This window comes from Melanerpes formicivorus, unplaced genomic scaffold (genome assembly GCF_026170545.1).
Source record: "Melanerpes formicivorus ecotype bairdi unplaced genomic scaffold, bMelFor1.0.p_v2 SCAF_171, whole genome shotgun sequence".
Lineage (NCBI taxonomy): Eukaryota > Metazoa > Chordata > Aves > Piciformes > Picidae > Melanerpes > Melanerpes formicivorus.
In genome coordinates this window covers 404913-515297 of record NW_027142523.1, presented here as the reverse complement: position 1 = coordinate 515297, position 110385 = coordinate 404913, and the positions used below count along the sequence as shown (strand labels likewise).

The following is a 110385-nucleotide window of genomic DNA, read 5'->3' as shown; positions in this document are numbered from 1 at the left end:
AGTGCTGTGCCCAGAGTTGGGCTCCTCAAGACAAGAGAGAGGTGGAGGTGCTGGAGCCAGGGCAGAGCAGGGCAAGGAAGCTGGGAAGGGCCTGCAGGAGAAATCTGATGAGGAGAGGCTGAAGGAGCTGGGGATGGTTAGTGTGCAGGAGAGGAGGCTGAGGGCAGAGCTCCCTGCTCTCTGCAGCTCCCTGAGAGGAGGCTGTGCAGAGGTTGCTGCTGCTCTCCTCTCACAGGGGATGAACAAGAGGCAATGGCCTCAGGCTGCAGCAGGGCAGGCTCAGACTGGACACCAGGCAAAGGCTTTTGCCAGCAGGAGTGGTCAGAGCTTGGCAGAGGCTGCCCAGGGAGGTGGTGGAGTCCCCAGGCCTGGAGGTGTTTCAGGGTGGTTTGGCTGTGGTGCTTGGGGCTGTGGGTTAGGGGTGAGCCTTGCAAGGTAGGGTCAGGGGTTGGGGTTGGTGACCCTGAGGGGCTTTGCCTCCCTGGATGTCTCTGTGGTTCTATGAAGAAGAGTATGCCCAGGAGGTCAAGACATCCTTATCTGCTCTGCCCTAGTCAGACCATGCTTGAACTACTGGTTCCAGTTCTGGGCTCCTGTCTCAGTCCGGAGAGGGAAAGAGACTCAAATTCTTTTAGAACATTCCCATGTTGTGAAATGAGAGGCACAAACAAGGCCAAAGTATCAACAGCTAGACTATTTATTACATCAATTAAGGGGAAATAAGAAGGGGAGAGGGAGAAAATAGAGAGGGAGAGAGAGAAGAGAGAGAGAAGAGGAAAGGAATTATATTACCACACCCCTCACCCCCCCCCAAGACAGTTTGAGTCTGTGGAGGAAAGGTGCTGCAGGAGATGTTGGGTTGGTACAGGAACGGTGCTGAGGCTCTGGCTGGAGAAGAGCTGCGGTCCTCTGGGCAGCCTGGGTCTGTAGAGAAAGGGTGCTGAGGCTTTGGCTGGAGAAGAGCTGTGGTCCTCTGGGCAGCCTCTTTTCTCCGGAGCAGCATTGTCCCGGCTTTCCCTCCTCAGCGGCATGCTCTGTCTCCTGTGCTTTCCTTCATCTCTGTTTTTCTCCAAAGTAGCCAGTAGTGGCTCCAGTCTTTTATACAGTTTTTAGTCCTTAGGTATGTGCCCAAGTATTGTCCCTCAGGAATTCCAGGGGCAGGAAATTAGGTATCCAGGTATCATTTCCCCGGAAATCTTTCTGTGCATTGCTGTGTGTTTGGGCAAGATTTTGGATGGGAGGGATCCCCATCTACCCCATCTCCATCCAGACAAGCCCCCCACATTCCTTACACATCAGGAAACAGGTGGTAAAAACCATTGTGTCACCCTGGCCAGGGTACTTGATGGGTGGAGATTATCTTGCCCTGAAGGCGTGATGGCTGGGTCCTTGGGTCCATTGTTGCAGTCCAGTGTTATCACGATGCAATCACAAGCTGAATTGCATCCAGGATTGGTAGACAGGATTCTTTGCATCTTTCCAGTGGCTCTGCTATCAGTTTATCTTTGTTGACTCACACCAAGAGAGACAAACTTTTGGTCTCTCGCAGCTCCCCAGTTCCAGAGGCAGGGAAGTGCTGGAGAGAGCCCAGGGCAGGCTGCAGAGCTGCTGAGGGGCCTGGAGCAGCTCTGGGAGCAGCAAAGGCTGAGAGCCCTGGGGCTGAGAGCCTGCAGAAGAGCAGCCCCAGAGGGCAGCTGAGCAATGCTCAGCAAGAGCTAAAGGAGCTGTGGGGGGCAAGAGGCTGGGGCCAGGCTCTGCTGAGTGGTGCCCAGGGCCAGGCCAAGGGGCAAGGGGCACAGAGTGGCAGGCAGGAGGTTGGAGCTGAGCAGGAGGAGAAAGTTGTGCCCTGGCATAGGCCAAGGGGCAAGGCATGGAAAGTGCAGGCCAGGAGGTTGCAGCTCAGCAGGAGGAGGAACTTCTTGCCTGGGAGGCTCCCAGAGGCCTGGAGCAGGCTGCCCAGAGAGGTTGTGGAGTCTCCTGCTCTGGAGCCTTTGCAGCCCTGTCTGGATGTGTTCCTGTGGGACCTGTGATGGATTCTCTGCTCCTGCTCTGGCAGGGGCTTGGACTGGAAGCTCTCCAGAGGTCTCCAAAAATGCTCAGGGGTTGAAGCAGCTCTGCTGTGAGGAGAGGCTGAGGGAGCTGGGGCTGTTCAGCTTGGAGAAGAGAAGGCTCCAGGCAGACCTCAGAGCAGCCTGCCAGGACCTGAAGAGGCTACAAGAAGGCTGCAGAGAGACTGCTCCCAAAGGCCTGCAGGGACAGGAGCAGGGGCAAGGGCTGCAAAGCAGAGCAGAGCAGATTGAGATTGGATGTGAGGAACAAGTTGTGCCCCAGGAGGCTGCTGGAGCACTGCAGCAGGCTGCCCAGGGAGGTGGTTGAGGCTCCATGCCTGGAGCTATTGCAGGGGAGGCTGGAGAGGGCTCTGGGCAGCCTGCTCCAGTGGAGGATGTCCCTGCTGAGTGCAGGGGGCTGGGCTGGCTGAGCTCTGGAGCTCCCTCCCAGCCCAGAGCACTCTGTGATTCTGTGATGGAAACCTTGGTTCAAGCCTGTTTGTTCCAACCATGGCCAGTTAGAGAACAATGGAATCAGAGGATCATTTTGGTTGGAAAAGGCCTTTAAGCTCATCCTGTCCAACCATTATCTAACCCTACCAGGTCTGGTGCCAAACCATGCCCCTTAGCAACACATCTCTGCTTCTCTTGTCTCTGCCTCTCATGCTCAGTTCCTGAGCAGGCAGGGCACCACCATCGACCATCTCAGTGTGGGCATGCTGCAGTGTGTGGAGGGAGAAGTGATGATGAAGCCTCTTACATAAGCTTGTTTGTTTGATAAAGGATGGCCAAAGTCCTCTCACACAGGCTGGGGATCCTGCTGGCAGCAGATCACCTTCCTGCACAGAGCTGTCTGCAGGAAGCTGCTCAGGCTTTGGCAGGAACACGCCAGGGCATGATCCAGACAGCTCCTTCCCACCTTCTCTGGTCAAGATGCCTGCACCCCAGCAGCAGGTAGCTGCCTGGCCATGATGGTGATGCTGGAATGCAGCCCCATTAGCAGGCTGGCACGCAGACTGCCCCAGAAGCACCAAGTGGTAGCACAAGGTCTCTTCTGTCCTCTCTAGCTGGTTGGCCAACAACTGGCACACACTGAGTGGTCTCCTCTGGAGCATCCTCTGCCTTCTGGTAACAGAATAGAGTGCAAAGAGTGATGATCAGTGGTGCCAAGTCCAGCTGGAGAGCTGTGAGCAGTGGAGTCCCCCAGAGATCATTGCTGGATCTGGTGCTGTTCAAAATCTTCATCAATGACACTGAGACAGACAGACAGACAGACTGACAGAGCCTACTCAGCAAGTTTGGGGATGATACCGAGCTGGGAGGCTCTGCTGAGACAGCTGAAGGCTGTGAGGCCATTCAGAGACTTGGACAGGCTGAGAGCTGGGCACAGAAGAACCTAAGGAGGGTCAGGAAGGATAAAGTGCAGAGCCCTGCAGCTGGGCAGGAAGAATAACCTGCAGCAGCACAGCTGGGAGGGGATCTGCTGGAGAGCAGCCCCAAGGAGAAGCACCTGGGAGTGCTGGGGGGCAGCAAGGTCTGCAGGGCACAGCAGTGTGCCCTGGGGGCCAAGAAGGCCAAGGGGCTCCTGGGCTGCACTCAGCAGAGTGTGGCCAGCAGAGCCAGGGAGCTTCTCCTCCCCCTCTGCTCTGCCCTGCTGAGGCCCCAGCTGCAAGATTGCAGCCAGCTCTGGGCTCCCCAGCTCAGCAGGGACAGGGATCTGCTGGGGAGAGGCCAAGGGAGGGCTGCAAGGCTGCTGAAGGGCCTGGAGCACTGCTGCTGAGGAGAGGCTGAGAGCCCTGGGGCTGCTGAGGCTGGAGAGGAGAAGGCTGAGAGGGATCTGCTCAATGTCTCTCAAGAGCTGAGGGCTGGGGGGCAGGAAGGAAGGGCCAGGGCCAGGCTCTGCTCACTGTGCCCTGGCATAGGCCAAGGGGCAAGGGATGGAAAGTGCAGGCCAGGAGGTTGCAGCTCAGCAGGAGGAGCAACTTCTTGCCTGGGAGGCTCCCAGAGGCCTGGAGCAGGCTGCCCAGGCAGGTTGTGGAGTCTCCTGCTCTGGAGCCTTTGCAGCCCTGTCTGGATGTGTTCCTGTGGGACCTGTGCTGGATTCTCTACTCCTGCTCTGGCAGGGCTTGGCCTGGAAGCTCTCCAGAGCATGACCAGAAGGTTCTCCTGGGTTGGGGTAGAAGCAAGGAGCCTCCTACCTTTCTGCACAACCAAGTCCTGGTAATTTTTTGCTGCTGTCTACTCCAGTGGTGTTCAGACCACAGGCTCACAGAATTTGAGGGGTTGGAAGGGACCTCTGGAGAGCTTCCAGCCCAAGCCCCTGCCAGAGCAGCACCATAGAATCCAGCACAGGTCCCACAGGAACACATCCAGACAGGGCTGCCAAGGCTCCAGAGCAGGAGACTCCACAACCTCTCTGGGCAGCCTGCAGTTGCTTTGCCCTGAGGCAGCACAACAGCAATCTGAGCTCCTTACTGACTGCTTGCCCATTGCTGGCACAGCTTTGCTGTGGTCCCCTCACTGATGGTCATCACTGGTACAGGTCCACATGTCCAGATGCTTCCCTGTCCAAGGCAGATGCACAGGAAGCAGCCCTGCACCAGTGCCCCAGGGTAGGGGATGCTGTACCTGCAGGTTTGGCCTCAGACTGGGAACAGAGTTGCCCCTGGCAGCTGCCCAAGACTTTCACCTCAGAAAGACAAAGTCCAAAGGACAAACATGGCTGTCCAAAGTCTCCAGGAGACCACCACCATCACCACCCCTTGACTATGCTACTCCAGAAAGCAAAATTGGGAGGCATCCCTGTGGATGTACCACAGCTGGGTGGGCTGGAAGAAGGCAGCTGGATGGGAAATTTGGGCTCCCACTCATTAGCACAAAGCTAAACTATCAGCAGCTGCACCCCAGGAACCCAGCACTGCAGCCCTGCAGACATCCCCCAGCTTCAGAAGCTGCTGCTGCCCAGCAGAGACCCACAGGGAAGGAGAAAAAGGAGGCAGCACAAGCACCACAGTTTGGGGTTCATGCTGAGTCACAGCAGTTTGTCACAAAGACACAGAATGGGGGAGCTTGGGAGGGACCTCTGGAGAGCATGAGGCTCAGGAGGTGCAGCAAGGCCAAGGGCAAGGTCCTGCACCTAGCTCTGGGCACCCCTCAGAATCAATCCAGGCTGGGGGGGATGAGACTGAGAGCAGCCCTGCAGAGAAGGCCTTGGGGGTGCTGGGGGGGAGGAGCAGGGCAGGAGCCAGCAATGGGCACTGGCAGCACAGGAGGCCAAGGGCAGCCTGGGCTGCAGCCAAAGCAGTGTGGCCAGAGCTGGAGAGAGGATCCTGCCCCTCTGCTCTGCTCTGGGGAGACCTCACCTGCAGGGCTGGGGCCAGCTGTGGGGCCCTCAGCACAGGAAGGACCTGGAGCTGATGGAGAGGCTCCAGAGGAGGCCACCAAGATGCTCAGAGGCTGCAGAACCTCCCCTGTGGGGCCAGGCTGGGAGAGCTGGGGCTGTGCAGCCTGGGGAGGAGAAGGCTCCAGGAGACCTCAGAGCTGCAGTTCAGTATCTGCAGGGCAGCTCCAGGCAGGCTGGGGAGGGACTGTCCAGAAGGGGCTGTGGGGATGGGAGCAGAGGCAAGGGTTTGGAAGTGGAGCAGGGCAGAGTCAGGTTGGAGCTCAGGAGGAAGTTCTGCACAGGGAGGCTGGGGAGACACTGGCACAGGCTGCCCAGGGAGGTGGTGGAGGCTCCATGCCTGCAGACACTGAAGAACTGGGGCAGCCCTGGGCAGCCTGCTCTAGCTGGAGGAGTCCCTGCCGAGTGCAGGGCACTGGACAAGAGGACCTTTAGGCTCCCTTCCAACCCAATGCACTCTGTGCATCACCCAGTCCCACTCCATGCCCTTGGTTCCCTCCTATAGAGCAGTCAGCAGCCGGGGACGGTGGCTGAGCTGCTGGGCACTGCCAGCCCAGCCTCCTGTCTGGAGGCAGCAGCAGAGCTCTGCCATGGAGGGGAGCAGGCCAGGTGCAGCGAGGTTCATGCAGTAAGTCAGACACTGGAGTGCAGGGTTCAGCAGATTCCATTTAATAGCAGGGTACATTATCCATACAGTCACTCATGGCAATGCTTCGGATGTGCATGAGGCTGGCCAGGCCTTGAAAAATCTACTCCTGCCTTGGCAACTGGGAGAGGGAATTCTCTGGAGCACCACGGAGGCGGGGGGCTTTGCCTTGGTTAAGAACCCACTGCCAGCCACCCAGCTGGCAAAGGTCCCAGGGTGACTGAAGGCTGAGAGGGGCAGAGCCAACCTCCACCCCTCGCAGAGACAGCTCTGCAAGCGCTGTTGCCAAAGGGGTTTGAGGCGTTAAGGAATCCCCTTCTGGCCCAGGAGGAAGAGAGATGGTAAGGGATGGGGCAGCCTTGGGCAGCATCCCAAGCAGCAGCAAGGCAAAGGAGGAGCAGTTAGAAGGAGCTGGGTGTTACACCCACCCCTGTACTGCGATACCACATCCATCCTCCAGGGAAGAAACGGCCAAGGGCTGGGGAGCAGGGCAGAGAACGAGACATGAACCACCCCCAGAAGTAAAAACCAAGACCAAAGATGCACTTCTGTCACTGCCCCCACTCCGGGAGACGTCACTTTTGGCTTGGCTGGGGGTGGGCTTCGTTTGGCATCCCAGTGACAGGCACTGGGGGAGGGGGGTGGATGGGTGGCTGACCCTGCAAGGTGCTGCATCCCAGCAGGTTCTCAGGGTGGGGAGGGGGGGGTGGGTGGGATGTAGATTTTTCAAGCCCTGGTGATGGCTCTCAGGAAGGCTTCTCCCCACCCCCCCCACCTCCCACCACCACCACCAGCAGCAGAATCTGTTTGCATAGCATTGAGTTCAGATAAGGCACTGTGTTGCCCCAAACAGCAAGTTCCAGACCAAGGCAGTATCCACACAGTCCGAGGCAGGCGGCCTGCAAAGTGCAACCAAGACATCGAATGAGAGGCAAAGGCTTGGGAGAGGCAGCAAATAAAAACCCCACGAGAGTCAAGCCAGCTTTCCAGGGAGGCTGAAGGGGAAGAAGATGAAGGCAACTCTCCCATTTGTCAAAAGCCTCTTTTATTTTGTTCTGTGTTCTCCCTTCGCTGTGGTGTTTGGGTTTAACGATACAAAGCTCACCTCGTGAAATACACCAAGGGGGAAAGAGAAGGAAAAAGTCGTCATCATCATCATCATCATCATCATCATCATCATCATCATCAAAGAAACCCTACAGAAGATAAAACTCTGCTGCACAGAAAATACAGACTGGAGATATATATATATTTTTATATATATATATATATATATTTATATATATATTTATATATTTATTTATATATTTATATATTGATTTTATCTCTTTCTTCATCTGTTTAAAAAAACAACAAAAACAACAACAAAAAAAACCCAACCCCAAACAAACCAAAACAAAACCCAACCAAACCCCCCCCCCTCCCCCAATAAAAAACAACCCCACCACAACCCCACAACCCAACAAAAAACACCCCCAAAAACTCTTGGGATTTTCCTCTGCACCTGGAGCAAGGGTCAGGATGGAATCCTCACCCCCCCCCAAGCAGGGGTGGGAGGAGTGCAACTACAGGACCCCTCCCAGCATGTGGCTTATGCAGGAGGATTGTGATTTCTCTTTGCTGTTTGGCAATAGGGTGGGGGTTGAGGGCCACCCCCCCAGAAGACAACCCCCATGGGTGTTGGCTTGGCAATGCCTGGGGAATGGGTACAGAGAGCAGGGATCCATGGCTGTTGGGCTTTGGGAGGCGCTGCCTTTTAAGCCTGACCGGCCCACAACGTCTGAGCCAGGCTCAGAGGACAGGAGGGGCTGGGAGGGACCTCTGGAGAGCTTCCAGCCCAAGCCCCTGCCAGAGCAGCACCATAGAATCCAGCACAGGTCCCACAGGAACACATCCAGACAGGGCTGCAAAGGCTCCAGAGCAGGAGACTCCACAACCTCTCTGGGCAGCCTGCTCCAGGCCTCTGGGAGCCTCCCAGGCAAGAAGTTCCTCCTCCTGCTGAGCTGCAACCTCCTGGCCTGCACTTTGCATCCATTGCCCCTTGGCCTATGCCAGGGCACAGTGAGCAGAGCCTGGCCCTGGCCCTTCCTTCCTGCCCCCCAGCCCTCAGTTCTTGAGAGACATTGAGCAGATCCCTCTCAGCCTTCTCCTCTCCAGCCTCAGCAGCCCCAGGGCTCTCAGCCTCTCCTCAGCAGTGCTCTTTGCATTTGGTTTTGTGCATCCAGCTCTGCAGTCTCTCAACACAGAGAGACAGGGAGCTGCTGGAGCAGGTCCAGAGGAGGCCACAAAGCCTCTCAGAGGACTTGGGTGCACCTCTGCCTTGAGTGGGGACAGGCTGGGAGCACTGGGGCCGTTTGATTTTCCCTGCAGGTGGCAGCTTGCAGGCTCTAAAGCCAATTTCCAGTTGAATTTAGCTAAAAATGCAACAACACCACAACCCCAACCCCTCCCACCCCCACCCCAAGCCCAAATGAAACACTGAAGTCATTGTACAGTATGTACACAACTCTGCTCTGCTGGGGGACTTCTCCCTTCCACAAGCAACCCCCTGCAGGCTGCCTGCCCACCCGACAGGCCAGACAAGAAAGGCACTAAGGAGCGTGGACGAAGCTCTCCCTCCGCTCTGCCCAGCAGCAGCCTCTGTGCAGCTGGGCTCCGGCTGCTCTCCTCCGACCGCTACACAAACCAACCCCCACGACAAAAAAGCTCTCGGGGAGGGGGGGATGGGGGTGTTTCTTTTCTTTTTTTAAGGTTTTGAATGTTTTCTTTTCATCCACAGTTTGAAAAATAAAGTTAGGAAAGACTTAGAAAATCACTTTACAAGGTTTTGCCTTTTTTTTGACTCTTTTTTCTGTCATTTTTAATATTTTTCCTTTTTTTTTTTGTTTCCTTTTCTCTCTTTTTTCCTTTTCTCTTTTTTCCTTTTCTTTTTTCCTTTTCTCTTTTTCTTTTCTTTTTTCCTTTTCTCTCTTTTTTCCTTTTCTTTTTCCTTTTCTTTTTTCCTTTTTTTTTCTTTTCTTTTTTCTTTTTCTCTTTTTTTTCCTTTTCTTTTTTCCTCTTCTTTTTCCTTTTCTCTTTTTTCCTTTTCTCTCTCTTTTTTTCCCCTCTTTTTAAACTACTTTTTTCTTTATCTCTTTTCCTTTTTGGCCTTTTTTTTTCCTTGTCTCCTTTTTTATTTTCTCTTTTCCTTTTCTTTTTTTTTTTCTTCTTTTTTTTTCCCCTTTTTTCTTTTTTTTCTGTTTTGCTCTTTTCCTCTTTCTATCTTTTTTTCCTCTCTTTATCTTTTTTCTCTCTCTTTTCCTCTATCTTTTTTTCCCCTCTTTTCCTCTATCTTTTTTTCCTCTCTTTATCTTTTTTCCCTCTCTTTTCCTCTATCTTTTTTTCCCCTCTTTTCCTCTATCTTTTTTTCCTCTCTTTTCCTCTTTTTTTCTGTCTTTTCCTCTCTTTTTTCCTGTCTTTTTTTTCTCTCCTTTTTTTTTTCCTCTATTTTCTTCTCAGGTTTTCTCCCTCTTCTTTTTTCCTCTCTTTCCCTCTCTTTTTTCCCCCCTTTCCCTCTCTTTTTTCCCCTCTTTCCCTCTCTTTTCCCCCTCTTTCCCTCTTTTATTTCCCCTCTCCTTTTTTCCTTTCCCCACCCCCCCCCTTTGTTTTTGCTCTTTTTCCTCTCTCCTTTTCCCCTCCTTTGTTTTTCCTTTTCCCTTCCCCCCCCTCCCCCATCTCTTTGACACAGCCACAGCAGCTTCTCACCAACCCCAAGCTGCACCAAACCCCTCCCTGCGTTGTCCTATCCGGCTCCGGCGCGACGGGGCAGGGAGGCTTCTCCTCGTGACCCGGGGCAGGCTCCAGTTGTGTCGAGCAACCTTTGCAAGAGTTCATTGGCTAGAAAATGGCTTTTTACAGCCCAATCTTTGGGGCAACAGATACGAAAAAGTGAAGTTTTCCCAAGAAAAATAAGATGCTTTATTTCCCAGGCGCTGACTGGAAAGACCGGGAACCGGTATGGTAGAAAAGCTTCCGTCGAGGCTGTCGCATCAGGTACAAAGGAAGGTGGTGGGTGGGTGGATGGGTGGGGGGATGCCAGTCCCAACTCTCCCGCCAGGAAAGGTCCTGCACAGGGCACCAGGGGCAAAGTTCAGTTTCTCCTTTTATTGTTGGCCGACGCAGATCCTTTGGAGAGAACAACAACGACAACAAAAAAAGATCACAGTGCTTACCCAGATTACTCAATAGGTCAAGTCAAGGGGAAGAAGTGGTAAAAGAAAGGGGTTAAGGGAGCAGTCGATTGCTCTTATGGCATCTTCTCGGAGGCAGGTGTCCGTCTGTCCGTCCGTCGGTCGTTACGTGGCGGTGGCCAGCCGGCTGTACTTCACCTGCCGGCCCCGCTGCAGCACCGGCCAGGGCAAGGGCCAGTGGTAGGAGCGAGGTACAATGCCTTGGACATTCTTTTCGAAGTACTGGAAGGGCTTGTACCACCAGACCCTTGCCAGGAGGTTAGTTTGGGAAGCTTCTTTTAGCACCTAGGCAGAGGGGAGTGGAACAAAAGGAGGGTTAAGGGCGGCGCAGTGCTCACCGGCACCCCCTGCACCACCCCCCGCCCGCTGCCCGCTCACACAGCCCTTCAGGCTGGGAAAGACCTCTGGCAGCACTGAGCCCAGCCAGGGGCATCGTGCTGCTTCCAGAACCCTAGAAACATCCTTCCAAACACATCTGCATGGGCAGAGCTGGAGGAGAGCCAAGCTGCTTCCCCACCACCCTCCCGCACACAGCGGATGCGGCTCCCAAGCGGCGCTCGCCCTTGCTCCCAAGACCTCTGCTGGTCCGCAGTCCCACAGTAACAGAATGAGTGGCCCCAAAAATCCCAGCTTCCCTTCTTTGGGAATGACAAAAGCCCAGCACAACGCAGAGCTTTTTCCAGAAGCAGCCCTGAAACTACCTGTAGCTCAAGAATCACACTGGAGTCTGGCTGGATGCCTACAGGGCAAGGAGCAAGGCTCAGCCCATCTGGAGGAGGTAATGAACCCTGTCCTCCACAGGCTCTCCAACTGCCCTCACCCAACGCCTCCACAGAGAAGCACCTGAGGCTGTGCCCAGGGCCTGGCATTTCCCAGCATCTCAGCACCCTAGGGAAACAACCTCGAGCCACCTGCTGAGTCACATCATGCAAAACAGGGGTGTGCCCAGGCAGGAAAGCAAAGGGCTTCCCGGCAATCAAGTCCTCGCCAGGACTCAGGACCAGCCTGACCTCAGTAGCTGTCAGACTGGAGGCAGGACCACTCAGCACCATGGTCTGACACAGCCCCAGAGCAAACTGCAAGTGTGGAGCTCAGTCTGGTGCAGTATGACAAGAGTTACAAAGTCTGGGCACAGAAGGCTATCAAACAGAACCCCAGCATGGAGGGGCTGGGACCTCTGGAGAGCATCCAGCCCCAAATCCCTGCTCCAGCAGGGCACCCCCAGCAGCTTGCCCAGCAGCACAATGCCCAGGGGGGGTTGGAAGCTCTCCACACCAGGACACTCCACAACCTCTCTGGGCAGCCTGCTCCAGGCCTCCAGCAGCCTCACAACAAACAACTTTCTCCTCCTGCTCAGCTCCAACCTCCTGCCTGACACTCTGTGCCCCTTGCCCCTTGGCCTGGCCCTGGGCACCACTCAGCAGAGCCTGGCCCCAGCCTCTTGCCCCCCACAGCTCCTTTAGCTCTTGCTGAGCATTGCTCAGCTGCCCTCTGGGGCTGCTCTTCTGCAGGCTCTCAGCCCCAGGGCTCTCAGCCTTTGCTCCTCCCAGAGCTGCTCCAGGCCCCTCTGCTGCTTTGTGCCCAGCCAATGCTGCCTCCTTCTGTCCAGCAAACCCAGTGTGAGTGGCAGGAGAGGGATACTCCACAGGGCACTGCTGAGTCCACTCCAACTCCGGCAGAGAGGCTCTAGGCAAGGTGTGGCTCCTCCCCCACCCCCACCCCACGGCAAGCAGGGAAGCGAGGGCTGGGAGGAACTCACTTGCTGGTTGGCCATCGTGTGGTACCACCAGAAAAGTCTTGTAGTGATGTAGTAAGCCACCACCACGTCCACAGTGTAGTGGTCATGAGCAAGGAGGATGCAGAACATCCCCAGCATGCTGAGTGCCCAGCACAGCCAGTGGTACCACCAGAGCCGCCGCGGGGAATCTGCAAGGAAGCAGGAGCAGGCATTACGACAGAGCAGCAGGGCATCAGCACCACAGACCCTCCATGTCCTCAGCAAAGCACTTGCACTGCTAGTCCTGGCCCTGGGGAGGGTGCTGTGAGATCACACAACAAGCACCACTCTCTTCAGGTGTGACCTGGGGTAAGTCAGAGCCTTGGGAAATGGGAAGGTTATGAACTGGCTGAGTAGTAGACCCAAGCCACAATGGAATTGTTTGGGTTGGAAGAGACCTGTCAGATCCTGAGGCCCAGCCACAAACCCAGCACTGCCAGGGCACCTCTCAGCACCACACCTACATGGCTTCTAAACACCTCCAGGGATGGGGACTCCACCACCTCCTGAGCAGCCTGGGCCAGGGCTTGGCAACCCTTCTGGGGAGAAAAATTCTCCTCATGCCCAATCTAAAGCACCCCTGGTGCAACCTGAGGCTGTTTGCTCTTGTCTTGTCACTCCTTCAGAGCAGTGCCCAGCCCCCAGCTGGCTGCAGCCTCCTCTCAGGAGCTGTAGAGAGCAAGGAGGTCTCCCTCAGCCTCCTCTGCTCCACACTCAACCCCCCCAGCTCCCTCAGCTGCTCCTCCCCAGCCCTCTTCTCCAGACCCTTCCCCAGCTCTCTTGCCCTTCCCTGGCCCTGCTCCAGCCTCTCAATGTCCTTTCTGAAGTCAGGACCCCAAAACTGAGCCTGGGATGGAAGTTGTGGCCTCAGCTGTGCACAGTCCAGGAAAACCAACTGACCTGTGTGTCAGCATGGATCCTGTGCAGATGCAAGCTGCTCCCTTTGCCCTGATTCAAGGACAAGTGAGTCCACCATGGCCTGTGTCCTGCACAGGGGGAACTCCTGCAGCAGAGCCTTCATTTCTCTCTGGGAGACACCCACACAGCCACTGATTGCACTGGGTTAGAAGGGAGCCTCAAAGCTCATCCAGTCCAACCCAGGCACCCAGCAGGGACATCCTCCCCTGGAGCAGGCTGCCCAGAGCCCTCTCCAGCCTCCCCTGCAATAGCTCCAGGCAGGGAGCCTCAACCACCTCCCTGGGCAGCCTGCTGCAGTGTTCCAGCAGCCTCCTGGGGCAGAACTTGTTCCTCACATCCAATCTCAATCTGCTCTGCTCTGCTTTGCAGCCCTTGCCCCTGCTCCTGTCCCTGCAGGCCTTTGGGAGCAGTCTCTCTGCAGCCTTCTTGTAGCTCCTTCAGGTCCTGGCAGGCTGCTCTGAGGTCTGCCTGGAGCCTTCTCTTCTCCAAGCTGAACACCCCCAGCTCCCTCAGCCTGTGCCCATAGCAGAGCTGCTCCAACCCTCTGAGCATCTTGGTGGCCTCCTCTGGAGCCTCTCCATCAGCTCCAGGTCCTTCCTGTGCTGAGGGCCCCACAGCTGGCCCCAGCCCTGCAGGTGAGGTCTCCCCAGAGCAGAGCAGAGGGGCAGGATCCTCTCTCCAGCTCTGGCCACACTGCTTTGGCTGCAGCCCAGGCTGCCCTTGGCCTCCTGTGCTGCCAGTGCCCATTGCTGGCTCCTGCCCTGCTCCTCCCCCCCAGCACCCCCAAGGCCTTCTCTGCAGGGCTGCTCTCAGTCTCATCCCCCCCAGCCTGGATTGATTCTGAGGGGTGCCCAGAGCTAGGTGCAGGACCTTGCTCTTGGCCTTGCTGCACCTCCTGAGGCTCTCCTCAGCCAGCTCTGCAGCCTGCCCAGGTCCCTCTGGCTGGATCCCATCCTTCATTCTCATCAGCCACAGCACTCAGCTGGGTGTCAGCTGCACAGCTGCTGGGGGAGCCTCTCCCTCCCTGCCTGTCTCAGTGAGGAGGAGATTGAGCAGCACTGGTCCAGTGCAGAGCCTTGAAGGCCTCCACTTGCCCCCTGGCTCCATCTGGCCATGGAGCTGTTGATCATTGCCCAGTTGAAATGACATTCATCAGGCAGGATGCCATCAAGGTTTCAGTCATATTCTAAACCTGATGTTTTCTTAAGCTAAATTGTGACCATGTCTGTGACAGAGTGATTTGTGCTGTCTCTTAATGTTTGTGGTCAGCAAGCCCTATTACCCCTGAACTTCACAGGAAGGGACCTTCAAAACCACTGGAAGCCCTGGAAAGCTGTGCTCCATTGTTGGATGCTGGAGACAGGCTGAGCAAGCAGAGCTCCTCAGCACTCAGGCACAGAACCCTTGGGGTTGGAAGAAACCTCTAAGATCAGCTCCAACCATTACTGAACTACAAAGTCTGGGGCTAAACCATGTCACAGACTCATAGAATGGGTTGGGTTGGAAGGGACCTCAAAGCTTATCCAGTTCCAGCCCCCTGCCCTGGGCAGGGACCCCTCCCACCAGCACAGGCTGCTCAAGTTCTATTGTGGTTATTTAATGGAAAGATACTGAATGCAAGGAAATAAATCTGACTATTCCATTGGCCACAGCAAGGATCTCTGCCCTGCTCAGACCACAGCTGCAACCCTGTGCCCAGTGCTGGGCTCCCCAGGTGCAGAGAGACAGAGAGCTGCTGGGGAGAGCCCAAGGGAGAGCCAGGAGGAGGAGTTGGGGACTTCAGCATCTGTCCTGTGGAGAGAGGCTGAGAGCCCTGGGGCTGTTGAGGCTGGAGAGGAGAAGGCTGAGAGGGATCTGCTCAATGTCTGTCAAGAGCTGAGGGCTGGGGGGCAAGGGGAGGGGGCCAAGCTCTTGTGGGTGGTGCACAGCCAGGAGCCAAGGAGCAGTGGATGCAAAGTGGAACAGAGAAGGTTTCAGCTCAAGGGGAGGAGGAGAAAGTTCTTTGGGGTGAGGCTGCTGGAGGCCTGGAGCAGGCTGCCCAGAGAGGTTGTGGAGTCTCCTGCTCTGGAGAGCTTCCAACCCTCTCTGGATGCCTTCCTGTGCAGCCTGCCCTGGGTGCCCTGCTCTGGCAGGGGCTGGGCTGGATGCTCTCTGGAGGCCCCTTCCAGCCCCTGACACTTTGTGATTCTGTGAGCTCTCCTGGGGGGGGTGGAGAATGCCTGGTGGCCAGCAAGGGACTTACACTCTTTGATGAACAAGTAGGTGAGGGTTAGGATGACGGTGTGGCCGCTGTACAGGTAGTCCCCACACATGTTGTGGGAGCCTGTGATGGACAAGCCTCCCCCAGCAAGCAGCTTCATGATCCTCCGCAGGTGCGACTCCCAGTCTCCAAAAAGCTGGGGGGAGAGAAAAGAGAACAACAACAAATGAAAACACCACACTGAAACAACCAGCCCTGACCTGTGGGACTGAAAGCCCTTGGTCATGGCTTGACAAAGAACCACAGAGTGGCCAAGAAGGCCAATGGTATCCTGGCCTGCAGCAGGCAGAGTGTGGCCAGCAGGAGCAGGGAAGTCCTTGTGCCCTGTGCTCAGCACTGCTGAGGCCACACCTTGAGTCCTGTGTCCAACTCTGGGCTCCTCAGGTCAGGAAAGACATAGAGAGACTTGAAAGTGTCCAGAGAAGGGCAAGAAAGCTGGGGAGGGGTCTGGGGCACAGCCCTGTGAGGAGAGGCTGAGGGAGCTGGGGTTGCTTAGCCTGGAGAAGAGGAGGCTCAGGGGAGACCTTCTTGCTCTCTCCAACTCCCTGCAGGGAGGTTGGAGCCAGAGGGGGGGTGGTCTCTTCTCCCAGGCACCCAGCACCAGAACAAGAGAACACAGTCTCAAGCTGTGCCAGGGGAGGTTTAGGCTGGAGGGAAGGAGAAAGTTCTTCCCAGAAAGAGTAATTGGCCCTTGGGATGTGCTGCCCAGGGAGGTGGTGGAGTCCCCATCCCTGGAGGTGTTCAGGAGGGGATTGGATGTGGCACTTGGAGCCATGGTTTGGTTGTCAGGAGGTGTTAGGTATTAGGTCATAGGTTGGACTTGATGATCTCTGAGGTCTTTTCCAACCTGCTTGATTCTATGGTTCTGTGATGGAGTTGAGGAGCTCCAGGAGGTCCAGAGTGCCCAGGGGTGGGCAGGAAATTGCAGTCCTTTGTTTTTCATTCCCAGAATGCCTGCACAGCTGTAGAACTGGCTGCAGAGTCACTTTTCATCCCTGTTCCCTTCTCTTTCTCTCCTTCCCTTATCTTTGCTAATGTGTGGGAGCTGGGTCTGGAGTGGCCTGGAGCTGTCACACAGGTTTGGTAATGGGGAGAGCAGAGAGGCATTGGGGGATGTGCATTTGAGGCCTGGATTTTTGGTCTGGTTTGGTGGAGGCTGGGCAAAGTTTTGGCTCAGTGGGCTTCTGTGTTAAGCCCAGACTATGGATTTTGTGTATTCTATGTGCTTTGCACTGTAGCACTGCAGTCTGTGAAGAGCACTTCCACTTAGACCTCCAATAATATTCTGTATTTCTATCCAATTCTGTTAAACCTTTAACTCCTCTGAGAAGAGCTGGAGAGCCTCTCTGGCTCCTAAAACCAAGGCACCCTGCTGGCAGCCAGCAGCTTTCCCTTTCAGACCCTCTGCTTGCTTTCAGACACACAGATTTATTGCACTGTAAATGCAATATCCCAAAGGAATGAGGTCTTGAACTGTGCTCATGGTACAGACAGCTCTCCACAGCTGCCTGGAGGTTGAAGCCAGGCTGGGGGGGATGAGACTGAGAGCAGCCCTGCAGAGAAGGCCTTGGGGGTGCTGGGGGGCAGAAGCTGGGCAGGAGCCAGCAATGGGCACTGGCAGCACAGGAGGCCAAGGGCAGCCTGGGCTGCAGCCAAAGCAGTGTGGCCAGAGCTGGAGAGAGGATCCTGCCCCTCTGCTCTGCTCTGGGGAGACCTCACCTGCAGGGCTGGGGCCAGCTGTGGGGCCCTCAGCACAGGAAGGACCTGGAGCTGATGGAGAGGCTCCAGAGGAGGCCATGAAAATGCTCAGAGGGTTGGAGCAGCTCTGCTATGGGCACAGGCTGAGGGAGCTGGGGGTGTTCAGCCTGCACAAGAGAAGGCTGCAGGAGACCTCAGAGCTGCAGTTCAGTATCTGCAGGGCAGCTCCAGGCAGGCTGGGGAGGGACTGTCCAGAAGGAGCTGTGGGGATGGGAGCAGGGGCAAGGGTTTGGAAGTGGAGCAGGGCAGAGTCAGGTTGGAGCTCAGGAGGAAGCTCTGCACAGGGAGGCTGGGGAGACACTGGCACAGGCTGCCCAGGGAGGTGGTGGAGGCTCCATGGCTGGAGCCATTCAGGCTCAGCCTGGCTGTGTCCCTGGGCAGCCTGCTCTGGCTGCAGCTGTCCCTGTGCCTGCAGGGGCTTGCACAAGATGCTCTTTAGGGTCCCTTGCAGCCCAGTGCAGCCTGTGTAAAAACTCTCTACACTGGGTCACTTCCCAAGAGTAAGTCAAACATCTGCTCAGTACAGAGATTGACAGAGTGCATCTTCCTAATGTCCAGGCTAAATCTGTGAGTGTCTGAGACCCCCATTTGGCCTATGAGCCTCTGAGATACCTCTGAGCCCCCCCTGAGGCCTGTGAGACTTTCTGAGACCCCTGTGAGTCCTATGAATCCTGAGACCCTCCTCTGAGTCCTGTGAGCCTCTCTGAGACTCCTCTGTACCTATGAGCTTCCCTGAGACCCCAGTGAGTGCTGTGAGCCTCTCTGGGCTGCCACTACTCTGTTTGCAGGTTTCAAATGCTGGGGCTGGCTGGGGCTATCCAAGGGCACACCCTGGGCTTGCCTCCACCTGAGCACTGAGAGGGCCTTGCCAAGGCTGTAGATCTCCAAGAATGGCAGCTTGACTCCCTTCAGCCCATAAATACCTGCACCCTTGCTGTTTGAATGGCCTAATGGGCTGACTGATCAAACACAGCATTGCCTCCTCTGCTGCTGGCTCCCTCCACAAGCCACAGGTGGCTTGGCAAAGGCTCTGCCTCGCCACACAAACAGTGCAGGACACGTCCCTGGCTGTGCTTCCCCAAGGAGCAGTGACAGCAGGAGCAGAGTCAGAGCAGGGTTTCACTGCCTGCCACCTCACCTCTGGCTGTGGACACTGAGCTGTGGGACTGCAGCTGCAGGAGATCATAGTGTCACAGAATCAACCAGGTGGGAAGAGACCTGCAAGATGACATCAGGTCCAACCTGTCACCCAAGACCTCATGACCACTAAACCATGGCACCAATGTGCCACATCCAATCCCCTCTTGAACACCTCCAGGGATGGGGACTCCACCACCTCCCTGGGCAGCACATCCCAATGGCTAACAACTCTAAGAACTTTCTCCTGACCTCCAGCCTAAACCTCCCCTGGAACAGCTTGAGACTCTGTCCTCTTGTTCTGGTGCTGGGTGCCTGGGAGCAGAGCCCAACCCCCACCTGGCTACAGCCTCCCTGCAGGGAGTTGGAGAGAGCAAGAAGGTCTCCCCTGAGCCTCCTCTTCTCCAGGCTAAGCAACCCCAGCTCCCTCAGCCTCTCCTCACAGGGCTGTGCCCCAGACCCCTCCCCAGCTTTCTTGCCCTTCTCTGGACACCTTCCAGCAGCTCAACCTCTTTCCTGACCTGAGGAGCCCAGAGCTGGACACAGGACTCCAGGTGTGGCCTCAGCAGTGCTGAGCACAGGGCACAAGGACTTCCCTGCTCCTGCTGGCCACACTCTGCCTGCTGCAGGCCAGGATGCCCTTGGCCTTCTTGGCCCCCTGGGCACACTGCTGCCTCCTGTTCAGCTGCTCTCCACCAGCACCCCCAGCTCCCTCTCTGCCTGGCTGCTCTCAGCCACTCTGCCCCCAGCCTGCAGCACTGCCTGGGGTTGCTGTGGCCAAAGTGCAGCCCCTGGCACTTGGACTTGTTCAGTGCCATCCTGTTGGCCTCTGCCCATCTGTGCAGCCTGGCAAGGTCCCTCTGCAGAGCTCTCCTACCCCCTGACAGCTCATCAGGCCCAGCCAGCATGGATTTAGGAGGGGCAGGTCCTGCCTGACCAACCTGAGCTCCTTCTATGCCCAGGGCACTGCCTGGCGGCTGTGGGGCAGGCTGTGGATGTGGTCTGCCTGGACCTCAGCAAGGCCTTTGACACTGTACCCCACAGCAAGCTCCTGGCCAAGCTGTCAGCCCCTGGCCTGGGCAGCAGCACTCTGAGCTGGGTTAGGAACTGGCTGGAGGCTGAGCCCAGAGAGTGGTGGTGAATGGTGCCACAGCCAGCTGGCAGCCAGGCACCAGTGGTGTGCCCCAGGGAGCAGTGCTGGGCCCCAGCCTGATCAATATCTTCATTGATGATCTGGAGGAGGGGATGGAGTCCAGCAGCAGTGAGTTTGCAGCTGACACCAAGCTGGGGGCAGGAGTTGATCTGCTGGAGGGTAGAGAGGCTCTGCAGAGGGACCTTGCCAGGCTGCACAGAGACCTTGCCAGGCTGCACAGATGGGCAGAGGCCAACAGGATGGCACTGAACAAGTCCTGACCAGGAAGGGCCTAGAATGTGAATAAATTACAGAGAGGGAGCTGGGGGTGCTGAGGGAGAGCAGCTGAACAGGAGGCAGCAGTGTGCCCAGGGGGCCAAGGAGGCCAAGGGCATCCTGGCCTGCAGCAGGCAGAGTGTGGCCAGCAGGAGCAGGGAAGTCCTTGTGCCCTGTGCTCAGCACTGCTGAGGCCACACCTGGAGTCCTGTGTCCAGCTCTGGGCTCCTCAGGTCAGGAAAGAGGTTGAGCTGCTGGGAGGTGTCCAGAGAAGGGCAAGAAAGCTGGGGAGGGGTCTGGGGCACAGCCCTGTGAGGAGAGGCTGAGGGAGCTGGGGTTGCTTAGCCTGGAGAAGAGGAGGCTCAGGGGAGACCTTCTTGCTCTCTCCAACTCCCTGCAGGGAGGTTGGAGCCAGGTGGGGGTTGGGCTCTGCTCCCAGGCACCCAGCACCAGAACAAGAGGACACAGTCTCAGGCTGTGCAAGGGGAGGTTTAGGCTGGAGGTCAGGAGGAAGTTCTATACAGAGAGAGTGATTGCCCATTGGGATGGACTGCCCGGGGAGGTGGTGGAGTCACCATCACTGGAGGTGTTCAGGAGAAGACTTGACAGGGTGCTTGGTTGCATGAGTTGGTTGGGTGGTGTTGGATGATAGGTTGGACACAATGATCTTGAAGGTCTCTTCCAACCTGGTCTGGTCTGGTCTATTCTATTCTATTCCTGGCCTGTGAGGAGGAGCAGAGGGCTGGAGCTGCTCTGCTCTGGAGACAGCCTGAGAGAGTTGGGCTTGTGCAGGCTGGAGAGGAGAAGGCTCCCAGGAGACCTTCTGGTGGCCTTCCAGGATCTGAAGTGGGCTACAAGAAAGCTGGGGAGGGACTTCTGAGGGTGTCAGGGAGTGATAGGAGTGGGGGGATGGAGCAAAACTAGACGTGGAGAGATTCATATTGAATGTTAGGAAGAAGTTGTTCCCATGAGGGTGGTGAGAGGCTGGCACGGGTTGCCCAGGGAGTCCCCATCCCTGCAGGTGTTCAAGAGGGGACTGGATGTGGCCCTTGGAGCCATGGTTTAGTTGTCAGGAGGTGTTAGGTATTAGGTTGGACTGGATGATCTCTGAGGTCTTTTCCAGCCTGGCTGGTTCCATGATTCTATGATTCCCTACCACAACCAGCATGCTGGGGCAAGGGCCACACTTCATGTGACCTGATGTGGCAGCTCAGGCTGGGTGCCTCCTGTTCCTGCCACATCAGTTACACCTCCTGTGCCCAGAGGGTCCAACCCAGTAAGGTGGAGACAGGAAACAGCCTGTTTCATACCCATAAATCCTGAGCCCTATAAATCCACCTGCAAAGTCCTTCTCTGCCTCTTCCTTCCCTCTCTGCCCCGTGGGAGATGCTCCCTGTCGGGTAACTGTGGGGGGGATCTGAAGGCCTCTTAGGCCTGGCTGGGCCTAATGCCAGGAGGAGAAGGGGTTGGGGCAGTCTCAGACCTGGCCAGCCTGAGACCAGCCTAGCAGTAAGGGGAGAGAACGAGCCCTGGGGGGGTTGGGTGTACCCTCAGGTGGGGAGAAGGGAAGTGCTGAAAGGCTTTGGGTGTGCTGAAAGGGACTCTGTAGGCTTTGGGATATCTTTGCCCCTATGCTTTGTAGCTTCTGTTAAACACTAACAGCTTTTTCCATTTAAACTTTCCATCACTTCTGCAATCCATCTGTGGGTTATTTCTTTTGCCCCTGTCTGGCCTCAAACCAGGACACATGAGATGGATGCAACACCATCAGCCCTGTCCCACCTCCAGCTCCACCATGGGAAGGACCCTTCAAGCTATCCCTGGCACAGCAGTGTGCCCACCTGACCAGGAAGGCCAAGGGGCTCCTGGGCTGCACTCAGCAGAGTGTGGCCAGCAGAGCCAGGGAGCTTCTCCTCCCCCTCTGCTCTGCCCTGCTGAGACAACAGCTGGAATACTGAGCCCAGTTTTGGCCTCCCCACTTCAAGAGAGACAGAGACCTGCTGGAGAGAGTCCAGGTGAGGCTGCAAGGCTGCTGAGGGGCCTGGAGCAGCTCTGCTGTGAGGAAAGACTGAGAGCCCTGGGGCTGAGATGGCTGAGAGGGGATCTGATCAATCTCTATAAAGATGAGGGGTGGGTGTGAAGATGAAGGCCCCAGGCTCTTCAGTGGTGCCCAACGACAAGACAAGAAACAAGAGGTCCAAGCTGGAACCCAGGAAGTTCCATCTCAACCTAGAGAAACTTCTTTGGTGTGATTGTGACAGAGGCCTGGGGCAGGCTGCCCAGAGAGGTGGTGAAGTCTCCTCTGGAGACTTTCCAGCCCCACCTGGATGTGTTCCTGTGTGACCTGCCCTGGGTGATCCTGCTCTGGTAGCAGGGTTGATCTCCACGATCTCTTAAGGTCCCTTTCAACATTCTGTGAGTCAAGGCTGGCAACAAGGTTCTTGCTTTAGCACCTCTGTCCCAGTAGCTTGCTTTCAGCCCTGGCTGTCCCAGAACCCTTTTTTATCCTCAGCACAACAAAGAGGAGCTGGTGCTAGATTGGGGAGGAGCTGGCAAGTCCTTGAGCTAAGACAACTGCCAAAACAAATGCAGGGACAAATGGCTGTGAAGGAGACAGAGTTTCACCAGCCTCAGGAAAGTTTCCCTGGCCCATACTCAGAGTTATGGAAGTGTTCTGGACTTCACTGAGGCCAATTATTACCACAGATGGATTTGACACACTGAAGTGTTTAGAAGGAAATGAGTCACAGGTGGCAGCTCCACAGGTTGCACACCTTCAACTGCTTTGGTGGAGAGAGGAAAATGATGATTGTGCAAGCAGCTGAAAATGCTACAGGAAGGATGGGATCGGTGTTGTGAAAAGGCTGGGACTGCCAGCACGGCTCCAGAGCAGCTGCCAACATCTTCACAGGATCATGGAATCCCAGAAGGGGTTGGGATTGAAGGGACATTAAAGCTCATCCAGTTCCAACCCCCTGCCCTGGGCAGGGACCCCTCCCACCAGCCCAGCCTGCTCCAGGCCTCATCCAGCCTGGCCTGCAACCCCTCCAGGCAGGAGGCAGCCACAGCCTCCCTGGGCAGCCTGTGCCAGGCTCTCCCCAGCCTCACTCTCAACAATTTCTTCCTCCTCTCCACTCTCAATCTCTCCTCTCCCAGTTCAAAGCCATTGTCCCTGGGCCTGGCACTCCCAGCTCTTCTCCAAAGTCCCTTCCCAGTTCTCCTGGAGCCTCCTGGGGATACTGGAAGGCTGCTCTGAGGTCTCCCTGCAGCTGTCTCTTCAGCCCCAACTCTCTCAGCCTGCCCCACAGGGGAGGTTCTCCAGCCTCTGATCATCTTCCTGACCTCCTCTGGACCCACTCCAAAAGAAAGCCAACCCACAGCCAAAGCTGTGATGCTCTTGTGGCATCTTCCAAGAGTGCTTTTGTGTGCCATGTGCAGCTCAGATTCTGAGTGAATCTTCATTTCCCCACAGAGTGAAGTTGCTGAAGTCACTTTTGTAGGTGCCAATCCCAGGACTTCTGCAGAGAACGTGGTAAATATGAGAAGATGCTGCTGGAGCTGGGGGAGTGTGGGGAGGGAATATTTACAGAATGGCAACATAGTGTAAACTGGAAGAGACCTCTGGACATCCCCCAGCCCGAGCCCCTGCTCCAGCAGGGCACCCACAGCAGCTTGCCCAGCAGCACAGTGCCCAGGGGGGGTTGGAAGCTCTCCACACCAGGAGACTCCACAACCTGCTCCAGGTCACCAGCACCCTCACTGCAAACCCTTGTCACAAGTCCACTCTAACCCTGCTCTGCCTCAGCTTCAAACCATTTCCCCTCAGGCAAAGTCTCTCTGCAGCCTTCCTGCAGGATCCCTTCAGGTCCTGACAGCAGCTCTGAGGTCCCCCTGGAGCCTTCTCTTCTCCAGGCTGAAGAAGAGAAGCTTTCAAATGAGCGAGAGTTGTGGAGGAAGTGTTGCTGCAGTTGTGGGTGTGAGCAGGGCGAGGGGAACAGGCAGGGGTGAGAAGGTGGCAGGATGGGCAGGAGGAGCTTACCTTTGGAGAGCACTTGAAATGCATGCCAGGCACTGGGAGCGTGGTCACGTACATGGTGATACAGCGGTACAGGTACAGAGTGCCAACCAGGCAGAAGAACCTTCTGCTGATTATGGACCTAGGAAAGCCACAGAGGTCATTCAAAGCAAACAAAATAGGAAAAAAAGAAATCAAATAAGCCAAAACTGCTCTGGCTGCTTGTGGCACCATCACTACCACCTGAGAAGGCACAGTGACCTTCCCACCCTTCCCAGGGCAGAAGCGCAGAACCAACTCAGCCAACAGCACCCACAGAGGGCTGAAATCACAGAGCCCCAGAGACATCCAGGGAGGCAAAGCCCCTCAGGGTCACCAACCCCAACCCCTGACCCTACCCTGCAAGGCTCACCCCTAACCCACAGCCCCAAGCACCACAGCCAAACCACCCTGAAACACCTCCAGGCTTGGGGACTCCACCACCTCCCTGGGCAGCCTCTGCCAAGCTCTGACCACTCCTGCTGGCAAAAGCCTTTGCCTGGTGTCCAGTCTGAGCCTGCCCTGCTGCAGCCTGAGGCCATTGCCTCTTGTTCATCCCCTGTGAGAGGAGAGCAGCAGCAAGCACTGCACAGCCTCCTCTCAGGGAGCTGCAGAGAGCAGGGAGCTCTGCCCTCAGCCTCCTCTTCTGCACACTAACCATCCCCAGCTCCTTCAGCCTCTCCTTATCAGATTTCTTCTCCAAATACAAAAGGCTGAGCAGGCTTAGTGCTGAAAACATGAGCAGGGATTTCACAGAATGGTCTGGACGGAGGGACCTCCAAAACTCATCCTGCACTCAGCAGGGACATCCTCCACTGGATCAGGTTGCCCAGAGCCCTGTCCAGCCTCACCTGGAATATCTTGTTCCTCACATCCAATCTCAATCTGCTCTGCTCTAGTTTCAAGCCATTATCAAAGCTCTCCATAAGCAGCAGAGAGTGAAGAACAGGAGAGGTGCTCACAGGAACTGGAGCCCAATGAGGTGGTCTCATTCTCATGGCTTTGGATGGTGAAGCTGTGAGTGGTGTAAGAAGAGCTTTGGTGGCATGGGTGATCACCTCCCTTTAAAACCTAATGGAAGAGTGGAGGCAATTAAGCTAGGTAGACCTTCCTCCTGTTCTGACCACTGATGGAGTCAGGGTTAGCTGTTGCCACACTCCATTCAAAATCTCAAGATAAAATGTGAAGGCAGGTAATTGCTGGGCAGGATGAGACCTGGTTCCTCACCCACTTTCACAGCAGACACACAGCTGATGTCTCCCAAGTGCAAGCTCACTGCTGAACCAGCAGCAATGGTCACCAGATGTTGAACTGCAGCCAGGGGCTGGGCTGAACCTTTGCCCAAAGGAGGCACCTTCGTAGTTTCAGCCTTCTTGAAACACCTCCTCAGGCTGTGCTGCCACCCCAGGAGAGCTGGAGAGGCTGAGAGCTGGCTGCAGGCAAACCTCATGGAGCTCAGGAAGGCCAAGTGCAGGCTCCTGCATCTGGGCAGGAACAGCAGCAGGCCCCAGGACAGGTTAGGAGCTGCCCTGCTGCAGAGCAGCTGCATGGAGCAAGACCTTGGAGTGCTGGTGGGCAGCAAGGGCTGCAGGGGACAGCAATGTGCCCTGGGGGCCAAGAGAGCCAATGGGGGCCTGGGGGGCAGCAAGCAAAGGGTGGCCAGCAGGGCTGGGGAGGTTCTGCTCCCCCTCTGCTCTGCCCTGCTCAGACCACAGCTGCAATCCTGTGCCCAGTGCTGGGCTCCCCAGGTGCGGAGAGACAGAGAGCTGCTGGGGAGAGCCCAAGGGAGAGCCAGGAGGAGGAGTTGGGGACCTGAGCATCTGCCCTGTGGAGAGAGGCTGAGAGCCCTGGGGCTGCTGAGGCTGGAGAGGAGAAGGCTGAGAGGGATCTGCTCAATGTCTGTCAAGAGCTGAGGGCTGGGGGGCAGGTTGAAGGTGCCTTTGCAGGGGCTTGGACTGGATATCTCCAGAGGTCCTTCCCAGCTCCTGGCATTCTGTGACTCTGTAATAATTGCAACTACCAATCTCAGTTCTACCACAGCCCACAGTGACTGTGAGCAGCAGCACACAGAGGATTGCTGTGGTTACATTCTGGAGCTGCTCTCCCTGGATTTACCCTTGGGCTTGTAATGCTGCCAGGGATTTCTTTGCTGTGTTCTGTGAGCTCAGAGGTTCCTTCTGTCCCAGTGGCTGTGCCAGGAGGGATTTAGTTGTCATGACTCTTTCCTTGTAGGGGACCTACAAGAAAGCTGGGGAGGGACTCTGGAGAAGGGCTGGGAGTGCCAGGCCCAGGGACAATGGCTTTGAGCTGGGAGAGGAGAGATTGAGAGTGGGGAGGAGGAACAAATTGCTGAGAGTGAGGGTGGGGAGAGCCTGACACAGGCTGCCCAGGGAGGCTGTGGCTGCCTCCTGCCTGGAGGTGTTGCAGGCCAGGTTGGATGTGGCTGTGAGGAAGCTGGGCTGGTGGGAGGGGTCCCTGCCCATGGTATGGAGGTTGGAACTGGGTGGCTTTTAAAATCCCTTCCAACCCAACCCATTCTGTGCCTCTGTGATTCTATGTTATTAGCTGGTAGGTAGCAGTGAAACTCAACAGGCCAGTTTTGGGGCTGGCTGGCACTGCTGAGTCAAAGCTCCTGCTCTGTACCCTGTGTGGTCTTGCTGGTTTTGCTGAACTGTGTCACAGTACCCCCACACCACATCTTCCCTCTGCCTACAGCAGTGCTGAGGGAAGAAATCTCTTAGCAGCTGTGGCTTCCTGCCTTGAGAGTCTCTTGTCCTGCAGCCAGCACAGCTCAAGACTTGTATTTTGGAGGACCTGTTGCTGATCTGAGCTCCTTTCCCTTTAATGCCTCTCAGGAAGGTCCTGCAAGCTTCAGAAGAGCTCAGGTAGCCCTTTGCAATCCCTAAATGGCTGCACAAACCTAAATAAGCTCACTCCTTTTCATCCTCTGGTGAAGAGATCAAACTATCCTAACCTCAACCCTATCTCAAATGGAAAATGAGTGACTGCTCAAAGCTGATGGAGCGGTGTGGGGATGGAGTGCCTCCCCTATGGGCACAGGCTGAGGGAGCTGGGGGTGTTCAGCTTGGAGAAGAGAAGGCTCCAGGCAGACCTCAGAGCAGCCTGCCAGGACCTGAAGAGGCTACAAGAAGGCTGCAGAGAGACTGCTCCCAAAGGCCTGCAGGGACAGGAGCAGGGGCAGGGGCTGCAGAGCAGAGCAGAGCAGATTGAGATTGGATGTGAGGAACAAGTTCTGCCCCAGGAGGCTGCTGGAACACTGCAGCAGGCTGCCCAGGGAGGTGGTTGAGGCTCCATGCCTGGAGCTATTGCAGGGGAGGCTGGAGAGGGCTCTGGGCAGCCTGCTCCAGTGGAGGATGTCCTTGCTGACCTTTGGAGGTCCCTTTCACGCCAGACCATTCTATGACTGTGAGAGACTAAATCCTGGCTCTCCTGATGTGACTCAACAAAGATGAAATCATCTCTGCTGCTTGCCCAGGCAACAGCTGATGTGTGTTGGGCAGAGGCCACTGGATAACAACTCTCTGGAAGGTGCATGAAGATTGCTCCCCAGGCTGCAGCTGCCCTGCAAATAATGGGCAGAGGCCTCTGCTATCCACACTCTCTGGAATGTACACAGCTCAAAACTGGATGAAAGACCTGAGCAGCTACTGGCTCAGGAGAAGGAAAAGCCCTGGGGCAATGCTGCTCTGAAGGAAAACAGGGGAACACCAGCAGAGAAAAATGACAGAGACAGCCCCAGGGAGCCTGGAAGAAACAGACCAAGAGGAATCCTCTCTCTGTGTCCTAAGTTCTGCCTGCTGCAACTCATGGAGCTGAAGAGGCTGCTCAGAGGACAGCATAGCCAGCAAGGATGACCTCTCCTCCACAGCCAGAGCTGCAGCAGCCTTCCTCCACAGACCCAAACTGTCTTGGGGGGTGAGGGGTGTGGGAATATAATTCCTTTCCTCTTCTCTCTCCCTCTTCTCCCTCTCTATTTTCTTTCTCTCTCCTTCTGATCCACCCACTTCATTTGTGAAACAAATAGCTTTGCTGTTGATATTTTGGCCTCATTTGTGCCTCTGATTTCAGGACACAGAATATTCAAAAGAACTGAGGCTCTTTCCCTCTCTGGACTGAGACAAAGCCTCTGTGCCTCTGTGACAGGCAATTTCAGGGGCTGGAAGGGACCTCCAGAGCTCACCGAGAGCAGGGGCACCCAGGGCAGGGCACACAGCAACATAGCCAGGGGGGGTTGGAATCTCTCCACAGAGGGAGACTCCACAACCCCCCTGGGCAGCCTGCTCCAGGCCTCTGGCACCCTCCCAGGGAAAAACTTCTCCCTCCTCTTCCCATGCAACTTCCTCTGCCTCAGCTTCCACCACTGCCCCTTGTGCTGGCACTGGGCAGCCCCCAGCAGAGCCTGACTCCAGCCTCTGGGCACTGCCCCTGCACAGCTTTAGCCCCAGCAAGGAGCTCCCCTCTCAGGCTCCTCCTTTCCAAGCACCAGAGCCCTCAGCTCCCTCAGGCTCTGCTCCTGAGGAAGATCTTCCCCTGCCTGCAGCAATCCTTGTGGCTCTGCACTGCACTACCTCAAGCAACTCTCTCTTTCTTAAACTTTAGGGCCCAGAACTGGTCACAAGATTCCAGATGTGGTCTCAGCAGAGCAGAGGAGAAAGAAAACCACTCTGATCTGCTCCCCACAGCCCTTCTAATGCAGCCCAGGATACCCTTGGCCTTCTGGCCACCAGAGCACATTGCTGGCTCCTGGGCATGCTTCCACCCACCAGGACTCCCAGGTCCCTTTTCCTCTCAATGCTCTCCAGCAGGTCCGTCCCCAACCTATATTGGTGCATGGAGTTGTTCCTTCCAAGGTGCAAGACTCTACCCTTGCCCTTGCTGAACTTCATCAAATTTATCCCCACCCAGCTCTCAGCCTGTCCAGGTCTTGCTAAACGGTAGCACAGCCTTCTGGTGTGTCAGCTACTGCACCCACCTTGGTGTTGAGAGCAAAACTGCTGGCAGTGCCCTCAGCCAGGACATTGACAAACACTGATGATTCGGTGATGACTTCGACTCTGTGAGTCTTTGACTTGGTGATACTGTGACTACGACTCTGTGATTCTGTGACTGCAACTCTGTGATTCTGTGACTCTGTGACTGCGATTCTGTGACTGTGACTGTGACTCTGGGACTGTGACTCTATGGTTCTGTGACTGTGATTCCGTGACTGTGATTGTGTGACACAGGGACTGTGATTCCATGATTCTGTGATTCTGTGATTTTGTGACTGGTTCTGTGACTGTGACTCTGCGACTCTGTGACTGTGATTCTGTGACTCTTTGATTCTTTGACTGCAAATCTGACTGTGATTCTGTGACTGCAACTCTGTGACTGTGACTCTGTGATTCTACGACTGTGATTCTGTAACTCTGAGACTGTGATTCTGTGACTCTGTGATTCTGTGACCGTGACTCTGCGACTGTGATTCTGTGACTCTGCGACTGTGATTCTGTGACTGATTCTGTGACTGTGACTCTGTGACTGTGACTCTGCGACTGTGACTCTGCGACTGATTCTGTGACTGCGACTCTGCGACTGCGACTCTGCGACTGTGACTCTGCGACTCTTTGATTCTGTGACTGTGACTCTGTGACTGTGATTCTGTGACTGTGACTCTGCGACTGTGACTCTGCGACTGATTCTGTGACTGCGATTCTGTGACTGCGACTCTGCGACTGTGACTCTGCAACTCTTTGATTCTGTGACTGTGATTCTGTGACTGTGATTCTGTGACTGTGACTCTGCGACTGTGACTCTGTGACTGTGACTCTGTGACTGATTCTGTGACTGCGATTCTGTGACTGTGACTCTGTGACCGTGACTCTGCGACTGTGATTCTGTGACTCTGCGACTGTGATTCTGTGACTGATTCTGTGACTGTGACTCTGTGACTGTGACTCTGCGACTGTGACTCTGCGACTGATTCTGTGACTGCGACTCTGCGACTGCGACTCTGCGACTGTGACTCTGCGACTCTTTGATTCTGTGACTGTGACTCTGTGACTGTGACTCTGCGACTGTGACTCTGCGACTGTGACTCTGCGACTGCGATTCTGTGACTGTGACTCTGCAACTCTTTGATTCTGTGACTGTGATTCTGTGACTGGGATTCTGTGACTGTGACTCTGCGACTGTGACTCTGTGACTGTGACTCTGTGACTGATTCTGCGACTGCGACTCTGCGACTGTGACTCTGCGACTGTGACTCTGCGACTGATTCTGTGACTGTGACTCTGTGACTGTGTCTCTGTGACTGATTCTGCGACTGCGACTCTGCGACTGTGACTCTGCGACTCTTTGATTCTGTGACTGTGACTCTGCGACTGTGACTCTGCGACTGTGACTCTGCGACTCTTTGATTCTGTGACTGTGACTCTGTGACTGTGACTCTGTGACTGTGACTCTGCGACTGTGACTCTGTGACTGATTCTGTGACTGCGATTCTGTGACTGCGACTCTGCGACTGCGACTCTGCGACTCTTTGATTCTGTGACTGTGATTCTGTGACTGTGACTCTGCGACTGTGACTCTGTGACTGATTCTGTGACTGCGACTCTGTGACTGTGACTCTGCGACTGTGACTCTGCGACTGTGACTCTGCGACTCTTTGATTCTGTGACTGTGATTCTGTGACTGTGACTCTGCGACTGTGACTCTGCGACTGTGACTCTGCGACTGATTCTGTGACTGTGACTCTGCGACTGTGACTCTGTGACTGATTCTGTGACTGCGATTCTGTGACTGCGACTCTGCGACTGCGACTCTGCGACTCTTTGATTCTGTGACTGTGATTCTGTGACTGTGACTCTGCGACTGTGACTCTGTGACTGATTCTGTGACTGCGACTCTGTGACTGTGACTCTGCGACTGTGACTCTGCGACTGTGACTCTGCGACTCTTTGATTCTGTGACTGTGATTCTGTGACTGTGACTCTGCGACTGTGACTCTGCGACTGTGACTCTGCGACTGATTCTGTGACTGTGACTCTGCGACTGTGACTCTGCGACTCTTTGATTCTGTGACTGTGATTCTGCGACTGTGACTCTGCGACTCTTTGATTCTGTGACTGTGATTCTGCGACTGTGACTCTGCGACTGTGACTCTGCGACTCTTTGATTCTGTGACTGTGATTCTGTGACTGTGACTCTGCGACTGCGACTCTGCGACTCTTTGATTCTGTGACTGTGATTCTGTGACTGTGACTCTGCGACTGTGACTCTGTGACTGATTCTGTGACTGCGACTCTGTGACTGTGACTCTGCGACTGTGACTCTGCGACTGTGACTCTGCGACTCTTTGATTCTGTGACTGTGATTCTGTGACTGTGACTCTGCGACTGTGACTCTGCGACTGTGACTCTGCGACTGATTCTGTGACTGTGACTCTGCGACTGTGACTCTGCGACTCTTTGATTCTGTGACTGTGACTGTGACTGTGATTCTGTGACTGTGACTCTGTGACTATGACTCTGCGACTGTGACTCTGCGACTGATTCTGTGACTGCGACTCTGCGACTGTGACTCTGCAACTGTGACTCTGCGACTGATTCTGTGACTGTGACTCTGCGACTGTGACTCTGCGACTGTGACTCTGCGACTGATTCTGTGACTGATTCTGTGACTGTGACTCTGCGACTGTGACTCTGCGACTCTTTGATTCTGTGACTGTGACTGTGACTGTGATTCTGTGACTGTGACTCTGTGACTATGACTCTGCGACTGTGACTCTGCGACTGATTCTGTGACTGCGACTCTGCGACTGTGACTCTGCGACTGTGACTCTGCGACTGATTCTGTGACTGATTCTGTGACTGTGACTCTGCGACTGTGACTCTGCGACTCTTTGATTCTGTGACTGTGACTGTGACTGTGATTCTGTGACTGTGACTCTGTGACTATGACTCTGCGACTGTGACTCTGCGACTGATTCTGTGACTGCGACTCTGCGACTGTGACTCTGCGACTGTGACTCTGCGACTGATTCTGTGACTGTGACTCTGCGACTGTGACTCTGTGACTGATTCTGTGACTGTGACTCTGCGACTGTGACTCTGCGACTGATTCTGTGACTGCGATTCTGTGACTGCGACTCTGCGACTCTTTGATTCTGTGACTGTGATTCTGTGACTCTTTGATTCTGTGACTGTGACTCTGTGACTGTGATTCTGTGACTGTGACTCTGTGACTGACACTCTGTGATTCTGTGACTGTGATTCTGTGACTCTGAGTCTGCGACTCTGATATTCAGTGACTCCTTGACAGCAACTCTGTGAATGTGATTCTGTGACTCTGTGACTCTGACTGTGATTCTGTGAATCTCTAACTCTGTGATTGTGAACGATTCTGTGACTCTGACTGTGATATTATTGTGACTCTACGCCTGTGACTCTGTGCCTGTGATTCTCTGTGATTCTGTGACTCTGTGCCTGTGAGACTGTGAGACTCTGATTCTGTGACTGTGACTCTGTGATTCTGTGACTGTGATTCTCTGTGATTCTGTGACTCTGATTCTGTGACTCTGGGATTCTGCAACTCTGTGCCTGTGATTCTGTGACTGTGTGATTCTGTGACTGTGAGACTCTGATTCTGTGACTGTGACTCTGTGATTCTGTGACTGTGATTCTCTGTGATTCTGTGACTCTGATTCTGTGACTCTGGGATTCTGCAACTCTGTGCCTGTGATTCTGTGACTGTGTGATTCTGTGACTGTGAGACTCTGATTCTGTGACTGTGACTCTGTGATTCTGTGACTGTGATTCTTTGTGATTCTGTGACTGATTCTGTGACTCTTGTCACTGTGATGCTGTCACTGTGATTCTGTGACTCTGACTGTGATGCTGTGAGTCTCTAACTCTGTGATTGTGAACAATTCTGTGACTGTGATATTACTGTGACTCTACACCTGTGATTGTGTGATTCTGTGCCTGTGATTCTCTGTGATTCTGTGACTGTGATTCTGTGACTCTGTGACTGTGTCTCTGGGAGTGTGAGTCTGGGACTCCCTGACTGATTCTGTGACTATGACTCTGACTGTGATTCAGTGACCATGACTCTGTGACTGATTCTGTGACTGTGACTCTGTGATTCTCTGTGACTCTCTGTGATTCTGTGACCCTGAGTCTGTGATTCTGTGACTCTCTGACTCTGTGGTTCTGTGACTGATTCTGTGATTCTCTGACTGTGACTCTCTGATTCTCTGTGACTCTGTGGCACATTCTGTGACTGTGATTCTGTGACTCTGACATTCTGTGACTCTGATTCTCTGACTGTGACTCTGTGACTCTACGAGTCTATGATTGCTGGCTCCTGCTCCTGCTGTTGCCCACCAGCAGCATCTTTTCTACTCTGGGCACCTACCGCAGCAAAGACCACAAGCAGTTTCCTGTGCCCTGCACATCAACCACTCTGTGAGCGGCGAGAGGTGCTCACCAGGGGGTACTTACTTGTATTTGAGGAGGAGCCACTGCACAAACCAGAGCCCCACCAGGATCATGCCATTGATCTCGCAGATAGAGAAGGCCCACTGCACCCGATCGAAGCGGTCAAAGAAGGCGTCGGGCAGGGGAGGCTGCACCTCCTTGGGAGGCACTCGTTCATGGACCACCGAGATGGTCACCGTGGTGAGGACGAAACAAAAGAGGGCGTAAAGGAAAGCCACCAGGGTCTTGCCCCACTCGGCAGGGTACTGCGAGCGCTCGGGCTCGGGCATGGGGATCCTGACCATCTCCTTGCTGTAGCCGTTGGGCAGCCCGTTGGGCGCGGGCGGGCCCTGGGGCCGCCCCGCGTGCCCGTTGGCGTGCCCATTGCGGTGGGCCTCCATGTGGTGAGCCATCTTCAGGCCCTCGATCAGCTGCAGCAGCCTCTGCCCGCCGTCCGAGGAGACGCGGCAGAGGGGCGTCCGCTGGAAGTCCTCGCGGGTGAGGCGGATCAGGTCCCTGCCGCCGCAGCCCCGCAGGGCCTCACAGTACTCGGGCAGGGCGTTCTCCACCAGCCAGCCGGACACCTCCCGTGGCGACCACGACGCCACTTCCTTCATTGCGCCGGGCGGCCGGGGGCATTGGCCTCATGCCGGGCAGCGCGCGCCGCGCCTCCAGGCCGCGCCTGAACTCCTCCCTGGCTTCATCCTGACCGAGGAAGAGGCTTGGTGAGAGCAGAGTCCTGGTCCCTGACCGCCCCGCACCAGCATCCAGGCGCCAGCATAGGAGAGCCTTCACTTCATATTCGGGTGGGCATCCTTCTGCCTGGGGAGGAGAGAAAGCACAGAGCAGCTGTCAGGACAGAGCTCACCAGGGCATCACAAGTCCTGTTTGAAGAGAAAATCGCTGCAGAACAGGAGCTAGGCTCCGGCATGGCAAAGACCCACTGGGAGTGCACCAAGAAGAGGGTGGCCATCAGATCAGGGGAGAGTCTTCTCCCAGTTTTGAGCTCTCCAGTTCCAGAGGCAGGGAAGTGCTGGGGAGAGCCCAGGGCAGGCTGGGAAGCTGCTGAGGGGCCTGGAGCAGCTCTGGGAGCAGCAAAGGCTGAGAGCCCTGGGGCTGAGAGCCTGCAGAAGAGCAGCCCCAGAGGGCAGCTGAGCAATGCTCAGCAAGAGCTAAAGGAGCTGTGGGGGGCAGGAGGCTGGGGCCAGGCTCTGCTGAGTGGTGCCCAGGGCCAGGCCAAGGGGCAAGGGGCACAGAGTGGCAGGCAGGAGGTTGGAGCTGAGCAGGAGGAGAAAGTTGTTTGTTGTGAGGCTGCTGGAGGCCTGGAGCAGGCTGCCCAGAGAGGTTGTGGAGTCTCCTGGTGTGGAGAGCTTCCAACCCCCCCTGGGCACTGTGCTGCTGGGCAGGGTGCTGTGGGTGCCCTGCTGGAGCAGGGGCTTGGGCTGGGGGATATCCAGAGGTCCCTTCCAACTCCAGCCATGCTGGGGCTCTGGGATGTCAGCGACAGAGACTGCAGTCAATACAGCTGACCAATATGATCGAGTATTGCTCCTTTATTGTTCCAGTGTTGCAGGCCTGTGGTGCGAGTATAGCACAGTAAAGTAAAGCAAAGAAGAAGGGAAAGGAAAGGCAGAAGTGCGTAGCAAGGGAACTTCTACCACTTATATAAACTCAAGAGTGCCCTGTTGGCATGGCTTCATTGGTTCCCTATGAGTCACCACACATCACACTATTATAGATCATTGATCCAACTCCTAACGACACGCGAGGTTGTTGATGCAGGTGCATGTCCTGTTGTCCCAAAATAACCTTCTGTGTTTATAGCTACCAGTGCCCTGCTTTAGTTACATGCTGCAGGCACAGCACTGTGTTGCTACACTGCTAGCTGGCTCTGCACTTATGCTGAGCATGGCCTACCATCATGTCAGGCTCTAGGCCTGCACTGCCAGATTGCTCACACTGCTCGTCGCTGGCATTGCCACACAGGGATTTGAGCCTTGTACACACATCAGTGCCCTTTCCACACTTGCTGCTGCTCCCAAGAGCTTTACCAGCTCACAAACACCACTTGGCAAGGGTGGGAAGGACTCCTTCCTGCTCTCTGTTGTTCTGTTAGTACACAGCTCTGGTCCACAACCGCTATCCCAACTCCTTTTCAAAATGTCATACTCACGGTCTCCAGAGCAGATGTTGTGTGAAATTGCTGTCACCCACCTTCTCTTCCCCTCACACAGTGGGAGCTCAATGCCACATGTTGCATTACTCACTGAACAGGAGGTCTGGTTTTGGTTTGCAAGGCTAAATCATCTCCTGTATCCTGGAAGCTGTTTAGCTACACACCAGAAGTGATGTATAGGAGCAAGGGTCAGCAGGACCAACACCCAAACAGCTTAGCCTGAAATCAAACCAAAGCATTCAGGTTTGCAGGACTCTGGGAGGTGCTGAGCTTCCTCAAGGGGAGTTTTAGAGTTTCACAGCATCACAGCTTCAATTGGGTCGCAAGGGAGCCTCAGAAGGTATCTTGTGCAAGCCCCTGCAGGCAGCAGGGACAGCTGCAGCCAGAGCAGGCTGCCCAGGGACACAGCCAGGCTGAGCCTGAATGGCTCCAGCCATGGAGCCTCCACCACCTCCCTGGGCAGCCTGTGCCAGTGTCTCCCCAGCCTCCCTGTGCAGAGCTTCCTCCTGAGCTCCAACCTGACTCTGCCCTGCTCCACTTCCAAACCCTTGCCCCTGCTCCTATCCCCACAGCCCCTTCTGGACAGTCCCTCCCCAGCCTGCCTGGAGCTGCCCTGTAGATACTGAACTGCAGCTCTGAGGTCTCCTGGAGCCTTCTCCTCTCCAGGCTGAACAGCCCCAGCTCTCCCAGCCTGGCCCCACAGCAGAGGTGCTCCAGCCCTCTGACAGGTTTCTATGGCACACTGCTCCAACAGGAGACAGCAAAAAACCAAAGTGAAACTGAAGAAAAATCAGAAGGACCTAAGGAAGAAAAAAAAAAACAACTCAAAAGGGCCAAGGGAAGAAATTTCTGCACCTAATCAATAATAAACAGAGCTCTGAAAGCTTTGAAAATAGCACTTCTGTTACAGAAAGGACACGAAAGCAGCTGGCCCTGGCTGCAAGTCCCAGCTTTGAGCTATTTGTTCAGTTAACAAACAAAAAAATGGTCCTCCTCAGAGCAGAGAGAAGAAGGCAGCACAGAAGTGCTGTCTCCAGGCAGCCACCCCACAGACCACAGCCCTCCCCCAGCAGCTGGCAGCACCACACACCTCAAGTGACCTAAAGAAAGGGCTCCCACATGGGGTTGTCAGCAGTCATCCCCTGCCTTTATCAGCTTAAGGAGTATTTTTAGCCTGATACAAGCCACCAGCTGCTGGAGTTTAGTGCAGGGAGCAAAGCTGCCACTGAGGAACACCAAAACAAGCTGCACTGCTGGCAGGATGGGAGCAGACACGGCACAAAGCAGGCACAGAGCTATGCAGAACAGGACCATGCAGCATTTTTGCCCTGCGGCCACCCAGCTGAGCAAGAAACCCAAGGTGCAGCCTTCAGCTGAGGAACAATTTCTCTGCTGCCAGAGTGGTCAGGGCCTGGCAGAGGCTGCCCAGGGAGGTGCTGCAGTCCCCATGCCTGGAGGTGTTGCAGCAAGCTGTGGCCATGGCACCTGGGGCCATGGTACCTGGGGCCATGGTGGGGCTGGGCTGATGTTGGACTGGGAGAGCTTGGAGGCCTCTTCCAAGCCAAACACCCTATGGCTCCATGGTGTTTTCACAGTGCCCTTTGCAGGTGGAGGGCTGGAAGTACCCAGAGCCATCTTCTCTCAGAGACAGGACTCTTAGGAGTTGATGAAATTGTAGTGGAGGTTTTTCCCTGCCCAGTGCAAGTTCACACTCTGGGGTGGTTGTTTGCACCTTCCTGGCACAGAGCCCTGGGCACAGAGCCTCTGGGATCAGAGCTGTTGTGCTGAGATCCCTGCCTCTGAATGGAGTTTTGTTTCTCCATCTCTGCCCTCTTGTCTGGGGCTTGGGGCCCTGAGGGTAGGAACCCAAACCACTCTCTGGCTCTGTGAAAGGAAGGTGCTCTGGCCAAAGGGCTGGCAGCACTTGGGCCATGCCAGTGCTCACTTTCTGGGCTCACCAGTGTGCTGGGTTACTCCCATTCTGGGGGGAGGGCTGGGAGAGCCCTGCTGCCCCCAGGGGACAAAAGAAACCTGATCCAGGTGAGCAGGACCCCCAGCAGGAGGGGTCCCCCGGGTCAAAGGGTCCATCTCACTGCCCCCTCCTGTCCAGCAAGCCTATGGACAGGAGGACACTGCTGCCCCTGCCCTCTGCTCCTCCTGCCTGCTCCAGGGGACAGCAGCTGAGCCAGGCTCCCCATGCCTCCCCGGGCTCAGGCCTGGCCTCCCCTGCTGCTCCCATGCTCTCTGAAGGACTGAACCCACTCACCCCCAGGGAGCTGCAAGGCCATCCAGGGTTTGTGTATTCTCCTATTCATCCTCACCCCTCACCCTTGTAACCCTCCCTGCTACTGCTCTATAGATGTTTTGTTAAAAAGCTTACTTCTCCTACTTCCAAACTGACCCCAGGTTATTTTGGGGGCAGGTTTACCTCCTCCTTTTTCCCCTACCCCTTTTTTTCCTTTCTCTCCTTTTTCCTTATCAGGGAAAAGGAGGGGAGAATGGGGGGCTGGGGAGGGGAGTCTCAGTTTGCTACCATCTGAGCTCTTAAACTCCAGTTAATGCTCAAAGCACTACACCCATGGACTTCTATGCCTTGAAATCCATGGAGCAGGGAGGGATGAAGATGCACATGGCCCCAGAAGGACATCTGTGCTGACGAGAGGACACAGCTGGGTTTTCTTTCTCCTGTTGCATGTCCTGAGGAAACTTTTAGCCATGGGCTGCTTCATTATTTACAATTCAGTCAGGATTCAGCTCCCCAGCTCTGGACATGGGCAGAGAGCCTGCACTGAATTATGCATGAGAAACCACAACAGAAACTCCATGGAGCTCTGAGTGCAGCAGAGCAGCTCAGCTCTCCCTTTTCCTCACTGCAGGCACATCAGCACAGGGCACCTGATAAGGGACAGTGCAGGGTCCTGCCCCTGGGGAGGAACAACCTTCTGCACCAGGATAGGTAAGGGGGGACCTGCAGAGAAGCAGTTCCATGGAAGAGGACCTGGAAGTACCAACCTGGCAGCTTCACCTCTGTGCCTGGGAGCAGGTCCTCCTGGAAGCTGTGCCAAAGCACATGGAGGACAAGGAGGTGACTGGAGACAGCCAGCAGGCCTCACCCAGGGCAGGGGCTGCTGACCACTCTCCATTGCTTTCTACAAGGGAGTCACCGCAGCAGGGCACAAGGGAAGGGCAGTGGAGCTCATCCAGATGGACTTCTGCAAGGCCTCTGGCACAGTGCCCCACAAGATCCTGCTCTGTAAGCTGGAGAGATGTGGATCTGAGGGGTGCAGAGTCCAGAGCACGAAGCATTGGATGGATGACTGCATGCAGAGGCTCCACAGCTCAAGCTCCAGATGGAGATGGGGAACCACTGACTGTGCTGGGACCAGTGCTGCTCAGTATCTTCATCAAGGATACAAACAGGGAGGGAGAGGCCCCCCCAGCAAGTCTGCAGCTGACACCCAGCTGAGTGCTGTGGCTGATCAGAATCAAGGAGCTGGAGGGCATCCAGAGGGACCTGGGCAGGCTGCAGAGCTGGCTGAGGAGAACCTCAGGAGGTGCAGCAAGGCCAAGGGCAAGGTCCTGCACCTAGTTCTGGGCACCCCTCAGAATCAATCCAGGCTGGGGGGGATGAGACTGAGAGCAGCCCTGCAGAGAAGGCCTTGGGGGTGCTGGGGGGGAGGAGCAGGGCAGGAGCCAGCAATGGGCACTGGCAGCACAGGAGGCCAAGGGCAGCCTGGGCTGCAGCCAAAGCAGTGTGGCCAGAGCTGGAGGCTGCTGGAACACTGCAGCAGGCTGCCCAGGGAGGTGGTTGAGGCCCCAGCCCTGGAGCTATTCAAGGGGGAGGCTGGAGAGGGCTCTGGGCAGCCTGCTCCAGTGGAGGATGTCCCTGCTGAGTGCAGGGGGCTGGGCTGGCTGAGCTCTGGAGCTCCCTTCCAAGCCAGCCCTTTCTGTGATTCAGCCTCAGGCAGTGCAGAGCATCAAGTACAGACTAATGCTAACCTCTCTACAGCTGACTGTGTTTGAGGGTAGGACCTCACAACCTCAGCCAAGCCACAATGATTTACACCTCCTGGGCTCTTGCTCTGCATCAGGACCTCCTTTCTGTGTGACCCTAAGCAGCTGCCTCCCTGCCTCTCCAGCTTCTGCTTTCCAACCTCTGCTTGGCCCTGGGGCCGCTGGAGCTCCCTGTGTCCCCCACGAGCTGGGGCACTGGGAAACCTCTCCCCCTTTCAGCGCTGCAGGCACTCACTCACAGCTCCCCAGACCACTCAGAGAGGATCCAAGGGGACCTTTAACCCTCATCCTCACCACATAGCTGCTCTGAAGATCTACCACAAGCTCCTGCAGGCTAAAGGACTCAGGATGTTGCTGAATGCAGCATTCATCACTACTCAGGAGCTGGAGACCATCTTCAGCTTACAGCTCATCAGAGAATTGGTTGGATTGGGAGGGACCTTCAAGACCATCCAGCTCCTGTCTTTGTTGTCACTCACTTAGTTCCAGTCCCATGCACTCAGCCCTGCTCTGAAGGACACAACACCACAGACATTCCAGACTGGCTGTGCAAGCAACAGTTCCAACTCAGTTCTGACCAGAGGATCACAGAAACATAGATTGGGTCGGGTTGGAAGGGACCTCAAAGACCATCCAGTGCCACCCCCTGCCATGGGGGGTTTATGGTTTGGTTTTAAATATACATATTCCACCTGACCACCACAGAATAGAATAGAATCAACCAGGTTGGAAAAGACCTCAGAGATCATCAGGTCCAACCTACCCCCCAGCACCATCTGATCAACCAAACCATGGCATCAAGGATCTCGTCCAGGCTCTTCCTAAACACCTCCAGGGATGGGGACTCCACCACCCCCCTGGGCAGCACATCCCAAGGGCCAATCTCTCTGGCTGGGAAGAACTTCTTCCTAACATCCAGCCTAAACATCCCCTGGCACAGCTTGAGACTGTGTCCTCTTGTTCTGGTGCTGGTTGCCTGGGAGAAGAGACCAACCCCCTCCTGGCTACAACCTCCCTGCAGGGAGGGTTGGGGCTGATCAGCCTGGAGAAGAGAAGGCTCCAGGCAGACCTCAGAACATTCCATTGTCAACTGCAATCAGCTGCTCAAAGCCTCATCCAGCCTGGCCTGGAACACCCCCAGGCAGGAGGCAGCCACAGCCTCCCTGGGCAGCCTGGGCCAGAGTCTCATCATCCTCCTCCTCAAGAACTTCTTCCCCAGCTCCACTCTGACCCTGCTCAGCCTCAGCTTCAAACCATTTCCCCTCAGCCTGTCTCAGACACCCTCAGGCTAAAGCCTCTCTGCAGCCTTCCTGCAGGATTCCTTCAGGTCCTGGCAGCAGCTCTGAGGTCCCCCTGGAGCCTTCTCCTCTGCAGGCTGCACAGCCCCAGCTCCCTCAGCCTGTGCTCACAGCAGAGCTGCTCCAGCCCTGGCAGCATCTTTGTGGCCTCCTCTGGACCCTCTCCAGCAGCTCTGTGTCCTTCTCCTGCTGGGGACAGCAGAGCTGGAGGCAGGGCTGGAGGTGAGGTCTCAGTGCTGGGGCTCAGGAAGGAAGGGCCAGGGCCAGGCTCTGCTCACTGTGCCCTGGCATAGGCCAAGGGGCAAGGGATGGAAAGTGCAGGCCAGGAGGTTGCAGCTCAGCAGGAGGAGGAACTTCTTGCCTGGGAGGCTCCCAGAGGCCTGGAGCAGGCTGCCCAGAGAGGTTGTGGAGTCTCCTGCTCTGGAGCCTTTGCAGCCCTGTCTGGATGTGTTCCTGTGGCACCTGTGCTGGATTCTATGGTGCTGCTCTGGCAGGGGCTTGGCCTGGAAGCTCTCCAGAGGTCCCTTCCAACCCCTCACATCCTGTGAGCCAAGCTGACAGAGACTCTCCACACAGGAGACACCCTCTCCTCACCCCTTTGCCTCTTCACAGCCCTTCCCACATCTTTGCTCAACTTCCTTCCTCCCTCTTCCCTTCCCCGGGCCGGGCAGAGGCTTCCCCCGCAGCACTCGCGGCAGGAGCAGAGCTTTTGTTTTGACACTACGGAAAGGCTGCTGCCAGCGCTGCGGGGGTGGGCAGGATGGGGTGGGGTGGGCAGGGCAGCTCCTGCCTCTGCTTTGGGTTGCAAACAATTCAATCAGCAGGGGAAGGCTTTGCTAACCAGGGAGGGACAGCCAGGGGCCGGTACTGCAGCTCCAGCTGGCACCTGCAAGGCACAGAGCTGGGCTGCTCCCTCCGGCAGGAACAGCTCTGGGCTTGGGGAGGGCAGACTGAGACTGGAGATGGGGAAGGAACTCTTGAGACTGAGGAGACTCTGGCACAGGCTGCCCAGGGAGGCTGTGGCTGCCTCCTGCCTGGGGGTGTTGCAGGTCAGGCTGGATGAGGCCTGGAGCAAGCTGGGGCTGGTGGGAGGGGTCCCAGGCCATGGCAGGGGGCTGGAGCTGGATGAGCTTTGAGGTCCCTTCCAGCCCAACCCATTCTGTGGCTCTATGAATCCACCACCCAAGGACAGCTCTCATTTTAGAAACAAGTTTCTTTCAGGAACAAGTTCTGCCCCAGGAGGCTGCTGGAACACTGCAGCAGGCTGCCCAGGGAGGTGGTTGAGGCTCCCTGCCTGGAGCTATTGCAGGGGAGGCTGGAGAGGGCTCTGGGCAGCCTGCTCCAGTGGAGGATGTCCCTGCTGAGTGCAGGGGGCTGGGCTGGACAAGCTCTGGAGCTCCCTTCCAGCCCAGAGCACTCTGTGGTCTCCAGTAAACCTCTGGAGCTGGACTCCAGGCTGCTCCTGAAGCAGTTGGGATCAGCACACTGAGTGCTGTGAGATGCAGCCACGTCCCCAGGCAGCCTGTGCCACTGGCTGAGAACCCTTCCAGGGAAGAAGTTTCTTCTCACATCCAACCCAAACCTGTTGTGAGGTAACTCAAGGCCATTTCCTATTCTCATCCCAGCACTTGTTCCTTGGCAGCAGAGCCCAACCCCACCCTGAGGCTTCCTCTCAGGGAGCTGCAGAGGGCAAGGAGGTCTCCCCTCAGACTCTTCTCCACACTCAAGCCCCCAGCTCCCTCAGCTGGAGCTCTGACTGGATCAGTTTAGAAGTCCCTTCCAACCCAGAGCATTCCCTGAGTCTGTGCTGCATGCCATCCCCTCCAAATCCTGAAGCAATCCAACACCTTCAGCAGCAGTGGGGTGAGCAGCAGCTGACCCTGGCATGGCTGCAGCAGGAATCCTACCTTCAGGGCCCCAAGCCCCAGACAAGAGGGCAGAGATGAAGGAACAAAACTCCATTCACAGCAGGGATCTCAGCACAACAGCTCTGATCCCAGAGGCTCTGTGCCCAGGGCTCTGTGCCAGGAAGGTGCAAACAACCACCCCAGAGTGTGAACTTGCACTGGGCAGGGAAAAACCTCCACTACAATTTCATCAACTCCTAAGAGTCCTGTCTCTGAGAGAAGATGGCTCTGGGCACTTCCAGCCCTCCACCTGCAAAGGGCACTGTGAAAACACCATGGAGCCATAGGGTGTTTGGCTTGGAAGAGGCCTCCAAGCTCTCCCAGTCCAACATCAGCCCAGCCCCACCATGGCCCCAGGTACCATGGCCCCAGGTGCCATGGCCACAGCTTGCTGCAACACCTCCAGCCATGGGGACTGCAGCACCTCCCTGGGCAGCCTCTGCCAGGCCCTGACCACTCTGGCAGCAGAGAAATTGTTCCTCAGCTCCAACCATACCCTCCCCTGGCACAACTTCAGGCCAGTTCCTCTCCTCCTGTCCCTTGCTCCTAGGGAGCAGAGCCCAGCCCCCAGCTGGCTGCAGCCTCCTCTCAGGAGCTGCAGAGAGCAAGGAGCTCTCCCTCAGCCTCCTCTGCTCCACACTCAACCCCCCCAGCTCCCTCAGCTGCTCCTCCCCAGCCCTCTTCTCCACACCCTTCCCCAGCTCTCTTGCCCTTCTCTGGCCCTGCTCCAGCCCTCCAGCTCCTGCTGCCAGGGAGGGCCCAGAGCTGAAGGCAGCACTCAAGCTGTGGCCTCCCCAGTGCCCAGCCCAGGGCACAATCCCTGCCCTGCTCCTGCTGCCCACACCATTGCTGCTCCAGGCCAGGCTGCTGCTGCCCTTCTTGCCCCCCTGGGCACTGCTGCCTCCTCTCCAGCTGCTGCCACCCACCACCCCCAGAGCTTCACCAGCACAGAGCTTCTCAAATCCTTCCACAGGGGAATTTATTCCCACCCCAAGATCTTGAGCTCTTCAGCACAGCTTGGGCTCAAACCACACAGTGCCTCAGATGCTTCTTTGCTGCATACAAACAATCCCCCATGGCCACCAGTGCTCATGCTGCTCTCCAAAGCTGCACAGGAGGTTCCTGGCCTGGAGCAACCCCCACTGCTGCTGGGCTGTGTGCTGGGGAGGCAGCAAGCTCTGGCTCCAGCACAGTTGAGCTCAGGGCTGAGCTGCACCTTGAGATCTGGGTCAGCCAGAGCCAGGGCAGAGCTGGAAATAGAGCCCTGTGTCCTCAGGCAACCCCTGAGCCAGCTCCCTGCCTGAGGAGCACAAAACAGCACTGCCCTTGCTCCTGAAACCAGCCCAACCTCCTGGGGTCCCTACAAACACAGTAGAAGGCCTCCCCACCTGCAGCACTGCCTCCAGCTCTGGGGCCCCCAGCACAAGGAGGACCTGGAGCTGCTGGAGAGGCTCCAGAGGAGGCCACAGAGATGAGCAGAGGCTGCAGAACCTCCCCTGTGGGGCCAGGCTGGGAGAGCTGGGGCTGTGCAGCCTGGAGCAATGTTTGCCCAGGGCAGAGAGTTAGACACAGAACCATGGGGAGGCTGAGAAGGTGCCAGGGGAATGTTGCCCCATGGCAGCACTCTGCTGTGCCCTGCAGAAATACTTTTACAGCCCCCCAGGCTCAGGACCATGCTGCATGCTGCTCCAAAAATCAAACCACTTCTTTCCTGGGAGGTCACAGGACAGCAGGCTGCAGCCCACCTGCCTTGGGCCCTGGCCATGGTGCACAGAAAGACCTTGATTTGTGCTGGCACTCAAACCTGAGCATGGCAACGAAGCTGCAACACAACCACCTCTGCTTCTCCCTAACTAGAGCATCAAGAAATGGTGTGGGTTGGAAGGGACCTTTAAAGCTCTTCCAGAGCAGCCCCCTGCAGCCAGCAGGGACAGCCCCAGCCAGAGCAGGCTGCTCCCAGCCCCACACAACCTGCCCTGCACTGCTGCCAGCCAGGGGGCAGCTCCCAGCTCTCTGGGCAGCCTGGGCCAGGCTCTGCCCACCCTCAGCACCAAACATTTCTCCTTCTCTCCACTCTCAAGCTCCCTCTTGCAGGCCAAACCATCCCCCCTTGGCCTGGCACAAGAGGCCCTGCTCAGCAGTCTGTCCCCAGCTTTCTGCTGGGCCCTTGGAGCACTGCAAGGCCACCAGGAGGGCTCCCTGCAGCCTTCTCCCCTGCAGGCTGCCCAAGGCCAACTCTCCCAGCCTGGCTCCCAGCAGAGGGCTTCCAGCCCTGCCAGCACTGCTGTGGCCTCCTCTGGCCCTGCTCCAACAGCTCCCTGGCTGTGCTGAGGGCTCCAGAGCTGCCCCAGCACTGCCTGGGGGGCTGAGCAGAGCACAGCAGAGGGGCAGAATCCCCTCCTGCCCCTGCTGCCCACCCTGCTGGGGCTGAGGCCAGGCTGGGGCTGGGCTGGCAGCGCTGGGTGCCAGCTCCTGGCCAGCTCTGCACCCCCAGCCTGGGCTGACAGCAGAGGTTGCCCTGACTTGGCTGCAGGTCTTGCACTTGGCCTTGTTGAACCTCATGAGGCTCTCACTGCTGAAGCCTGTCCCAGTCTCTGTGGACGGTTCCAGTCCCTCCAGCAAGTCGACTTCACCACTCAGCTTGGGACCACCCACAGGCTGGCTGAGGCTGCCTCCAGCCCACTCTCCTTCTCACTGGGGAAGATAGTAACTAATCCTGGTCCCAGCAGGAAGCCCTGAGGGACTGCACTCCTAACTGCTTGCCACTTGGACATGGAGTTCAGGGACTCCAACTCTTCTCTTAGCTTTTTTCCCACCCAAGTCTCCCCCAGCAAGGAGCTGGCAGAGCTGTTGGGGCTAGGACACAGCCAGGGGATCCTCACATTCCATCTCCTGCCAGACACTGCCACAGAAGCAGACAGACCTCTGCCCACCCCACACCACTGCACCATGGCACTGCCAGCCTTCACCAACTGTACCAGGAGAGAATCTGTTTCTCATGCCCCACCTAAAGCTCCCCTGGTGCAAGCAGAGGTAATTTCCTCCTCCTCAGAGTGGAGCAGCATCCCCTCCCTGCCCACCCACGGGGGCTGCACGAGCAGGGCCTGCAGAGAGCATCACCAGACAGGAAATTTGCTTTGGGGGAAAAAGGGAAGCAACTATGGCCTGAGGTGTCCTCAGGCAGCTGCCCAAACCTTCCCCTGGCTCTGACAGCCTCTCCATTCACAAACATTTCATGTGGGTGAGGGGACAGAAGCTCTGTGGCAGGAGCGCTGATGAACTATGCAGCTCAGCCTACATGACACCACAGCAGCCCTGGAAAAAGAGGGGCCTGGGAGAGGCTTCATTGCCCATCAGTAGTGAGACAAGGCTGGGGCTCGATTGAATTTGATTCCCAGACAAACCTGGGCTGCCCTGAAGTGGTTCCTCATCAGCCAAATTGCCAAAGCCTGGCCTCAGAGCCCAGGAGGAAGCCAGCAGCTCCAAGCAGCTGCAGGTAAATGGAGGAGCTGAGCTGGCTCACCAGGCAGCTCCCAGTGGGGAGGCTTGGAAGGGACCTCTGGGCATCCCCCAGCCCAAGCCCCTGCTCCAGCAGAGCACCCACAGCACCCTGCCCAGCAGCACAGTGCCCAGGGGGGGCTGGAAGCTCTCCACACCAGGAGACTCCACAACCTCTCTGGGCAGCCTGCTCCAGGCCTCCAGCAGCCTCACAACAAACAACTTTCTCCTCCTGCTCAGCTCCAACCTCCTGCCTGACACTCTGTGCCCCTTGCCCCTTGGCCTGGCCCTGGGCACCACTCAGCAGAGCCTGGCCCCAGCCTCTTGCCCCCCACAGCTCCTTTAGCTCTTGCTGAGCACTGCTCAGCTGCCCTCCAGGCTCCACAACCCTGCTTTAGCAGGGGGGTTGGGCTGAAGGATCCCCAGAGGTCTCTCCCAACCCCCCCACGCTGGGGGTCTGTGAAAGACAAAACCTGCTCTAGGATGTCAGGATCCTCACCCTACTGGGAGCTGAGCCAGAGGGGCTGAAGCCATCCTTCAGTCAGGTCCTCCTGCCCAGCACACAGCAGCTCTGAGCTGCTCTGCTGAGGCACACAGAGAAGGTCTGCACAGGGCTCTGCCAGTGCCCCTGGGAAAAGTAAGAGCTGCCCATGGGAGGCCTGCCCCTAGCCCCTGACAGCTCTTTCTTACCTTTCTTCATTTGATTGATCTCAGACACAAACAATTCACAGACCCACAGGATGGGTTAGGATGGGATGGGTTGGGTTGGGCTGGCAGGGACCTTAAAGAGCATCCAGCTCCTGCCCTCTGCCACGGGCAGGTGTGGTGGTTTAGGCTGGGTGCTGGCCCAGATGCCACTGCACAGACCACAGCTGGGAGGTCCCAAAAGGGGGCCCAGCCCAGGGGGTGGTGACAGGCAGCCAGGTATTGCACTCCCCTGCTCCCCTAGGAGACATCAGCAGGGGTCCTCTCGCTCTCCTACCTCCCTCGGCGCTGCGAGGTGCAAGGCTGAGCTGCCTGCCCTGGCCTGCCCAGGCTGGGCTGGGAGCAAGAGCCCTGGGGGGGTTGGGTGTACCCCCAGGTGGGGATGGGACGTTCTTGGGTCTGTTCTGGGATCTCTCTCTCTCTGGCACGGTGCCTGTGGTTCTCTGCAAGACTTTCCTTGGGTTTTTCCCATTGAGACTTTCCACCATTTCTGCAATCTGAGTTTTTCTTTTGCCTGTGGGGGGAGAATTGGGACCCCTGCCCCCAGCCCAGGCTGCTCCAGGCCTCATCCAGCCTGGCCTGCAACCCCTCCAGGCAGGAGGCAGCCACAGCCTCCCTGGGCAGCCTGGGCCAGGCTCTCCCCACCCTCACTCTCAACAATTTCTTCCTCCTCTCCACTCTCAATCTCTCCTCTCCCAGCTCAAAGCCATTGTCCCTGGGCCTGGCCCTCCCAGCCCTTCTCCAAAGTCCCTCTCCAGCTCTCCTGGAGCCCTTCAGCTCCTGCAAGGCTGCTCTGAGGTCTGCCTGCAGCCTTCTCTTCTCCAGGCTGCACAGCCCCAGCTCTCCCAGCCTGGCCCCACAGGGGAGGTTCTGCAGCCTCTGAGCATCTCTGTGGCCTCCTCTGGAGCCTCTCCAGCAGCTCCAGGTCCTGCTTGTGCTGGGGGCCCCAGAGCTGGAGGCAGTGCTGCAGGTGGGGGCTGAGCAGAGCAGAGGGGCAGAATCCCCTCCCTGTGCTGCTGCTCTCCCTGCTCTGGCTGCAGCTCAGCACTCAGCTGGCTCTGGGCTGCCAGGGACCACTGCTGGCTCCTGGGGACTCTGTCACCACCTGGCACCCCCAAGGCCTTCTCCTGCAGGCTGCTCTCAGCCTCTCCTCCCCCAGCCTGTACTGCTGTTCCCGTGATGTTTACCACCACCAGCAGCAGCTGTTGTCCCTCAGCATTGCCTCAAGAGGCAGAGCAGCTTTCCAAGCAGTGGTGGCTGCCATCCCAAAGCTCTGCAATAAAATCCACCTCCCTCAACACTGCCTTTCACCCTGGCAGCCAGGATGTGGTCTCACCCTGAGGACAGTACCTTTTTCACACTCTTTCTCGACCAGGCAGACTTCAGGTGGCCTTTCAATTGCAGCCAGGTGAACGAGCTCTCTCCCCCCCTGCCCTCACCCAGGCACTGCACACAGGGAAGATGTTTGCCAGCAGTCCCTGTGCCAGCCAGCTCTGCTCTTGTCACCTGGTGAGGGGTGGACTTTTACCATTTAAAAATAGATCTGGGCTGAGGGAGGGCTGTTTATGTGAACCCAGCAGCTCAGCCAGCAAACAAGGGTGAGCTGTTCTCCCTGGCCGGGGGGGGTACTGCAACCTCCCTGCCAGAGCTTCTCAAAATGCCAGTCATAGTATCATAGTATCAGTCAGGGTTGGAAGGGACCACAAGGATCATCCAGTTCCAACCCCCCTGCCATGGGCAGGGACACCCCACACTAGATCAGCCTGGCCAGAGCCTCAGCCAGCCTGGGCTTAAACGCCTCCAGGGACAGGGCCCCAACCACCTCCCTGGACAACCCATTCCAGGGCTTCACCACTCTCATGGGGAAGAACTTCCTCCTCACCTCCAGCCTGCAGTCCCTAGCAAACAGGTCCACAGGTGGTGTTCTGTGAAGGCACAGAGTCAGAGAGTGGCTTGTGCTGGAAGGGACCTCAAAGAGCATCCAATTCCAACCCCCTCCCCCCAGCCCAGGCTGCTCCAGGCCTCAGCCAGCCTGGTCCTGAACACCTCCAGGCAGGAGGCAGCCACAGCCTCCCTGGGCAGCCTGTGCCAGGCTCTCCCCACCCTCACTGCCAACAGTTTCTTCCTCCTCTCCAGCCTCAATCTGCCTTCCTCGAGCTTAACTCTGCCCCTCTCAAGCATGTCCTCCATGTTTAATACTAATCAATCCCAAAGCACCAAGTCTGCAATGTAAATAAACTGCACTTCACTGTGTCCAACTTCACTGCTTGGGAGAATGACTACAGCACAGCAGTGCTGAGAAAGCTGCTGGGCTGCAGAGGCCTCTTCTCCATGGACCAAGCCCCAGGGGCATGCAGATCACTGGGAGCAAGGAAGTTGTCTTCCTGCTCATGAAATGCAGCCCAGGAAGAAGGGGAAAAGAAACTGAAGGTAATGAACTGCTCAACTGCAGGATTCTAAGAGTAACTTCAAGTCTCCAACTGGCTTTTGAAATGCAGAATAACTCCAGTTTGGGTTGGGAAAGCCCTTTCAGAGCACCCACTCCAACCAATCTCTAGCTCTGCCAAGGCTGGGGTTAAGCCATGGCCCTCAGCACCCAGCTCTGCCCCTTTGGAGCCCATCCAGGGATGGGGACATACTGTTATCCATAGCTTGTATCCACAGCACCCTGCCAAGAAGAAATGCTGTTTGTCTCCAAGTCAGCAGCCCAGGGAGAATGTCCTGCTGAACATTCTCTAGCTGTGAAGAACTCACTGTTGGCTTCCCTCTATCATGTCCTGGGCATTAAGAGTCACAGAATGGTCTGGGTCTGGAAGGGAACTTAAAGAGCACCCAGCTCCAAGCCCCTGCCATGGGCAGGGACACCTCTCACCAGCCCAGGCTGCTCCAGGCCTCATCCAGCCCAGCCTGGATCGCTTCCAGACCTGCAGACTACACAACTCTGCTGGGCAACCTGTGCCAGTGCCTCACCAGGCTCCAGGGAAAAATTTCTTCCTGATGTCTAATTCAATCACAGCCCAGGTTGCCCTACACCCCATCCAGCCTGGCCTTGAGCACCTCCTGGCAGGCAGCATCCATCCAGCCTGGCCTTGAGCACCTCCTGGCATGTCCTAAAGCACCTGAATCGGTGTCTGACTACAGAGCTGAGCATTCACTTGAACAGAGACCTAAAGGAACTTCTTCATTGTGCTCCCCCCAGCCCAGCTTGCTCAAGGCCTCATCCAACCTGGTCTTCAACACCTCCAAGGAGGGGCAGCCACAGCCTCCCTGCTACAGTGTGCTTGCTGGTTTTTAGGATCCACTTCAGATGGATCTCCAGGCCTGTCAGCAGCTTTGACCTCAGGAACCAGCAGAGAGACCTCCCTTGACAAACTCACATCTCTTGGGGAAAGGTCTGGATTTGCCTTCTCCTCCAGCTCTGGGTAGCTCCTCCACCCTTGGATTGTTCCTCCACCTTTGGGTATCTCCCTCCCCCAGCTCTGGGTATCTCCCTCCCCCAGCTCTGGGTATCTCCTCCTTCAGCCACTCAGTCTCAGGTGTAAGAGAGGTATGCAGCTAACCCTGAGTTCTCTCCTCAGGTGGTGGAGGAGCTTTAGAAGGCTCAGCTTCCAGAAGATCAATGTGCAGCCACCCTGTAGAGTTAGCCAAGCAAAAGGGGCACTTTCCTGAGCAGCAGGGGCAGTTCTGAGCTTCCCCAGGCAGGATGGAGACCTGGAGATGCAGAGCACAGGCTGTGGGACAGCACAGAGCAGGCCCTGGCATTGGGGCTGCTTTCTCCAGGCCGGGTTCCAGAGCTGGGCTCCCAAAGGTCTCATGAGAAGCAGGCATCACCAGGGAGACAAACACAAACCTCCTCCAGGAGCAGGCAGACCTTCGGCCTCAGAGAGGTGGACTGAGGGCTCAGCACCTCCAACAGACACAGCCTGAGGATGGCAAGGCACAGCTCTGAGGCTGGTGCAGGCAGCTGAAAGGTTTAGCTGGAAGCTTTGAGTCATGCCAGCTAGAGCAGGTTCTGGCCTTCTGGAGCTGAGCTCTCTGCCTGCTGCTCAAGCACCAGGCTGCCAAGCTCAGGAGTGAGGAGCTTCTCCTGCTCTCCACACAGCATGTCCTCAAGTGCTTTGTATCTGCTACCCTTCAAGTCCCTGCCACAGAACAGGCTCCTGGCCAGCCCCAGCAGCCCAGACTCAGATGTGGGCAGGACTCCACAGATCACAAGCACCAAATGCCTCGGAGAAATGCATTTCCTACACGCCCAGAGAAGCAGGGGGTGGGCAGGACAAGCCTGCTCTGCAGTTCATGGAACCACAGAAGTGTTTGGGTTGGAAAAGGCCTCTCAGATCATCAAACCCAACAGTCAGCCCAACCCCACCATGGCCACAAGTGCCATGGCCACAGATTCCTTGAACACCTCCAGGCATGGGGACTCCACCACCTCCCTGGGCAGCCTCTGCCAATCCCTGACCACTCTGGCACCAAAGGAATTGTTCCTCAGCTCCAGCCTAAGCCTCCCCTGGCACAGTTTCAGGCCATTGCCTCTCCTTCTCTCACCTGAGACTGGGGAGCAGAGCCCAACCCCCAGCTGGCTGCAGTCTCTCCTCAGCCTCCTCTGAACACTGTGAACACTGAACAGCCCCAGGTCCCTCAGCTGCTCCTCCCCAGACCCTTCCCCAGCCTGGCTGCCCTTCTCCAGCCCTTCTAATGCCTTCAACTACCTGTCCAAAATCAGTTACTGAAGGCAGGCAAGGCCCACAGCAGCTCTTCCCAGCTCAAACAGACTGGAATCCCAGGATCCCAGGAAGCAAAGCTGCTGAGCCAAGCAGTCCAGCAGCCACAAGCCCATTTACAATTAAGCCTCATTAATGAGTGACAGTATTTACAGGCAGGGAAGCAGCAGAAGCTGATATGATTCATCTACTGCTAGGATGCTGCTGCTGTGGCCAGGGGTGAGAAACCCTGCCAGAAACAGGCAGCAGTGCTGGGAAGCAGATCTAAGAAGCTGTCCCCCACTGCAGGCACCAGCACCAGCCCAGAGGGCACCAGCACCAGCCCAGAGGGCACCAGCAGCTGCTCTTGGCAGCTGGCAGAGCAGCACAGGGCTCAGCTGCCACTTTCTGCACAGCTCTCTGGGTTGTTTCAGTAAAGAGCTGAAACCCTCATCCCCCCCCACCCCTCCTTCAAGCCAAAACACAGCACAAGACCCTTGTTCAGGTGAAATCAGAGCATTGTCCAGCTGTAGTTTCTCTAGCATCACAGCAAAGCACCAGCTGACCCCCCAAGCATGCTGTCTTCCTGCCCTCTGCCTTAGTTTGAACTACTCTCACGGGAGGGCATCCAGAGGGACCTGGGCAGGCTGCAGAGCTGGCTGAGGAAAGCCTCAGGAGGTGCAGCAAGGCCAAGGGCAAGGTCCTGCACCTAGCTCTGGGCACCCCTCAGAATCAATCCAGGCTGGGGGGGATGAGACTGAGAGCAGCCCTGCAGAGAAGGCCTTGGGGGTGCTGGGGGGGAGGAGCAGGGCAGGAGCCAGCAATGGGCACTGGCAGCACAGGAGGCCAAGGGCAGCCTGGGCTGCAGCCAAAGCAGTGTGGCCAGAGCTGGAGAGAGGATCCTGCCCCTCTGCTCTGCTCTGGGGAGACCTCACCTGCAGGGCTGGGGCCAGCTGTGGGGCCCTCAGCACAGGAAGGACCTGGAGCTAATGAAGAGGCTCCAGAGGAGGCCACCAAGATGCTCAGAGGCTGCAGAACCTCCCCTGTGGGGCCAGGCTGGGAGAGCTGGGGCTGTGCAGCCTGGAGAGGAGAAGGCTCCAGGAGACCTCAGAGCTGCAGTTTAGTATCTGCAGGGCAGCTCCAGGCAGGCTGGGGAGGGACTGTCCAGAAGGGGCTGTGGGGATGGGAGCAGGGGCAAGGGTTTGGAAGTGGAGCAGGGCAGAGTCAGGTTGGAGCTCAGGAGGAAGCTCTGCACAGGGAGGCTGGGGAGACCCTGGCACAGGCTGCCCAGGGAGGTGGTGGAGGCTCCATGGCTGGAGCCATTCAGGCTCAGCCTGGCTGTGTCCCTGGGCAGCCTGCTCTGGCTGCAGCTGTCCCTGTGCCTGCAGGGGGGGTGCACAAGATGCCCTTTAGGGTCCCTTGCAGCCCAGTGCCAGCTGTGAAGCTCAGAGCACATGAAAAGGAGACCCTCTCCCTCTTTATTACCCAGGACAGTAAGCACCACAGCTGCACACACAACACCTGCAAGGAACCTCTCTTCTCAGCTGCTGAAGGAAGGGCGTTTCAGGGTGAGAAACCTCTTGAGGAGCTTGTGCAGGCCCTGGGACCCTGTTAATGATTGATCTGGGTGCTGTGAGCAGGGAGCTGATAAGGCTGTGCTTTGTTGTGGTCTGCTTTCCTGCTTTGCATAACCAAAGCAGCTCACCAACAAAGCTGGCCTGGGATTATTTGACAGGATAGGAGAATTAATGCTCCTCTAAGCCTGCTTTAGAACCAAACCAAATCTCTCTCTCTATATGCACGTGCCAGGCTCAGAGATAGACACACAGACTGCAGCCCCACACCTGGTAGTCTGCTGAGCATCTCACTATGCACAGACACAACCACAGAATGGCTCAGCCTGGAGGGGACCTCAGAGAGCATTCAGTTCCTCCCCTGCAACACCTCCCACCAGCCTAGCATGCTCACAACCTCATCCAGCCTGGCCTGGAACACCACCAGGCAGGAGACAGCCACAGCCTCCCTGGGCAGTCTGGGCCAGGCTCTCCCCAGCCTCACACTGAAGAACTTCTTCCCCAGCTCCACTCTGACCCTGCTCTGCCTCAGCTTCCAACCATTCCCCGGCAGCCTGTCTCAGACACCCTCAGGCAAAGTCTCTCTGCAGCCTTCCTGCAGGATCCCTTCAGGTCCTGGCAGCAGCTCTGAGGTCCCCCTGGAGCCTTCTCCTCTGCAGGCTGCACAGCCCCAGCTCCCTCAGCCTGTGCTCACAGCAGAGCTGCTCCAGCCCTTGGAGCATCTTTGTGGCCTCCTCTGGACCCTCCCTCCCGCAGCTCTGAGTCCTTCTGCTGCTGGGGACAGCAGAGCTGGAGGCAGGATGGGAGGTGGGGTCTCACAGAACCGCCTGGGTGGCAGTGAGTAAATAGAGAGAGAGAGAGAGGGAGAGGGAGGAGCTGCTGCAGGGTTTTGGTTTCAGTTTCTTCCCCCAAACTCAATACAGAAGTGTTCAGTGCCTCCAAACCCTACTGGAAAGCTCCCAGGTGAACACAGGCAGCGCCACAGAGGTTTAGGAGGAGAAGGTGGCAATGCCACCAGCACAGAACCAGGCACCATGGAGCGACAGACCCAAGACCCAGCTGATGGGTAAAGTGAGGCTCCTCTTTCTGAAGCCTGCTGAGAGGCTTTCTGTGCCCTCCCTGTGACTCACTGTGCCGCTCCACACACCCCACCCTCCCCTGCAACCCAGGCATTCCCCTTTTTGGGTGGGGTGTGACACAAGTGGAGCAAAGCAGCCTGTTGCATGGTGCTGCCTCTTCCTACGTGCAGCTCCTCCCAAAGCTCATCTCCAGCCTGCAGCGCGCTCCTGCTCTCGCTGTTTCATAGAGGCACCAACTGCAGCTGTGCCCAGGGGATGCTTGGCAGCAATTAGGGGCGAGGAGAGGTGCCCCAGGATGGCAAAAGGGCCAGCAGCTTGTCCCTGACTCTTTGTGCCAAGCTAGTGGTGCTGCCAGGAAACATGAACTCTGATTACCTTGTACCAGTGTGTGCTGGAAACAAACCCTACAGACCCTGAGACCAGGGAGAGACTCCAAGCTGCCTCAGGGCCTGGCCATGGCAAGACAAGAACCCATCTAGGAGAGCATGCCAGAGCCTGGGCACAGCAGACAGGGGTTGGGTAACTGCTGTACCAGTTGCTGGCAGCCTGGCTGCCTTTTACTGGGGGAAACCAAACCTAACTAGAACAAACCAAACCTAACTGGAACAAACCAAACCAAAACAGAACCAAACCAAACCAAAACAGAACCAAATCAAAAGCAATGCAAACAGCACCAAACCAAAACCAGACTAAAACCAAACCAAACCTAAACCAAACTGCAAACTAAACCAAAACAGAACAAAACCGAAGCAAAGCAAACCAAACCAGAACAGAAGAACAACAAATCAAAACCAAACCAAAGCAACAAATAGGAAACAAACTCCCTCGAAGCCGCCTCTGAGCTCTGGCTGTGCCCACACCGCACGGCTCCTTTCCAAAGCCAGCCCCGGGCCGGTGCTCAGCAGCCCAGCGGCCGTGTAAAAGCGAAGGGCCGGGCGGCAGCTACTCACCCAGGGCAAAGCAGGCAGCAGGTCCCAGCAGCCAAGTTCTCCTCCTGCCAGTCGGCAGCAGCCGCTCAGCTGCGGGCAGGGGGCGAGGGGGACGGCAGCCAGGCCCCTGCGAGCCCCAGCGCTCGGCGCTCCCTCCTCCGCCGCTGAGGCACAGCAGCTCCCGGCGCCGAGGATCTCCGCCGCGGTCTCCTGCGGGAGCTCAACTTCGTCCTTCAAATTAAAAGTTGCCGTTCGGCCGCCCCGGGCTCCGCCTGCGCTGCTCCGCTCGCCGGCCGCCGCTGCGCAGCGCCTGGGAAGGAAGGGACGGGAGGTGAGCGGGGGGCACCCGGCGCTGCCTCTGCCGCGCCCCCTCCCCCCGGCCCCGCCGGCCGCCCCGGGCACTGCGTCAGCAGCGGGGAGAGGTGACCCGGCAGGAGGAGGAGGAGGAGGAGGAGGAGGGCCGGGGCTGCCAGGCGGGCCGGAGGGCGGCAGCTCGGGCTGGTAACAGCAGCGGGGGGGAACCAACCCGTGTGGATTCAGGGGAGAGGAGCATGAGCCCAGCACGGTGGGGCTGGAAAGGACCTCTGGGCATCCCCCAGCCCAAGCCCTGCTCCAGCAGGGCACCCACAGCACCCTGCCCAGCAGCACAGAGCCCAGGGGGGGTTGGAAGCTCTCCACACCAGGACACTCCACAACCTCTCTGGGCAGCCTGCTCCAGGCCTCCAGCAGCCTCACAACAAACAACTTTCTCCTCCTGCTCAGCTCCAACCTCCTGCCTGCCACTCTGTGCCCCTTGCCCCTTGGCCTGGCCCTGGGCACCACTCAGCAGAGCCTGGCCCCAGCCTCTTGCCCCCCACAGCTCCTTTAGCTCTTGCTGAGCATTGCTCAGCTGCCCTCTGGGGCTGCTCTTCTGCAGGCTCTCAGCCTTTCCCCCCAGCCCCTCAGGATGACCATGTGAACCTGAGAGAGGCACTGATGGGAGGATGGATTCCTTTTCCAACAGACAGACATAGCAGATGTTAAGTCACACCCCCAAACAAACCCAGCTCCACACCACTTAGAATCACAGAATTGTGCATCTCCAGCATCTGTCTTCAATCAGTTTCCCACTTCCTATTTTAATACTCAGGGCTGAGGAAACCTGCAGTTTTCTGAGGGCTGCAGAACCTCCCCTGTGGGGCCAGGCTGGGAGAGCTGGGGCTGTGCAGCCTGGAGAAGAGAAGGCTGCAGGCAGACCTCAGAGCAGCCTTGCAGTGCCTGAAGGGCTCCAGGAGAGCTGGGGAGGGACTTTGGAGAAGGACTGGGAGTGCCAGGCCCAGGGACAATGGCTTTGAGCTGGGAGAGGAGAGATTGAGAGTGGAGAGGAGGAAGAAATTGCTGAGAGTGAGGGTGGGGAGAGCCTGGCACAGGCTGCCCAGGGAGGCTGTGGCTGCCTCCTGCCTGGAGGGGTTGCAGGCCAGGCTGGCTGAGGCCTGGAGCAGGCTGGGCTGGTGGGAGGTGGAATCATAGAATCATGGAACTGTCAGGGCTGGAAGGGACCCCAAGGCTCAGCCAGCCCCAACCCCCTGCCATGGGCAGGGACACCTCACACCACAGCAGGTTGCTCACAGCCACCTCCAGCCTGGCTGCAAACACCTCCAGCCAGGAGGCTTCCACCACCTCCCTGGGCAGCCTGGGCCAGGCTCTCACCACCCTCCTGGCCAACAACTTCTTCCTCACAGCCAAGCTCCAGCTCCCCACTTCTCCTTTTGCTCCGTCCCCCCCCACTCCTATCCCTCCCTCACACCCCAGAGCAGAGGGGCAGGATCCTCTCCCTCCACCTCTGCCAATGGGCACTGGCAGCTGAGCTGCCCTTGGCCTTCTGGGCTGCCAGTGCCCATTGCTGGCTCCCTGTCCCAGGCCTGATTCCTGCCCCCCTCAGAGGTGTCCCAGACCCCTCTCCCTCCCTCACCCCCTCCAAAGTCCCTCCCCAGCTTGCTTGCAGCCCCCTGCAGATCCTGGAAGGCCACCAGAAGGGCTCCTGGGAGCCTTCTCCTCTCCAGCCTGCACAAGCCCAACTCTCTCAGGCTGTCTGCAGAGCAGAGCAGCTCCAGCCCTCTGCTCCTCCTCCTGGCCCTGCTCTGGACACCTTCCAGCCCCTCCAGAGCCTTCCTGTGCTGGGGGCTCCAGCACTGGCCCCAGAGCTGCAGCTGTGGGCTCACCAGAGTGGAGCAGAGGGGCAGAATCCCCTCCCTGGCCCTGCTGGCCACACTTCTCTTGCTGCAGCCCAGGCTCTGCTTGGCTCTCTGGGCTGCAGGTACACACTGCTGGCTGCTGCTGAGCTTCTCCTCCCCCAGCACCCCCAGGTCCACTTAAAGAAAGTAAATTCCCCAGCCTGGCAAAGGTGGTTTAGGCCATCAGCAGCATCACTGGTCCCTGGGGGCACACACCCAGCCTGTATCCCCAAAGGCACACCAAGGACTGGAGGCACAGAGCGACCGAGGAAGCCGCACACAATTGCAGGAGGTGGCAGAGGCAAGCAGGAAGGGGAGGCAGGAAGCAGCCCTGGTGAGCAGGGAGCGGGAGCGGAGGACGCCTGGCTGCTGGCCTGGGGCCACTGGGGAGTTCCATGTCATTGAGGACAAAACCACAACAGAAGGCAGAGTGAAGCCACAGGTTGGAAGGGCTGCTGGGATGAGCAAGGGCCGGCAGAGTGTTTGCCAGCAGCCTACACCGCAGCAAGGCCTCCAGGCAAGTCACTGCTGATGGAGTGCAGGAGTGAAGGCAAAGGGCTATGACACTGCCCACTGCCAGTCCACAGACCTGCAACTCAGTCGGGGCAACCTCTGCTGTCAGTCCAGGCTGGGGCTGAAGGGATGGAGAGTAGCCCTGAGGAGAAGGCCTTGGGGTGCAGAGCTGGCCAGGAGCCGGCAGCCAGCGCTGCCAGCCCAGCCCCAGCCTGGCCTCAGCCCCAGCAGGGTGGGCAGCAGGGGCAGGAGGGGATTCTGCCCCTCTGCTGTGCTCTGCTCAGACCTCCAGGCAGTGCTGGGGCAGCTCTGGAGCCCTCAGCACAGGCAGGGAGCTGTTGGAGCAGGGCCAGAGGAGGCCACAGCAGTGCTGGCAGGGCTGGAAGCCCTCTGCTGGGAGCCAGGCTGGGAGAGTTGGCCTTGGGCAGCCTGCAGGGGAGAAGGCTGCAGGGAGACCTCAGAGCAGCCTTCCAGTACCTGAAGGGCTCCAGAAGAGTTGGGGAGGGACTTGGGACAAGGGATGGGAGTGCCAGGACGAGGAGGAATGGCTTCAAATTGGAAGCAGCTTGATTGAGATCAGACATTAGGCAGAAATTCTTCCCCATGGGGGTGGTGAGGCACTGGTTGCTCAGAGAAGCTGTGGAGCCTCCATGCCTGAAAGTGTTGGAGGCCAGGTTGGATGGAGCCCAGAGCAAGCTGGGCTGGTGGGAGGTGTCCCTGCCCATGGCAGAAGGGTTGGAACTGGATGATCTTTAAGGTCCCTTCCAACCCAACCTGTGATCTGATTGTTTAGACTCAACTTTAGAGGTGACAGAGTCCTAGCTCTGTAGATGACACTCACATCTACTTTGGGCCAGGGCACTCCTCATGGGACAGCAGAAGTCACCTGATGAAGCCAAAGGCCAACTCCATCCCTTCTGGCAACAAATGCATTCTTCCTTGTGAAATCCTCTCTTTGGGGGGCTGCAGGTGTGCAGTTTTCTGCCTGTAGGAGCTCAATGCCCTCAAGGCACCTCAGGAAGCAGCTCTCTGTTCCCACCAGTGAGGTGGGGCCAGGAGGCAGAAGACAGGAAAGTCTGGCAAGTCTCACAGGTAACTGCAGCAAGCCTGGGGAACAGCTTCCCAACCTGTTCAACCATTCTGCATTTGCATCTTGCATGTGCCCAGACAGATACAGCTCAAGCCCCTGCAAAGCCCTCAGCAAACCAGAGGAGCCACACTGGATGAACTCCCCCAAAGCAGGTGCAGAAAGATGGCTTTTTGTCCTCCTACACCATTCAGCCAGGACAGATTTAGCCTCAGGGCTAAAAAGAGAGGACAGCCTGCACTGCTGACATCATTTTCCTTCTATAGGACTGAACATCTGGGAGTGATGCTCTCAGCTTGGGGGCTGCTGCTCCGCTTCCATCTCCTCCCTCCAGCACCTGGCTGTGCTATGAGGATGGCCAGGGCCACCCAAAATGCCTGAGTGTGCCCCTGCTGGCTTCCTGCCTGCTGCAAGCCTCCTGCCTGGAGGTGTTTGCAGCCGGGCTGGAGGTGGCTGTGAGCAACCTGCTGTGGTGTGAGGTGTCCCTGCCCATGGCAGGGGGTTGGCACTGGCTGAGCCTTGGGGTCCCTTCCAGCCTGGACAGTTCTGTGATTCTCTGCTGGGAACATGAGACACTGCTGCCATTTAGGAGCAGGAACTGCTGCTGAGCTTCAGAGCTGGTGTTTGTTGGAAATACAAGCACCACAGGGACAGCAAGAGAACATCCCCCCCACCCCTGAAAGCCTTGCTGGGGACAGCTCTTCCTTGCCTTGCCAGACTCAAACTGTCATCTCATGTCCTGCTGAGAGCCAGGGCAGAGCTGCCTCTGCTCAGGGCTGTGACTCCCAGCCCAGGCTCTGCTCCCTCAGGCACTCTCTGCAGCTCAGGGCAGCTTGGCACAGCCAGGGGCTGCTGAGAGCCAGGGCAGAGCTGCCTCTGCTCAGGGCTGTGACTCCCAGCCCAGGCTCTGCTCCCTCAGGCACTCTCTGCAGCTCAGGGCAGCTTGGCACAGCCAGGGGCTGCTGCTCTGTCCCTGCTGCCTTTACTAAAGTAATTCCATAGATTCATAGAATGGTTTAGGTTGGAAAGGACCTCAAAGAGCATCCAGCTCCAAGCCCCTGCCACGGGCAGGGACCCCTCCTCCCAGCCCAGGCTGCTCCAGGCCTCATCCAGCCTGGCCTGCAACCCCTCCAGGCAGGAGGCAGCCACAGCCTCCCTGGGCAGCCTGTGCCAGGCTCTCCCCACCCTCACTCTCAACAATTCCTTCCTCCTCTCCACTCTCAATCTCTCCTCTCCCAGCTCAAAGCCATTGTCCCTGGGCCTGGCACTCCCAGCCCTTCTCCAAAGTCCCTCCCCAGCTCTCCTGGAGCCCTTCAGCTCCTGCAAGGCTGCTCTGAGGTCTGCCTGCAGCCTTCTCTTCTGCAGGCTGCACAGCCCCAGCTCTCCCAGCCTGGCCCCACAGGGGAGGTTCTGCAGAACTTCCAGGTGAAGTCTCCAAGCCTAGGGGTTGTTGTGCAGCACTCCTGAGCTGCAGCAGTCAGGTTTCCAGAGAGCAGGAATGCTGTGTCACTGCTGTGTGACTCACAGAGCCTGGCCAGAGGAAGCCACACTCCTCCAGTCCCACATGAAGCCCAACCTGCTAGGAAATGGCAAGTTGCCCTTCCTCCCACTCGCAGTTCAGGCTGGCTGCAGCAGGTGTGCAGGGAGGAAGCTGCCTTTGGGATCCCCTGCAAGGAGGAGGCTCACACAAAGCTGCCAACAGAGCAGGGACTGCTGGCAAGCCAGCTGCCAGCCTGCCCTGCTGCTGCCTCAGAGGGCCAAGAAGCATTGAGTTCTGCTGCACTTGGACACGTGGATAGACTTTGACCTCCAGCCCAGTTTTGCAACCTCCTGCTGCTCCGCTGCCGAACCTGCTCCTTCCTGGGCAGCTCCCAGTTCACTGTCCCTCTGCATCTGACCCCATGGCACAGTCATGGGACTCCAGCCTGTCGCAAGAGGGCTGACACAACCACCCTCTGTGCTCCATGGGACTGGGGAGGGACTTCTGAGGCTGTCAGGGAGGGATAGGAGTGGGAGGGGATGGAGCAAAAGGAGAAGTGGGGAGCTGGAGCTTGGCTGTGAGGAAGAAGTTGTTGGCCAGGAGGGTGGTGAGAGCCTGGCCCAGGCTGCCCAGGGAGGTGGTGGAAGCCTCCTGCCTGGAGGTGTTTGCAGCCAGGCTGGAGGTGGCTGTGAGCAACCTGCTGTGGTGTGAGGTGTCCCTGCCCATGGCAGGGGGTTGGGGCTGGCTGAGCCTTGGGGTCCCTTCCAGCCCTGGCAGCTCTGTGCTTCCATGATTCTGTCAGCTGCTGGCCTTCATCTGAAGTGGGAAGTGTTGCACAAGAGCCCTGCTGCACTTCACAGCAGGGAGAGCCTTCCAGACAAACCCTACCCGTGGTGGCCTTCCCCCTTCAAGCACTGGAATCCAAGTGGAGAACCTTTCATCCCTGTTTCCTAGGCCCCTGTCCTATCTCCAGGCATCTCAGGTAGAGGATGAGCCACTTGAGGGGGGTGGAATGGCCTCAGCCAGCAAAGGCCAACTGAAAGCTACCACACTGAGAGCCAAGTCCTAGCAATGAATCTCAAGGGAAGAGGAGGCAAAGCAGGACAGGAAGCAGGTTTGCTCCTTCCCAGCCCTGCCAGCTCTGTGCTTCTATGATTGTGTGAAAGCAGGAACACATCCCCAGCTATCCCCAAGGCCCACTGGGACACAAGACCTTCTGCTGCCCCTGCATGAGCCCCCACTCCACCCCTGCTGCTCAAGCCATGCAAGCAGCTTCAAGCTCAATGTCACCTTGCTCAGCATGTTCTTCCTGGGCTCCCAGGGAGTGTCCATCCTTCCCCTGCTTCTGCTTAAACACCTTATGGCTCCTTCTGTCCGCGGAGAAACAGCCAGGTGTCCTCAGTGCTGGCAGGAGCTGACCTCCAGCCCCTCAGCAGAGCTGAGAGGATCCTGGAGTCACAGGACATTGGAAGAGACCTCCAGCAATCCTCCAGACCAACCCCCTGCCAGAGCAGGACCACTTAGGGCAGGGCACAGAGGAGCACATCCAGTGGGGGGTTGGAAGCTCTCCACACCAGGAGACTCCACAACCTCTCTGGGCAGCCTGCTCCAGGCCTCCAGCAGCCTCACAACAAACAACTTTCTCCTCACTCTGGGATGGAATTTCCTGTGACTGAGTTTATGTGCATTACCCCCCAGGCTATCACTGCCAAGAGCCTGGCTCCTGACCCCCAGCCCTCAGCTAGTGAAAGACATTGCTCAGTTCCCCTCTCTGCCTTCTCTTCTCCAGGCTCAACAGCCCCAGGGCTCTCAGCCTCTGCAGACATTGATCAGGTCCCCTCTGAGCCTTCCCTTCTCCAGAGAGCAGAGCTAGCCCCAGGGGGCACACCCAGGAGAAGCTCAGCCACAGCAGTTTAGCACCACGGTGGTCACACTTGTAACCTTCCACCAGGAAGCCCAAACAGCCCTGCCAAAGTCAGTGCCCTCACCTAGAAGGGCACTTCCCAGGTGGCAGGGTGGTGTTCACAGGTGACTGCACCCCGTGCCCAGCTGCAGCGCTCCCAGCTCAGGCAGTGCCACTCCTGGGCACTCAGCCACTTCAGTTTGTGCTTTTTTTCCCCCCTCCATGGCATGGCAAAACCCTCTGGGCTAAAGAAGTCATCCCCTCAGAACACTGCATCTGCACCAAAACATTTCAAGCCAAGTTCTCTGTTAAGAGATTTCCTCACCAAATGCTGTCAGGGGACACACAGCACCACTGACTCTTCAAGCCAGGAGTTCATCCCTTTGGCATTTGCCCCACATCTGGCTTGAGCACTGCTAGGATTCTATTCTGCCCCTCTGCTCACACCTACAGGCAGTGCTGGGGCAGCTCTGGAGCCCTCAGCACAGCCAGGGAGCTGTTGGAGCAGGGCCAGAGGAGGCCACAGCAGTGCTGGCAGTGCTGGAAGCCCTCTGCTGGGAGCCAGGCTGGGAGAGTTGGCCTTGGGCAGCCTGCAGGGGAGAAGGCTCCAGGGAGACCTCCTGGTGGCCTTGCAGTACCTGAAGAGTCTCCAGGAGAGCTGGGGAGGGACTTTTGCCAAGGGCTGGGAGTGCCAGGCCGAGGGACAATGGCTTTGAGCTGGAAGCAGCTGGATTTAGATTGCACATTAGGCAGAAATTCTTCCCCATGGGGGTGGGGAGGCACTGGCACAGGCTGCCCAGAGAAGCTGTGCTGCCTCTAAGCCTGGAGATGTTCATCAGGGCCAGGCTGGATGGAGCCCAGAGCAAGCTGGGCTGGTGGGAGGTGTCCCTGCCCATGGCAGGGGGTTGGCACTGGATGAGCTTTGAGGTCCCTTCCAACCCAACCCCTCCCAGCTGCTGCAGAGGCAATGGATCCCTGGTTCTGTAGATGACACTCATGGCTACTTTGGGCCAGGGCACTCCTCTTGGGACAGCAGAAGTCACCTGCTGAAGACAAAGGCCAACTGGACTCTGCCTTCTGTAAGGCTTCTGAGAGATCAAGTTGACCTTACCCAGAAACACAGCCCCTCATGATGGGTGCCAGCTGCTGCAGTCCCCAAGGAGCAATCCACACCCTCTCAGCAACATTCCCTTGCCTGGGCTAAGCACGGCTGGCCAGAGCAGCTCCCTCCTCCCTGATGGGGAAATGCAGCCCAGTAGCCATGCTGGGGCTCAGGCAGAGCGCTCCAGGCAAAGGCTTCCCCTTTCAGAGCTAAAAGGAGTTCAGACCAAAGTTCCATCTCAACAGGAGCAAAAACGTCCCTGCTGGAGGCCTGGAGCAGGCTTCCCAGAGAGGTTGTGGAGTCTCCTCTGAAGAGCTTCCAAGCCCCAACCTCCCCTGCCCACTGTGATCCTGAGCAAGCTTAAGCAGGGCTTTTCTGCACTTGGGCCAGAACTATCCTCACTGTCAGTCCAGGCTGGGGGAGGAGGGGATAGAAAGCAGCCCTGCAGAGAAGGACTTGAGGTGCTGATGGCCAGGAGCAGGCAGTGTGAGCTTGCAGCCCAGGAGGCCAAGGGCAGCCTGGGCTGCATCCAAAGCAGTGTGGCCAGAGCTGAAGAGAGGGATTCTGCCTCTCTGCTCTGCTCTGCAGGGCTGTGTCCAGCTGTGGAGCCCCTCAGCATGAGCACCTGGAGCTGATGGAGAGGCTCCAGAGGAGGCCATGGAAATGCTCAGGGGCCTGCAGCACGTCTGCTGTGAGGCCAGGCTGAGGGAGCTGGGGCTGTTCAGCCTGGAGAAGAGAAGGCTCCAGGCAGACCTCAGAGCAGCCTGCCAGGACCTGAAGAGGCTACAAGAAGGCTGCAGAGAGACTGCTCCCAAAGGCCTGCAGGGACAGCACCAGGGGCAAGGGCTGCAAAGCAGAGCAGAGCAGATTGAGATTGGATGTGAGGAACAAGTTCTGCCCCAGGAGGCTGCTGGAGCACTGCAGCAGGCTGCCCAGGGAGGTGGTTGAGGCTCCCTGCCTGGAGCTATTGCAGGGGAGGCTGGAGAGGGCTCTGGGCAGCCTGCTCCAGGGGAGGATGTCCCTGCTGAGTGCAGGGGGCTGGGCTGGATGGGCTCTGGAGCTCCCTCCCAGCCCAGAGCACTCTGTGATGCTGTGTCTGGATGATCCCCACACTGGGGTTCTGGGAATGCACATTCCATCAGCTCCTGGTGCCAGCTCCCTGGAGGCCTGCCCAGCACCCCCTGGGTTACAACAGTGAGGTCTGAGATTGCACCAGTGCTGACCTCCATGCCAAGGAGGGACTGAGACAGGAGGGACCTGGCCATCTCCTCCCGCTGCCTTCACCTTCAGCAGCAGTGCTGCAGCCTCCAGCCCCCTCCATGCTCTGCTGATGCTATCTCTTGCTCTTCAAAGCAGTTTCTTAGTGCACTGCAAGACCCCAAGGAACCAACACTGCCCAGCAGAAGATAAATCATCATCTTGAAGCAAATAAAGCAGCCAGAAAGGAGGTTGTAGCCAGGTGGGGGTTGGGCTCTGCTCCCAGGCACCCAGCACCAGAACAAGAGGACACAGTCTCAAACTGTGCCAGGAGAGGTTCAGGCTGGAGGTGAGGAGAAAGTTCTTCCCAGCCAGAGAGATTGGCCCTTGGGATGTGCTGCCCAGGGAGGTGGTGGAGTCCCCAGCCCTGGATTGGATGTGGCACTTGGAGCCATGGGTTAGCTGTCAGGAGGTGCTAGGGATTAGGCCATAGGTTGGAGCTGATGATCTCTGAGGTCTTTTCCAGTCTGACTGATACTGTGATTCTATGATTCAAAAAGCAAAGCAGGAGTTCAGAGGAGCTGGTGCTTTCTGCTGGAGGTCACCAGCAGGGCTCCTGGGTGTGGAGGGAGCTTCTTCCTGTCAGAGAGAAACTGAGCCGAGCCTCTGCGTCCTGAGGCTTTGCTTGCACACAGAACACAGAGCAGAGACAGCTCCAAGCCCTTGTTTTGCAGAATGTCTCTCCAGCACCTGGGGGGGTTGGTCAGTAACCCCAAAAACAGGGCCTGCACCTTCTGTTCATACAATGAGCATCTCCTCCCAGACCCACCCCCCGCCCAAAGGCGCTGAGAATGAAACACAAAGCAGTCACCCATTACTCACTGCCTCCAGCTCACTTTCCCCCCTCTGTAACTGAAGGTCCTGGGTCCAGTTCTGGGCTCCCCAGCTCGAGAAGGACAAAGAACTACTGGAGAGAGTCCAGCACAGGGCCCCAGAGCTGCTGAGGGCACTGGAACAGCTCTCAGCTGAGGAGAGGCTGAGCCCTGGGGCTGGGGAGGCTGGAGAGGAGGAAGAGGCTGAGCCCTGGGGCTGGGGAGCCTGGAGAGGAGGAGGCGGCTGAGCCCTGGGGCTGGGGAGCCTGGAGAGGAGGAGGAGGCTGAGCCCTGGGGCTGGGGAGCCTGGAGAGGAGGAGGCGGCTGAGCCCTGGGGCTGGGGAGCCTGGAGAGGAGGAGGAGGCTGAGCCCTGGGGCTGGGGAGCCTGGAGAGGAGGAGGAGGCTGAGCCCTGGGGCTGGGGAGCCTGCAGAGGAGGAGGAGGCTGAGCCCTGGGGCTGGGGAGCCTGGAGAGGAGGAGGCTGAGCCCTGGGGCTGGGGAGCCTGGAGAGGAGGAAGAGGCTGAGCCCTGGGGCTGGGGAGCCTGGAGAGGAGGAGGCGGCTGAGCCCTGGGGCTGGAAAGCCTGGAGAGGAGGAGGAGGCTGAGCCCTGGGGCTGGGGAGCCTGGAGAGGAGGAGGAGGCTGAGCCCTGGGGCTGGGGAGCCTGGAGAGGAGGAGGCGGCTGAGCCCTGGGGCTGGGGAGCCTGGAGAGGAGGAGGAGGCTGAGCCCTGGGGCTGGGGAGCCTGGAGAGGAGGAGGAGGCTGAGCCCTGGGGCTGGGGAGCCTGCAGAGGAGGAGGAGGCTGAGCCCTGGGGCTGGGGAGCCTGGAGAGGAGGAGGAGGCTGAGCCCTGGGGCTGGGGAGCCTGGAGAGGAGGAGGCTGAGGGGGATCTGCTCAGTGCCTACAGAGCTCTCAGGGGTGGCTGTCAGGAGGCTGGGGCCAGGCTCTGCTCAGTGGTGCCCAGGGACAGCACAAGAGGTGCTGGGCATAAACTGGAAGATAGGAAGCTCCCTCTGAACATGAGGAGGAACTTCTTGACTTGGAGGGTGGCAGAGCCCTGGAGCAGGCTGCCCAGAGGGGTGGTGGAGTCTCCTCTGGAGACTTTGCAGCCCCACCTGGATGTGTTCTGTGTGCCCTGCCCTGGGTGATTCTGCTCTGGCAGGGGGGTGGGCTGGGTGATCTCCAGAGGTGCCTTCCAGCCCCCACTACTCTGTGAGTCACCACCAGAGGTTAAGCAGACTGTCTCAGCCAGCCACCCCTCCACCTCCTGACTCATTAATACCATTCTGAGGATTTAACACTGCAAATCAAAGATCCACTCCCTCCAGGCCAGGCAAAAAGGGGACAACACAGCAGGGCCACTGAGGAACTACCTGCCAGGGCTTCAGGCTGCTGTGCTGCCAGTGCCCAGTGGCTGTGACCCCTGCTTTGCACAGGGGTGAGCCTCATCACTCAGCACAGGTCCCCAGATAGCCAGGGCCACTGCTGCACCTGGGCTCAAAGGGTGCCCAGATGAATATTGTCTTAAGTTTTGGTGCTGGAGCCAGGGCAGAGCAGGGCAAGGAAGCTGGGAAGGGCCTGCAGGAGAAATCTGATGAGGAGAGGCTGAAGGAGCTGGGGATGGTTAGTGTGCAGAAGAGGAGGCTGAGGGCAGAGCTCCCTGCTCTCTGCAGCTCCCTGAGAGGAGGCTGTGCAGAGCTTGCTGCTGCTCTCCTCTCACAGGGGATGAACAAGAGGCAATGGCCTCAGGCTGCAGCAGGGCAGGCTCAGACTGGACACCAGGCAAAGGCTTTTGCCAGCAGGAGTGGTCAGAGCTTGGCAGAGGCTGCCCAGGGAGGTGGTGGAGTCCCCAAGCCTGGAGGTGTTTCAGGGTGGTTTGGCTGTGGTGCTTGGGGCTGTGGGTTAGGGGTGAGCCTTGCAGGGTAGGGTCAGGGGTTGGGGTTGGTGACCCTGAGGGGCTTTGCCTCCCTGGATGTCTCTGGGGTTCTGTGCTGCTGAATCACATTGCTTGCTTCTTCCCTGTCCAGACCCAAGAGGGCCTTTGGTAAACCCTTGAGCACTGCAGAGAGCTGGGCTCACTTTGCAGCCTGTGCCTGGCACTGCTGCAGAAACACAGAGCCTAACCCTGCTTGGCTTCACACCCTGCCTCCAGAAAACCTCAAGCCTTCAAGTGTTACTTTCTGTGTCTACAGCTCACAAGGAGCAGAAAACAGCAAGTGCAGCTCCAGAGCTCAGCAAACCTGCACTTAACCCCAATACAAAGGGCTTCACATGGGGCAAAGTCTCCTAGGAGCACAGCAGAGACTCTTGGGCCTGCCCCTGTGCACACAGTTCACCCCCACCCCTCACTTCAGACCTGGGCTGAGCATGCACAGAGGGGAAGCTCTTGGGAAGTGCTGCTGAAGCCTCAGCTCCTCTCCAAAGGCTGTGAGAGATGGGGCAAGCACTCATGCAACCACAGAATCACAGAATCAGCCAGGCTGGAAAAGACCTCAGAGATCATCAGCTCCAACCTGTGCCCTAAACCAAACACCTCCTGACAACCAAACCATGGCACCAAGTGCCACATCCAGTCCCCTCCTGAACACCTCCAGGGATGGGGACTCCACCACCTCCCTGGGCAGCACATCCCAAGGGCCAATGACCCCTTCTGGGAAGAACTTTCTCCTCACCTCCAGCCTAAACCTCCCCTGGCACAGCTTGAGACTGTGTCCTCTTGTTCTGGTGCTGGCTGCCTGGGAGCAGAGCCCAACCCCCACCTGGCTACAACCTCCCTGCAGGGAGTTGGAGAGAGCAAGAAGGTCTCCCCTGAGCCTCCTCTTCTCCAGGCTAAGCAACCCCAGCTCCCTCAGCCTCTCCTCACAGGGCTGTGCCCCAGACCCCTCCCCAGCTTTGTTGCCCTTCTCTGGACACCTTCAAAGAGTCAAGGATGACTCTTTCTTTGTCCTGGGGCTGGCTCTGGCTGCCTTGGAGACTGAGTGAGGGCTCACAGGAACAGGATTTCCCCTAAGGCCATGCTTCTGCTGCTCCAGGAGCAAACCTGCTTCCTGTCCTGCTTTGCCTCCTCTTCACTTGAGGTTCATTGCTAGGACTTGGCTCTCAGTGTGGTAGCTTTCAGTTGGCCTTTGCTGGCTGAGGCCATCCCACCCCCTTCAAGTGGCTCATCCTCTACCTGAGATGCCTGGAGATAGGACAGGGGCCTAGGAAACAGGGATGAAAGGTTCTCCACTTGGATTCCAGTGCTTGAAGGGGGAAGGCCACCACGGGTAGGGTTTGTCTGGAAGGCTCTCCCTGCTGTGAAGTGCAGCAGGGCTCTTGTGCAACACTTCCCACTTCAGATGAAGGCCAGCAGCTGACAGAATCATGGAAGCACAGAGCTGCCAGAGCTGGAAGGGACCCCAAGGCTCAGCCAGCCCCAACCCCCTGCCATGGGCAGGGACACCTCACACCACAGCAGGTTGCTCACAGCCACCTCCAGCCTGGCTGCAAACACCTCCAGGCAGGAGGCTTCCACCACCTCCCTGGGCAGCCTGGGCCAGGCTCTCACCACCCTCCTGGCCAACAACTTCTTCCTCACAGCCAAGCTCCAGCTCCCCACTTCTCCTTTTGCTCCATCCCCCCCACTCCTCTCCCTCCCTCACCCCCTCCAAAGTCCCTCCCCAGCTTGCTTGCAGCCCCCTGCAGATCCTGGAAGGCCACCAGAAGGTCTCCTGGGAGCCTTCTCCTCTCCAGCCTGCACAAGCCCAACTCTCTCAGGCTGTCTCCAGAGCAGAGCAGCTCCTGGCCAACAACTTCTTCCTCACAGCCAAGCTCCAGCTCCCCACTTCTCCTTTTGCTCCATCCCCCCCACTCCTGTCCCTCCCTCACCCCCTCCAAAGTCCCTCCCCAGCTTGCTTGGAGCTCTCTGAACTTGGGGCTGCTGCCCCCAACTCTTCCCCATGGCTCTTCAAACATAACTCTGCTGCTGAAGTGCAGATGTTCTTCTGGGCTGGAGCCATGCTGGAAAGGCTTCACAGGGTTGTGCTCCAGACCCCTCCCCAGCCTTGTGCTCCAGACCCCTCCCCAGGCTCCTTGCCCTTCTCTGGACATGTTCAAGTGTCTCAATGTCCTTCTTAAATTGATTCTCTGAGCACTGCCACACTGCACTGCATCCAGCACTGGTAAAGAGCCACTCTCCTCAAACCTAAAGGTGCTGTGATGGCTTGGAAATTCCCCCCCTCCAGCAGTACCTCTGCCAGAGTAACTCAGCTGGAAGCAAATGGAGCTGTGTTTCCAAGCAGAACTCCACTCTGCAGTGGAATCCACTGAAGCTGTACAAAATACCCAGGACTGACAACATTGGCAGGCATTCACTACTCATCAACAGCACCAGGATCCACCTGGCAAAGACCAGGGGAGCTGCAACAGCTTCTCTCTTCCCTGCCTCTTTCCCTACCCCCTGCACACAAAAGGGACAAGAGACAGAGCAGAGCAGTTGTTGTTGAGAGCAGTCACAACAGAGCAGTGCAGCCAAGGTCGAGCAGAAGCCAGATAGTCGGAGAGGGAAGAAAGAAAGAGAGGCTGTTTTGTACCACTGGTTTCGGTCTGGCATCTTCCCCTGTGGGACTCTTCAGAACTATCTTCTATTTTCCTTGCTACACCCAGTGCTGATGTAGTTCCAGTTCACTACTTTCTGTGCAAGAGCTGTGAAAAGTTTTAGCCCAAAACTCCCACAGGTGCTCCTCAAGCTCATGGCACAACCCCAATGGCTGTGCCTCTGCCAGGGTGAGAGTGGTGTGACTCTGGGGGTGCTCAAGGCTGTGCGTGAAGCTCACCAGCAAAGTCCTCTCTCCACAAAAGACTGCCCCCCAAAAAAGGTGAGATGAAGCATTTGGGGAGCAGGAGCTGCTGGCTGGGGAGCAGCAGAGGCTGACAGCCCCCAGGCTGTGCTGCCAGCCAGCCAGAGCTGGGCAGGCTGCAGACCTGGGCAGAGGGAACCTCCTGGAGGTCACCAAGGGCAAGGGTAGGGTCCTGCCCCTGGGGAGGAACAACCTCCTGCAGCAGGACAGGGGAGGGGAGACCTGCTGGGAAGCAGCTCCAGGGAGCAGGACCTGGGAGTGCTGGGGGCCAACAAGTTCCCCATGAGCCAGCAAGGTGCCCTGGTGGCCAGGAAGGCCCAGGGTATGCTGGGGGCACCAAGAGGAGTGTGGGCAGCAGGTCACAGGTTTCTTAACACAGGTGATGAAGGTGGCCAGAAAGAGAGATGAGCTGCTGGGCCTCATCTTCATGAAGAAGCAAGAAGAGGTGAGGGATGTGGAGGCTGGGGCAGCCCTGACTGCAGTGAGCACCAGATGGTGGAGTTGAGGACCCTGAGAGGAAGGAGCTGGAGATAAAAGCTGCATCACAGGCCTGGCATCTTCAGATCCCATGGGATAGCCTTGGAGAGAAGAGGGGTCCAGAAGAGCTGTTGTCCATGCCAAGGAGCAGATAACCAAGCTGAGGTGGAAGGAGGCTTGCAGGGAGCAGCAATCCTTTCCTAGCAACCCCAAGTACAAATCAAGTGCAGCAGAAAGGGGAGGTGACCCAGGAGGGCTCTGGGAACGCTGCTCATGCAGGGGAAGGGTAGAGAGAGCCAAAGCCCATGTGGAGTGACATCTGGCAAGGGACATGAAGGCTGACCATGAGGCTGACCTCAGGAACCTCAAGCTCCTCAGAGCACAGTCCCTTAGTAGAAGAGGATCAGAGCAGGGAACAGTAACCTGGGCACCAGTCCATGGGAGCAGATGAGCTGGACCCAGGGGTGCTGAGGGAGCTGGCTGGGGTCACTGTGATGTGAGGAACAAGTTCTGCCCCAGGAGGCTGCTGGAACACTGCAGCAGGCTGCCCAGGGAGGTGGTTGAGGCCCCAGCCCTGGAGGTGGAGTTGATGAAGCAGTATCAGGGCAGGGTGGTTGTGCTGGCAGATGCAGAGCAGACACAAGTAGCTGCATGGAACTGAAGAAGGCATGGGTCTGGTTTGGATCACTGACAACACTCCCAGAACATCTGGGGCCTACAAAAAGGATGGAGAGAGACTGTTTGCAAAGGCCTGCAGGGACAGGGACAATGGCTGTGGAGGATGTCCCTGCTGAGTGCAGAGGGGCAGCAGAGGGGATTCTGCCCCTGGGCTCTGCTCTGCTCAGACCTCACCTCCAATCCTGCCTCCAGTTCTGGTGTCCCCAGCAGGAGAAGGACACAGAGCTGCGGGAGGGAGGGTCCAGAGGAGGCCACAAAGATGCTCCAAGGGCTGGAGCAGCTCTGCTGTGAGCACAGGCTGAGGGAGCTGGGGCTGTGCAGCCTGCAGAGGAGAAGGCTCCAGGGGAACCTCAGAGCTGCTGCCAGGACCTGAAGGGATCCTGCAGGAAGGCTGCAGAGAGACTTTTTGTGAGACAGGACAAGGGGCAATGGTTTGGAGCTGAGGCAGAGCAGGGTCAGAGTGGAGCTGAGGAAGAAGTTCTTCAGTAGGAGGCTGGGGAGACTCTGGCCCAGGCTGCCCAGGGAGGCTGTGGCTGCCTCCTGCCTGGAGGCATTCAGCACCAGGCTGGATGAGGCCTTGAGCAGCCTGCTCTGGTGGGAGGGGTCCCTGCCCAGGGCAGGGGGCTGGAACTGGATGAGCTTTGAGGTCCCTTCCAGCCTGAGCCAACCCATTCTATGAGTCTGTGACATGGTTTAGCCCCAGACTTTGTAGTTCAGTAATGGTTGGAGCTGATCTTAGAGGTTTCTTCCAACCCCAAGGGTTCTGTGCCTGAGTGCTGAGGAGCTCTGCTTGCTCAGCCTGTCTCCAGCACCCAGCAATGGAGCACAGCTTTCCAGGGCTTCCAGGGCAAGCTGCCTGCAGGAAGCTCACTGCTAAATGTTTCTTAGTGGTTGCCATCCTAATTTTAACCTCTGGGCATTTTTAGGCCACTTGAAAACGAAAATGAACAACAAAGACCAAAACCCAAGAGACCAAACAGTCCACATAAGGACTTCCTCCCCCTCCTCCTTGTGCTACTTCAAAAGTCCTCCTGAGACTCAGGGATTTCTTTGTTTTTCAATCACCTTTGAACTTCTTGTCCTGGAAGCATTCAATCACACCGCAGCCTTGGGCCTGGCCATGCAAGAAAGCCTCTAGGGAAGGAAGGGGCCGTGGATTCCCATGGGAAATCCCAGCCTCCAGGACAAACACTTCAGCAGGACTGCACCACAGGAGAGCTGGGTTGGCTGTTAGAGCAAACTCCTTCAGGCTGCCCTAGCTCTGAGCAGCTTGGGCTGCTGTGAGCTGTCCCTGCCCACGGCAGGGGGGTTGGAACTGGCTGATCCTTGAGGTCCGTTCCAGCCCTGACAATTCTGTGATTCTCTGATTCCTGGAGGTGTTTCACAGCCACAGAGAGGTGGTGCTGAGGGCCATGGCTTGGTGGAGACCAGAAATTCTTTGCTCATGCTACTGAAGGGTTTACAAAGAGCTCCTCTGTGTTTTCCAAGGAGCAGCCTCCTCCTTTAAGGAACAATATTCCCTGTGTGTAGATTTCAGCACAGAGGTCTGAGATGCTTCCAAAGCTGCAACCTACATGGTCCTCAGCTAAAAGCTGAAGGCTGAACCTCTCTCATGCAGCTTGGAGTGATTCCCACACATCCTTTTCCTGGGCTCCAGGGAGAAGAGTTCAGCAGAGCCTTCTCCACATCCCCTCCTCAGGAAGCTGCAGAGAAGGATCAGGTCGCCCCTCAGCCTTCTCTCTCCTAAGGAGCTCAGCTGCTCCTCACAGGACCTTGCCAGCCCCTCCCCAGCTTGCCTGCCCCACTCTGGACACCCACTGGGTGTAGATCCCAGAGGGCTGCTGACTTTCCTGTGGGTCCCTGCAGGAGGTGAGGGTGCTGTGTTCCAGCCACCAATACACACAACCAGCCCAAGCCATCTCTGTGCCTCCCTGCATCACTGAATGCACTGGGCTGGAAGGGACCCCCAAAGGTCCCCTCGTGTCACCCCCCTGCAGGAAGATGACACAGAAGTGCTGCTGCTTTGTCTTCCAGCTGAGCACTGCAACAGGACAGGCTGCAAGGCCCTGCACAGCTCCCACTGGAGCCTGTTGTGGCTCCAGGAGCAGCAGCTGCAGCTATTGCTGCTGCATGAGCTCCACGGGTCACAGAGGCATTTTGGATGAATGGAAGATCATCAACTCCAACCCTCAGCCCAGCACTGCCAGGTCACCACTAACCCAAGGCCCTCAGCACCATGTCTACAGTGCTTTGAAACCCCTCCAGGGATGGGGACTCCACCACCTACCTCCCTGGGCAACCTGTTCCTGTATTTCAGCCTAACAAGCTGTGCTGTGCTCTGCTCTGGATTAGACAATCACAGAATGTTAGAGGTTGGAAGGGACCTCCAGAGACCATCCAGTCCAACCCACTTGCCAGAGCAGCATCACCTAGGGCAGGGCACACAGGAGTGCATCCAGGTGGGTTTGGAAGCTCTCCAGAGAAGGAGACTCCACAACCCCCCTGGGCAGCCTGCTCCAGGGCTCTGTCCCCCTCACCCCAAAGAAGTTTCTCCTCATGCTGAAGAGTGCTGGGTCCTACACTTTTGGTCTCAACAACCCCATAGAAGCATTTTGGAAGGATGGAAGATCACCAAGTCCAACCTGCCCAGTACTGCCAAGTCACCACTAAACCATGGCCCCCAGCACCACAGCTACAGTGCTCTGAAACCCCTCCAGGGAGGAGGACTCCACCACCTCCCTGGGCAGTCCATCCCAGTGTCTGATTGCCCTTTCCCTGAGGAAGTGCTTCCTAACATCCAACCTAACCCTCCCCTGGCACAGCTTCAGGCCATGCCCTCTCTTCTTGCCACAAGGTGCCTGGGAGCAGAGCCTGACCCCCGCCTGACTACAGCTTCCCTTCAGACAGCTGTGGAGTGATAAGGTCCCCCCTGAGTCTCCTCTGCTCCAGCCTGAACACCCCCAGCTCCCTCAGCCTCTCCCCATCAGACTTGTCCTCCAGTCCCTTCCCCAGGCTGGTTGCTCTCTTCTGGACCCTCTCCAGCACCTCAAGATCTCTCTTGCAGTGAGGGCCCAGAGCTGCACACAGTGCTTGAGGTGAGACCTCCCCAGTACAGAATTCCATCCCTGCTCCTGCTGGCCACACTGTTCCTGATCCAGGCCAAGCTGTCAGTGGCCTTCCCTGCCCCCTGAGCACACTGCTGGCTCATGTTCAGCTGCTGTCACTCAGCACTGCCAGGTCCCTCCAGCCACTCATCCCCAGTCTGTAGCACTGCCTGGGGTTACTGTGGCCAAAGTGTAGGAGCCTGCACTTAAACCTCATCCTGCTGGCCTCAGCCCATCCACCCAGCCTGGCCAGGTCCCTCTGAAGTGTCCTCCTTCAGTGGCACAAAGTCTAGCTGGAGGCCAATGTTGTTGAGGGCCTTCACCCATAACCTGGGTGATGTGCAGAGCTGACTGATAACACCAAGCTAAGAGGAGCGGTCGAGACACCAGGAGGTCACATTGCCACTGGGATGAGCAAAAGGGCTGACAGGAACCTCATGGTATCCAAACAAAGGGAAGGCAAAGGCCTTCACCTGGGGAAGAATGGCTCCAAGCCCCAGCACCCCAAGATCTCTCTTGCAGTGAGGGCCCAAAGCTGCAGACAGTGCTCCCTGGGCAGCCTGTGCCAGGCCTTGGCAGCCCTTGACAGGAAGGAACTGCTCCTGCCATACAACCCACAGCTGCCCTGGCCGAGCCTGGGGCTGGTTCCTCTTGCCAGGAACCCACAGGGGGGTGGCTATGGATTCGTGGGGATGCATCCTGGCTTCCATTTCAAGGAATTCACCCAGGGAGCAGCCATCCTGCTGCCCAGCTCAGGAATCAGGAGAGGGACAGGCCCAGCTCACAGCCCTGTGCTTCAGGATGTGCTCTGCTCCAGCCACACGCCTGCGGACAAGGGTAGCAACCTGCTTCTGCACCAGCACCTGCTGCATCTACCCTAACTCTTACAAGCTGGTGAAAAACACCCTGCAAGGGGAATTTCTCCCCTCCTGTGCCTCTTCCACAGCTCCTGGCTCGCTGCAGCAGGTTGCAGCTGGGACGGGCAGGCCCTGGCAGGAGGTCCCTGGGCTGCGCATTGCCCTGGCTCCTCCTCAGGCAGCTGGTGGGAAGTGGCCAACGCTGGCTGTGCAGCCTGGGGAAGGGAAGGCTCTGGGCAGACCTCAGGGCAGCCTTGCAGTTACAGCCCAGACCAGTCTGACCTGGGGCAGTGAAGTGAGGGAGGGCCAAGGGCAGGCCCAGGGCTGAGACACTCAGTGCCAGCTAATGGCCCTGAGGCCTGAGCCAGGCTGTGTCTGCCAGGGGTCTGCCTGCCAGGGGTCTGCCTGCCAGGGCAGCTGCACCTGCCCCAGGAGGCCACAGCAGTGCTGGCAGGGCTGGAAGCCCTCTGCAGGGAGCCAGGCTGGGAGAGTTGGCCTTGGGCAGCCTGCAGGGGAGAAGGCTGCAGGGAGCCCTCCTGGTGGCCTTGCAGTGCCCCAAGGGCCCAGCAGAAAGCTGGGGACAGACTGCTGAGCAGGGCCTCTTGTGCCAGGGCCTCTTCTCCCACCTTACAAGCCCTAAGGGAAGATGAAACAGCTTGAAGCTTTCCCAGGGCAGCTTTGGGTTGGACATGAGGAACAATTTATGCCCTAAAAATGTTGTCCAGGCCTGGCCCAGGCTGCCCTGGGCAGTGGTGCAGTCCCCACGCCTGGAGGGGTCAGGAAGCTGTGGAGATGTGGCACTGAGGGCTGTGGTTCAGAGGTGTCCTGGCAGGGCTGGGTTCAGGCCTGCACTGAAGGTCCTCTTCCAACCCAAAGGATTCCTTGGGTCCAGGGTCCCCCAGGATTCCACAGCTCCATGAATCTATGGCTTGATGATAGCAGAGGTGGCAGAGCCCCACCAAGCCCCGAGGGCAGCACCTCCACCCCTTGCCTTTGCTGGCCTCCAGCACTGCTCAAAGCTGCTGCTAATTCACCAGGGTTGTGCCCAATGCAGCACCTGCTCAGCACCCCAGAGAGCTGCTCCATTCCACATCTGCCCTCCAGCTCATCTTCACCACCTTCCATGGCTTGCTTCACCCACTCTGACAGAGCTCTTCAGGCCAGGGGGGACATCAGCCCAAACTCTTCCATGATTACAATCCACGATGCAGACCACATTCCATGTGGGAATACAGAGGAGGACCCCAGGCCAAACCACTGCATCACCTTTCCTGCTCCATCAATCCCTGCAGAGCTGTTTCATCTATCCAAATTCCCCAGGAGCCTTCAAAAAACTTTTCCTCAAGACAACTACATCTTCCACCATCAAACCTAGACACACATGAGCCAGGAACCACATGGGAGAACAGCTTTGAGAACAGCATGGGGAGGGCTGGAAGGAACTTGTGGAGATCACCCAGCCCAAGCCTCTGCCCCTCACACCAAACAACTTTCTCCTCCTGCTCAGCTCCAACCTCCTGCCTGCCACTCTGTGCCCCTTGCCCCTTGGCCTGGCCCTGGGCACCACTCAGCAGAGCCTGGCCCCAGCCTCTTGCCCCCCACAGCTCCTTTAGCTCTTGCTGAGCATTGCTCAGCTGCCCTCTGGGGCTGCTCTTCTGCAGGCTCTCAGCCCCAGGGCTCTCAGCCTTTGCTGCTCCCAGAGCTGCTCCAGGCCCCTCAGCAGCTTCCCAGCCTGCCCTGGGCTCTCTCCAGCCTCTGGAATTGGGGGACCCAGAACTGGAACCACTGATTCAGATGTGGCCTGGCTAGGATGAAGCAGAAGGGGAGAAGAACCTCCCTTGCCCTGCTGTCCACACTCCTCCTGGTGCCCCCAGCATACCCTTGGCCTTCCTGGCCACCAGGGCACCTTGCTGGCTCATGGGGAACTTTTTGGTCCCCAGCACTCCCAGATCCTCCTCCCTGGAGCTGCTTCCCAGCAGGTCTTCCCTCCCCTGTCCTGCTGCAGGAGGTTGTTCCTCCCCAGGGGCAGGACCCTACCCTTGCCCTTGGTGACCCCCAGGAGGTTCCCTCTGCCCAGGTCTGCAGCCTGCCCAGGTCTGGCTGGCTGGCAGCACAGCCTGGGGGCTGTCAGGCTCTGCTGCTCCCCAGCCAGCAGCTCCTGCTCCCCAAATGCTTCATCTCACCTTTTTTGGGGGGCAGTCTTTTGTGGAGAGAGGACTTTGCTGGTGAGCTGCACTCACAGCCTTGAGCACCCCCAGAGTCACACCACTCTCACCCTGGCAGAGGCACAGCACCTCTGTACCACCACCCCCAGAGCTGCCACAATCAGAGTACCACAGAAGTGCCTGGGGTGCCAAAGCCCTCTGAGCTCATCCAATCCAACCCAAGGCCCCCACGGCCACTGAACCATGGCCCCAGGTGCCACATCCACACATTTCTGGAACAGCAGCAGGGATGGGGACCTCAGCACGCCCCCTGGGCAGCCTGCCCCCACGCCTGGCCAAGTGCTTCTCCTGCCTAAGCAGTTTCTGCTTTCCTCCCCATCATCTATGCAGAACAGAGGGGGCTGAAAGTCCAGCCTGACTTAATCAAGTCCTGCTGACTGCTGCTGCACACAGGCTTGGCTTTTCCTGCCCCTGCAGAAGGCTTTCTCCTGCTCCCTGCCTGCCCCACGCACGCCTGCAGCTGCCACAGGCGGCACATGGCACAGCTGTAGCTGGGCAGCAGCCCTGGCACTCAGCAGGAGGCAGCTGAGTACCCCCAGAAGCAGGGAGCTGTGTGCTCAGGAGCTGTGGGGAGCAGCCGCCGGGGGCCGGACGCTGCTCTGGCACAGCTGGGGGCAGAGGCGCCCATGGGTGCCAACCAGGCATGGCAGCACCTGCAGACACCCAGGTGCACGCAGGAGCCTTGTGCCTCCCAGGGCAGCAGCTGCCCAGGAGCAAACCTCGTGCAGAGGATCCACTGGATCCACTCGGGGAAGCCTCAGCCTGTCCACATCAGCCTGTCCGCTTCAGCCTGTCTGCCTCAGCCTGTCCGCTTCAGCCTGTCCTCTTCAGCCTGTCCGCTTCAGCCTGCCCGCCTCAGCCTGCCTCAGCCTGTCCGCTTCAGCCTGTCTGCCTCAGCCTGTCCTCTTCAGCCTGTCCGCCTCAGCCTGCCCGCCTCAGCCTGTCTCAGCCTGTCCGCTTCAGCCTGTCCACCTCAGCCTGTCTGCCTCAGCCTGTCCGCCTCAGCCTGTCCGCTTCAGCTTGTCCGCCTCAGCCTATCCATCTCAGCCTGTCCGCCTCAGCCTGTCCGCTTCAGCTTGTCTGCCTCAGCCTGTCCGCCTCAGCCTGTCTCAGCCTGTCCGCTTCAGCCTATCCATCTCAGCCTGTCCGCTTCAGCCTGTCCGCCTCAGCCTGTCTGCTTCAGCCTGTCCGCTTCAGCCTGTCCTCTTCAGCCTGTCTGCCTCAGCCTGTCCGCCTCAGCCTGTCCTCTTCAGCCTGTCTGCCTCAGCCTGTCCGCCTCAGCCTGTCTGCTTCAGCCTGTCCGCCTCAGCCTGTCCTCTTCAGCCTGTCTGCCTCAGCCTGTCCGCCTCAGCCTGTCCGCCTCAGCCTGTCTCAGCATGTCCGCCTCAGCCTGTCCGCTTCAGCCTGTCTGCCTCAGCCTGTCCGCTTCAACCTATCCATCTCAGCCTGTCCGCCTCAGCCTGTCCGCCTCAGCCTGTCCGCCTCAGCCTGTCCTCTTCAGCCTGTCTGCCTCAGCCTGTCCGCCTCAGCCTGTCCGCTTCAGCCTGTCCGCCTCAGCCTGTCCACCTCAGCCTGTCTCAGCCTGTCCGCTTCAGCCTGTCTGCCTCAGCCTGTCCGCTTCAGCCTGTCTGCCTCAGCCTGTCCGCTTCAACCTATCCATCTCAGCCTGTCCGCCTCAGCCTGTCCGCCTCAGCCTGTCCGCCTCAGCCTGTCCGCCTCAGCCTGTCCGCCTCAGCCTGTCCGCCTCAGCCTGTCCGCCTCAGCCTGTCCGCTTCAGCCTATCCATCTCAGCCTGTCCGCTTCAGCCTATCCATCTCAGCCTGTCCGCCTCAGCCTGTCTCAGCCTGTCCGCTTCAGCCTGTCCGCCTCAGCCTGTCTGCTTCAGCCTGTCCGCCTCAGCCTGTCCTCTTCAGCCTGTCTGCCTCAGCCTGTCCGCTTCAGCCTGTCCGCCTCAGCCTGTCCGCCTCAGCCTGTCCGCTTCAGCCTGTCCGCCTCAGCCTGTCCTCTTCAGCCTGTCTGCCTCAGCCTGTCCGCTTCAGCCTGTCCGCCTCAGCCTGTCCGCCTCAGCCTGTCTCAGCCTGTCCGCCTCAGCCTGTCCGCCTCAGCCTGTCCGCTTCAACCTATCCATCTCAGCCTGTCCGCCTCAGCCTGTCCGCCTCAGCCTGTCCGCCTCAGCCTGTCCGCCTCAGCCTGTCCGCCTCAGCCTGTCCGCCTCAGCCTGTCTCAGCCTGTCCGCCTCAGCCTGTCCGCTTCAGCCTGTCCGCCTCAGCCTGTCCGCTTCAGCCTGTCCGCCTCAGCCTGTCCGCTTCAACCTATCCATCTCAGCCTGTCCTCTTCAGCCTGTCCGCCTCAGCCTGTCCGCTTCAGCCTGTCCGCCTCAGCCTGTCCTCTTCAGCCTGTCTGCCTCAGCCTGTCCGCTTCAGCCTGTCCGCCTCAGCCTGTCTCAGCCTGTCCGCCTCAGCCTGTCCGCTTCAGCCTGTCCGCCTCAGCCTGTCCGCTTCAGCCTGTCCGCCTCAGCCTGTCCGCTTCAGCCTGTCCGCCTCAGCCTGTCTCAGCCTGTCCGCCTCAGCCTGTCCGCCTCAGCCTGTCCGCCTCAGCCTGTCCGCCTCAGCCTGTCTCAGCCTGTCCGCCTCAGCCTGTCCGCTTCAGCCTGTCCGCCTCAGCCTGTCTGCTTCAACCTATCCATCTCAGCCTGTCCTCTTCAGCCTGTCTGCCTCAGCCTGTCTGCCTCAGCCTGTCCGCCTCAGCCTGTCCGCTTCAGCCTGTCCGCCTCAGCCTGTCTCAGCCTGTCCGCCTCAGCCTGTCCGCTTCAGCCTGTCCGCCTCAGCCTGTCCGCCTCAGCCTGTCCTCTTCAGCCTGTCTGCCTCAGCCTGTCCGCTTCAGCCTGTCCACCTCAGCCTGTCCGCCTCAGCCTGTCTCAGCCTGTCCGCCTCAGCCTGTCTGCCTCAGCCTGTCCGCTTCAACCTATCCATCTCAGCCTGTCCGCCTCAGCCTGTCCGCCTCAGCCTGTCCGCCTCAGCCTGTCCGCCTCAGCCTGTCCGCCTCAGCCTGTCCGCCTCAGCCTGTCCGCCTCAGCCTGTCCGCCTCAGCCTGTCCGCCTCAGCCTGTCCGCCTCAGCCTGTCCGCCTCAGCCTGTCCGCCTCAGCCTGTCCGCTTCAGCCTGTCCGCTTCAGCCTGTCCGCCTCAGCCTGTCCGCCTCAGCCTGTCCGCCTCAGCCTGTCCGCCTCAGCCTGTCCGCCTCAGCCTGTCCGCTTCAGCCTGTCCGCCTCAGCCTGTCCGCCTCAGCCTGTCCGCCTCAGCCTGTCCGCCTCAGCCTGTCCTCTTCAGCCTGTCCGCCTCAGCCTGTCCGCTTCAACCTATCCATCTCAGCCTGTCCGCTTCAGCCTGTCCGCCTCAGCCTGTCTCAGCCTGTTCGCTTCAGCCTGTCCGCCTCAGCCTGTCTCAGCCTGTCCGCCTCAGCCTGTCCGCCTCAGCCTGTCCGCCTCAGCCTGTCCTCTTCAGCCTGTCCGCTTCAGCCTGTCCGCCTCAGCCTGTCCGCCTCAGCCTATCCATCTCAGCCTGTCCGCTTCAGCCTGTCCGCCTCAGCCTGTCCGCCTCAGCCTGTCCGCTTCAGCCTATCCATCTCAGCCTGTCCGCTTCAGCCTAACCATCTCAGCCTGTCCGCTTCAGCCTGTCCTCTTCAGCCTGTCCGCCTCAGCCTGTCCGCTTCAGCCTGTCTGCCTCAGCCTGTCCGCCTCAGCCTGTCCGCCTCAGCCTGTCCGCCTCAGCCTGTCTCAGCCTGTCCGCTTCAGCCTGTCCGCTTCAGCCTGTCCGCTTCAGCCTATCCGCCTCAGCCTGTCCGCCTCAGCCTGTCCGCCTCAGCCTGTCCGCCTCAGCCTGTCCGCCTCAGCCTGTCCGCCTCAGCCTGTCCGCCTCAGCCTGTCCGCCTCAGCCTGTCCGCCTCAGCCTGTCCGCCTCAGCCTGTCCGCCTCAGCCTGTCCGCTTCAGCCTGTCCGCCTCAGCCTGTCCGCTTCAGCTTGTCCGCCTCAGCCTGTCCGCCTCAGCCTGTCCGCTTCAGCCTGTCCGCCTCAGCCTGTCCGCCTCAGCCTGTCCGCTTCAGCCTGTCCGCCTCAGCCTGTCCGCTTCAGCCTATCCATCTCAGCCTGTCCGCTTCAGCCTGTCCTCTTCAGCCTGTCCGCCTCAGCCTGTCCGCCTCAGCCTGTCCGCCTCAGCCTGTCCGCCTCAGCCTGTCCGCCTCAGCCTGTCCGCCTCAGCCTGTCCGCCTCAGCCTGTCCGCCTCAGCCTGTCCGCTTCAGCCTGTCCGCCTCAGCCTGTCCGCTTCAGCCTGTCCGCTTCAGCCTGTCCGCTTCAGCCTGTCTGCCTCAGCCTGTCCGCCTCAGCCTGTCCGCTTCAGCTTGTCTGTCTCAGCCTCTCTGAGCAACAGCTGTGCTGGATGGAACTGACCTGGAATCAACTGAGCTAACAGACAAGAGACTAATTCCTGCACACACTTTGAGCTAACAGCATTTCCTCCTTAATAATTACCTTTCTCTGTAACCCTTCTTGGGAAAAAATGGAGATAGGCGTAGAGAGGGGGCGGGGGGGGGCACCCTCCTGGCTGGTGGAAGGAAAGGTTATTGTGTCTTACATGCTTAGCTGTATATTTCTGTACACACTGTACATGCTGTATGTTGTGTACACATTCACTGCATCTCATCCTGCCTGTACACAGAGCTCTTGCCCATTTCTGCCTCTCCGACCGAGCTAGCCGTGCTTTCCTTGTGTGGGGGGAGAACTGAACTTCCCCTCACCACCACAAGCACCTAAGAGGCTTGCAGCAGCCAAGCCTCTGTGAAGCCTGCAGATTGAGCTTGGGTGAGAACTTCAGCCCTGAGCCCAGCAGCTGCTTGCAGACTGTGTCCTCGTGGTCTGCAGACACTTCTCAGGTGAGCTTCAGCATTCTGGGCAGCAAGTAAACCACTGAGCAATGCTTCCTGCCTGTGGAGGAGCCAGGCTGGGGAGCCCCTGGGTCTCAGGCTCTGGAGGGGGCTGCTTGCTCCTTTCCCATCTGGATTTACTTGCTTATTGTTTTGACTGCAATGGTGGCAGAGGCTGCAAAGGCTGCAGCTCGGCCTGCCCTACCCAGCAGCCAAGCCAGCCCCAGGCTGGGGCTATGGTAGCTGGCAGCAGAGGGAGAGAGCTGAAGCTGCAGCAGCGTTGCCATGGGAGCCCAGGCTGCCTCACGTCTCTGGGCTCCCTGGCTGCCTCGGGAGGGAAGGGCTCAGCAGATGGCACAGGGGAAAAACAAACCCCAGACATCTCAAAAGGATCCCAGCATGGTTTAGGCTTTCAAATCCAATTTGGTACCAGCTCCTGGCTCCAGAGGGACAGCAAACAATATTGATCTGCAGGCCAGGCTGGCTGCCTGTAAATGCACTGCCAGGCTGCTCTCCCTGCCAGCAGGCCCCAGCTACTCCTTCCACTGCCTTCTGCTAAATTTAGCCCCAGCAGGCTCACAGAGGACCATCACAGGCCTGCCAGAGGCAGCAAAGAGGGGCAGGGTTTTCTTCCTGCCTCCTATATACAGCAGCAGCCACCTCACAGCAAGGCAGGGGAGCACTCAGAGCTCAGGAGAGAGCAGCAGAGGGATGCAGCAGCCTGAGTGTGCTCACACAGCCACTGTGCAGCTCACCAAAGGCACTGCCTTGGGATGGAGCCTGCTGAGCCTCTCTCCACACTGCAGACATTCCTGTGGCTACAAAGCTGCAGGGGCACCACAGGAGCTGAGCCCACCACACACTCATCCAGGCTTTGCTTGTCACCCCACTCACAGAGTCACAGAATCCTTTCACTCCAAAAAGACCTCTCAGCTCATCCACTCCAACCAGTCTCAGTCTCTGCCCAGGCTGGAGCTAAGCCTTGGCCCTCAGCACCACAGCTCTGCCTCTGGGAAACACCTCCAAGGATGGGGATTCAGCCACCTCCCTGGGCAGCCTGGGCCAGGGGCTGGGAGCCCAGAAAAGGGAAGAAGTTTCTTCTGATGTCCAGCCTAAACCTGCCCTGGGGCAACTTGAGGCCATTTTCTCTCCTATCACCTGAGACTGGGGAGCAGAGCCCAACCCCCAGCTGGCTGCAGCCTCCCCTCAGGAGCTGCAGAGAGCAAGGAGGTCTCCCTCAGCCTCCTCTGCTCCACACTCAACCCCCCCAGCTCCCTCAGCTGCTCCTCCCCAGCCCTCTTCTCCACACCCTTCCCCAGCTCTCTTGCCCTGCTCCAGCCCTCCAGCTCCTGCTGGCAGGGAGGGCCCAGAGCTGAAGGCAGCACTCAAGCTGTGGCCTCCCCAGTGCCCAGCCCAGGGCACAATCCCTGCCCTGCTCCTGCTGCCCACACTGTTGCTGCTCCAGGCCAGCCACCTGGGCACATGTTGGTTAAGTCCAGCATGGATCTTTAAACATCTCCTGCTCTGAGTCTTTCTTCTCCACACAACGTTTGATTTCTTTTTCCTCTTCTTTTAGAGCTGCCAATTCAACTGTCAAACCAGCTCTGATTCAAAGGACATTACTCCACCTCCACCCTCCACCCCTCTCCCAGAGCCACCCACCAGCCCAACACCAGCATCTCCAGGGAGATGTGGTCCTCTTCACGCACCAGCAAGCAGCGCAGCTCTCTGGAGGAAAGGCAATGTTACCATGTAGGGAGCCTTCACCCTCTGAGACACCCTGGTGGCGTCCTCGGTGCACAGCCCAAGTGTCAGCTCTACCCAAAGATGAGGTCATGCTGCAAATGGAGCTTGCAGGGGAAACACTGAAATCTGTCAGTCTTCCATCACAGAGCTCTCTGGGTTGGAAAAGGCCTCTCAGCTCATCCAGTCCAACCATCCACCCAACACCACCACAGCCACTGAACCATGGCCACAAGTGCCACGACCATAGGTTTCTGGAACGCCTCCTGGGATGGGGACACCAGCACCTCCCTGGGAATATGCATCACCACCACCTGACCCCCAGCCCAAGCACCAGCTTGGCCAGCTGCCAGCCCAACCTACCCAGCTGCCAGCACTCCCCTGAGAGCTCCACACTGCACAGCTCTGGTGGCCACACAGCAAATCACCCAGCAACTGCTGCTGTCATCCACTCTCAGGCAGCACCTCCCGAGCAGCTGCGTCAGTTGCTGCTGTGTGTCTGTCCCCCAGCAGCTACCAGGAAGGTGAGATCCCATGAGAGCCAGGAAGCCCCCATCTGACCTGCTTCCCAGCTCCCTGCCCTGTGCACCACACAGCACTGAGGACAGCCAGAAACCAAGGGTCAGAGACTCATGAATGCTTTGGCTTGGAAGGTACAGAACACAGAATGAACCAGGCTGCAAAAGACCTTCGAGATCATGAGTCCAACCTACCCCCCAGCACCATCTGATCCACTGAGCCATGGCTCCAAGGGCCACATCCAGGCTCTTCCTAAACACCTCCAGGGATGAGGACTCCACCACCTCCCTGGGCAGCACATCCCAAGGGCCAATTACTCTCTCTGGGAAGAATTTCTTCCTAACATCCAGCCTGAACCTCCCCTGGCACAGCTTGAGACTGTGTCCTCTTGTTCTGCTGCTGGGGGCCTGGGAGCAGAGCCCAACCCCCACCTGGCTCCAACCTCCCTGCAGGGAGTTGGAGAGAGCAAGAAGGTCTCCCCTGAGCCTCCTCTTCTCCAGGCTAAGCAACCCCAGCTCCCTCAGCCTCTCCTCACAGGGCTGTGCCCCAGACCCCTCCCCAGCTTTCTTGCCCTTCTCTGGACACCTTCCAGACCTTAAAGATTATCCAGTTCCAGCCCCCTGCCATGGGCAGGGACACCTCCCACCAGCTCAGCTTGCTCAAGGCCTTCCACACCTCCAGGGAGGAGGCAGCCACAGCCTCCCTGGGCAGCCTGTCCGAGTGTCTCCTGTTTCTGCAGTGACTTTACCACAGATGCTGTCACCTCCTGCCCCCCCCCCCACTCTAATCACTGATCCTCAAGCCAGGAGATGCTGTCTGTAGTAGCCAAGTGTCCTCATGGGCCACAGCAGGGAGCTGCTGCTGAAGATTACCAGGGCCAAGCCTCTTCTTCCCCATCCCTGTGCTCCTGAATCCAGCTCCTGAACCTGCTTCCCATCTGCTGCTGAGTCCAGGCTGGGCCTTGCCCAGCAGCAGTGGTGCCAGTGGTGCCCTCAGTGCCCTCAGTGCCCGGTTCCATGTTGCTTTGTGTCTCTGTGTCTCTGCCCCTGGCATTGCTCTTGTCTCCAGCCCAGCTGGGGGAGTTTCTCTGCCCCCCATCAGTCTCTCTCCCTTCTGCCCTTTCTCTTCCCTGTGGGCAGCAGAGGGCTCCACGGGCAGCCTCTGGCACTCCTCAGTGCCCAGCCTTGGTGCAAGTTGTTGCTTCCTGGTTTTCTTGGCCACTCTTTGCTGGAAGGATGAGGGCTGGGGTACAGCCAGCAGGCTCAGGCTTTGCAGAACATTCCTCACTTCCCCTGCTCTCCACGCCGAGCAGCCAAAGTTCATTCACCTGCCTTTAGGCAACAGCTGCCCCTTGCCTTTTGTCATCTTCATCATCCTCTGCTGAACCTTCTCCTTTTTGGAGCTGGAGGAGCAGCTGGGCTTCAAGCACAGCAATGGAGGAAGAGGCTGGGTGCATCTGGGGGAGGGGTTGGGTGGTTTTGTTCTGTAGTTTGCTGCCTTATTCCCTAGCCTTCACTAAGTGAATTCACTCAGTCACTGCTTGGCCTTGACTGCTACTGTCAGCAGCTTGGACCTCCAAATCCTGACCAGAAAACCCAAACATGCATCCTGCCAGCTCTGCATGAACAATCCTAAGGTTTCAGAGACAGGAAAGGGCTTAGGAAGTGTAGTGAACACTGAACATCTCCCACCAGCTGCTTCCTAAAACTCAGATAGAGCAGAGCAGCAGAGCAGGGGACTAACCACATCCCTGTCTGGGCATGAAGAAACATAGAAGCATGGAATTGTCAGGATGGAAGGGACCCCAAGGCTCAGCCAGCCCCAACCCCCTGCCATGGGCAGGGACACCTCACACCACAGCAGGCTGCTCACAGCCACCTCCAGCCTGGCTGCAAACACCTCCAGCCAGGAGGCTTCCACCACCTCCCTGGGCAGCCTGGGCCAGGCTCTCACCACCCTCCTGGCCAACAACTTCTTCCTCACAGCCAAGCTCCAGCTCCCCACTTCTCCTTTTGCTCCATCCCCCCCACTCCTAGCCCTCCCTCACCCCCTCCAAAGTCCCTCCCCAGCTTGCTTGCAGCCCCCTGCAGCTCCTGGAAGGCCACCAGAAGGGCTCCTGGGAGCCTTCTCCTCTCCAGCCTGCACAAGCCCAACTCTCTCAGGCTGTCTGCAGAGCAGAGCAGCTCCAGCCCTCTGCTCCTCCTCCTGGCCCTGCTCTGGACACCTTCCAGCCGCTCCAGAGCCTTCCTGTGCTGGGGGCTCCAGCACTGGCCCCAGAGCTGCAGCTGTGGGCTCAGCAGAGTGGAGCAGAGGGGCAGAATCCCCTCCCTGGCCCTGCTGGCCACACTTCTCTTGCTGCAGCCCAGGCTCTGCTTGGCTCTCTGGGCTGCAAGTGCTCCCTGCTGGCTCCTGCTGAGCTTCTCCTCCCCCAGCACCCCCAAGGCCTTTCCTGCAGGGCTGCTCTCCAGCCAGTCCCTGCCCAGCCTGTGTTGGTGCCTGGGGTTGGCCTGAGCCAGCTGCAGGACCTTGCCCTTGGCCTTGTTGAGCCTCCTGAGGTTGGCTTGGGCCCAGCTCTGCAGCCTGCCCAGGTGCCTCTGGAGGGATCCTTCCCTCCAGCTGTCAGCAGCACCACACAGCTTGGTGCTGAGGGAGCCTCAGTGCCACTGTCCCTGGCACCAACAGAGATGTTAAGCAGCACTGGTGCCAGTGCTGAGCCCTGAGGGACTCCACTTGTCCCTGGCCTCCCCTTGGCCATGGACCCTTGACAGTCAGCCTTTGGGTGAAGCCCTCAAGCCAGTTCTGAATGCTCCATCCATGGAACCCAGCCTGGAGACCAGGATGTGGTGTGGGACAATGTCAAAGGCTTTGCTCAGCTCCAGAAGCCTTCCTCCATCTTCTCCCTTCCCTCTGCTGGCACCCTCACTTTCTGCAAATCAGGCACAGCCTGGGAACCACCTACAGGACAAGAGGAAAGAGCCAGGGGAGGGTTAGGTTGGCTATCACAAGAACTTCTTCCCTGAAAGGGTTCTTAAAGCCTGGCCCAGGCTGCCCGGGGAGGTGGTTGAATGCCCATCCCTGGAGGTGTTTCACAGAGGCAGAGCTGTGGTGCTGAGGAATATGGCTTGGCCCCAGGGTTGGTAGAGTTAGAGCATGGTTGGACTGGATGCTCTGAAAGGACTTTCCCAACCAAAGCAGCTCTGTGATTCTTTCTTCTGCATGCCCCACCCCTGGCAAGCCTCAACTGAGAGCCTACAGGCTCCAAGGCAAACTAGCAGAAGATGCATCTCAAGCTGGGGCACTGTACCAAAACACAGATCTGCCCTGGAGTTCTGAGCTCCTGATGCAGCCCCAGCCCAAGCACCTCTGCTGAGGCACTCAGCAGAGCAGAACAAAAGGGAATTTATTAGTAACCAACTGCTGCCTTCCAGCTCCACTGCCCTTGCACCACACCTTGTGTTCCTCACCTCACCCAGGCCTGCCACGCTCCACAGAGCCCAAGCCTTCCTGTCTCACTAATGATCCCACCCAGGGCAGCTCAGTCAGTAACACATCCAGGCTGCTTTTCAGTGTCTCCAGAGCAGGAGACTCCACCACCTCTCTGGGCAGCCTGCTCCAGGCCTCCAGCACCCTCACACCAAACAAGTTTTACCTTGTGTTGAGGTGGAACCTCCTGAGTTCCAGCTTGTACCTGTTGGTCCTTGTCCTGTCACAAGAGCCTGGCACCTTCATCCTGAAATCAATCCCTCAGACACTTAGAGACACTCCTAAGGTCCCCTCTCAGCCTTCACTTCTCCAGAATAAACAGCCCCAGGGCTCTCAGTCTTTACTCTCAGGAGAGATCAAAGTATCACAGCATCACCAAGGCTGGAAGAGACCTCAAAGATCAAGTCCAACCTGTCACCACAGACCTCATGACTAGATCATGGCTCCAAGTGCCACATCCAATCCCCTCTTGAACACCTCCAGGGATGGTGACTCCACCACCTCCCTGGGCAGCACATCCCAAGGGCCAATCTCTTTCTGGGAAGAACTTTCTCCTCACCTCCAGCCTGAACCTCCCCTGGCACAGCTTGAGACTGAGTCCTCTTGTTCTGGTGCTGGGTGCCTGGGAGAAGAGACCAACCCCCACCTGGCTACAACCTCCCTGCAGGGAGTTGGAGAGCAAGAAGGTCACTCCTGAGCCTCCTCTTCTCCAGGCTAAGCAACCCCAGCTCCCTCAGCTTCTCCTCACAGGGCTGTGCTCAAGGCCTCTCCCCAGCCTTGTTGCCCTTCTCTGGACACCTTCAAGTGTTTCGATGTCCTTCTTAAACTGAGGAACCCAGAACTGGACACAGGACTCAAGGTGCAGCCTAACCAATGCTGAGCACAGGGCACAAGGACATCCCTGCTCCTGCTGGCCACACTCTTCCTAATGCAGTCCAGGTCTGGGGCACAGCCCTGTGAGGAGAGGCTAAGGGAGCTGGGGTTGCTTCCATGATTCTGTCAGCTGCTGGCCTTCATCTGAAGTGGGAAGTGTTGCACAAGAGCCCTGCTGCACTTCACAGCAGGGAGAGCCTTCCAGACAAACCCTACCCGTGGTGGCCTTCCCCCTTCAAGCACTGGAATCCAAGTGGAGAACCTTTCATCCCTGTTTCCTAGGCCCCTGTCCTATCTCCAGGCATCTCAGGTAGAGGATGAGCCACTTGAAGGGGGTGGGATGGCCTCAGCCAGCAAAGGCCAACTGAAAGCTATTCCTCCTCATCCTGGCACTCCCAGCCCTTGTCCAAAGTCCCTCCCCAGCTCTTCTGGAGCCCTTCAGGTACTGCAAGGCTGCTCTGAGGTCTCCCTGCAGCCTTCTCCCCTGCAGGCTACCCAAGCCCAACTCTTCCAGCCTGGCTCCCAGCAGAGGCTGCTGCTGTGGCCTCCTTTGGCCCTGCTCCAACAGCTCCCTGCCTGTGCTGAGGGCTCCAGAGCTGCCCCAGCACTGCCTGGGGGGCTGAGCAGAGCACAGCAGAGGGGCAGAATCCCCTCCCTCCAGCTGCTGCTTTTGGTGGATGCAGCTCCTGTGCAGCTGGAAAAGGCTAGGTGGGAGGTCAGAAGGGGATTCAGGCAGGAGCTGAGCAGAAGGCCCAGAGGGTCTCCCAGAGAGTGAGGGCAGAAGCTGTAGCAGCTGGTGGGTGCTGCTGTGCCTGAGTGCAGGAGGGGAGCACATGCAGAGCTTTATGTGCCAGGCCAGCAGCAAGCTCAGATTCAGGCATTGCTAGCAGCAAAGCCATGGCTTAACCAGTCAAGGCCACCAGGAACCCATACCCTCCACACTGCCAGCCAGCCACAGCTATGAAGCCCTCCAAAGGTGTACCAAACAGCCCCCAGCATCCAGTCACCCTTGGCATTTCACAAGGGGCTGGGGCTGGGCTGGTGCTGGGGGGGGTTAGTATCTGCTCCAGCCAACTGCTGCCCATCTCATGGGGCAGCCTGAGGGCTCCAGAACCTTGCAGCCCGGGGTGGAGCTGCATTTGCCTGCCTGCTGTGTCTCTGCACAGGCAGCTTCGGCACAAGCACTGTCACAAGGCAGGGCGTGGGCTCCACCCGGCTACATCTGGCGGCCCTCGGCAGCCTGGCAGCACCAAGCTTCAACATCAACCAGGAGGAGGCACAGACCTGGAGCTGCAGACACTGTGCCCTCTGCTTCAAACAGCCACTGTCAGACTGTCCTTAGCCAGCCAGCACTGTGAGCTTCACTCTCTGAGCTGCCAGGGGCAGAAACAGGACTGCAAAGTCCTCCTTGGAAGCCTCTTGAGTTTCAGAGACAAGAGACTGCAGCAAGCAGCTCCAGCCAGTGCCAGGCTGCAGGAGGAAGGGATTTATGGAACAGAAGGCTTCCTGGGTTACTTTCAGGCTCAGGTGCCCCAAAGCCAACATCCTTCCTTGGGGCAAAAGAAAATATCCTTCTACCAAGGAGGGAAAAAACCACCCCTGAGGAGACAGCAGTAGCTTAACTCTGCACTGGGTCAGGGCTCTGGATGTCAGCCAGGAGGCACCCATGTGTTTGGGACCCCAGGAGTCACACACCTTGCCAGCAACTGAGACAAAGCACAGAATGGCAGAATGGGCTGGCTTGGAAGGGACCTTAAGGAGCACCCAGCTCCAAGCCCCTGCCCTGGGCAGGGAGCCTCCCCCCAGCCCAGCCTGCTCCAGGCCTCAGCCAGCCTGGCCTGCAACACCTCCAGGCAGGAAGCAGCCACAGCCTCCCTGGGCAGCCTGTGCCAGGCTCTCCCCACCCTCACTCTCAACAATTCCTTCCTCCTCTCCACTCTCAATCTCTCCTCTCCCAGCTCAAAGCCATTGTCCCTGGGCCTGGCACTCCCAGCCCTTCTCCAGAGTCCCTCCCCAGCTCTCCTGGAGCCCTTCAGCTCCTGCAAGGCTGCTCTGAGGTCTGCCTGCAGCCTATTCCAGGACTGTAAACATCTCAGTGACCTTTCAGTGGCCTTCTGCTAAGATTGTCCACTGAGTGCTGCAGGTAGAAGGCAATGTGCAGCCTCTCCAGCAGGCAGTGCCAGGCTGGCAGGGGCAGTGCCTAAGCTAAGAGCCAAGGGAAAGAAGCAGCAGATCCTCTAGGAAGCTCTGCAATTCCAACCTCCCTGAAGGAAACCTGCCAACCCTTTTTTTCCCAGCTGTCAGAAGACAGTGCCCAGAGCTGCAGGCCAGTAGGCCAGAGGACACAAACACATCCCAGGGGAGGAGCACTGAGTGCTGCCAGTGATGCCCACTGCCCCTGGCACCCACCCAGCACCATCATTAACTCAAAGCAAAAGAGACACCTGGCCCTGCAAGCCACAGGGCAGAACCTGCCCAACTCAGGTCACATCTGGCAGCAGTCAGAGTAGAGACAGTGTTGAAGGGAGAGCCCAAAACACAGGGGCTTGGAAGTGCAGAATTCATGGACTTACCCAAACCTGCTTTGCTGCCCAGGGCCCTGGACTCATCAGGGGAGAAGCTCAGGAGGAGAGCAGGAGTCAGAGCTCAAGAGAGCTGCTGCTGGCTGCTCCTCACTCAGTTGAGAGTCACTGCTGAAAGAAACACAAGGCCAATTAGCATTAATTACTGCCATGCAGTACTTCTGAAGAAGCAGATAGGAGAGTGCTGCTAAAATATTCATTGAATCCCAGAATGGGCTGGGTGGGAAGGGACCTTCAAGCTCATCCAGTGCCAGCCCCCTGCCATGGGCAGGGACCCTCCCACCAGCCCAGCCTGCTCCAGGCCTCATCCAGCCCAGGCTTCAACACCTCCAGGCAGGAGGCAGCCACAGCCTCCCTGGCAGCCTGTGCCAGAGTCTCCCCACCCTCACTGCCAACAATCTCTTCCTCCTCACCCAGCTGGCAACCAGGAGACCCCAGTAGAACAGCACTGAGAGAGCCCCAGCATGGGGAGGGCTGGAAGGGACCTCTGGGCATCCCCCAGCCCAAGCCCTGCTCCAGCAGGGCACCCCCAGCACCCTGCCCAGCAGCACAGTGCCCAGGGGGGGTTGGAAGCTCTCCACACCAGGAGACTCCACAACCTCTCTGGGCAGCCTGCTCCAGGCCTCCAGCAGCCTCACAACAAACAACTTTCTCCTCCTGCTCAGCTCCAACCTCCTGCCTGACACTCTGTGCCCCTTGCCCCTTGGCACCACTCAGCAGAGCCTGGCCCCAGCCTCCTGCCCCCCACAGCTCCTTTAGCTCTTGCTGAGCATTGCTCAGCTGCCCTCTGGGGCTGCTCTTCTGCAGGCTCTCAGCCCCAGGGCTCTCAGCCTTTGCTGCTCCCAGAGCTGCTCCAGGCCCCTCAGCAGCTTCCCAGCCTGCCCTGGGCTCTCTCCAGCACTTCCCTGCCTCTGGAACTGGAGAGCCCAGAACTGGAGCCAGGGCTCCAGCTGTGGCCTGACAAGGGCAGAGTAAAGGAGGAGGACAACCTGCCTCAACCTGCTGCCCACACTCTTATGAATGCAGCCCAGGAGTCTATTGTCTTTCCTGGCTACCAGGGCACCTTGCTGGCTCATGGGGAACTTGTTGGCCCCCAGCACTCCCAGGTCCTTCTCCCTGGAGCTGCTTCCCAGCAGGTCTCCCCTCCCCTGCCCTGCTGCAGGAGGTTGTTCCTCCCCAGGGGCAGGACTCTACCCTTGCCCTTGGTGAGCTCCAGGAGGTTCCCTCTGCCCAGGTCTGGCTGGCAGCACAGCCTGGGGGTTGTCAGCCCCTGCTGCCAGTGCTCAGCAGGCAGCTGGGGGAGGCTCCACTCTGTCCCCTCATCCAGGTTCTGTTTGCTGAAACAGAACTGGCTCCAAAGCATCGACTGGGGGAAGCCAGCAGCCCTGGGGAAGCCCTCACCGCCCTGGGGAAGCCCTCACCGCCCTGGGGAAGCCCTCACTGCTTCCGGGAAGCCCTCAGTGCCAGGAGCCAGTGCAGTGCTCACTGCAGCCAGTGCAGTGCTCACTGCTGCCAGCAACCCCCTCCCATCCCCTGGGCACTCACTGGTCTGCCAGGCCTTGTGAAGCCCCCAGAGCCATCCCTGTGCTGGGAGCTGCTGCCAGCAGGGCAGCTGCAGGCTCCAACCTATCCCTGTTCCAGGCAGGAAGGTTCCCCAAAGCCCCAGGAGGTGGAGCAGCACTCCTGCTGCCCAGCGTAAACACATTTTTGACGAGCACACCATGACTCAGCACCAACTGCTGGGCACCACCCGAGGTGCTCCCGGACAGATGTGGACTATCACTCTCTGCTCTGAAGCCTCACAGCCACCATGAGGTGCCAGAGACAGCAGTGAGCCACTGACAAGGCACCAGAAGTTTCCTGTCCTCCCCAAGCAACACTGAGGGCACAACTGCAGGGCTGGGCACAGGTGGCACTTCCTTGGGCTTTGGTAATACTCAGGGCTCTCCTCAAGAAAAGGCCTGGAGCAGCAATGGTGTGGGCAGCAGGAGCAGGGCAGGGATTGTCCCCCTCAAACTCAGCACTGGGGAGGCCACACCATGAGTCCCAGGTTCAGTCTGGTGCCTCTCCCTGGCAGCAGGAGCTGGAGGGCTGGAGCAGGGCCAGAGAAGGGCAAGAGAGCTGGGGAAGGGTGTGGAGAAGAGGGCTGGGGAGGAGCAGCTGAGGGAGCTGGGGGGGTTGAGTGTGGAGCAGAGGAGGCTGAGGGAGACCTTAGAAGAAACTTCTTCACTAAGAGGATTCTCAACCACTTGAACAGGAGGAGGAGGCTGAGGGATGCCCAGGGCCAAGCCTTTTCTTCCCTGGGCCCTGGCCCAGCAGGACTCTGACCTTGCTGCCTTCCATCCCCATCCCTGTGCTCCTGAATCCAGCTCCAGAACCCAGCTCCTGAACCTGGTTCCAATCTGCTGCTGAGTCCAGGCTGGGCCTTGCCCAGCACCTGCCCCCAGCAGCAGTAGTGCCACCAGCCCAGGCTGCTCCAGGCCTCATCCAGCCTGGCCTGCAACACCTCCAGGCAGGAGGCAGCCACAGCCTCCCTGGGCAGCCTCTGCCAGGCTCTCCCCAGCCTCACTCTCAGCAATTTCTTCCTCCTCTCCACTCTCAATCTCTCCTCTCCCAGCTCAAAGCCATTGTCCCTGGGCCTGGCACTCCCAGCCCTTCTCTAAAGTCCCTCCCCAGCTCTCCTGGAGCCCTTCAGCTCCTGCAAGGCTGCTCTGAGGTCTGCCTGCAGCCTTCTCTTCTGCAGGCTGCACAGCCCCAGCTCTCCCAGCCTGGCCCCAATTCCTGCAGGCACAGGGACAGCTGCAGCCAGAGCAGGCTGCCCAGGGACACAGCCAGGCTGAGCCTGAATGGCTCCAGCCATGGAGCCTCCACCACCTCCCTGGGCAGCCTGTGCCAGGCTCTCCCCAGCCTCCCTGTGCAGAGCTTCCTCCTGAGCTCCAACCTGACTCTGCCCTGCTCCACTTCCAAACCCTTGCCCCTGCTCCCATCCCCACAGCCCCTTCTGGACAGTCCCTCCCCAGCTGTCTTTGTTGGTTCCCTTTAGGTCCAGGTCCTTCCTGTGCTGAGGGCTCCGTACCTGGCTCCAGCCCTGCAGGTGAGGTCTCCCCAGAGCAGAGCAGAGGGGCAGGATCCTCTCTCCAGCTCTGGCCACACTGCTTTGGCTGCAGCCCAGGCTGCCCTTGGCCTCCTGTGCTGCCAGTGCCCATTGCTGGCTCCTGCCCTGCTCCTCCCCCCCAGCACCTCCAAGGCCTTCTCAGCAGGGCTGCTCTCAGTCTCATTGGTCCCCAGGCTGCAAGTGCCCATTGCTGGCTTGGTCTAGAGGGATCAGAACACCACCAGAAAGAGCACTGCTAGCATGTGAAAAACAAGCACTGAAAACTACCACATGGCACAACCCCCCTGGACAACAGCTGCCCCTGCCCCTTGCTGCTGAGCAGCTCCACATGGCACCAACTGCTGAGTCCTGCTGGGTTGGATTTGTTCCTGGAGCTGCTCCCTTTCAGCTCCCAATGCAAGCCAGACACTGATGTGCCAGCAGCAGAGGCCCTTGGAAGCAGCAGTATCACAAAATCAGGGAATTGCGGAATGCTTTGGGTTGGAAGGGAGCTTAAAGAGCATCCAGTGCCAAGCCTCTGCTGTGGGCAGGGACACCTCCCACCAGCCCAGGCTGCTCCAGGCCTGGCCTGCAACACCCCCATACACCACAAAGGGTTGTTACAGGCAAGGGAGGTTTAGGTTAGCTCTCAGGAAGCACTTCCTCACAGAAAGGCTGCACTGCACTGGGTTAGGCACTGCAATGGACTGCCCAGGGAGGCGGTGGAGCCACCATCACTGGAGGTCTTCAAGACTGGATGTGGCACTTGGTGGTAGGGTTTAGCTGATGTGGTGGTGTTAGGTCAGAGGCTGGACTTGATGATCTCAGAGGTCTGTTCCAGCCTCAGTAATTCTGTCAGAGCTGGGCAGGGAGCAAGGGAATGAAAGCCAACAAGGGCAAGGGCAGAGCCTGGCAGCTGGGCAAGAACAAGCCCAGGCAGCAGGAGAGGTTGGGCACTGAGCTGCTGGAGAGCAGGGAAGGGGACAAGGAGCTGGGGGTGCTGGGGGGTGGGAGGCTGAGCAGGAGCCAGCAAGGAGCTCTGGTGGCCAAGAAGGCCAAGGGCAGCCTGGGCTGCATGAGAAGGGCTGTGGGCAGCAGGTCAGAGAGCTTCTCCTGCCCCTCTGCTCTGCCCTGCTGAGGCCACAGCTGGAATCTGGTGTCCAGGTCTGGGCCCCTCAGGTCAGGAAGGGCCTGAGGGAAGTGCTGGAGAGAGTCCATGGCAGAGGCACAGAGCTGCTGCAGGCAGGGGAAGATCTTCCTCAGGAGCAGAGCCTGAGGGAGCTGAGGGCTCTGGAGCTTGGAGAGGAGGAGCCTGAGAGGGGAGCTCCTTGCTGGGGCTAAAGCTGTGCAGGGGTAGTGCCCAGAGGCTGGAGCCAGGCTCTGCTGGGGGCTGCCCAGTGCCAGCACAAGGGGCAGTGGTGGAAGCTGAGGCAGAGGAAGTTGCATGGGAAGAGGAGGGAGAAGTTTTTCCCTGGGAGGGTGCCAGAGGCCTGGAGCAGGCTGCCCAGGGGGGCTGTGGAGTCTCCCTCTGTGGAGAGATTCCAACCCCCCCTGGCTGTGTTGCTGTGTGCCCTGCCCTGGGTGCCCCTGCTCTGGCAGGGCTTGGACTGGATGAGCTTTGGAGCTTGCTTCCAGCCCCTAACACTCTGTGAGACCTTCCAGACCAACCACTAAGCCAGCACAGCCAGGTCACCTCTAACCCATGGCCCTTAGCACCATAGCTCCAAAGATTTGAAGCCCCTCCATGGACGTGCTCCACCACTGCCCTGGGCAGCCTGTTCCACACCTTGACAACCCTTCTGGGAAGAAATTGTTCCTCCTGTCCAAGCTAAACCTCCCCTGGTGCAACTTGAGGCCATTCCCCCTTGTCACTTGTCCCCAGGCAGAAGAGCAGTAGGCAGTTCCCTTGCAGTGTTCCATTTACACACCACCACTGCTGCAGACAAAGAGGGTGGATGATAAAAGCAGTCTCCAGCTTCCTTGTCCACAACAATTCCTTCTCCACAGGCTGCTAAAAGGTCACAGCAACTCTGTTAGTCCAAGGAAGTCATTGACCTACCACAGAGAGCCCCAAGGACCACTGTCACTCTCCTGTGAAGACACACATGGGGTCATAGAGTGGTTTGGCTTGGAAGGGACCAGATCCAGCCATGGAGCAGCTGACTCCCAGCTGGTGGTTCAGCAAGGAGACCTCCAGGATGAGAGCTTAGAAGTCAGTGGGGCTCTAAAACAGCTTTGAAAAAGCTGAGAGACCTGGAGTTGTTCAACACTGAGGGGAGAGGGCTGAAGGGAAAGGGACCTAGGTGGTCCCTCTTGGTAGCCAAGCAGCTCAGCAGGAGTGAGGGGCAGGCAAAGCAAGCCAACAGGATGTGGGGTGGCATCCCCAAGGGCATCACCTGCAGGGACAGAGGTCATTGCTAGGAAGAAGTTGTTCCCAGCGAGAGAGATTGGCCCTTGGGATGTGCTGCCCAGGGAGGTGGTGGAGTCCCCAGCCCTGGAGGTGTCCAGAAAGAGCTTCTGTTAACCCCCTAAGTGCTCTGTGCACTACCAGCCAAGAAGCCTCATGGGAAGAGGCAGCCACTCAGAATGGGGAAGGGATCTTCCCTGCAGCAGCTCCAAGCTGAAGGTGCTGTGAGGGACTGAGTTAAGCAGTGCCCTGCAGAGTATGAGGTCATGAAGGAGGAGCTGGCAGCTCATGGAGAGCATCATCTGAGCAGGCACAGGGAAGAAATCACAGAATGCTCTGCGTTGGAAGGGACCTTAAAGATCATCCAGTTCCACCTCTTCTGCCATGGGCAGGGACACCTCCCACCAGCCCAGCTTGCTCAAGGCCTCAGCCAGCCTGGCCTGCAACAGTTCTAGGCTTGCAGTCTCCCTGGGCAACCTGTTCCATGTCTCACCAGCCTCACACAGAAGGATCTACATTTAGCTCCCTCCAGATGGAAGCCATCACCTCTCAGCCTGGCACTCCCAGCCCTTCTCCAAAGTCCCTCCCCAGCTCTGCTGGAGCCCCTTCAAATACTGCAAGGCCACCAGGAGGGCTCCCTGCAGCCTTCTCCCCTGCAGGCTGCCCAAGGCCAACTCTCCCAGCCTGGCTCCCAGCCCTGCCAGCACTGCTGTGGCCTCCTCTGGCCCTGCTCCAACAGCTCCCTGGCTGTGCTGAGGGCTCCAGAGCTGCCCCAGCACTGCCTGGGGGGCTGAGCAGAGCACAGCAGAGGGGCAGAATCCCCTCCCTCCAGCTGCTGCTTTTGGTGGATGCAGCTCCTGTGCAGCTGGAAAAGGCTGGGTGGGAGGTCAGAAGGGGATTCAGGCAGGAGCTGAGCAGAAGGCCCAGAGGGTCTCCCAGAGAGTGAGGGCAGAAGCTGTAGCAGCTGGTGGGTGCTGCTGTGCCTGAGTGCAGGAGGGGAGCACATGCAGGTCCTTCAGTCTTATCAACCACAGCACTCAGCTGAGTGTCAGCTACAAAGCAGCACATTCCCTCCCCAAAAGCTGAAGCTGCATGGAGACAAGACCCTTGGCTCTACAGGTCTGTGTCATAGAAGCATATTCAGAGAAGGGCAATGAAGCAGAAGGGCCTGGAGCAGGGCCTACAGCACCTGGGCCTGTGAGGAGCAGCTGAGGGAGCTGGGGGTGCTGAGTGTGGAGCAGAGGAGGCTGAGGGAGACCTCCTTGCTCTCTGCAGCTCCTGAGAGGAGGGGGCAGTCTTTGCTCCTTGGTGGCAAGAGGCAGCCCCAGAGGCAATGGTTCCAAGCTGCCCCAGGGGAGGCTGAGGCTGGAGCTCAGGAGAGATTCCTGCCCTGGAAGGGCTCTCAGCCATTGGAATGCTCTGCCCAGGGCAGTGCTGGAGTCCCCATCCCTGGGGGTGTTCCAGCAGTGTGTGGCCCTGGTGCTTAGGGACAGGGTTTGGTGCTGAGCCTGCAGTGCTGGCTGGAGGGTTGGGCTGGGGGAGCCTGGAGGGCTCTGCCCACCAGCTGTGTTCTGTGACTGTCTGCTGGGCCCTGCTCCTGAGTTCGTCTCAAGCATCCCCGAAGAGCTTCTCAGCAAAGGATCAGAAGGCACAGAGCCCTCTGCCGAGGAGCAGGCCCGGGGTGTGCTCTACAAGCAGCCCTGGATGCGGTCCCAGCGGGAGGAGGCGCAGCAGGCAGGCTGCAGGGGCACGGAGCGGCGCAGCGGCTCCGCTAATGGGCAGATAACTGCCGCGGGCTGGAGAGGAGCAGATAAGCGAGGCCAGCAGGGGAGGGAGCGCTGCTTTTGACAACCCCCAGCCCCTTGCACTCCTAGCCTGGCGCCCCGGGAGGCTGGCTGCCGGCACAACAACCTGCTCTGGCCACTCGCTCAGCAGGGACCTCCTCGACTTTGCTTGGTCCTCTCCTGCTCACAGAGCTGCTCGGAGCAGCTCCTGCCCCCAGCGCCGCCTCTGCCCAGCCCCCTGCACGCCCACCCCAGCATGTGGAGCAGCACACCTCTGCTCCTCCGCCTCTCTCCAAGGCTTCTCCACTTACCACTGGACTGAAAATGGCTTCCCTGGAGATGTCTGCCTGGAGGAGAGGGAACTCCAGGGGGACCTCAGAGCTGCCTTCCAAGAGCTGAAGGGATCCTGCAGGAAGGCTGCAGAGGGGCTTTTCATGAGGGTGTTAAGAGAAAGGCCAAGGGGGAATGGTTTGGAGCTGAGGCAGAGCAGGGTCAGAGTGGAGCTGGGGAAGTTCTTCAGTGAGGGTGCTGAGACTCTGGCCCAGGCTGCCCAGGGAGGCTGTGGCTGCCTCCTGCCTGGGGGAGTTCCAGGGCAGGCTGGATGAGGCCTTGGGCAACCTGGGCTGGTGGGAGGTGTCCCTGCCCATGGCAGGGGCTTGGGGCAGCTGATCCCTGGGCGCCCTTCCAGCCTGAGCCACTCCATGATTCCCCAGCATTCTCCATCTACAGAGCAGCGGCACGGGCAGCCGCGAAGCTGCCGGAGCTGCCTGCCGCCTGCCCCGGCCCTGCTGCTGGACCTTCCCTCCCGCGGCAAGCAGAGCACCCTTGATGCACCCCCCTGGCCAGGCTGGCACGGCTTGCTGGGGCTGGCCTCCCTGGGAGGCCTGGCAGGATGGCTTTCAGCAGGGAAGCAAACTCCCTCCAGGGGCCCGGGGAGCTGCTCGCCACTGCCATCGCCCAGCAGGTAGGTTGGCAGCTGTCACCCCCAAGGCGATCTCACAAGCTCTGCTTCATCATTCTACCATCTCCAAGCCTTTCAAGGGGCTTTCAACCAACTCCCCTGACAAAGTTTCCAACAGCAATACAGAACACAATCCTGGAATCATTACTGGCTGGAAAAGGCTTACAAGATCATCCAGCCCAAGCAATAACCACACACTGCCCAGGCCACCGCTAACCCATGGCCCCCAGCACACAGCCCCATGCTTCTGAAACCCCTCCAGGCACAGGGACTCACCCACAGCCCTGGGCAGCCTGGGGCAGCCCTTGGCAAGCCTTCCAGGGAAGAAGTTTCTCCTCATCTCCAACATAAGCCTCACCTAGCACAACTTGAGGCCATTCCCTCTTGTCCCATCAATGGTTACCAGGGAGCAGAGCCCAGCCCCCAGCTGGCTGCAGCCTCCTCTCAGGAGCTGCAGAGAGCAAGGAGGTCTCCCTCAGCCTCCTCTGCTCCACACTCAACCCCCCCAGCTCCCTCAGCTGCTCCTCCCCAGCCCTCTTCTCCACACCCTTCCCCAGCTCTCTTGCCCTTCTCTGGCCCTGCTCCAGCCCTCCAGCTCCTGCTGCCGGGGAGGGCCCAGAGCTGAAGGCAGCACTCAAGCTGTGGCCTCCCCAGTGCCCAGCCCAGGGCACAATCCCTGCCCTGCTCCTGCTGCCCACACCATTGCTGCTCCAGGCCAGGCTGCTGCTGCCCTTCTTGCCCCCCTGGGCACTGCTGCCTCCTCTCCAGCTGCTGCCACCCACCACCCCCAGGGCCTTTCCTGCTGGGCACTTTCCAGCCCCTCTGCCCCCAGCCTGGAGCCTTCCTGGGGTTGTTGTGACCCAGGTGCAGCACTCAGCACTTGGCCTTGTTGAGCCTCATCCCATTGGCCTCATCCCATGGCTGCAGCCTGGCCAGGTCCCTCTGCAGAGGCTTCCTGGGGACTCCTTGGGCCCAGCCAGGCAGTGTTCTACCCAAGGAAGCCTCCACCCACACATTGTCAGAACACTGACCTCTGCAGGAGAGCAGCACTGAGAGGGTCAGGACAGGAGAGTTGGCTTTAGCTGAAGCTGCTCCATCCCTGGGCAGGTCCTGAAGCCTTCCCAAGCCTTGCTTGTGTACAAACAGGGCTGGTAGAGCTTGGCCCACTTCTCCACTGCAGAGTCAAAGTTTTCAATGCCTGGCAAATTTTTACTTGCCAGTGGCAGGAGAGCTGCTGCCAGCAGCCTGTCTGAGATGCCAGCTGGGTGGCAGGAGGTCAAAGCGTGGGACCAAGAGATTTTATGGACATGCTTCAAGAGATCCTTCTTAAAAGCACTCTGCTGTCTAGGGAGGCACGGGTTTATACCATCAGCAAAGCCCAGCAATTGACTCTGTGACTCTTGCCAGTCAAGGGCAACACCTTGAACAGTGCCCTTCAGGAACTGGAGGCTCTCCTGAAGGCAGTGAGAGCTCTTTCTGTCTCTATTTTGCTGAAGTTAAGAAGAGAGAGGATGCTTCAGACGCCAGAGGTCTGCTGCAGGCTGTCCTCTACAGAACAGGAAGAGACAGAAACCATCCCATAAGCATCAGCAAAAGAACCCCAGCCTGCTGGGGCAGGGAAGGGACCTCTGGAGATCCTCTAACACAGAGCCACCCCCAAGCAGGTTACCCAGGCACACAGACTCCCAGAGCTGGCAGGGCTGGAAGGGACCCCAAGGCTCAGCCAGCCCCAACCCCCTGCCATGGGCAGGGACACCTCACACCACAGCAGGTTGCTCACAGCCACAGCCAGCCTGGCTGCAAACACCTCCAGGCAGGAGGCTTCCACCACCTCCCTGGGCAGCCTGGGCCAGGCTCTCACCACCCTCCTGGCCAACAACTTCTTCCTCACAGCCAAGCTCCAGCTCCCCACTTCTCCTTTTGCTCCAGCCCCCCCACTCCTATCCCTCCCTCACACCCCACAGCAGAGGGGCAGGATCCTCTCCCTCCACCTCTGGCAATGGGCACTGGCAGCCCAGAAGGCCAAGGGCAGCTCAGCTGCCCTTGGCCTTCTGGGCTGCCAGTGCCCATTGCTGGTTCCCTGTCCCAGGCCTGATTCCTGCCCAACACTCACTGCCAACAAGCACAACAGAGCTCAAAGGCCACAGCCCCAGTCACACAGCCTCTCTTCACCAGTGAGAGGTTTAACTGAGACACAGGCTCCAGATCCTCTCCTCAGAGAGGCCCTGGAGGCTCAGTCCGTGCCACGGGGCACAAAGCCTTTCGACCTGCTGGGCTGTGGCAGCTCTCAGCACAGGGCAAGAAACAGGAGCCAGTAAAGCCCCCCTGGAACTGAGCTGTGTGCTCAGCCTGCCCTCCCCCACCAAAGCACTGCAGCTGCCAGCTGAACCCAGCCAAGGGTGAGACTTTCCATGCCATTAGCACAAAGCTCAGCCTTGCACTGGCAAGTGACATTTAGTGGCACTGGAGAGGCCCAGAGCTAAGCTGAGACACAAATGGACCAGCAAGGGAAACTGGAAGACACTCCAAGATGGGAAGCTCATTGCCAGCCAAGGAAAGTAGAGCTGTGGGCTGAGCTGGGACCCATGGAGGTGACAGCAGTTAAACATCCTCCCTAAAGCAAGGCTGCTGGAGCTGCTCTCCTAAGGCAGATTCAGAGACTCACAGAATGCTTTGGGTTGGAAGGGACTTAAGGAGCACCCAGTTCCAACCCCCTCCCCCCAGCCCAGCCTGCTCCAGGCCTCATCCAGCCTGGCCTGCAACCCCTCCAGGCAGGAGGCAGCCACAGCCTCCCTGGGCAGCCTGTGCCAGGCTCTCCCCACCCTCACTGCCAACAATTTCTTCCTCCTCTCCACTCTCAATCTCTGCTCTCCCAGCTCAAAGCCATTGTCCCTGGGCCTGGCACTCCCAGCCCTTCTCCAGAGTCCCTCCCCAGCTCTCCTGGAGCCCTTCAGCTCCTGCAAGGCTGCTCTGAGGTCTGCCTGCAGCCTTCTCTTCTCCAGGCTGCACAGCCCCAGCTCTCCCAGCCTGGCCCCACAGGGGAGGTTCTGCAGCCTCTGCTCATCTCTGTGGCCTCCTCTGGAGCCTCTCCAGCAGCTCCAGGTCCTCCTTGTGCTGGGGACCCCAGAGCTGGAGGCAGTGCTGCAGGTGGGCTCTGAGCAGAGCAGAGGGGCAGAATCCCCTCCCTGTGCTGCTGCTCTCCCTGCTCTGGCTGCAGCTCAGCACTCAACTGGCTGTGTGGAGGACAAGGAGGTGACTGGAGACAGCCAGCATGGCCTCACCCAGGTCAGGTCCTGCTGACCACTCTCCATTGCTTTCTACAAGGGAGTCACTGCAGCAGGGCACAAGGGAAGGGCAGTGGAGCACTGGCACAGTGCCCCACAAGATCCTGCTCTGTAAGCTGGAGATATGTGGGTCTGAGGGGTGCAGAGTCCAGAGCACGAAGCATTGGATGGATGACTGCATGCAGAGGCTCCACAGCTCAAGCTCCAGATGGAGATGGGGAACCACTGACTGTGCTGGGACCAGTGCTGCTCAGTATCTTCATCAAGGATACAAACAGGGAGGGAGAGGCCCCCCCAGCAAGTCTGCAGCTGACACCCAGCTGAGTGCTGTGGCTGATCAGAATCAAGGAGCTAGAGGGCATCCAGAGGGACCTGGGCAGGCTGCAGAGCTGGCTGAGGAGACCCTCAGGAGGTGCAGCAAGGCCAAGGGCAAGGTCCTGCACCTAGCTCTGGGCAGCCCTCAGAATCAATCCAAGCTGGGGGGGATGAGACTGAGAGCAGCCCTGCAGAGAAGGCCTTGGGGGTGCTGGGGGGGGAGGAGCAGGGCAGGAGCCAGCAATGGGCACTGGCAGCACAGGAGGCCAAGGGCAGCCTGGGCTGCAGCCAAAGCAGTGTGGCCAGAGCTGGAGAGAGGATCCTGCCCCTCTGCTCTGCTCTGGGGAGACCTCACCTGCAGGGCTGGGGCCAGCTGTGGGGCCCTCAGCACAAGAAGGACCTGGAACTGATGGAGAGAGGCCAGAGCAGGCCACAAAGATGATGGTGGAGAACTTCTGCTATAGGAACAGGCCGAGAGAGCTCGGGCTGTTCAGCCTGGGGAAGATACTCTCCAGGGAGACCTCAGAGCAGCCTTGCAGCACCTGGGGAAGCCTTCCAAGAAAGCTGGGAATGGACTTTTTGCATGGGCTTGCAGTGACAGGAGGAGGGGCAGCAGTGTGGAAGTACAGCAGGACAGAGCTCAGTTGGATCTTAGGAAGAAGGTCTGCCCCAGGAGGCTGCTGGGCCACTGCAGGGCGTGCCCAGGGGGGAGGTGGAGGCCCCATCCCTGGAGTCATTCCAGGTCCAGCTTGATGGGGCCATCAGCAGCCTCATCTGGGTGGGCAAGTCCCTGCTTACTGCAGGGCTGTTGAGCAAGATGACCTTCAGAGGAGCTTCCCAACAGAGTGCCTTCCATAACCAGCCCTACTCCACCACTCCAGGAGCTTTGGCCTTGGGAGGGCTGCCTGGCCCTGCCTGTGTGCAGGAGCCCTCCAACAGCACAGCACACAGCCACTCCAGACCCTCACCTTCTGAAGCACCCCTGGGCACAGCCAGGCTGGGGAGCTGCTGCCAGCCTGCCCTCCCCTGCAGAGCACTTGCCTGCACACACAGATGGGTTCCACTGAATCACAGAGTGTCAGAGGCTGGAAGGGGCCTCCAGAGAGCATCCAGCCCAGCCCCTGCCAGAGCAGGGCACCCAGGGCAGGCTGCACAGGAAGGCATCCAGGGGGGGTTGGAAGCTCTCCAGAGCAGGAGACTCCACAACCTCTCTGGGCAGCCTGCTCCAGGCCTCCAGCAGCCTCACCCCAAAGAACTTTCTCCTCCTCCCCTTGAGCTGAAACCTTCTCTCTTCCACTTTGCATCCACTGCTCCTTGGCTCCTGGCTGTGCACCACCCACAAGAGCTTGGCCCCCTCCCCTTGCCCCCCAGCCCTCAGCTCTTGACAGACATTGAGCAGATCCCTCTCAGCCTTCTCCTCTCCAGCCTCAACAGCCCCAGGGCTCTCAGCCTCTCTCCACAGGGCAGATGCTCAGGTCCCCAACTCCTCCTCCTGGCTCTCCCTTGGGCTCTCCCCAGCAGCTCTCTGTCTCTCTGCACCTGGGGAGCCCAGCACTGGGCACAGGGTTGGAGGTGTTTGATGTGCTGCACCTGCACCAGGGCTGAAAGAGCACTCAGGAGCTGTGCTCTAGTTGAGCACAGAACAGTTTGGAGCCAGCTCACTGAAACGCCTTCAAAACCTTCCCTGCCCAACACATGGCTCTGTGAGCCACCCCATGAGGGAGGATCTCCTGGCACCCTCAGCTGAACCAGCACTCACAGCCAACTCTCCTCAAGCTTCTGCTGAAGGTACTACACAGATTGGATCTTTTCATGTCTCCTAGCCCCAAGCTCTGGATTCTTTTTGTCTGAGCATGATGATTTCTTTTTTCCCAGTATGTCCTCCTGCCCCAATTAAAACACCTTTGACTCAGCAGCCATGCCTCAAGGCCAGGCTCCAGCTGCTACTAAACCTGAGCAAATCCCAGGCCACCAATATTTAGTGCCCCAATTAAGCAGCATGGGACAACACCAAGGGGCAGCAACCAGAGGACAGGGAGAATGCTTAAGTTGCCACCAGCACAAGAAGGACCTGGAGCTGCTGGAGAGGCTCCAGAGGAGGCCACAGAGATGAGCAGAGGCTGCAGAACCTCCCCTGTGGGGCCAGGCTGGGAGAGCTGGGGCTGTGCAGCCTGCAGAAGAGAAGGCTGCAGGCAGACCTCAGAGCAGCCTTGCAGGAGCTGAAGGGCTCCAGGAGAGCTGGGGAGGGACTCTGGAGAAGGGCTGGGAGTACCAGGCCCAGGGACAATGGCTTTGAGCTGGGAGAGGAGAGATTGAGAGTGGAGAGGAGGAAGAAACTGCTGAGAGTGAGGGTGGGGAGAGCCTGGCACAGGCTGCCCAGGGAGGCTGTGGCTGCCTCCTGCCTGGAGGGGTTGCAGGCCAGGCTGGATGAGGCCTGGAGCAGCCTGGGCTGGTGGGAGGGGTCCCTGCCCATGGCAGGGGCTTGGAGCTGGGTGGTCTTTAAGGCCCTTCCAACCCAAAGCATTCTGTGGTTCTCTGAACCTTAGCAGGTTGTGTTCTCCTTGCACACACACAGTGCAGGGGAGGTCAATAACTCATTAAAAGCAGCTCCTAATCAAGCTTGGGGAGTGCTGAGGGAAGCAATAAGCCAGGTGGAGAACAAGCAGTCAGAAGGTGCCATTAAGAAGCCACTGCCTTAAGGACACTGTTAACTGAGTGGTCAAACCTCCCTCACCAATACCTCCAAGCCCTGCAAATCCCTCCAGGGCCTTGCAGTGGCTGAATGTAGAACTGTTGCAGGTTTTCATTAGCAGCTCATTAGCCCTGTGGAGACATGTGGGCTCTGGGTTGATAGGGAAAGACTGGCAGCAGCCTGAGGAATGGTTTGGAAGTCACAGTGTGGTGCCCAGATAACAGTTTACAGGCATCACAGCTGAATCTAATGCTGCTCCACACTGACTTCTCCCCCTCGGCTCTGCCCTGCTGAGACCACACCTGGAATACTGTGCTCAGTTTGGGGCTCCCCAGCTCAGCAGGGACAGGGATCTGCTGGGGAGAGTCCAAGGCAGGGCTGCAAGGCTGCTGAAGGGCCTGGAGCACTGCTGCTGAGGAGAGGCTGAGAGCCCTGGGGCTGCTGAGGCTGGAGAGGAGAAGGCTGAGAGGGATCTGCTCAATGTCTGTCAAGAGCTGAGGGCTGGGGGTCAGGAAGGAAGGGCCAGGGCCAGGCTCTGCTCACTGTGCCCTGGCACAGGCCAAGGGGCAAGGGATGGAAAGTGCAGGCCAGGAGGTTGCAGCTCAGCAGGAGGAGGAACTTCTTGCCTGGGAGGCTGCCAGAGGCCTGGAGCAGGCTGCCCAGAGAGGTTGTGGAGTCTCCTGCTCTGGAGCCTTTGCAGCCCTGTCTGGATGTGTTCCTGTGGGACCTGTGCTGGATTCTATGGTGCTGCTCTGGCAGGGCTTGGGCTGGAAGCTCTCCAGAGGGCCCTTGCTACTCCTAGCATCCTGTGATCCACACACACAAACCCAGGACACCAGGCACTGTGTCTGGATCTGAAGAGCTTTGGTTACCTGGAGTGCAAATGTAGCCTCTTTTCTCTGCCAACAACCAGGCCCTGTCCAAGCTGCTCTAAACAACTTTACAAAGCTGAAGCCATTCCAGTGCCCACCAGAACACCACTGGCAGTTAGAGACAGGACAGGGGGTGGTGGTCTCAGACTGGAAAAACCTTACTGAGGTTAAACATGAAGAAAAGATTCTTCCCCATGAGGGTGGTGAGGCACTGGAAGAGGCTGTGCAGAGTTGTGAAGGATCCATGCCTGGAACTGTTCAAAACCAGGTTTATTTAGAATAAAACTTTACTTAGAATAAACCAAACCAGGTTGGAAGAGACCTTCAAGATCATCGTGTCCAACCCATCAACCAATCCAACCCACCCAAACAGCTAACCCATGGCACCAAGCACCCCAGCAAGTCTCCTCCTGAACACCTCCAGGGATGGCGACTCCACCACCTCCCTGGGCAGCCCATTCCAATGGGCAATCACTCTCTCTGTGTAGAACTTCTTCCTAACATCCCACCTGAACCTCCCCTGGCACAGCCTGAGACTGTGTCCTCTTGTTCTGGTACTGGCTGCCTGGGAGAAGAGACCATCATCAGCCTGTCTACAACCTCCCTTCAGGTAGTTGTAGAGAGCAATAAGGTCACCCCTGAGTCTCCTCCTCTCCAGGCTGAGCAACCCCAGCTCCCTCAGCCTCTCCTCATAGGGCTTGTAGGTTGTATGGGGAGGCTGGAACTAGGTGGTCTTTAGGTTCCTTTCCAACCCAAACCACTCTAGGGTTCTATGCTTACTCCAATGCAACATCTCCCCAAACACACACACACAGAGCCAAGCCTCACCCCCTGAGGTCAAGAGCACAGCTTCCGCTGGCTCCAGCTGCCACGCTGTGGCTTTCCCCTTCACCAGCGGGCCAGGAAAGCCACCACACAGAGCTAAGCTGGCAGGACTGAGCCTGAAGGAAGCCCTCCAGCAGCTGCTGCCGCACCAGGATGCACCAACACTGTCAGCAGTCGACGAGGCACCGGGGGGTTCGGAGCCATCCCACCTGCAGCTCTGCTCACAGCCTGCCAGGGTCGGCGCCGCGGGCACAGCTCCTCTCCTCTTCAACAAGAGTGCTCTTCTCCCTCTCTGTACACCCTGCCTCCTGCCTTCACGGTGCCTGGGGGCTCACAGGCCTTCTTTAACGAGGATTTTGCACAAGAGAGAATAAATTAGAAGCCTCCATCAAAACAGGGCTTCCAGCAGGAGCAGAGCACGAAAACCACCAGAGCCCTGCCTCCTGCACCCAAAGAAACAGCCAGGCAAGGCGGCCCAACAACCAGCAAGCAGTTCCACAAGCCAACAGGAAGCACACCAGCCTGCCAGCAGCGGGGAGGCCTCTCCTCCTCACCCCTCCTTCTGCCTTCCAGGCTCTTCAGCCCTCAGCCCCTCGGGCTGCGCTCGCCCAGCAACACCCAGAGCCAGGGCAGCAGCGCAGCCCTCCAAGCCATGGGGAAGGCAGGGATCTGCTCCCTGTTTCCACGGCTGCTCTGGGGCAGGAGGCAGTCTGCCTCAGCACACCTGCAGGCTGAGGGGACTGGGGTCACCCCCCCTCGGCCTCCCTGAGCTACAGCCTCCGCTGCAGAGGGCACCAGACCCCCACTCCGATTAATACAGAGGAGGGCAACAGACCTGACCAGGGAGCCCCTCTAGCTCAGGGTCCCAGCGCCCGGCGGGGCCCAGGGCTGAGGGGCTGCGGGGGTCCCAGGGCTGAGGGGCTGCGGGGGTCCCAGCGCCCGGCAGGGCCCCAGGGCTGAGGGGGCTGCGGGGTCCCAGGGCTGAGGGGCTGCGGGGTCCTAGCGCCCGGCGGGGCCCAGGGCTGAGGGGCTGCGGGGGTCCCAGCGCCCGGCCGGGGCCCAGGGCTGAGGGGCTGCGGGGTCCCAGCGCCCGGCCGGGGCCCAGGGCTGAGGGGCTGCGGGGTCCCAGCGCCCGGCAGGGCCCAGGGCTGAGGGGCTGCGGGGTCCTAGCGCCCGGCGGGGCCCAGGGCTGAGGGGCTGCGGGGTCCCAGCGCCCGGCCGGGGCCCAGGGCTGCGGGGTCCGAGCTGAAGCCGGGGCCGTCGCTTAGCGGTGCCCCCGGGCCCGAGGCTCCCACCAGGTACTGCCCAGATGCAGAGCTCCCTGAGGCCTGCGGGGCTGCGGGGCGTGCAGCCCCCACAGCTGAGCGGAGCAGAGTCGCCCCTGGGGGCCTGGACACCCTCCGCGGCCCCCCCGGGGCTGCAAGGGCCACACCGGAGCCGAGCGGCCGGGACTCCCGAGCCGCAGCTCTGCGCCGGCCGCTGTACAACCCCACCCCGCAGGGCCCCGGCCCGGCTGTCACCCCCGCTCCGTCCCACCACCGCTGCCGCCGCCACCCCGGGCGCCCAGGCCGGCCCCCGGCGCCCGGCCCCTCGCTGAGGCGGCGACGCGGGTGGCAGCGCCCCTCGGCGCTCCCCGCGCGATGCTCACCGTGCGGTGCGGAGCGCCGCGGCGGGTCGGGCCGCCGGGCGGGCAGGAGGGCGTGCGGGCGGCTCCCGGAGCGGCGGCGGCGCTGGCCCCGGCCCCGTGTCCGTACGGCTGCGGGCGGGGCGGGCGGCGGCGCGCCTCACGTGACCGCCGTGTCACCCCGCGCCGCCATCTTGTGCGCGCCGGCCGAGGGCGGCGGAGCGCTGGGGGCTGGGGGCGCTGCGGAGGGCTGGGGGCGCTGCGGGGGGCTGGGGGCGCTGCGGGGCTCTGGGGGCGCTGCGGAGGGCTAGGGGCGCTGGGGGCGCTGCGGGCTGGGGGCACTGCGGAGCGCTGGGGGCGCCGCGGGGCTCTGGGGGCGCTGGGGCTGGGGGCGCTGCGGAGGGCTGGGGGCGCTGCGGACTGGGGGCGCTGGGGGCGCTGGGGCTGGGGGCGCTGCGGGGCTCTGGGGGCGCTGCGGAGGGCTGGGGGCGCTGTGGAGGGCTAGGGGCGCTGGGGGCGCCGCGGGCTGGGGGCGCTGCGGAGGGCTAGGGGCGCTGGGGGCGCTGCGGGCTGGGGGCGCTGTGGAGGGCTAGGGGCGCTGGGGGCGCTGCGGGCTGGGGGCGCTGCGGAGGGCTAGGGGCGCTGGGGGCGCTGCGGGCTGGGGGCGCTGGGGGCGCCGCGGGCTGGGGGCGCTGGGGGCTGGGGGCGCTGCGGGCTGGGGGCGCTGCGGGCTAGGGGCGCTGCGGGCTGGGGGCGCTGCTGCTTGCCCCGGCGCCGGCTGCCGGCCGCGGGCATCCCCACGGACTGCTCGGGGAAGGCCGGCGCCAGGCCGCTTGCTGCCAGGGAAAGCCTCAGTCGGGATGAGCTCC

At 58.6% G+C, this 110385-nt stretch overlaps 1 protein-coding gene across 3 annotated transcripts; it reads right to left on the bottom strand.

Annotated features, from left to right (window-relative positions):
• Positions 1-6094: 6094 nt before the first annotated feature.
• SGMS1 (sphingomyelin synthase 1) lies at positions 6095-109639 on the bottom strand. Of its 3 annotated transcripts, XR_010991236.1 has the most exons (9): positions 109541-109639; positions 91650-91769; positions 55019-55307; positions 33139-33936; positions 23621-23738; positions 15261-15414; positions 12083-12249; positions 10306-10608; positions 6095-7290 (listed from the first exon to the last, which is right to left on the bottom strand). XR_010991236.1 is itself a non-coding variant. In XM_068169198.1 (8 exons), exons 4-8 carry the CDS (start codon positions 33729-33731, stop codon positions 10429-10431), a joined length of 1212 nt encoding a protein of 403 aa, XP_068025299.1. In that variant the 5' UTR covers positions 33732-33936; positions 55019-55307; positions 91650-91769; positions 109541-109639; the 3' UTR covers positions 10028-10428. The 3 variants fall into 3 exon arrangements, 2 of the variants coding, with proteins under 2 accessions (XP_068025299.1, XP_068025300.1); XM_068169198.1 differs by lacking the exon at positions 6095-7290 and having other exon boundaries at positions 10028-10608; XM_068169199.1 differs by lacking the exons at positions 6095-7290; positions 109541-109639 and adding an exon at positions 93204-93284 and having other exon boundaries at positions 10028-10608.
• Positions 109640-110385: the final 746 nt, after the last annotated feature.

Coding starts and splice junctions, on each gene's coding strand:
- SGMS1 (XM_068169198.1), bottom strand. CDS start 33,731: ATGAAGGAAGTGGCGTCGTGGTCGCCACGGGAGGTGTCCGGCTGGCTG. Junction 15,415..23,620: donor ATTTCAAGTGCTCTCCAAAG/GTAAGCTCCTCC, acceptor CTCTCCCCCCAG/CTTTTTGGAGACTGGGAGTC. Junction 12,250..15,260: donor CTACTTGTTCATCAAAGAGT/GTAAGTCCCTTG, acceptor GCTTCCTTGCAG/ATTCCCCGCGGCGGCTCTGG.